Source organism: Lagenorhynchus albirostris, chromosome 2, assembly GCF_949774975.1.
Source record: "Lagenorhynchus albirostris chromosome 2, mLagAlb1.1, whole genome shotgun sequence".
NCBI classification, from domain to species: domain Eukaryota; kingdom Metazoa; phylum Chordata; class Mammalia; order Artiodactyla; family Delphinidae; genus Lagenorhynchus; species Lagenorhynchus albirostris.
This window is the reverse complement of record NC_083096.1, coordinates 51,022,766-51,143,228: the sequence shown is the minus strand read 5'-3', so window position 1 is coordinate 51,143,228 and position 120,463 is coordinate 51,022,766. Positions and strand designations below refer to the sequence as shown.

General features: G+C 42.2%; 1 long non-coding RNA gene across 1 annotated transcript; it reads left to right on the top strand.

Moving 5' to 3' along the window:
* The first annotated feature begins 623 nt into the window (after positions 1–623).
* LOC132515812 (uncharacterized) lies at positions 624–111,218 on the top strand. The gene is made up of 4 exons (XR_009539194.1): positions 624–704; positions 21,044–21,183; positions 83,448–83,522; positions 111,092–111,218. It is a non-coding gene; the product is annotated as an uncharacterized LOC132515812 (long non-coding RNA).
* The last annotated feature ends 9,245 nt before the right edge of the window (positions 111,219–120,463 follow it).

Below are 120,463 nucleotides of genomic sequence, written 5' to 3'. Positions count from 1 at the left end.
TATAACAAAGTGAATCAGTTATACATATACATATGTTCCCATATCTCTTCCCTCTTGTGTCTCCCTCCCTCCCACCCTCCCTATCCCACCCCTCTAGGTGGTCACAAAGCACCGAGCTGAAAGGGATCTCATGGAAGGACTCGGGGAGCCTTTCAAGTTGTTGAAAGGTAGCAAGTTGCATTTCATCCCCATTAAGCAGTAATGATTGAGTCCTTTTAAGCCTAACAACAATAGGTAATATCTTCTAGGTGTTTACTACATACTAGGTCCTTGGTTGAGTGCTTTCCTAGCATTTAGCCCTCACAACAAGCCTATGAAATGTTGTGTACTAATATTATGGCCGTTTTACAGATGAGGAGAATGAGGCACTGGGAGGCCAAGGTCCGTGCCCAAGTTAGCCAGCTAAATACTAGGTATACAAAGACAGGTACAATCAGCTCTCTGCCTTTAGGAAGTTTGCTATCTAGTATTTTTTTAACGTTATAAATTTTGTAATTTTAATAAGCTCAGATCAGCTTCATCTTCCAACTGATCTGAATAGGGTACGTTTCACTATAGTAAAACAACATGAGATATTTTTCTAACCAATTAACTGTTGTCATAGATTATAATACGAATGAGGGGAAAACTGTCTGATGGAATATCCAGTCCACACTTGGGAACTGACTGCTTGAAGAACATTCTCATTTCCAGATTGGAACATGGTATGTATTATGCCTGAACGATGACAAAAAACAGTGCTGATTTTGTAACAAAACCTCAGGGAAGCTATTAACAAGTTGGCATTTCTAATTCATGTGGAAATTATCATTTTATTTATCAGAAAATTGCAGCAGTGGTATTCATTTAATTAAGAATCTGGTACTGTGGAAGGGAAATTTTATGAAGTTTGTAATGTGGCAGACAAACGTGAATTCAGACGCAAAAGAAAATTGGTTACATATCTAAGGGTCAGCTTCTTTTCCTTTGACCGTCTCATTTTACATGGTTTGAGAGCTGCTTAACAAAGGAATATCATTATGTTGTATCATTTTATAAGATTTTTTTATGGCAAATTCATCTAAGTAGTAACTGTACTAGGCTCCTAAAAACCAGAAAGAAAAGTGCTTCCAACGTTTGACAACAGCTAAGGAAACTATCTCTGTGCATTGGAAGGCAGGTTAACATCCAGCTGCTTTCTCAATTGTAAGTAAAGCATTGGCATATTCAAATCTAGTTAATAGGCATTATAAAATCAAAAAGGTAAGAAAGCAGGTTTGAATGAGACAGAATCTGAGAAAAGCAGAGAATGGGAATGAGATGGAAACTGGAAGGGGACGAAGAGTTTGGAAAAGGTGGCAGAGGAGAGCACCCACTCTTGGTGGCTGACACCCCACTTTCGCCAGGAAACACTGCTCACCTGTCGAAGCCTTAGGCCCGCTTATCTCCTGGATCCAGCTGCCTGCCAGTGGGTGTGCCACTTCCATGGCCCAGCCTTCCTAAGCCGCCTCACCTCCAGGTCTGGATTCATTGTTTACAGTAAGCATTTGTTGAGCACTAGTTATGTGCCAGGTGCTGGGCTGGGTCACACCCATGAACAAGGAGAACAGGTCCCTGGGCTCTAAAGCGGATGTTCTGGTCGGAGGAGACAGCTGTAAACAAGTAGATAAATAATTGTGAGAGATGCAGATGGCAATCTGTGCTGTGATGAAAATAAAGCAAGGTAAGGGGATTGAGGGTGATGGAGGAACACAGGTGATTAGGGAAGGCCTCTCTGGGGTCGTGACATGTTAGCAGGGAAGGAGCCAGCCATGGGAGGCTCCAGGGGGAGAGCACTCCAGACAGAGCAAGTACCAGGGCCCTGGGGCAGGTAGGAGTTTGTTGTATCTGAGGATGAGCAAGAAGGTTCCAGTGTAGCTGAACTGTAGGAGGGGAGAAAGTAGGAGATGGAGGTGGAGACGTCACAGATCCTGTGGTCTTCTAGGCCAGGACCAAACTCCTGGATTCTCTTCTAAGTGGAATGGGAAGTGATTGGAGGATCTTAAGTAGGGAGGTGATAAGATCGATTTCCATTTTCCAAATATTATTCCGTGGAGCCTGGGTTATAGGCAGATGAGAGTAAGGAGGTGAGTGAAGAGAGTGACCAGTCATAGCATCCCTCTTCTTCCCCAGAGGTGAGTGCAGGAGTGGGTCTGTGCCCCTGCTGGGGGCCTGAAGCCCATCCATAGGATGTTTCTGTGGAAGTTAGAAGGTCAGACTCTCCCTCCTCTCTTTGGTGTTGAGCCACAACTTCTGCCACTTGAAGGAGCCAGAGAAAGTGATAAGGGGCTGAGAGACGGCAGCGTCAAGGCCACACCTGCCTTCCCTGAGGTCCCAGGGCTTCCCCGGGTTCCTCCAGCTCTTCCTTTGATTCCAGAGCTTTTAGCTGAAGGAGTTCTAACAAACATACAGAGGTTAGAGACGGAAAGCAGATGGCCAGGAAGGAATGGAGGAAAAAAAGAGGGGGAGATCAACCTTGGCCTTGAACGTGAGTGGGATCCAGGAGGAGTGAAGCAGAGATGCGTGAGCTTTGGCCCAGATCTCAGGCAGTGAGGACTCTGTGATCCTGGCAAGAAGACAAGTGTGTGTTTTCTGTCCAAACATCCAAGTTACTCATTTCCCCAGGTGACGCTGCAGCTGGGAGACCTGTGAACAGTCCCACAGCTAATAGCTCACAATTCTGGGTTTAAAAAAAACAGGATGGGGGCTTCCCTGGTGGCCCAGTAGTTGAGAGTCCGCCTGCCGATGCAGGGGACGCGGGTTCGTACCCCGGTCCAGGAAGATCCCACATGCCGCGGAGCGGCTGGGCCCGTGAGCCATGGCCGCTGACCCTGTGCGTCCGGAGCCTGTGCTCCGCAACAGGAGAGGCCACAACAGTGAGAGGCCCGCGTACCGCAAAAAAAACCCCAAAAAACAGGATGATATTTAAACCAAGAAACAAGAAAACAAACAAGGGCAGTGCCTTAGTGTGTATAGCACAGGGGGTAAAGCAAAATTAATTCACAAAGATTTCCCTTAAAATATAGGGAAAGAAGGTCCTGACATTTTTCTGCAAATTCTAATGGAAATTAATAAAGATGAGCAAAAGTATCACAAATATTGTCATTATTCTATGTGACATCCTCTTATTTTATTGTAGTGAGTGCGAAGTGTTTACAAAGGATCTAGTAGCTTCTCTCTTGCCTCGACCTCCTGCTCTCCATTTTTCTGGTAAGGGTTTAAGTTCCTCAATCACCAGTTGTCTGACCAGCCACAGAAGTTGCAGCCTAACCCCGTGCAGCGGGTAGAGGTTAAGTTTGGAATGACTTAACCTGCTTCGGGAAGAGGTTGATGAATCTAAATGGGAGGTAGAGGTTATATGTGGGAGGGGAGGAAACCTTCGTTCTAAAGCAGGACATCTGGTGTCCCTTCACAGGCATTGCTCCCATTCAAGCAGTCCTCGTGTTCTCCAGCCGGGCATCATTGGCCACATGATATCCTACGGGGCTAGGGTCACCCTCTGGAGAAGTGGGAGAAATGCCCTCCCAAAGGGGCCTCTAAAAAATGCTGCTGCTGCTGTGTATGTGTGTGTGTGTGTGTGTGTGTGTGTGTGTTAAAGTTTAGTGCAATGGTCTTTCCAGCTTCTACTTACAGCTCCCTCTCTCCCTAGGTCAGGGCCAGGCATCAATTCGGTGTCAAACACCAACTTTTCCTCAGCCTTCACTGAGGCTTGCACTCCTCACACAGTCAAGGTTGTCTTGCCGCCTCTCTTAAGAGGAGCTCTTTCCCAGGCCAGGCAGCACCTCGGTCCCTCACATAAGGAGACTGTGGGTGGGCCAATCCCACCAGTTCACCTGGCATTTCTAGACACACCCACCCTCTTCCCATCCCCCACTTCAAGTGCCTATACCAAGTGGGTGCAAGGAGCAAATCTGTGTTTAAATAAGATTAGACTGGCAGCCAAGGACAGGATGATTTAGCCTGCAGCAGAATCTTCTGGAACACTTGTTAAAAATACAGACTCCTGGACCCTATCTGGATAGTGTCATTCACTAGGTCAGGGCAGGGCCTGAGAATCTGCATTTTAAACTCCTGCATGTGTCCCACCCTCACCTCCACCCCCATGATTCTGATGTATTGACTGTCAGACCTGGCTGAGAGGGGAGCAAAGCTGGAGGTCAGGAGGTCAGTGTGGAGCTTACATTGTACAGGAGAGATGCCTTAGACCCTCAGCAGAGAGGAAGGGAAGGAGACGGACACCAGGGACACAGTGTGGAGGTAGAGGAAAGGAAGCCGGGAGGGAGCGGGGTCCGTCGCTCCCTGGTCTGCATCCAGGCCAGAGCCCACTTTTCCAGCAGGATGCGGCTCTCACACGTGTAGGGAGGGGGCCTGGGCTGTGTCACCTCCTTCTGGCTCCAGCTGGCTCTGCTCTCCTGACAGCAGCTCTCTCCCTGGGGACAAGCCAGGGCCACTCCCTGGGAAGGCTCAGGTTACAGCTGTGCCCTGGCCTCAAACTCGGCCTCTGCATGGCCCTGCCGGGTAAAGTTACCAAATGCGAAGTGTGACAGATTCCTGGAGGAGGACAGAGCGTGGAAACCATGGCTGATCCCAAAGTGTTTTCTTTTATGTCCCAAACCCACTTGGGGATAACAACGGCACCTGACATTTCCAGAACCCTCTGCTGGGGGCTTTAAAAATGCCTTGACTACATGGGGATCGTGATCCTGGGACTTTTTTTTTTATGTACATAATGGATTGTCACATACAAGTGTCAAGGTTATTTTTCTTCTTCATCTATTCACTATTTAAGTGGGGGGAGCATTAATCTCATTTTATAGACATGGATCATTTCTGGATATAAATGGCTCCCTAGTTTTAGAGATTCTAACTTGAAGCTCCTCTTTTCTTTCCTTTTTTTCTTTTTTAAAATTTATTTATTTTTTGGCTGCGTCGCGTTTTTGCTGCTGGGTGCGGGCTTTCTCTAGTTGTGGCGAGCAGGGGCTACTGTTCATGGCGGTGCATGGGCTTCTCATTGCGGTGGCTTCTCTTGTTGCAGAGGACCAGCTCTAGGTGTGCGGGCTTCAGTAGTTGTGGCACACGGGCTCAGTAGTTGTGGCTCGTGGGCTCAGTAGTTGTGGCTTGCTGGCTCCGTAGCTGTGGCTCACGGGCTCTAGAGTGCAGGCTCAGTAGCTGTGGCTTGCAGGCTCAGTAGCTGTGGCGCACGGGCTTAGTTGCTCTGCAGCACGAAGCCCCTCTTTTCTTACAGAGCTGTCTCATTTGTGTTAATGAGGGCCGTTCTTTGTGGGTGGTCCCTGTGGGCCTTAGAGAACCATTTTACCCAGGGAGCCTCACCTGAGAAGTTGCCTCCAGCTGGCTTTGTGTTCATCCAGAGCACCTGGTTCAGGCTTCCGCCCGGAATGGCAACTTCGTAAATGCTGCTGATCCTACCCTGGATCTAGACTTCACCAAGGGAAGCGGCCCTGTGCCTTTAGTCCAAAGACTTCACGGAGATGATGGGATCCTTCCACAGACGAGGTAGGAAATGGGGGTTAGGGTGAGGGGGATTACCTCAGCTTCCTAGAGAAAAGTATCGTGGCAAAGTTTGTGTTGAGGCTTAATTGGGAGGCGCAATATCAAGGCATCCAGGGTGAGGGGAAAGGAAGGAAATGTAAGGCTGCACAAGATGATGCAGCCTTGAGCTTGGTCGCACAGGATGTCTTCCAGACAGTCCAAGGGGATCCGTCCACAGCTCAGAGTAGGAAGAGGAAGAAAAAGGACTTTATCTGCGGGCTCCTTCCTGTCTCCTGTCTTTCTCTGGTCACAAGATTCTCTCCATGGCGTGTTAATTCCTCCGCAGTTCTGACTGTGTTACCTGTCTCCTGTAAGCAGTCACCGGGGAAGCTGGACCCCGGACCCCACCCTTCATTCATTCAGATTGGGCTTCGTGTCAGACAAGTAAAAAACATGCAGAAGCCCAGTGTTCACCCCAGGTTATTAGCAGTAGCTGCTGAAGCCAGAGGACAGGTGGGCGAGCAGACCTGCGAGACACATAAACTGAGTTTGGTTCGGTGATAAACAAAGAGTTAGGGATTAAAGAAAAAAAAAAGTTAGGCTTCTTGTTTGTTTGTTTGTCTTTCCACTGAAACTTTGGCCCTACTAGACCTCCAAGTGACATTTACAACTTACTCCTCTCTTGAGACTGGCATCTGCCTTTAGCAACATATGACAGTGGAAAGGGGAGTCCTGGAGAAGTTGTGGGGGGAAAAGATTCGAATGTCCTCATGTCCCAGACTACCCCACCTCATTTCTTTGCCATGCTCTACTACTGACTGTGTGACCTTGTGAAAGCCGCTTAACCTCTCTGAACTGGTATGGCAATTTCATGAGGGTCAGCGTAATGCATACAACACAAGGTCCTTTAGAGAAGTCAGTGAAATAACAGATGCATAAGCATTTTGAAAACTCTGGTGTGCTCTCGAAGGCAACGGGCTCTTGTTAGCACTCCCCTCTCTTCCTGTAGCCCCACCTACCATCCCTCTTGAGACACTCTGGCTTTTCTCGGGCCTTCCTGAGACGCAGTTCCAGCTGCGTTTCTAGCAAGAATCTCTTCAGTTCTGGCCCCAACCCCATTTGCTCCTTCAAGCTCATCTATCCCTTGAAACAACCTCACCTTGGCACAAGGGAGAATTCTGACATTCATATGAGCGATCCTACTCTTTTAGCTATAATGGTTTGCTAGAGCAACGATTTCACAATTTCACAATAAAAGGAGCTTTCTTTTCAAACAATGAGTAAGCTCTGCACAAGTACTAACAAGTCGGGAACCATAACAACTTGCATGGGAAAAGCTGGTCTGACTGTATCCCGGAGTCTATATTCGGGCTCAAAAGAAATGCAGGTTAGCTTGTTTGTTTCACTGCTAAGCCTTTTCTCGCTCAACACCCTTTCCTTCACATTGTCTCATTTTAGCCTCCCAATGACCCCTATGAGGTAGGAAGGGCACCTCCATTTTTACAGTGGAGGAAGTGGAGGAAAAAAAAAAACCCGAGTGATTTTTCCCAAGGTCCCAAACAGCCAGTCTGGGGTCAGATCAAATGAGAAACTGTGTCTTTTAGTTCCTAGTATTTTCTGTTGAATATTGCTGCCATCATTTTCACCTGTCCCTCTTCCCTTTATTCTTGATTTTCACAAGAACTTCTGTCTCCAGGGAAAGCGTCCTGGCTTCTAGCAGGTGATTGTATTCTTGGTAACACGATTTCTTTGATTCACCGCAGAACCGTGTGGCCACTAGAGACCAACCCAAGACCACACGGCCAACCTCCTCCCTTGAACTCAGGGGAGGCCTGAACCAATGTTTCCTAGCTGGTTGAGGGAGCCTCGGGGTGCCATGATCTGCCCCAGAGTTCAGAGCTGAAGAAAGGGCCAGGGTCACCCCGAACTCAACCTCATGTTTTGGGGCTCCCCTCGTGGGAGTCTGAGGCTTACCCTCCACCTCCATCCCCAGAGGCTTGATGGCCAGATGGGGGACCTCCAGATCTTTTATTATGCTGAATGTTGTTCTGCTGGTTTGTTTTTCTCAGGGGACTGTGCAAGGTGGTGGCATTCTGAGAGGGAATCTGGGGGATGGAAGTGGAGTGAGCATGGGCTGGAGAGGTAGAAAAAGAGGTTGGGAGAGGAACTTCAGAGAGGGGGCAGAGATGCTAAAGGGGATGGACTGTGGCTGAGTGGTGTGCATGTACCCTTCTTTGCTTCTCCATGAAAGCTTCAGTCAGATTTTTGTTACTAGTTGGTGCTTTTGGAGTTAATGGGGGGCGGAGGAGTGGCAGAAGTGGGATGGGACTGGTTGGGCATGAAAGGAAGCAGCGGCAGCCCAACTGTACTTAGTCACAAGCAGGTCACACATGGAGGATTTCATCACAGAAGAGGGGGTCTGTGGCTGGCCTAACTCATCAGGGCATCGGTTTCCAAATCTGAAGATAAGTGTTTATCAAGAATTCTTCCCTTATGCCTATTCCAAATCATTCCTCTTTTAGCTCAAATTCAAATCCATTTCTTCTGGTTTGGCTCAAGCTGAATCCTTGCCAGTGTCCTAAACTTTGGCTGACAACATCCAGAACTGTAGGGAAAGGGGTAGCTGGCAAAGGAAGAAGGCTCTGGCCAGAATCAGTGGAAACCGTGGGCCAAGCAGTTTGGGAAAATGAATTGCACTAGTACAGAGGCTAGGACTGTAGCCATAGGAAGGCGCTGCTATTGTTCTGCAGAAAAGATAGTGAACAATTTCCACTTGGTGAAACAAATTATAAGGAAATTCAGAAACACCTGGCCCGTACAGTGGTATAAATTCTAATGTTAACGGACACCAATCTGAAGCAGCCAAAGACATTAACCACAACGTGGAATACTGGCATTCATTGTTAGTCCATGTGTATCCAAAATTTGTCAAGCACTGTTTAATGTCCTCAGCCCTCTCCTATCTCACATGTAAGTCCATCTTCTGTCTTTACAGTGTGATAGCCAGAGATAAGCCCATGTCTAACTTTCTCAGCAGTGAGGCTCTTCCTTTCTTGTTAACACAGCCCCACCTTGTTAAGCTAAGGGTGTTTTGTGTAGAAACCCACCAACTGCTTGTCTCAATCCACTCAGCTGCTATGACAGAATACCACAGACTGGGTAGCATATAAACAATAGAAATTTATTTCTCACGGTTCTGGAGGCTGGAAGCCTGAGATCAGGGTGCCAGCATGGTCGGGTGAGGACCCTCCTCCAGGTCAGATTTCTCTTTGTATCCTCACATGGCAGAAGGGGCTAGGTTATCTCTCTGGGGCCTCTTTTATTAAAAGGGCACTAATCCCATTATGAGGGCTTTGACCTTCCAACTTAATCACCTCCCAAAGGCCCCACCTTCTAATACCATCACACTGGGCTTTAGGATTTAACATATGAATTTCGGGGGGCACAAACATTCAGACCATGGCAGTGCTACAACTTGCAAACCTAACTAGTGTCTGCCCCTATGCAGGGCTCCACCTATAGAGATAACTAGAGGTTTTGCTGTGTATTTTTTTAAAATAAAGATGCAAATATTTTTCCATATTCACATATATTCCTATGTAGTATATTAAAATATCAAAGACAGGGAAGGTAACCAGGTCTTAAATGACTGTATCTATTTTTAAGGACCATGGTTTTTATCAGCCATTTAGATTTCAGGGCACATTTTACTTCTCATTTCATTTGACACATGAGAAAATTGTTGCAAGCTAGTTGAGCTGTAAGGTGAACTTGACTATGATAATGGGACACAGCTCAGCAAAGACAGCAAGGTCAGCTGACCGGTGTTCTGTTCTCCTCTGCATGCTGTATCTACTGACCTGGTTCAGGATCACCTTTTTGTTCTCCAAAGAGCTATTACATTAGCACCAGGGTGGCTCAGGAATGTCTTTTGTACAATTAACCAGTAAGGATGCCAACAGATGTATGTGGAATGAATGGATTCAAAGAGACTGATTAATATTTGTAATTAATCCTAGAGAACCAACTTTGCATTGAACTATCAGCCTAAATTTCTTTTTCTAAATGGGTCTAGAAATTCTTGGGCGGGTGGGAAAAATACCTTGTATAGAAAATGTCTGTTTAAATCTCCAGTCCGGCTATCTCAACTGTGTTGATCAGGATAGGCTAGATATGCTATAGTAACAAACAGCCCTCACATCTTAGGATTTATGCAACAAAAGTTTATTTATGGCTCACACCATATCTGAGGTCTGAACAGTTATCCAGAGCAACTATCCTCACATGTTGACTCAGTGTTCCATTCGATCTTAAGGCTCTTCCTTATCAATGCATGTTTCCCTGATTGCCACAGCAGAGAAAAAGCAAGGAAGAGCAAATAAATGGAGATGGCATGCGTCATATTTAATTTGCAAAAGCAAGTCCCATAGCCACACTGAACTCTGAGCAGGCAGGTGTATCAGATATTGGCTCCTGTAAAAAACAAAACAAAACAAAACAAAAAACCCACTGCAAACTTATGATTTCAATAACACCGTTTATAATTTCTTGGGATTCTGTGAGTTGAATGGGCAACTACTTTGCTGGTTTTGCCTGAGCTTACTTGTGCAGCTGTACTTGGTTGGATCGGCTGGGCTGAAAAGTCCTAGATGTCCTCATTCACATGTCTGGCATTTCGTGCTGGCTGTTGGCTGAGGTGCCTCAGGTCTTCATGTGGCTTCTCATCCTCCAGTAGACTCAGCTGACTTCCTTACATGTTAGTCTCAGGACAGTGGTCCATGAGGACAAAGGCAAAAGCTGCCAGGTCTCTTGAACCCAGGCTCCAGAACTTGCACAACACTTCTGCCACATTCTATTGGTCAAGCAAGGCCAGTAACAAGGCCAGCCCAGATTCAAGGTATGGGGAAATAGTCTCTTGGTGGAAGGAGTTGCAAATATTGTAGCCATGTGTTTGAATCTATTACAGCAGGATACATGAACATTTGATTCTTGTTATTTATGGTAGTAACGTTCTATAAAGTCATTGCAAATAGAAAATATTAAACCATTGCTCCTAGGGGAAATACAAGGTTAAGTTCCTATGAGCCTCTGGATACAACATTTTAATCAACTGATCAATAATAATGTTGTTTTATGAGAGTACCTATTTAAAGACACCTTGCTTAATATATATTGTTGATTCATTAACATTAACTCATGGCCAACAGCGCTATAACTCATGCCTGAATGAAGCTTATCTAATACAATGTGTTTTCTCCATAAGGCATATCACAGCCTTCATGTCCTTAGAACACTAGACAGCACTTCAGCATTATACTTGGGAACCATTTAAACAGTGAAATCACCAACAAAAAGCACAAAAATGTGGGGAAAAAAATCACTAGATAACCCCCCCACAAAGGATACATGTTTATAGTATAAGAACTGAAACAAGAAAGCTTGTTTTACCTCAGCTGGGAACATGTGTGTCAGCCAACTCAAATGTTTTACCACTCTCCTCATGTCCATGAATGAGCATGAAAGCAACATGAGTATTGATTTGTGGATTACAAATACATTTTAGTAAGTAGGTGAGTTTGCAAATATGGAACTCACAAATAATGAGGATTGTTATACATAGAAGAGGGAAACCAGATTGATGAACAGTGGTGATTCTTTTACACTCATTCATGGGAAAACAGAAGAGAAATGAACATTGCTGGAGTACTTACTATGTGCTTGCCTTTTACATTTACTATGTCATTTAATATATATTATAAAATATAATTTAATATAATCTTTTAATATATTGCTGGATTCAGTTTCCTGTTTGTTTGGTTTTTTTCCTGTGATGTCTTTGTCTGGTTTTGGTATCAAGGTACTACTGTCCTCATAGAAAGAGTTAGGAAGTGTTCCTGTCTCTTCTATATTTTGGAAGAGTTTGTGAAGGTTTGGTGTTGACTTTTCTATAAACTTTTGGTAAAATTCACCAGTGAAGCCATGTGGTTCAGGGCTTTTGTGTGTGTGTATGTTGTGGGGGGGGAATGTTTAATTACCAATTCAATCTCCTGTCATAGGTCTAGTCAGATTTTCTGTTTCTTCTTGAGTCAGTTTTGATAGTATCTTTCCAGGAATTTGTCCATTCATCTAGGTTATCTAATTTGTTAGAATACAACTGTTCATAGTATTCCCTTATTTTTATTTAATTTCTGTAAGGTCAATGTAATCCCTGTCATCCCTGATTTTAATAATTTGAGCTTTCTCTCTTATTTCCTGATCAGTGTAGCTAAAGGTTTGTCAATTTTTTAGTCTTTTCAAAAAACCAACTTTTTGTTTTGTTAATTTTTTTCTTCTCTATATTTTATTTATTTTCACTTTCATCTTTATTGCTTTCTTCCTTCTGCTTGTGTTGGGTTTCATTTGTTGTTTTTCAAGTTTCTTAAGGTGGAAGATTATGTATTGATTTGGGATCTTTCTTCTTTTAAAATATTTAGTTACAAATTTCCTTCTATGAATGTTCTTTGTTGTAGCCCATAAGATTTAGTATGTTGTGTTTTCATTTACATTCATATCAGAATCTTTATTCTAATTTCCCTTGTTTTTTCTTTTCTTTCTTTCTTTCCTTCTCTCTCTCTCTTTTTATTTTTTCTTTTGATCCATTGGTTATTTAGGAATATGTTGTGTAATTTCTACATATTTGTGAATTTGCCAAATTCCCTTCTGTTACTGGTTTATAATTGCATTCCATTGTGGTTGAAGAATTTACTCTGTATGATTTTAACCCTTTTAATATTATTGAGAGTTATTTATAGCCAAACATGTGGGCTATCCTAGAGAAAGATCCATGTGCACTTTAGAAGAATGTGTATTTTGCTGTTGTTGTGTAGAGCATTCTACAAATATCTGTTAAGTCTAGTTGGTTTATACTGCTGTTCAAGTATTCTGCTATTTCGTTGATCTTCTGTCTCATTTTTATATTTATTATTGAAAGTGAGGTTTTGAAGTTTCCAACTATTATTGTTGAATTATCTATTTCTCCTTTCAATTCTGTCTTTTTTGCTACATGTACTTTGGGACTCTGTTGATAAGTACATATACATTTGTAATTGTTTTATCTTTTTATAGATTAACCCTTTTATTATTATAAAATTTTCTTCTTTTCCTCTAGCAACAATTTTGTCACATATTAGTATAACATAGTGTAATTAGGGCTTCCCTGGTGGTTGAGAGTCCGCCTGCCAATGCTAGGGGACACGGGTTCATGCCCCGGTCTGGGAAGATCCCACATGCCGCAGAGCGGCTGGTCCCATGAGCCATGGCCGCTGAGCCTGCACGTCCGGAGCCTGTGCTCCACAACAGGGGAGGCCACAACAGTGAGAGGCCCACGTACAGCAAAAAAAAAAAAAAAAAAAAAAAAAAAAAGTGTAATTAATTTGTGTAATGTTTTATCTGATATCAGTATAGTTACTCCAGCTCTCTTTTGGTTACTGTTTACATGGTATATCCTTTCCATTGTTTTACTTTCAACTTATTTGTGTCTAGAATTTGTCTCTTATAGAAAGCATATAGTTGTATCATGTTGGTTTATTTTTATCCATTCTGCCAATATCTGCCTTTTAATTGGAGTAAGTGTTAATTTCATTGAAGATCTTTTGTATATGATGAGTCAATTCTCTCTTGCTGTTTTCAAGATTCTCTTTTTGCCTTGGCTTTTGACAGTTTGATTTTGATGTGTCCAGGTGTGGGTATTTTGAGTTTATATTACTTGGAGTTTGCTGAGCATCTTGAATGGGTAGATTGATGTTTTTCATCAAATTTGGGATGTTTTCAGCCATTATTTCTTCAAAGGTTCTTTTGCCCTTTCTCTTTTCCTTCTGAAACTCCAATTATGCATATGTTGGTACACTTAATGGTGTCCCACACATGTCTTTGAGGTTCTATCCATTTTTCTTCATTCTTTTTCTTTCTGTTCCTGAGACTGGATAATTGCAATTGACCTATCTTCAAGATTGCTAATTCTTTCTTTTGCCTGCTCACATTGTCTTTTGAGCTCCCCTAGTGAATTTTCCATTTCAACATCAGAATTTCTATTTGGTTCTTTGTATGTATATGAAATTTCTACCTCTTTATTAATATTCTGTATCTGGTGATACATAATTCTTATACTTTAGTTCTTTAGACATGACTTCTTTTAGTTCTTTGAATATACTTAAAATAACTGATTTAAGGTCTTCATCTAGTAAATCCAATATCTGGACTTCTTCAGGGACAGTTTCTATTGATTGCTTTTTCCTGTGTATGGACTGTACTTTCTTGCTTATTTACTTGTCTGGTAATATTTTGTTGAACACTAGATATTTTAAAAAATATAATGTGACAACTCTATATGTGACAACTCTATATAATGTGAAATCAGATTTTCCACCCTTCCCAGGTTTGTTTTGCTGCTGCTATTTGGTGTTGTTTGTTTGTTTAGTGGCTTTTCTGAACTAAGTCTGTTTTCTTTGTTAAGTTGGCCACTGAAGTCTCTGCTTAATTGGCTTAGTGGTCAGCTAATGATTGCACAGAGATTTCTTTAAATGCCTAGAACTAATAAGTCTCCAGTCTTTGCTGAGGACTCTGTGTGAATGTTGAAGCACACCTTCAATACTAAGCCAGGCAGTTGACAACTCTGTCTTAGCCTTTACTTCCTCCTTTTTCAGAGCTTCAAGGTCAGAGGTGAGACTTTAGGGCCTTCTCAGGTATTTGCTGAACATGTGCACAGCCCAACATATGCACATGACCTTGTAGATTCCAGAGAATGTGTCAGGGTTTTTCAAAGCTCCTATAAACATTTCATTCCACAGTTTTTCCTTTTAAACTTTTTGCTTAGCTTATTGTTTGCCCCACTGTTACCCATTGCTTTAGGTAGCCGTAAAGTTAAATAATTGCCTCTAATTGTTGTCAACAAACATATCAGAGTAAAAGGCTTTTCACACTGAGTGAGCTCCAAGGTAGGTCAAATAGAGATAGCCTTGCCAGTGGGGTTTTTCAGAAAATCACCAGACAACTCAAATAATGACCATTCTCTGGGAATGAGGTTTTAAAGGTGCTTCAATCCTGTTTTGCCCACTCCAGTGGCTGGCAGGTTTCTAGTTTTCACCACGATTGGAAGCTTTTGGTTTTCAAGGTCACCATGGAGCTGGAGAGGGGTCATGTTAAAATGTCACAGTTTGATGTTCTTACTGAGATCCAGTGGTTTTTCTTGAATAAATACCTATGGATTGAATAAATAGGCTAACCAAAACACCTTTTGTTAATTTTCAGAGTTTTGGAAAAGTTGATTCTGACCATTTTGGCAAGTTTTCTCATTGTTTTTAATGGAGGAAAGAGTTTTTGAAGGTCCTTTTTCATTCATGTTCCTTGGTAGCTATTTTGATCCTTATTACAGCAGTCAGGATTAGGTTCATATACATGTGACAAAAAACCTGAGTTAACAGTGGCTTAAATACACAGGTTGTATTCTCTCACATTAAAATTTAAAAATAAGTTCAAACTGTTCAGGGACAGCAGCTTCTTTCAGCTTTCAACTCTGCCAGCCCTAGAATATGGCCCTCATTTTCTTTTCTTTTCTTTTCTTTTTTTTTTTACTATATATAATCTAGGTATATTATGTATAGAATACCTACAGGTGCACATATGTAAACACACATACATTGTTAGGGTTAAGCTTCGGGTTAGGGTTTTTGTGTCTTGAAGGCTTGCATTGTGCAATTTCTCGGTCTGTTTTCCAGATGATCCCCCGTCTCAGTTACATCGTTTGCAAATCAGTGTTCTCTCACATTCGCTCCACTGCCTTTTCGTTGTGCGGATACTTTGCCTGTGCCGTTGAAAACCCTTTTCAGTCGCCTGGAGCCCCAACTGGCTTTATTGTGCTTCTGTTTCCCTTGCCCAAGGAGACCGATCCACAGACATGTTTCTAAGACTGAGGTCCAAGAACGTACTGCCTATGGGTTTCTTCTAGGCCTGGCCTGGCTTTAGGTTTTACGTTGCAGTAGTCGATTTAGTGTCAGGTTCTTGCTGTAGATGGTACGAGAAAGGAATCCAGTGTAATGCTTGTGCATGGAGCAGTCCAGTTTCCCCAGCACCATTCATTGCACAAGCTATCTTGTCCCCATGGGACCTTCTCACCTCCTTTGTCAGAGATGAATTGACCACACAAGCGTGGCTTTCTCTCTGGGCTCTCTGTTCTCTTCCTTGGATCTATGTGGATGTCTTGTGTGCCAATACCATGCTGTATTAATGATGGTAGGTTTGCAGTCTAGTTGGAAATCAGGCAGCATGGGACATCTGAAATCTGCACTTCTTTCTGAAGAGCATATGGACACTCTCTAGGTTCTTTTGTGTTTCCAGACACATTTCGGAATTCTTGTCTGAGAAAGTCTGTGGGTATTTTGAGAGGAATGGCATCCACTCTATGGATTGCCTCAGGGGCATGGAATCATTTGCACAAGACGGACTCTTCTGACCTATGAGCATCACCTATCTTTCCATGTTGGGTGTGTGTTGTCTTCATTTTCTTTCGTCGATATGTCTCTCATCCCATTTTCTGAGTTTCGGGTCTTGTAGATCATGGGTTAGATGGACTCCTAGGTATTTTCTTTGTGTTGTTACCATCATTGTCCATGGGATTGTCTTCTTCCTTTCTCATTCGGATAGTTTGTTGTGAGTGTACAGAATGGCAACCGATTTCTGTAGTATCGATGAGGTTTGTACCCTGCAATTGAACTGAGTTTCCTGAGTTTTGTTTTGTTTTCTTTTGGTGGGGAATTGCCTTCAGCATTTTCTGTGTAGAGAATCGGGTCAACTGGAATCTTTCCTCTGCCATCTGATACTCTTCTTTCTTCTTTCCATGCCGTTATTATGGCGAGGACTTTCTCTGCATTTGTGCTCCGCCTTGGTGGGCTCCAGGTCCTCCAGCTGACTAGGGGGGAAGCTTGGCATGGTGCTCCAGGTCAGAACTGGCAGTGCTGAGCTCTTTTCATAGCCCAGGATTGGGCCCCATGGACCTCTGGGCCCTGGTTCCGGACAACCCTCCATTGGCCCTCATTTTCATGGTCTAAGAAAACTCCTTAGCTCCAGCAATCATATCTGCATTCCAGGAGACAAGAAGAAGGAAGAGGTGAAGAAGAGCACACGCCCTTCCTTTAAGTATGCTTCCCAGAAATTGCACATGATATTTTAGAAGGTAGTCACATAGCCACACCCAGCTACATGGGAGGTTGAAAAATATGGTCTCTATTTAGAAGGCCATGTGTGCAGCTAAAAACCAAGACTTTATTACCAAGGAAGGAGGGAAACTAGCTGTGACATGTATTTGGCAGGTAAAGAAACTAAGGTTTAAAGAAGTTCAGCAATTTATTCAAGGACACCCAGGCAGTATGTAGTGGTGCTAGGATTCAAATCAGGTGGTCTGATCCTAAAGCCTGTACTTTTTTTTAAGGTTTATAGAGCACATTTTATTTTATATAATTGAATCCCATTGATATAATAACAATGCATTGCTGTTCTTTTCTGGGTGAAATATACAAAGTTCACAAAATTTCTCTCCCCTTGGTGCATATCATACTTTTTTTGGTTTTTAAAAAAATTTTTTTAACTTTTCATTTTATATTGGATCATAGTTTATTAACAATGTTGTGTTAGTTTCTGGTGTACAGCAAAGTGATTCAGTTATACATATACATGTATCTATTCTTTTCAAATTCTCTTCCCATTTAGGTAGTTACATAATATTGAGCAAAGTTCCCTGTGCTATACAATAGGTCCTTGTTGGTTATCCATTTTAAATATAGCAGTGTGTACATGTCAATCCCAAACTTGCTAACTATCCCTTGCCCCCACCCTTCCCCCGGAAACCATAAGTTCGTTCTCTGAGTCTGTGAGTCTGTTTCTGTATTGTAAATAAGTTCATTTCTATAATTTTTTTTAGATTCCACATATAAGCAATATCATATGATATTTGTCTTTCTCTGTCTGACTTACTTCACTCAGTATGACAATCTCTATGTCCATCAGCATTGCTGCAAATGGCATTATTTCATTCTTTTTAATGGCTGAGTAATATTCTATTGTATATATGTACCACATCTTCCTAAAGCCTGTACTTTTAACTGTTTTGCCGTACAGATTCAGAGAAGTTAAATAACTTGATGAGGTCACAGAATTGGCAAGTGCAGATCTGTCTGGCCCCCAAACTCATCTTTTTGCCATATTTACCCCAAGCCATCTATTTTACTCTGGTGGGCCATCAGGAGAGTGAAAAATATAAACCTCACTGTTCAACCTGAAGATTCCTGATAGAGGTTTATTAAGATATCTAAATAAAGTACATCAAGTGTCTTTTAAACACAGGACAACAATGAGTGCTTGAAGGACAGCAAATGAACCAAGATGACAGATAATCAGAACTAGAGCTATTAAGAAACATATGCTGTAGAACCTGCTTGCTTTCTGAAGTGGGAATAAAGAACCAGTAAGGTACAGGTTGTGAAATGCTATTAAAAAATCAGTATTGAAGTTTGCAATCTTGAACAGAATGCTAAGTACTAAGTTTATTTTGTTTTTCTCACTAATCTCCTAGATTCCTAGCCCCACTCTAACCAGTCAGTAGGTTATTATCAGTCCCTTCCACTCACATCTGGCTCTGGGATGGGGTGAGGCCCAGAGTAAGCCCAGGTCTTAAGGTTCCGCTGAGCTCACCCAAGGTCTAAGAGAACAGACTCCAGTGCCTGCCTTGACTCACCCCATTTCTTTTCTTTCTTTTTCAACTCTTTCTTCACTGTGGATTATCCTAAAGCTGAGTTAATTGAGGCCTGAATAAGGAAGGTCATATTATAATTATAAATTCAGGACAAGTTTGCAATTCAACCTGAGCTCCTTTTCATGTTGCTCACAGAGAATACACTCATGGAGAGGGTATCAGTGGAATTGCAGTTTGATAACCAAACAGAAACACAATTGAAGCTGTGGTGACTAATACACAGCCACCCAAAGATAATCCACTGTGGTTTGAATCCATCACACACACACACACACACACACACACACACACACACACTCACACACATGAAGAAAAGTTTGGGTTCCAGCAGCTGGAGTAATTTTAGCTCTATCTAATGGTGTACGTTTGAATTACTGAAGTTAGAAAACTCATGGTTGGGGCTTCCCTGGTGGCGCAGTGGTTGAGAGTCCGCCTGCCGATGCAGGGGACACGGGTTCGTGCCCTGGTCCGGGAGGATCCCGCATGCCGCGGAGCGGCTGGGCCCGTGAGCCATGGCCGCTGAGCCTGTGCGTCCGGAGCCTGTGCTCCGCAATGGGAGAGGCCACAACAGTGAGAGGCCCGCATACCGCAAAAAAAAAACAACTCATGGTTGGAACTTGGGCCCCATTGGGAGCTGCCATCTGTCCCCCTCCTTTGCCTCTGGAAGCTTCCTCACTGGCATGCAGCAGATCCCTATTTCTAAGAGCTCCCTCTTCACCCTGCCCTGGAACCCCAAAAATAACCTCTGCTGATACCTTCCCTTGACACACACACACACACACACACACACACACACACACACACACACACACACACACAGGTGCAGGAATAACTCCAGCCTCTGCTTTTGTCCTCCACTTTGAACTTTTTCCAGGCTGTGGCGCCTCTCCACTGGTCTTTCTATAGCGGCACATCTGAATTCTTTCTGTCTACAATAAGGTTAACCGATGCCTATTGTGAGAATACCAGATTGCATTTAATTTTAAAAATTTAATTGCACACTTTATTTTGAGGTAGATTCACATGCTGTGGTAACAAATAATACAGGTAGATACCATGAGCTCTTTGCCCAGTCCTCCCCAGTGGTAATATCTTGCAAAACTATGGTACAATATCAGAGTCAGGATATTGACATTGGTCTAATCCCCAGATCTTATTCATGTTTCCTTCATCGTGTGTGTGTGTGTGTGTGTGTGTGTGTGTGTGTGTATGAGTTCTTTGCTATTTTATCACATGTGGAGGTTTATCAATCACTATCTCTTGTGTTGCCCCCGACATCTAACCCCCCACATCTTCTTCTTGCTCCCTCCTCCACCCCCCAGCCCTAACCGCTGGCAACCTGTTCTCTATTGCTATATTTTTGTTGTTTTAAGAATGATATATAAGTGAATCATAACCTATGTAACCTTTTGGGACTGGCTTTTTTGACTCAGCTCCCTTGAGATCCATCCAAATTTTTGCATATATTAATAAGTTCCTTTTTATGCTGGGTTGTATTCCAAGGTATGGATGTACCATAGTTAATTTAACCATTTACCCACTGACGGACATCTGGGTTGTTTTCAGTTTGAAGCTATTATGAATAAAGCTGCTATGAATACTCATATACAGGTTTTTCTGTAAAGTTAAAACATAAGTTTTTATTCTCTGGGATAATTGCCCAAGAGTGCAGTTGCTGGGTCATGTGGTCGTTGCATGTTTAGCTTTGTAAGAAACTACCAAAATGTTCTCCACCAGCAATGTATGAGTGATTCAGTTTCTGTACATCTTGGCCAGCAGTTGATATTGTCACTACGGTACTTCCTATTTTAGTCATTCTGATGGGTGTGTAGTGAAATCTCATTGTGGTAATTTAAGTTTTTAAATCTATCTTTATATTTCAACTTTTAATTGTAAACTGATTTGTGCAGCTTTCGTGTATTGTTTTTTTCCCTAATACATTATTTTATTTTTTTCCTAATATATTATTTTATTTTTTTCCTAATACATTATTTTATTTTCTTACTTCTTTTTTTTAATTGAACTATAGTTGCTATACAGTATTATATAAGTTACAGGTATACAATACAATGATTTGCAATTTTTAAAGGTTATACTCCATTTATAGTTATAGAATATTGGCTATATTCCATGTTGTACAGTATATCCTTGTAGCTTATTTATTTTATACATAGTAGTTTGTACCTCTTAATCCCCTACCCCTACCTTGCCCCTCCCCACTTCCTTCTCCCTACTGGTAACCACTAGTTTGTTCTCTATATCTGTGAGTCTGCTTCTTTTTTGTTATATTCACTAGTTTGTTATAGTTTTTTAGATTCTACATATAAGTGATGTCATACTGTGTCTTTCTCTGTCTTGTGTATTATTTGTCAGAAGCTTCTTTACTATTAAACAACTGTGTGGAGTGTTGGAAAAATTCCAATTTTCCACCAAATTTCTGCTGCTTTTCACGTAATTCCATTTCACTTGTCAATCCACCCTTTTTTTCAATATGCTTAGAATTCTATCACTGTCTGCTTTTGATAGATGACTTGATGCACAATGTTGAAAAATCTTCAGTAATTGTCAACTCAGAAGTTAACGTGACATATACTGCATGAATAGTGTAGTTAACGGGCTATTCTCGCCTTCATGGGTTCATTATAAAGGGAATTGCTTTCTCCAAGTACCAACTATGTTTCTATATTCATAAAATATTTTTCTAATCAAAAAATTAAACTATGAGAAATAGACATCTGACTATATCTCTTCCAGTCCTTCCAGAATGAGAATTCATTCAGCCTCTCTGCCCAGTTCTGATCTGTAAGCTTCCACCTCGATTCCTCAGTTCCACGTAGCCCAGGTCCCACACCAGCTTTCCGGCCATCATACTCGCCCCTGGGGAAAAATGAGAGGTAAGAGGGGAAACTCCGTGTCCAAGTTTTTATTTGTCTGGGAGGGAAATCGATGTTTTTAGCAGACAACTTGAATGTTCACTTTGAAAAAAATAGAGACCCAGTTGCTTGGATACAGCCAGAAATGCATATCATTGAATCTACAGACGACCTGTAGTCATTTTGTCCTTATTTGAGTGTCTAATGTGTTAAGGGGGAAAATGAGACAGCTCTAACAAATAACTCACACCTGCTTGGGCTTTCTCTGTTGGTCCTCTGGGTGTGTGTGTATGCATCACACACCCACACATAAGTGTGTAATGAATGGCTTAGTATAAAACCCTGCAACAAACATCAATTCTGTAGATTACCAGGGAGGCCTAATTGGGTTCATTAGCAAAGCAACTTCTATAAAGACTATATATAGTAGGCACATGCCTCCGTAGGCAGTGCAGCTATTTATTTTTTTAATAGAGGATTCTCATGTTACAAGGGCATCACAGATTACTGAATAATTTATTTAATGGTAGATTATATGGGCTTCACTCTTTGCCAGTGAGCTCATACCCAAATGTCTAAAGGAGATAAGGTGAGCAAAAGCTAGAGCTCAGGCTTGGGTGAACTGTTTTTTTTTTTTTTTAAGATATGCATAACTATTAGAGCCATATATACGTATTTTACTTAATAATATCTCAGCTGCATTGTCATATACATAATCGAGGCACCACTTCATTACTGACATTTAGCTAACTTGTAGCAATGCATACAACACATGGCGCTGAGAGACACAGAATAGAATAATAAATGACCTTGTCTGTAGTTGGTGATTTTAACAAAGGACTGTGATGTATAAGGGTATGTTTGTTCTCTATGAAAATATAGGGAAACAGAGGGAGCAAAATTCAATGAAAGGATGTTAGATTTGGAAAATGGAGACAAGAAAAATAGATCTGGATAGGTATCTTTCTGTGAACCTCTACTGTTATCTTTTCAATGATGTGAAATACAAAAAACAATCACTTCCAAGCTTATAGAACTTAAGACATTTTGCCTTGAACTGTATATAGTCCTCAGGTAAGCAGAGGTACCTTGGAACATGGATATACTTTTGTGTCAAGCAAAATTTTGATGAAGATAAAAAATTTATTTAAAAAAATTTTAAATTTGACAATAAAGATGGCAAAAGATTTGAACAGGCACATCACGTAGAAGGAAATTCACATGGCCAATAACTGTGGCAAGAGGTGCCTTATTTTTTTTTAGTAATCAGGGAAATGCAGATTAAACCCATAATGAGATATCCCTATACACCCACCTGACAGTTAAAATTTTAAAGTTTGACAATAATAAGCGCTAATGAGGACAGAGAATAATGGGAACTACCGATAGTGGAACTTTGGATTGAAGCAGTGATTTTGGAAAATAGTACCATTGTCTACTGAGGTTGAAGATGCACACAACCTGTTCACAAGTGAAGAAATGCCACTGTGGGAAAATGCCCTGGAGGTAGATGTCTATATGTATCCTGTGCACCAGAGTATATACAAGAATGTCTAGAGAAACATTGTTCCTAATAGCCCCAACCTGGAGACCAGGTTGTCTGCCCAACATAGAAAGGATAAGTGAGAACTAGAGCCACTTGCAATAGCAGGGATGAATTTCACAGACAGAATGTTGAGCAAAAGAAGCAAGACACATTTGGTAGAAAGCTCATAAACAAACAGGCAAAACTCAGTCTGTTGTTTAGGGATGCATAGAGAGAGGGTAAAACTATAAAGAAAAGCAAGGAAGTCATTATAAGAAAGGTTAGGATGGCAGTTACTTTTAGAGGAAAGGAAGGATTGTGATAGCAAAGAATACGTGAGACTTCTGGGCACTGGAAACGTTGTATTTCTTGACCCGGCTGTGGTTTCATGGGTTTTCACTTTACAGTTATTCACTAAACTGGGTATTAATTTTTAATGCACATTTGTGTATGTATGTTATACTTCACACACACCTGCACACATGTACACAAACTATTAAACACTAAAAGATTGAGATTTGAAAAAAGAAACTTCCTAGTTCAATTTAGTTCCTTTGAAAAATGAACATGTTCAGTTGAATGAACACTTAAAACAATAAGCGAAATCTTATGTGTAGTTTCACATAAGAATTCTACAATGTAGTGCTGGAAAGACAGCCCGAGGAGAGGAAGAGCCCTTTTCCAGCAATCCCTGACCCTCAGCAGCCGTTTCCCTGGGCAATTCTTTGGGCCTCGATCCTCATCTGCAAAGAGGATCAGCCCTAATTAGAACTCCCCGAAAGTCTCTGGTGTATTCTTGGGAGTTCTCTGTGGGAACTTTAATTTTTTTTAAATAAGAAATTCTTACCGTTTTGATGAGAATCTAAAGAACATGCACATCACCTGGGTCCTCTGTGTGTCCACTTTAGAGCTGACAGTGCCAGGATCACTCTGTGATTATGATTACGTTGGGGTCCTGATGTGCTGTTTCAATTGTCTCAGGACACTAAGGTGAAAGCACAGGTGACCCTCAAGAGTAGAGTCTGCGTTTGCCAAGTGACCTCACGGAAGGCTCACAACCAGAGTTTTCACAGGAGTTTGAAGAGACCATGTTGTATGAGATGTGAGTTAGGGGACGATACCTAACCCCAAAAGTGACTCGGTACCCAGTGACAAAGTGAGGGGCAATTTACTCCGCAAAATCACGCCATCTGTCTTGTTAAAGTAATGCTGTTAACTTAAGATTTATTGGTTTGCCGTTTGGTTGTCAAAATCGTGACGCTCTTTTGATTTTATAGTTGTAGAAGTTACAAGCCTGTGGGATGCATGCCCAGTTTCATGCGTGTACATATTTAACTAACGATCCTATAAAAGTAATTTACATCAACACTGGAAATCCTCAAACATTTTTTTTTTCTTGAGAAAGCACCACATGTCGTTGGAATTTGAGCCACGCTGAACCCCGTGACCTTCACTGACCCTCCTGTGATTCTGTTCCCATTTTGGAAGTCAAGCCCTTTCCAAAGTGAGTGGGAGGGTGTGTCCCCGGTGCAGCCTGGAAGCCCAACACCCTCATCTCTAGTCGTGACTGTCTACTGCAGGTGCTTTTTCCTCCAGCGGACATTTGACAGTGTCAGGAGGCCTTTTTGGTTGTCACAGCTAGAGGCAGGGCCTAGTCAGCAGAGGCCAGGGATACTGCTAAACATCCTACCATGCACAGGACAGCCTCCAGAGCAAAGAACTCTCCAGGCCATCATGCCAGTGGTGCCCAGGGTGAGAACCCCTGGTTCTGCTCCCTAGAGCTTTTACTGCTCCGTGTTTGTTCCCAGTTTATCAGGATAAGGCAGTAGTTTTCTTTTATAACTTACCTTTCCTGGCAACTGTTTCCTTCCACGCAGGAGAAAAAGATAAGCAAACAAAACAGTGCCTCAGGTGTGAGGTCAGTGGCATGACCGGCTTGATTTAAGAGTGGAGGTTTGGAGGGGGTCAGCCTTTTCACTGTTGTTGAGGCCACCTTATTCCTGGTCCTCTTCTATGGGGTCCTGGTCCACCACCTACACAGAGTGATCTTGCTTTGCAGGGACCTGATCCCTGATGTTTGTAGCTGGTCTCTAGAGGGACTGTGCTCCAAAGTGATTCCCAGAGGAGCCAACATCACTTCCAGAATAAACCACTGGAAATAATATTTGAGAGCTTCCAACAGATCTGAGGAATCTGGATCAATCTCCAAGGTTGATCTCAGGGTCCCCGTAGTTGTGTTTGTCTACGTGCCTGTAACGGCTGCTGGGGGACATCTGCCCCGTGGCTATCTATCCCCGCGTAATTCTTATATTTGTTCATACAGAATCTGCTGGCTGTTCCTGGGTCCTATCTCACCTCCCCCCTCAGATATTTAAATCCTTGGGAACAGAGACTTCTGTGTCTTTTGCGGTCACTGGTGCACCCCCCAGCATGCTCAGCACGGTGGCTGGCTCTGTGGTGGTCACACTGTCAGCAAGCTAGGGGAAAAGGCCATGTTAAAAAACAGGCCAGGGCTTCCCTGGTGGCGCAGTGGTTGGGAGTCCGCCTGCCAATGCAGGGGGCACGGGTTCGTGCCCCGGTCCGGGAGGATCCCGCATGCCTCGTGGCCGCTGAGCCTGCGCGTCCGGAGCCTGTGCTCCACAGCGGGAGGGGCTGCAGCGGTGAGGGGCCCGCGTACCGCAAAAAAAAAAAACAACAACAACAAAAAAACGGGCCAGCTGGGATATGGGTGACGGTTTCCTGAACACTGTGCCCATCCTCTTCAGTCCCTCTTCTTGCCCATCTGTCGTTCTAGTGACCAGTGTCCAGTCACAAGCAGCCTCTTAATTTTGAAAGCATTCAAATCTACAGCTTTCTCCTGACAAGGGAACAGCCCTTGGTCTCCGGGACCAAACAAGTGGATGTGCTGTCACTCACCGGGCCTGGCAGGCTGCCCCAGGTAGAGATGGGCAGGGCTTCTGAGCACTCCTCCGTCTCTACCCTGTCTGGCCTCCTCCCCAGCGCACTCCCCCAGGGTCACAGAGACCACTGTGGACAGGACTTCATCCAGCCCTGACAACCTCTGATGTAAAGCAGCTGACTGGATGCCTCACATCCTGCCTAAAACCACCACCCTTTCCTCCCCACCCCCATCCCTTTTTAAAAAGAAAAAACAATTCCTCTGTCTAACGTGTAGTCTTTCGAAAATACAGTGGAGGCACCATGCCTTTAGCAAAACATGGATGCTCCTGTGGTGTGGCAAACAGGGCCCTTGTTTCCTGGCTGGTACTTTAGGGGTCTGCTCAGATCCCACAGCTGAGAGGAGGCCAGAGCTGCCAGGGGTCACTGACAAAACCGAGGGGCACAGACATCTCCACTTGGCACACAGCCCGCAGACCTTCTCTCCCCATGGGCTCTTTGGCTGACACCCCTCCCCCTCCTCCAGGTGCCCTCCTCCTGGGTCCTGCACAGCTGGACCCACACCTGCATGGCTCAAGGTGGCTCACTGCAAAAGAAATGCAAACCATAGTTAAGGAAGGAAGCAAAATTGAAGGCCAGAGAAACTGAGCACTGGGGGTAAGGGAAAGAGGCTGGACCACAGAAAGGAAGGCCCATCATGGAGTCAGAGGTCAGAAGAGTGACGAGCACAGCAAGTAATGTTGTAGGAGACGGGTTAGTGGCAAGGGGTCAGGTAAAGTCCATGAGCAATGCCAGGCTGAGGCCTCTCTTGTGGGATCTTGACGTTTTAGGTTTGGGGTAGAGCAAAGAGAGAGAAGGACGTGATGGCATAAGGATGACTAGGCAAGACTTGACAATCCTTCTGTCCATTTCAGCCAGATTTTTTTTTCTTTTGCGGTACATGGGCCTCTCACTGTTGTGGCCTCTCCCATTGCGGAGCACAGGCTCCGGACGCGCAGGCTCAGCGGCCATGGCTCATGGGCCCAGCCGCTCCGCGGCATGTGGAATCTTCCCAGACGGGGGCATGAATCCGCATCCCCTGCATCAGCAGGCAGACTCTCAAGCACTGCGCCACCAGGGAATCCCTCAGCCAGATTTTTTTTTTTTGAATTTAATTTATTTATTTATGGCTGTGTTGGCTCTTCGTTTCTGTGTGAGGGCTTTCTCCAGTTGCGGCAAGTGGGGGCCCCTCCTCATAGCGGTGCGCGGGCCTCTCACTATCGCGGCTTCTCGTTGCGGAGCACAGGCTCCAGATGCGCACGCTCAGTAATTATGGCTCACGGGGCTAGTTGCTCCGCGGTATGTGGGATCTTCCCAGACCAGGGCTCGAACCCGTGTCCCCTGCATTGGCAGGCAGATTCTCAACCACTGCGCCACCAGAGAAGCCCCTCAGCCAGATTTTAAATCTATTATGTCCAGACTTGGGGGAAAGGGAAGTAGTTGTGATTTTCCCCTGACTTTACCCCAACACAATGATGACCTGGAGCCCAATGTATGACTCTGAAAGGGCAAGCCAGGCTCCATCGTAGCCAAAGCATAGCAAGCCCCCAGCTCAGTGGTGGAGAAGAGCTAAATGTGGTCCATCCACCTGGTGTGAGCCAGAACCTAATTTTAGCCTCCCATGAGCATATGCAAAGTGGGTCACCAGCTGCCCTGTCAGCCTCACCCAGGGCCACTTCTGTTCTACATCCTGCACCTGTGGGGATGTGCATGTCTCAGTGCTCACCGGCCAGTTCTGAGGCTGAGAACATCCTGGACTCACCCAGGCCTCCTTACTCCCTTGGCAACAGCCAGCTCCTTCCTCCCCTCCCACCCCAGAAGCAAAATCACACTTCCTGCACTTCTGCCCTGGCAGGTGGACCCCATGGGGGTAGGGGCCTCATGGAGGAGGTCTGTGCCCTGAGTTATAAGCAGGGAGAAGGACAGTGAGCCCACTTTCCTCTGTGAGATGGGATATGATCAGGTCAAGAACCCATGGTTCAGTGTGCAGAGCATCCCGGCTCCTATTTTCCCCTTCCTCTGGCTGCTGGCATTTTGTTCTTGTCATGGTTGATTAGCTCCCTAAGTAGAGGTTAGACAGAGAAAATGAAAGGAGAAAAATGGAGAAATGAAAAGCTCTGGTAAAAGGTCTGGTGGAGAAGGAATTTAAAACCAATTAACCAATTGAGATGTCAATTATCCCATCCACTCCCTGATACCTTTGTGGTGTGTAGAGTTAAATGTTGGGTGTAGGCACAAAACACATTTTACACTCATTCACCAATGAGTTCTCTGGTCTTCAGCTTGCAAGCTGGTGAGCTCAAGGGTCAGGATGGTCTGCTGGGACCCAGGCCACCAGGGACACCACACTCACAACCGGCCTGCAGGCTGAATGACAGGAAGCCCCACCTGTGTAGACGGCTGGGGTAGTAGCTGCAGGGAGTATGTGTGATGTCTCGTTGGCACCACGGAAAGACACACACGGGGATGGGCTGTGGGAGCAGACAGAGTGGAAGAGGCAAAGAAATGTCTCTTCCTCCGTCATCCTCTGGGAGAACACCAAAGTCCTGAAACCTGGCCCTGAGGGATGACCACATATTAGAGGACCATCAAGGAACAGATCTGAGTAGTGGGAAGAGGCCAACCACTGAAAGCCACAAGGGACCCTCTGGCAAGAAGAGTGGATCTTGCTGCCAGGACTCTCAGGCCTAGAATTCTCTGCTAGTGGCCTCACTTCTTTCACCTTATTTATCCTTTCTCTTCACTGGACTATGTCACTCAAAAGAAAATGTGATGCTTAGGGAAACAAGTAAGACAGACAGACAAATACTGTATGTTATCACTTACACGTGGAATCTAAAAAAATATGACAAACTAGTGAATATGACAAAAAAGAAGCAGACTCACAGATACAGAGAACAAACTAGTGGTTACCAGTGGGGAGAGGGAAGGGGGGAGGGGAAAGATTGAGGTAGGGGATTAAGAGTTACAAACTATTATGTATAAAATAAGCTATAAGGATATATCATACAACACTGGGAATATAGCCAATATTCTAGAATAACTGTAAATCAAGTATAAACTTAAAAAATGTGAATTGCTATATTGTAGACCTGTAACATACAATATTGTGCATCAACTATATATCAATAAAAAAAGAAAAAATTAAAAAAAAATAAAACGAGGTGCCAAGATTTTACTGATAAAGAAGAAAAAAAGAAAATGCAAAGATGGGCTACGCAGTTCCAGAGTCTCTGTGGCTCCACTAAAGTCAAGTGGGCTATGAAACTATAGGAAATGTCAAAACAGGTGCCAAAGGAGGAAGTAAATCTCTTCTGAGTAGCTGCTAAATTAAACTCTATTCATCTATGGGATGTGGGGTAGAATTATCTCCCCCATTTGAAATCCAGTTTCTACCCTGCCCGTAATGGGCCATCCAAGCCACTGGCCCTTTAGGAGAACCAGCTTGCTCTCTCTTAAGGGGTTGGCCTGAAATCACTCTACCAATAGAATTCACACCACTGGCTGAGATCCTACCCAGAAAACAAAGTCTCTCCAATTTAATACAGCAAACATACATATACCTTTGATATTTAGCTGGTGACTATCTGGGAACGTGGAGTTACAACTCAGGTCACCCACCTTGAGTACCACACAATAGAAGGAGAGCCCTAGCAGTGTGGGCAGCTGGGGAGCAGCTGAGAACAGCCTGGGCACCATCATTCACTAAACCACCCTCCAAACCAAGCCCACAATTGAAGTCAGCCCGTGACTGAGGAGTTGACATGGTCCCCTCTGATGAACCCCACCGATAAACCACTGTTCCCACCACCATCACCCTCCTTCCTGCGATCTCTGGCTTTGCTGGTGGGAGGGCCTGGAGTGGGTGTGTTATCACCACCGCAGACTGCCTTTCGCCACCTGCAGCGCTGCCACAGACAGTACCAAGCAACGGGAGAACCGCCAGACACAACGGTTTCTCTGGCACAACTCAGAGAAGAGACTCGGCGTTTTTGCTTTGTATGGACCTGGAGTACGCTCAGCGGGGGAGAGGAGATGGCCTGGTTGTTCCCTGCTAAAAGGGATTTCCCAGAAAGTCATAAATCCGAGAGACAAAATCAGCTGGCACTCATGGAGCTCCTGCTACGGAAGACTGCAGAAGAGAGCTCCTGAGGGCAGCAGGTTTGGGTTTCCTGGTGTGGGGACTGAGGCACAGAAGTAGGTCTGTCTGTCTGTCTGTCAGAGAAGAGTGAAGAGGGCAATCCAAGAATAACAACGTGAAGGGGAGGAAAACCTCAGAAATATGCCTTTGAAATGACTGTTTCTCTTTGGAAACCCTAAAAGTGAGTAAATCACATTGTTTGGGTCCCAAGTGGTGTGGCTTCATCCCCTATCCAAGGATGTGGACCAGTCATGGGCCATGCATGTGTGAAGTCAGGGAAAGGAAAATGTCACACTTCTGTGGTGTTTTACAGCTGCTTTTACCCATGTGGTTGTACCTGATGCTCACAGCAACCTCTGAAGTGGACAAGAATTACTATCTTCATTTCACAGATGAAAAAAATGGAGTCTAAGAGAGATTAATTGACCTCTTGAAAGCCACACTCTTTCTACATGGCAGAGCCTGGATTAGAACCTGGGTGTTCTAACTTTAAATTCAGAGGTCTTGCAGCTATGACCGTGGTTTTTAAACTGTGTACCCAACAGAGCATCCTGGGACAGGAAGGGGATCCTGGCATCCGCAGTCCCCACTCAGACGGGAGCAGCTCCAATTTTGTTTGCTTTATCTGTTGGTGTTCCATTCAAGATTTTGTGTGTAAAAAAGGGGTTTGATATAGGTTGGAAATTCACTGCACTCTGCCATGATCCTTCCAGTGGGGTCTCAGCCTCAGGACAAGGAGTCCACGTGGAACACGTACAAGGAACCGAGGGATGGAGATAACAGCTCCAGAGGCAAACTCCCCACATGCGCACGCTCGGCACGTTAGGTCTTAGGGAGGGAGAGAAAGAGCTGAAGCCTGTCAACTGGGGAAGTACTTCCTGGCTGCACATAGTGGGGTGCTGCCTGGTCAGCTTTGTGGGTCTTGTCCAGACAAATCTAAAGCCCTCAGCAGACTCTGAGTCACAGGCTGTCCAAGCTTAATCCGCTGTTGCAGCCTCATGCCCGGTAAGCAATGCTTCTGGGCTCCTCCATGCCCAGCCTCCAGTGAATGCATGCTTATCCCGAGGGTTGCTGGGGAATCACCTAGTCAAGGGGTGAGGCCACTCAGGATGTCTGAACCCTCAGACCTCCCAACAGTTTGCCTTTTTCTCCGAGCTCTTCTTTCATACGACTGTCTGCTCTCTCACTGCTGTTCTGAGCTTTCCAGGAACCCTGCATTACACCTGCTGGTTTCAGCTTCTCTAAACAGGATCTGTTTAGAAACAGCCTCCTACTTCTCCCCAGCGTCCCACTTGGCAAATATTCTTGCTTACCAAGGGCCTTCTGGAGCTGTGTGGAGTTGGGCAAATCATTTAAGGTTGGGTTTTGACCCTTTAACCTGGCCTATAAAAAGCCTCCTGCGAGATTTGCCTAAGGCCTGACTGCTGTCATCACGGTTGATGGACCTAAATACATCCATTTGTTCAGATTTTACAAAGCCCTTACAGCTTGCTTTTGTCATTTGTTTTCACATCTCTCTCCTTAAACTACATGTGACAGAAAGAAATCAGACAGACCTGGGTTAGAATTCCAGCTTTGGACTTACTAACTGTAGAATCTTAGACTAGCTACTCAACTTTTCTGACCTTCCTTTTCCTCATTTATATAAAAGAGATAATACCACTGCACAGGGTGGTTGTTTCGTTTTTTTAAATGAATAAGCGAGATAAAGAATCCTGTACAGTGTTTGGCACGGGGTCAGATTTAAATAGATGCTAGTGACTCCTTCCTCCTTAAGGATAAAACCCAAAATTTATCCACATTTGTTTCCCCCAAATCTAGCACAATGACTGGCACATAATATACACTCAGTAAGTGTTTGTTGGCGTTGTGAATGAATGAGTGAATCAAGAGGACATATATGAAACTGATAGGACAGGCCACAGGAAGAGTTGCCAAAACTTGTTGAGTCCCGTAAAACAAGTTATAGTATTAGAATTTGAGAAGTGAGAAATGTACCCTAAAGAGGTAATCAAGTGCTCCAAACTGTACTTACAAAGATGTTCATTGTTGTGTTCTTTATAATAGTGAAGTTTTTGAAATAACCTATATGTCCAACAAAAGGGACAGGGTACATTAAGGTGATTTAATGTAATAAAATTCTAGGTACCCATTTTTTAAATGTAGATTTAGAAGTATTATTCTATAAAAACAACAAAAACATATTTTTAGGTGAAATGGTATGTTATAAAATTGTAGTCATAAAATTATCTGTATTTCAAAAGAAAGAAATACTTTCAAGAATATGAAGAGACAGTGGTTATGTCTGGATGGTGGAATTACACTAATTTTTAAAATATACGTTTCAATATTGTTTGACTTTTTATGAGTCTCATTTTTATAATCAGGAAAAAAATGTTCTTTTGGAAAACCAAAACGTACAAAGGGTATAACAATCGGTGGGTGACGGTTGTTTTGTTTTTTGTTGAAAATGTCAAAACCAGTATAAACTCGAGACTCAAAGTAAAATGTATCTGGAAGCCTAATATGACTGTAGGAAGGTCGAGGTGTGGCTGTTCCTTGAGAATACCTGGGACCACATCTGTCATACCGCATTTCTGGGTGTTGGTATCATTCCTTCTACTGTAGGCCAGCTTCCTCCCCGCGGCAGGAAACACCATCTTGATGAGCTCTGAGCTGCTAGTCTCCACTACAGAGAGGAAATGGGCACTGTGCTCTATGGTCCTTAGGTCATAAATTCCAAAGGTACACTGCAGTTGGCCCCATGGGCCAGCTGTCTGTCCTTTATCCAGCCACCGTGCCCAGGGTGTAATGGGCTCTATAATTGGCCCAGCTTGTGGCCCACTCCCACCCTTAGGTCCATCAGTGTGACCCAGAAGGCGGGTCCTGTGAGAAGAGCTTCATTAACGGGTTGAGAAATGGTTGTCCTCTTCCCCCTGCACTCTTCTGATGTGAACTAATATTTCCTCAGAGGTGAGGAAGAGAAGATAGGAAGTTCTGAGTGCGTTGGCTTAATTTTTGTTTTCAGAGGAGGGCGGGGGAAGACCGAAGGTAGAGGGGTGGCCAGGGTTGGATCAACAGTTGTCAGTAGCAGAGGCAGTGAGTGAGCTTCCCTGATATGTCCCTGTACTGGTGCACAGAGTCATCTGAGTTCTCAAATAGCTTATGGCTCAACCCAAGGGCTGAATGGTGGTTAGACAGAGGCATCAGCCTTTGTTGTTCTCATTACCTGACCTCTCTTCCTGAGCACCTTTCATCACTACCTTGTTAAGCTGGGAGAAATATATCTTCTAAAGAATGGTGGATTTTCTTAGAGTGTGTTGCATGAAACAGCCAGAGTTCAAAAAAACATTCAGTGGTTTCCATTCCTCTGTGCATTCCCTGCTGCACTTACTTACTTTGGAGATGATAATTTAATTTCTTTCAAAAATAGAGTGGCTGTGTCCAGAAAATAAACATTTTTAAATGCAGTAGGATCTCATGATATCATAGCTCGCTGTTACAATTCAATTTGGAATAAGGTATTTGGTTGAAATGAGATCACTGCACTGTGAGCGCCTGATGATCAAGAACTATACTTATGTCACCTCTGAGCCCTAGCTCCTAGTGCAGTTGTGGTCCACTGTAGGTCCTTAGAGGTTAATGGTACTCAGAAGTCGCATGGTTCATTCTTAACATATTTGTTTCTTTGGGTTTCTATTAGTATTTTTTTCTTCCTGCTTACATTTTTTGTGTCTATTAAGGATGCCACACATTTCCCCAAATGTGGTTCCTGCAGTAAACCATTTTCACAGGCATGTTCTTCCTCTGAGTCTTTGAGATGATGTTCCCTCTACCTTGTTCTCCAGCATTTCCCCTCTTAATTCATTTTTGATCACTTTACTCATCCTTGACCAAGATAAGACCTAGTTTCCCCCCAACAGAGAGGCTATTTTGTCTGCCTTGGGTTGGGCTCATTGTTCACTTGAGCACTGGCTGAATCCTCTTCTTTTTTTTTTTTTTTTGAATTTTTGAATTTTATTTTATTTATTTTTTTATACAGCAGGTTCTTATTACTTATCCATTTTACACATATTAGTGTTTACATGTCAATCTCAATCTCCCAATTCATCACACCACCACCACCCCTGCCGCTTTCCCCCTTGGTGTCCATACATTTGTTCTCTACATCTGTGTCTCAATTTCTGCCATGCAGACCAGTTCATCTGTACCATTTTTCTAGGTTCCACATATATGCATTAATATACGATATTTGTTTTTCTCTTTCTGACTTACTTCACTCTGTATGACAGTCTTTAGATTCATCCACATCTCTACAAATGACTCAATTTCATTCCTTTTTATGGCTGAGTAATATTCCATTGTATATATGTACCACAACTTCTTTATCCATTCATCTGTTGATGGGCATTTAGGTTGCTTCCATGACCTGGCTATTGTAAAAAGTGCTGCAATGAGCATTGGGATGCATGTGTCTTTTTTTTTTTTTTTTTTTTTTTTTTTTTTTTTGCATGTGTCTTTTTGAATCATGGTTTTCTCTGGGTATATGCCCAGTAGTGGGATTGCTGGGTCATATAGTAATTCTATTTTTAGTTTTTTAAGGAACCTCCATACTGTTCTCTATAGTTGCTGTATCAATCTACATTCCCACCAACAGTGCAAGAGGGTTCCCTTTTCTCCACACCCTCTCCAGCATTTGTTGATTGTAGATTTTCTTGTGATGCCCATTCTAACTGGTGTGAGGTGATACCTCATTGTAGTTTTGATTTGCATTTCTCTAATAATTAGTGCTGTTGAGCAGCTTTTCATGTGCTTCTTGGCCATCTGTATATTTTCTTTGGGGAAATGTCTATTTAGGTCTTCTGCCCGTTTTTGGATTGGGTTGTTTGTTTCTTTAATATTGAGCTGCATGAGCTGTTTATATATTTTGGAGATTAATCCTTTGTCCGCTGATTCGTTTGCAAATATTTTCTCCCATTCTGATGGTTGTCTTTTCGTCTTGTTTGGAGTTTCCTTTGCTTTGCAAAAGCTTTTAAGTTTCATTAGGTCCCATTTGTTTATTTTTGGTTTTATTTCCATAACTCTAGGAGGTGGGTCAAAAAAGTTGTTGCTGATATTTATGTCAAAGAGTGTTCTTCCTATGTTTTCCTCTAAGAGTTTTATAGTGTCTGGTCTTACATTTAGGTCTCGAATCCATTTTGAGTTTATTTTTGTGTATGGTATAAGGAAGTGTTCTAATTTCATTCTTTTACATGTAGCTGTCCAGTTTTCCCAGCACCACTTATTGAAGAGACTGTCTTTTCTCCATTGTATATCCTTGCCTCTTTTGTCATAGATTAGTTGACCATAGGTACATGGGTTTATCTCTGGGCTTTCTATCCTGTTCCATTGACCTATCTTTCTGTTTATGAGTCAGTACCATATTGTCTTGATTACTGTAGCTTTGTAGTATAGTCTGAAGTCAGGGAGTCTGATTCCTCCAGCTCCATTTTTTTTCCCTCAAGACTGCTTTAGCTACTTGGGGTCTTTTGTGTGTCCATACAAATTTTAAAATTTTTTCTTCTAGTTCTGTAAAAAATGCCATTGGTAATTTGTTAGGGATTGCATTGAATCTGTAGATTGCTTTGGGTAGTATAGTTATTTTCACAATATTGATTCTTCCAACCCAAGAACATGGTATATCACTCCATCTGTTGGTATCACCTTTAATTTCTTTCATCAGTGTCTTATAGTTTTCTGCATACAGGTCTTTTGTCTCGCTAGGTAGGTTTATTCCTAGGTATTTTATTCTTTTTGTTGCAATGGTAAATGGGAGTGTTCCCTTAATTTCTCTTTCAGATTTTTCGTCATTAGTGTATAGGAACGCAAGATTTCTGTGCATTAATTTTGTATCCTGCAACTTTACCAAATTCATTGATTAGCTCCAGTAGTTTTCTGGTGGCATCTTTAGGATTCTCTATGTATAGTATCATGTCATCTGCAAACAGTGACAGTTTTACTTATTCTTTTCCAATTTGTATTCCTTTTATTTCTTTTTCTTCTCTGATTGCCATGGCTAGGACTTCCAAAACTATGTTGAATAATAGTGGTGAGAGTGGACATCCTTGTCTTGTTCCTGATCCTAGAGGAAATGCTTTCAGTTTTTCACCATTGAGAATGATGTTTGCTGTGAGTTTGTCATATATGGCCTTTATTATGTTGAGGTAGGTTCTCTCTATGCCCACTTTCTGGAGAATTTTTGTCATAAATCGGTGTTGAATTTTGTCAGAAGCTTTTTCTGCATCTATTGAGATGATCGTATGGTTTTTATTCTTCAGTTTGTTAATATGGTGTATCACATTGATTGATTTGTGTATATTAAAGAATCCTTGCATCCCTGGGATAATCCCACTTAATCATGTTGTATGATCCTTTTAATGTGTTGTTGGATTCTGTTTGCTAGTATTTTGTTGAGGATTTTTGCATCTATATTCATCAGTGATATTGATCTGTAATTTCTTTTTTTGTAGTTTCTTTGTCTGGTTTTGGTATCAGGGTGATGGTGGCCTCGTAGAATGAGTTTGGGAGTGTTCCTTCTCTGAAATTTTTTGGAAGAGTTTGAGAAGGATGGGTGTTAGCTCGTCTCTAAATGTTTGATAGAATTCACCTGTGAAACCATCTGGTCCTGGACTTTTGTTTGTTGGAAGTTTTTTGTTTTGTTTTGTTTTGTTTCAGTACGTGGGCCTCTCACTCTTGTGGCCTCTCCTGTTGCAGAGCATAGGCTCCGGATGCGCAGGCTCAGCAGCCATGGCTTATGGGCCTAGCCGCTCCGTGGCATGTGGGATCTTCCTGGACCAGGGCACGAACCCATGTCCCCTGCATTGGCAGATGGACTCTCAACCACTGTGCCACAAGGGAAGCCCTGCTGGAAGATTTTTAATCACAGTTTCAATTTCATTACTTGTGATTGGTCTGTTCATATTTTCTATTTCTTCCTGGTTCAGTCTTGGAAGGTTATAGCTTTCTAAGAATCTGTCCATTTCTTCCAGGTTGTCCATTTTATTGGCATAAAGTTGTTTGTAGTAGTCTCTTAGGATGCTTTGTATTTCTGTGGTGTCTGTTGTAACTTTCTAATTTTATTGATTTGAGTCCTCTCCCTCTTTTTCTTGATGAGTCTGGCTAACGGTTTATCAATTTTGTTTATCTTCTGAAAGAACCAGCTTTTAGTTTTATTGATTGTTGCTCTTGTTTTCTTTGTTTCTAGTTCATTTATTTCTGCTCTGATCTTTATGATTTCTTTCCTTCTACTAACTTTGGGTTTTGTTTGCTCTTCTTTCTTTAGTTCTTTTAGGTGTAAGGTTAGATTGTTTATTTGAGATGTTTGTTGTTTCTTGAGGTAGGATTGTATTACTATAAACTTCCCGTTTAGAACTGCTTTTGCTGCATCCCATAGGTTTTAGATCATCGTGTTTTCATGGTCATTTGTCTCTAGGTATTTTTTGATTTCCTCTTTGATTTCCTCAGTGATCTCTTGGTTATTTAGTAACGTGTTGTTTAGCCTCCATGTGTTTGTGTTTTTTACATTTTTCCCCCTGTAACTGATTTCTAATCTCATAGCATCATGGTCAGAAAAGATGCTTGATATGATTTCAATTTTCTGAAATTTACTGAGCCTTGATTTGCGACCCAAGACGTGATCTATCCTGGAGAATATTCCGTGTGCACCTGAGAAGAAAGTGTAATCTGCTGTTTTTGGATGGAATGTCCTATAAATATCAATTAAATCTATCTGGTCTATTGTGTCATTTAAAGCTTGTGTTTCCTTAGTAATTTTCTGTTTGGATGATCTGTCCATTGATGTAAGTGAGGTGTTAAAAGTCCCCCATTATTATTGTGTTACTGTCGATTTCCTCTTTTATAGCTGTTAGCAGTTGCCTTATGTACTGAGGTCCTCCTTTGTTGGGTGCATATATATTTATAATTGTTATATCTTCTTCTTGGATTGATCCCTTGATCATTATGTAGTGTCCTTCCTTGTCTCTTGTAACATTCTTTATTTTAAAGTCTAGTTTATGTGATATGAGTATAGCTACTCCAGCTTTCTTTTGATTTCCATTTGCATGGAATATCTTTTTCCATCCCCTCACTTTCAGTCTGTATGTGTCCCTAGGTCTGAAGTGGGTCTCTTGTAGACAGCATATATATGGGTCTTGTTTTTGTGTCCATTCAGCGAGCCTGTGTCTTTTGGTTGGAGCATTTAATCCATTCACATTTAAGGTAGTTATCAATATGTATGTTCCTATTACCATTTTATTAATTGTTTTGGTTTCTTTTTGTAGGTCCTTTTCTTCTCTTGTGTTTCCCACTTAGAGAAGTTCCTTTAGCAGTTGTTGTAGAGTTGGTTTGGTTGTGCTGAATTCTCTTAGTTTTTGCTTGTCTGTAAAGCTTTTGATTTCTCCTTTGAATCTGAATGAGATGCTTGCTGGGTAGAGTAATCTTGGTTGTTGGTTCTTCCCTTTCATCACTTTAAATATATCATGACACTCCCTTCTGGCTTGTAGAGTTTCTGCTGAGAAATCAGCTGTTAACTTTATGGGAGTTCCCTTGTGTGTTATTTGTCGTTTCTCCCTTGCTGCTTTCAATAATTTTTCTTTGTTTTAATTTTTGCCAGTTTGATTATTTTGTGTCTCAGCGTGTTTCTCCTTGGGTTTATCCTGTATGGGACTCTCTGTGATTCCTGGACTTGGGTGGCTATTTCCTTTCCCATATTAGGGAAGGTTTTGACTATAATCTCTTCAAATATTTTCTCTGGTCCTTTCTCTCTCTTCTCCTTCTGGGACCCCTCTAATACAAATGTTGTTGCGTTTAATGTTGTCCCAGAGGTCTCTTAGGCTGTCTTCATTTCTTTTTTTCTTTTTTCTTTATTCTATTCCGCAGCAGTGAATTCCACCATTCTGTCTTCCAGGTCACTTCTCCGTTCTTCTGCCTCAGTTATTCTGCTATTGATTCCTTCTAGTGTATTTTTCATTCTTTTATTGTATTGTTCCTCTCTGTTTGTTCTTTAATTCTTCTAGATCTTTGTTAAACATTTCTTGCATCTTCTTGATCTTTGCCTCCATTCTTTTTCCAAGGTCCTGGATCATCTTCACTATCATTATTCTGAATTCTTTTTCTGGAAGGTTGCCAATCTCCACTTCATTTAGTTGTTTTTCTGGGGTTTTATCTTGTTCCTTCATCTGGTACATAGCCCTCTGTCTCTTCATCTTGTCTATCTTTCTGTGAATTTAATCCTCTTCTTATTCACATTTAAATGTTTATTTGGCCATCTCATGTGGCTTGCGGCATTTCTGTTCCTCGACCTGGGATTGAACCCAGGCCCTCAGCAGTGAAAGCACTGAGTCCTAACCATTGGACTGCCAGAGAATTCCCGCATCCTCTTCTTATTCCATAGATGGGAGCACGTCCATGGGTATAACTCCCAGCCCACTACAGGCAATTGTCTTGCTCTTGCAGTGGATTTAGTCCAGATTCCCAGCAAAAACATTGCACTGGAAGATCTGCTGTTCCTCAGGCTATTTCCTTTTGCCCCATAACAATATAGCACAAGTGAGATTATATTTTCAAGATGCACAGAAGAATTTTAGTATGGCATTATCTACCTGTAGACTTACGTGACTCATCCCTGAACAGCCACTGCAGTGATAGTACGCTGTAGCATGCTTTCTTTGTACTGACACTTGATAATCATTGAGCACTGAGGGGAACCAAAAGAGTGTCTTTCCTTTCCTATTTAGCATAAAGAGCTATGGAATGAAGAAAGTCCACTAAAAACCATGGCAAGTCTGGCACCATCTATCCCATTTCCATAGCCATATACCATTACTACAAGCATTATTTACTTTGTTTTTCAGTATGAAATCATTTTTCAGTGGCAAGTAAAGAGATATGTATCAACAGTGCCTTAAATGAATAGGACATTTGTTTTTGTTAAACAAGAAGTCTGGAGGTATGGTCTTAGGGGTGACCTGAGAGCTCAACTGTGTTATCAAGGGCTCAGGATCTTTCTCTCTTTCTCACTTTGACTTACTAGGCATATTGCTTTTCATGATTATGCTTATTGCCTCTTGGACTTAATGTGGCTACCTCTGTTCCAGCCATCACATCCATCTTCCAGATAGGAAGGGAAAAAGGATGGCAGCAAGCTTTCCTTCAAGTCTGTCCCTTTTATCAGAAAAGCAAAATATTTCCTAGAAAACTCCCAGCCAACATTTATTGTGTCTCATTGGTCTCAGCTGGTAACATTTCACTCCTAGCAGCAAGGGAGGATGGGAAAGTGTTCTTTCAAAGAGAAATAGTACAACCATGACTGGACTGAAATTATCGATCTTAATTTATTCCCTGAGTCAAGCTACATTGCTGCTACACACCACTGACCTCCACCGTCATTCAAACAAAATCAGTGTTGTGTTAGCCATGACTGCTGTCAGTCAAGGGCAACCTTGGCAGCGTATTTTTGGCTGTGGCGGTGATATAAAACTGACCAATTCCTAAGATAAAGGTACTTTGAATATAGTGAAATGATGTATGATTTTGATCACTGAAAATTAATATGGAGTCAGCGGAACTGAATATTATCTAATATTACATATTTAAATAATGACAGCATGGCTATTGAACTCGAGAAGACTACAGAGACATCAAATCAAATAATGTTTATACAACCTCCCTTTCTAAAAGCAAGTAATTTCAGAACCCAATATATACGGAATTATAAACACCATTTTCACTGGTTGTTCAGATTTCTCCAAGTAAGTAAATTCTGAGAATCATATACTTCAAAGAGCCCTTTCTAGTCAACATTTCTACTCAGTTCAAAGTGAAAGGTATTTCTTGGGCTGTGGCTTCCTCCACCCAAGCCAAGACTGCAGAGGCTCATTGCCTACTCCTGTTTCTTCACCCTCCTATTACTGTCTCGCAAGCTCATCCCTTAGTAAAGTTGATTTTGGCATTAGAGGTCTTCTCTTAGCTCTCACAAGGTGAAAGGTAGGGAGTTCAGGTGATGGACCATCCCAGATTGCTCAGGACTGATGCTTCCCTGGGAAGTAGGTCTTTCAGTGCTAAAATCAGGACAGTCCTAGGCAAACCAGAATGGTTGCTCATCCTAAAGGCTATCACCAACATGAAAAGGCATGAGGGAAAGGGGGTTTGAGAAGAAGGAAGGAAAGGGAGGGAGGACCTGGGAAGTCATGGCCATTTAACCCAGCTCTAAATTGTATGGCTTTTCTTTCCATTTTGATAACTGGGGTTCCTGCACAACAACTCACCAGTGATACTTGAACTCACCATTTTTTCAAGTTCTTTATTCTTCCAACCTGTACATAATTGCCCATTTTTCACCTCCCGGTTCTATGCCATTATTACTACTTTTCCCAGTTCCTGTTCCCATTCACCAGATTCAGTGGTATTATAGGTGAATGCTTTGAAGCCCCCTCTGCTCCAACACATAGCAATAATAGACCACATATACAAGAGAATTTTGAAAGTCGTAACCACACTCAAAAATGAGATACATATGTCCATGGTCCTGGAATTGAAATGCCAAGTGATGAGTAGAGGCTGATCTGGAAATAAGTAGTAGGAACTGCAAGTTTGGCTTCGGCAGATACACCACAGGGGAAAAGTGCTCTACACAAGGCATGGGAACCATAGTCATGCTCAGAGCTCATGACGAGAAGCCAGGGCAGGGCTTCCTTGGCCTGTGAAGTGAGCCTGGAAAACCTGCTGCTCACCAGTGCCAGGGGTATAGCTTAGTGCCTTTGGAACCAGGAAAAAACTCAAACCCCAGAAGGGGGGTGCATAGAGAAAAAAGAAAGGCATTGAACATATTGATGATCCTGTAAACCCAACTTTAAAATGCATGAAGAAATCTTACACCAAGAAAGATAGCCAATAAAATCAATAATTGGAATGTTTTTTTCAGAAAAAAACAGAATAATAAAAAATTCTGAAAAAGACTTGAAAATATATACATTTAGAATCCTTTAAGAGATAAATGAAGGCATTGCATATATGCCACTGATATATTCTGCATTGAAACAGGCAGAAATGAAATAAAGATTAGAAATTATGAAAAAATAACCATTGAAAAAATTTTAAACTCAGTAGGATAAATACTAAGCTACACATAGCTGAAGAGAGAATTAACAAATTGGAATTGGGAGGAATTCACCCAGAAGGTGACAGCTCCAAAGGGGTCATCCAAATAAGACAGAGAATGTCAGGTGCTGTGGTTATGGACTGGGGGCTCAGGAAAGGCTTGTCAAAGAAAATATTTGAGCAGTGACCTGACCAAGTAAGGATGTGAGTGACGTGAATGTAAATAAAAATAAATCAAATAAATCCAAAGATGCACAGTGGTAATAATACCTAGTTTCCAGGTTGCTGTGAGGATCAAATAGCATACATAAAAGCACACGTCCAGTGCCTGACACATAATTAATAATGAATGTTAAGGAGCTGTACTTCCCTTCCTAAGAAATTGAGTTAATAGAATAGAATTTATACTTCTGCCTCCATATGAGGGGGCCTTTTGCTACCTCTGCTGGAGCCCCAGCATCATTCCCAGGGGACTCAAATTGGCTGATGATTTTTGGATCAAATAATGGTGGATTTAGCTCTTTGTGACAAAGTGGCTGGAATGCTGTCAGCTGTCCATATGCCTGTTTTCTCCTTCTGCTTCTCTCCCTTGAGAAAAACTCTATTTTCCCCTCTAGCATTAACTAAACAATCCAGTCACGTCTGAAATATAGAGATGACATTTTAGTATATCCAGGGAACATGGCTAGTAGTTTCCCTGCAAATCTCAAAATTTTATCAGTGCAGCTCTAAGCATTTCTCCCCATTATGTCTTGTCTGGAGCCTCAAAGAACTCCTGACAGAGGTCACGAAAGCGGGAGAGACAAAGCCACCCTCTTTCTGAGCAGGGAGCCTTTTCAAGGGGCAGGCCCCTGATGGAAACATTCCCTAATGAAAAGAACAAAATAAGACTGCTTCACAGCAAACAGCAACAGAATGTTCCATTGGACAGAGAGCAGCTTCTTAGACGTGGGAATCTGAAAGACTGGATTGCATTCAAAGAAAATGCCCCCAGAGTGAAAAAGAGCAAGTCCTGGGGGCTCAGCAAGAGTCGTGATTCCGTGCTTTAAAGGGAGCGAGGATTCCCTGCCAAGGCCTGGGGCGGGGGCGGGGGGGTAGGGGGGGTGGGGGGGGCGGGCCTGGGTATCCTAGGAACTGAACTAGGCTGGGATGTCGGACTCAGATGATCCAGGACATTAGGTGGAGCAGCTTCTCCATCTCTTGAGCAAAGCAGAAAAGGGAGGCTGTGATGGACCTGAAAGGAGAAGCTGCAGGTGTAGAGTGTGTGTGTGTGTTTTTCTAACCAAAGAGAGAAAACGTGTCCCGCCCTCTCTGAGTCCTTGGTGAGGAAAAGTCCTTGGTTTAAGGAGGACAAAGAAGGAGAAACATCCCTTTCTGCTGCAGCTAAGACTGCTGTTTGCACTCAGTTCCAGGGGGCGAGGCAGGCTATGGGACATTGGGTGGTGGTCCAGGAGCTCCCCTCAGCATCTCAGTCCTGCCCTTGCCAGCACAATTGTCCCACGCTAGCAAGTCTGTTAAAAAGAAATCAGTCTTCCCCTTGTTTACTTTGAGTTCTTTTTTTTTCAAAAACTGCACATTTCACCAACTATGAATTATTTTAAAAAATAATAAAGAACTGAGCGTTTCAACTTTGGCTTTGTTGGAGGTAAATATTCATGCTTGGGATGGGAGAAAATAACAGGAGTTGCAAGGATAAACAGTAGGATTTTAACATCTCCACATCCCACGATGCAGATATCCTCTGATATCTTCTGAAGGAAAAGGAAAAAAATCTTAATTTCACGTCACATTAAAAATAAAACAGGGACTTCCCTGGTGGTCCGGTGGTTAAGACTTCGCCTTCTGGGTTTGATCCCTGATTGGGGAGCTAAGATCTCACATGCCTTGTGGCCAAAAAAAACACACCAAAACATAAAACAAACGCAATATTGTAACAAATTCAATAAAGACTTTAAAAGTGGTCCACATCAAAAAATCTTAAAAAAAATTTTTTTTTTAAATCAGATGTTTGTGGGAATTCCCTGGTGGTCTAGTGGTTAGGACTCTGTGCTTCCACTGCAGTGGGGCAGGGGTTCCATCCCTGGTCGGGGAACTAAGATCCTGCAAACCACGCGGCATGGCCAAAAAAAAAAAATCAGATTTTTGGGGTGAGATTAGAGAGAAAATTATTGCACACCCACAAAGTGAGAGTGTGATGTATGCATGTGTATAAGCAGGGGCTCTGTATCGTCGTTTTGGTGGTCTTCACACAGGTATAGATGTTTTGTTTTCAGTGTGCTTGCCCACCTCTCACACACATACAGCTTGAAATGCATCTCTAATCAGATTTCAGTCTCTATGGTAGGTGGGTAGGAGAGCCGTTAAATAGAGGAAACTTCAAATTGAGAGTGGGACATTGTTCAGTTATCAGTATTTATTAGGCAGGGTCTCTGCATTGCGGCAGGCTCCGTAAACATCTTTTGATTAAATTAATGCAGGACACCAGAACAGCAAGTGTAAATGGATTTGATTCCTTTCCTTAGGGACAGTCATTTGCTGGTAACCCGTAATCATGCCATAGAACCAGTTGCCTACTCACAGAGACGGCCATAGGGTGTATGTTTGAGTAATACAATGAGTCCTAGTTTCTCAGTTAAATCCTTTTTAGACCTAGTTCCTCATTCTAATTAGAAACACTGTATTGATCTATGTTCTTTCCTTCTACTTAGATACATATAGTTTTTTATTTTTGTTTTTATTGAAGTTTAGTTGATTTATAATCTTGTGTTAGTTTCAGGTGTACAGCACAGCAAATCAGTTCCATATATATACATATATATATATACGTGTTTGTGTGTGTGTGTGTGTGTGTGTATGTATATGTCTGTCTGGCTTACTTCACTTAGTATGATAATCTCTAGGTCCATCCATGTTGCTGCAAATGGCATTATTTCATTCTTTTTTATGGCTGAGTAATATTTCATTATATATATAGTGTGTGTGTATATATATATGTATATGTGTGTATCTATATACACACACCACATCTTTATCCATTGATCTGTCAATGGACATTTAGGTTGCTTCTATGTCTTGGCTATCGTAAATAGCGCTGCAGTGAACACTGGGGTGCATGTAGCTTTTTGAATTATGGTTTTCTGTGGGTATATGCCCAGTAGTGGGATTGCTGGGTCATATGGTAATTCTATTTTTAGTTTTATAAGGAACCTCCATACTGTTCTCCATAGTGGCTGCACCAATTTACATTCCCACCAACAGTGCAAGAGGGTTCCCTTTTCTCCACACCCTCTCCGGCATTTACTGTTTGTAGACTTTTTGATGATGGCCATTCTGACCAGTGTGAGGTGACACCTTATTGTAGTTTTGATTTGCATTTCTCTAATAATTAGAGATATTGAGCATCATTTCATGCACCTTTTGACCATCTGCATGTATTCTTTGGAAAAATGTCTATTTAGATCTTCTGCCCATTTTTTGATTGGTTGTTTGTTTTTTAAAACTTCATCTACTTTTTAAAGTTAACTACTTTTCCTCATGTGATCCTCCAAAAACCATAACCCCTTGTGACATCCAGGAGAGTATCCTGAGGAATGCTGATAGCTCAATACTTTTAAAGAGTTTTCTAGGCCACAGACCTTCACAGTCTCTCTTCCTATTCCTCAGTCTTCATACAAAAGGCCTTTGTTACAGACCTAGAACCCAAGCCCTGGTGTCCATGATTCCCAGAGTGGGAGATGTGGAAAAAGGGAGGTGGGGGTGGGAGGAAAAAAAAGCACCTGTTCAATATTATAGAGCAAAATAACAATTCTGACAAACTAGAAATTAGAATTCACTGGTTCCCAGTGATCTTTTTGAGAAGCATTTTTAAATTAAATCTGAATATATTGAACAGCTGTGTGTAGGGATTTGTTTTATGTAGTGGTAGTTAAGTGTGATCATATAAAGTGCACTTAAAAAGAAAACGTGGAGCAGAAGCAATTTATCTATTGAATTTAACTAGGAATATTCATTTGAATGGCTAATAATTTGACACTAGATGGGAAAATTACTCTACTGTGCCTCTTTTTGTGAGAGACTAAGAATCATCATCAGTTGTCCCCAATCCCTTGTCTCCTGATGAAATCAACAGTGAGTTTAGCAGCTTCTCTGTTATTATAATTCAGCTACTTTCTTTCTATTTTAATCAGAGCAGATTACTTTTGATCAAACTAGCATCTGTGGATATAATCTACATTGTATGACCTCTTTTGGTTAATGAGAACTGGTTCGGTCTATTCATCTTATGTTTGTGCAGAGCTAATTTGTCTTTGACCAATATTATTATGCTAATTATATAAGTACAGTTGGCTCTTTCAGACAATTTCTATTATGAGAGCTCCTGAAAGTACAACACAGAAAGAATAACATGGAGCAGATATGTAATTAGGGAGAGTATGAAAATCCTTTCCCAGGTATCAAAAGTGTATCTGAAGTATAGGAATTTTGGTCTTTGCATTATGATGCCTGTATCCTCTTCTGGGCCCAGGTGATCCTTCAGTTTCATGGAGTAAAATCTCAGGTGGGTACAGGGGCCAGGAAGATAAGGTAAATGAGTAAAACAGACAGGGTTCAAGTGTTTGTGTCTGTGTCATGTGAGTGAGGGCCAGAGAGGCCTGGACCATAGACAGCGCTTGCTCCCTCTGAAGGAGGCTGCCTGGCTCCTTGCCGTGACAGCATAAGGGAATGCAGCTCCGTGTGGCCAGAGAAGCCAGGAATCTGGGCTTGAGTGAAGTGTCCTGATTTTTGAGTGGCTCTTTTTTTTTTTTTTTTAAATACTGAGCTGAATCAAAATTTATCCGAGGCTAGGACCCAGCAGGCTGCCATTTTGTGAACCCTGCTCCATTCCATACAAAGGTCATTTCAGGAACAATCTGCTTAGAAATGGTCTATAAATTAGCTGGAGTATCCACCAGGTGGCAGGAAGAGGTAGACGATTTCTCCTGCTTGCCAACCTTTCTAGCATCGAAGATTTCTGTGGATCCATCTGGAATCTTACAAAGCAGCTGTCCCCTTGTTCCCAGCAACAACCACTGCTCCCCAAATCTTTTTTTTTTTTTTTTTTTTTTTTGCGGTACGCGGGCCTCCCACTGTTGTGGCCTCTCCCGTGCGGAGCACAGGCTCCGGATGCACAGGCTCAGCGACCGTGGCTCACGGGCCCAGCCGCTCCGCGGCATGTGGGAATCTTCCCAGACTGGGGCACGAACCCGCGTCCCCTGCATCAGCAGGCGGACTCTCAACCACTGCGCCACCAGGGAAGCCCTCCCCAAATCTTAAAACAGCCAAACACTGAGGAAACCACCTCCCTCTTTCTCTATCATTATTATACACAGATATGCCAGAAAGCAGAAAACATACACCACCACCACAACTCACCACCAATCCCTCCCCTCCACCTCACCCTCACCCCAGCGGCCACTGGGGAGCCAGTCTGTGGAGCATGAAAGGCAAACAGCCCTGACCCTGCTTCCTCCTTTCTCTGAGTGTGAGGGCACTTGGTATGAGGTGGAAAGTCATTGAAGATGAAGGATATCCATGCCCCGGGGTTGGTTTCTGCTGTAACTGGGAGCAAACAGGCCACCTGGGCAGACGGCTGTTTTCACATCAAGGCCCAGGATTGAGTATCATCAAGGTCTACTTCATGCCAATACCTGTGTTTGAGGCCTGAATTCCTGATCCCCTGCCTGGCCTTGCCCTTTCTTCGGCTCTCAGCTGTCCCGTCTCCCAAGCTGTGTGCCCCTCCTGCCTCTCAGGGTGGTTTGACCCTTATACCATTGCTCAAATCCATAGCACACAACCCCAGCTGGCCCTTTACCCAACAAAGACTCCCTATCTGTCTCCACCTCGCCTTGGCCCAGACTCCCCAGGCCCGGCCCAACCCTCTGCTCCCAGCTTCACCCAGGCTCACCCCACTCCATCCTCTCCATCCTCTATCCACACACTCAAAGCTGTGCTGCTGGGACTGTGCTGCCCCTCCCAGACCCACCTCATTTCCTCTCCTCGGAAGGCCCAGGGCTAAAGGCAGCACGCAACGTAAATCTGTGACTTGAGGAGAACGGGATAAAGGAGAGACTGCTCATTTCACTAAGAATTAACAGGACAAGATAGCTCTAAATTGTAGAAGGAGAGAGAAAGGCTGTAAAATGCTAGAATCTGTGAGCCAGAGAGATTTGGAAATGTCAAGGTTTTTCAGCTACAGTCATCCCTTGGTATCTGCAGGAGATTGGTTCCAGGACCCCCAACCCCCAGGATACCAAAATCCCCAGATGTTCAAGTCCCTTATAGAAAATGGTATAGTATTTGTATATAACCTATGCACATCCTCCCATTGTATACTTTATTTATTTTTAAAAATAAATTTATTTATTTTTGGCTGCATTGGGTCTTTGTTGCTGCACGCGGGCTTTCTCTAGTTGTGGTGAGCGGGGGCTACTCTTCATTGTGGTGCGTGGGCTTCTCATTGCGGTGGCTTCTCTTGTTGCGGAGCATAGGCTCTAGGTGCATGGGCTTCAGTAGTTGTGGCTCGCAGGCTCTAGAGCACAGGGTCAGTAGTTGTGGCGCACGGGCTTAGCTGCTCTGTGACATGTGGGATCTTCCTGGACTGGGGCTTGAACCCGTGTCCCCTGCATTGGCAGGCAGATTCTTAACCACTGTGCTACCAGGGAAGTCCCCTTCATATACTTTAAATCATCTCTAGGTTACTTATAATACCTAATACAATGTAATTTATGTAAATAGTTGTAAATAAAATGTAAATGATATGTAAATAGCTTTCAGCATGCAGCAAATTCAAGTTTTGCTTTTTGGAACTTTCTGGAATTTTTTTTCAAATATTTTTAAATATGAGATTGATTGAATCAGTGGCTGTGGAACCTGCAGATACAGAGGGCCAACTCTAGAAGAGAAAGCCCAGTGCCTGGAATATGGCTGGGCTGGGAGTACGGACCCCTGCCCAGGGGCCATGGAAGGGACAGATTGGCTTCAAGATTAGGCTTCCAGACTCTGCCCCATCCTCTTCCTGACCAGCTAGAAACAGAGTTATCCTATTAGGAAAAAGTGTGGGCTCATTTAAAGGGGGGTTAAATAAGGCCATGCCAGGCAAATTTCCGTGACACCAAACTGCAAAAGGCCATTGTAAATTGGTGAGAGAGCCCCGCCTGGGAATTCCAGGACCTGACTTCTGGCCTGGTCTGAGTCTGTGAGAGCTCAGACTAGGTACTAAACCTCTCCAGGTCTCCATCAGCTCACTGAGAATATAGAAGTTGGATTAGATGAAGTATTAGTTATCTAAGATGACACAAATCAACCCGAACCTTAGCAGCTTAGAACAATAAAGTTGTTATCTCACAGATTCTGTGGGTCAGGAATCCAGGCACTGCATAGCCAACTCCTCTGACTTAGGGTCTCTCTGAGGCTGCAATTAAGGTTTCAGCTGGGGCTGCAGTCATCTCAGGGTTCAGTGTGGAGGGGATCTGCTTTCTAGCTCACCCAGGAGGTTGTTGGCAGGATTCAATTCCTCTCTGAATTCTAGACTAAGAGTCACTGTTGGAATAAGAGCCTGATTCCCTCTCTGGCTGTTGGCTGGAGGCCTCCCTCCAGGGGTCTCTTCACAGGCAACTCACAACATGGCGGCTGGCTTTCATTAGCATGAGCAAGAGAGGGCAAGCAAAATGGAAGTCAGAGTCTTTGTGACACCCCATCACTATTGCTGTATTCTGTTCCATAGAATTGACTCACTACATCCAGCTCCACACCCAAGGGAGGAGAGTACACAGGGGCATGAATCCCAGGAGGCAGGCCTCATTGGGAACTATTTTAGAGGCTGCCTACCGCACATTCTCTCCAAGGCCCCTCCCAGCTCAGATTCTATGAATACTCCCTCTCTCTTCCCCAGAAAGGGGCTACACATTCTGTGTACAGCCTCAACTTCCAAGTCTCTCAGCCAAGAGCCCACATGGGCTCTGACATATTCTTCAGCTGGAGTTAGCCAACATGAAAAATGTAGTCAGATAGGAAAATCATCTTATCCAAAAGAGTTAGACTGTGAAAAGAAGACATTGGATTTTCTTTATGTTGGTGGCATCCTCGATCATAGGACTCTGCTGGTAGACCAGATATCTTTTTCGAGTAGAAGGGAAACTATGTCTTTGTTTAGAGCACTTCAGAACCAAATGCACCGAAACCAACCTAGTCAGAGAACCTAGGTTGATTCGAGGTTGCTGCAGTGCTAGGAGGAGTGTCACAATTCAAAGGCCAGTCCTGAGTCTTGCTTTCTTTACAAAACAATCGAAGTCATGGATTATCCTCAGAGCCTCTGTGAGGTGTTAACATTTCCTCTGGGATGATACGACTTTGTTCAGACGTCTAAGCCTGTACATGTTATAACATTGGCCTGGCTCAAATCTGGAGAATGATCTAGGGCTCCAGATCCTGAGGAATGTTGGGTTGATTTGAATTAAATGAGATAAACCTTCCCTGGCAGAAAATAGAAATTAATGTCCCTGTCTTTGTCCATCACACAGGCACCTTGTAAAGCAGTCATGGATTCTTTCTAAAAATCTGTTTTAACCTATCAGAAGTCTGTATTTCCTTTACTAATAGCCCTCTTTAAAATTGTGGTTATCATAAACCCTTCATTTTTTGATGATGAGAGCTCTTCTAGCTTGGGAAGCTGTTCTATCAATGTGCACATACACATTAACCAGTTTGGAATCTGTAGGCAAACTGAGCCTCCGTAGCTTCTTCTGAATGAAGAGATTGAGATCTCTGTTTTTACTTACAATTTCTAATTTTGAGGATTCCTCAGCAGTACATTTTGAATTTATGAGACTTTAACTGATCCCTTTCCATTTTCTTTTCATCATACTTAAGAATCTAAGACTTACAGGAGCTTTCCTCGTGGTCCAGTGGCTAAGACTCTGCACTCCCAATGCAGGGGGCCTAGGTTCTATCCCTGGTCAGGGAACTAGATCCCACATGCCACAACTAAAAAAAATCCTGCATGCCGCAACGAAGATGCTGCTCGTAGCAACTAAGACCCAGCGCAGCCAAATAAACAAATAAATAAGTATTAAAAAAAAATATGACTTACAGATACTTAGATTTATAATTATCAAAGCTTTTTCACGTAGTTCCTTATTCATTCTTTCAAACTTGATAAGAAGAGGGATTTAACTCTTTACTGGGAGGGAGCATAGTGTAAAGAAAGTACATGGACTTTGACACCAGATGGGCTGGATTAGGATCCCAGATCCATCACGTACGAGCCCTCAGACTTCCGTCAAGTTACTTTACCTCGTGGTGACTCTTAAAGAGTTTTCATCTGTAAAGTGGGATCACAGGCGCCTATCTCACAGAATGGTTGCAAGGATTAAATTACACAGATATACCTATATGAAGTGTTTAGCGCCGTACATGGAACTGGTTACTCGGTAACTGTTGGTTTCCTTTACCGTTTATGGAGAAGCAAAGGGAGATCCTGAGAGCGTCTCCAAATGGTCAACCAAATAGGAATAAGAAGGGATGGAATTCCTGAGTCTAGATCATCAGCCTTTATTGTAGTCATGTGTTCCTTTAGCAAGTTATCACCAAAATATCCTGCTTCACCTCTTTGAGAAGTTTTATAAAGCTGAAATGCCACATAAGAGACATACTGCCTATGCCATTCCTGTGCCCTCAGATAGGGCAGATTTGCTCTCAACTGGTCAAGGTAAAAGGAACGTTGTATGTAATACATGCAGAAATGTTGATATGCCCACTTTCTGATCTTATGTTGTATTGGGTTTTGTGGTTTAGCCTCTGCATCTGAATGCATGAAAAGTGAGCACAGATAAAGGTGGGCAATAGTTCTCTGTGGAGCCTCCTGTCCCTCACAATAAATAGCTCCCCTAGATGATTCCTGAAGGCAGCTGCATGCTTGGAAATTCCTTTCCTTTACCTGGCAAGTAGCCTGAGATTGCCTCAAGCTGCCCAGGAGTAGCTTTGCAGTGTAAGCAGCCACTGGCCGTGCACCACACCCTGAAGCCTGGCTATAAAGGGAAGGGGACTGAAGAAAGGCAAAGAGGAGCCGCCAAGATCCCAGGTCAGGGGCTGGAGGAGGAGAAGCTGAGAAGCAGGGGAGATACCCCGGCTCTGGGGCTTGGGGCCTGTTCCGGGCGGGAGGCGGGGTGTTGCCCTGGACCATTTCATTAAATGTGAGGGAGAGACACAGAGTACACTGGCCCAGTGGTTTCTCTTGGCCCCTGGAGGAGGATTGTAAAGGCCTTTGCCAGCTATAAAAAGTAAAGTCAATGGGTTGAATGTTGAGTATTCAATAAAATTAAGAAAGACAAAGATGGGAAGTATAAAGAGAAAGGAGGGTTTGTATGGCATCATCAGGCCCAGCTGCCTCCAACTCCTTTCTTCCAAAGCCCTCAACTCTAGGACTCACCTCCACCTGCAGTCTTTTCCTCTCCACTGGGACTCTTTCTGCCCTCCCTTCTCAGGGAACTTGCTGCTCTCTTGCTCTCCTGGCTTTGGAAGCGCCCCTTAAATTCATCCAAGAAAACACACCTAAGATTACAGAAGAGAATATTTCAAGCAAGGGAAGCATTTCAGAGCACAGATACAGCTCGGCCTAGGATAATGTACATCAGGGCACACATGGGCCAAACTGACAGAGCTTCTGGGGCAGTTTCTCTTCTCCAGCTCTGTACTACACCAGGAGACCCAGCTGAAAAGTCCTGCTTTTCAGGCCTTAAGTGTTGCCCCATTCACATCCCACCTGCCTTCCCCTTTTATACCCTCCCTCCCTCTCACTGCCACTCCTGGCATTCTCACCAACACCCAGTAGTTACGGAGAGAGCTTGGTGCGCCTCTCTGGACAGAGAATGGAGACTACTTGTGCAAATGAAGGACATTAACCCAAAGGACACGTCAAGATTACTTTTTAAATTTTGCTACTAAATATCTTCTGGGATTATCTGGGATTATGGTGGTATTTGTAGAAAAAGCATCCCCAGACAAATGCTACATAAATTAATACCCCTGGGTTTATAATTTCCCGACAGCTTGTTACTGATGCATTTTTCAGTTAGGTAGTGAGTCCTATACCTGGTCACTTTTAGTTTTCTCAGATGTCCTTCCTTTGCATGTGTAATAATCTGCAGACCAAAGCTCAAGGAGGGGAAAATCCAACATGATGGAACTAGGATGAAATATTTTGTCATTTACTACCCTTCGCCTCTGAGTCTCCCCAGCGATTTATTTGTTTTGAGGTTTGGGATTTTATACACACACACACACACGCACGCACGCACGCACGCACGCACGCACACACACACACACACACACACACACACACACCCCTCCTGGGCCCCCCTGCCCAAATCCTCTGGTTGGTGGAGCTGGCAGCAGAGCCCTAATCTGGAGATCTGGAGGCCGGGGCTGAACCACTCCAGAGAGTCAAAACCACAGCCAGGAAGCATTTGCACAGCACTCTCCTGTGCAAAACACAGAGCGGCACAGCGAGTTTTCAGTTTCAAACCTAACGCTCACTCCTCCAATGCAAACTGCCTCCTCACCTGCTTTTAAGGGTGTCCTTTCTACAGGGAACTTCCTTGAAAAATCACTCTCCTTCTAGTGGGTCTCCTTCTAGTATACCCCTCCCCATCTTTCCCTTTCACCTGGCAACAGAAGACATCTTCTGTCCCCTTAGAGCACACTGGCATGACACGCAGCTCCTGGGGGAATTCTTCAAAGAAACAGAGTCTTGCTTGATCCCTGACCTACTCACACAAAGAGTCCACAGCAGGAAGGCCCAGTTCTCGGCCCAGTGAGTCCCAGCATTACCACCCACCAAGCACAGCTGCTCTGCTAATTTTAGAACTCTCTGAGAGCCACCTGACTTCAAGGCACTTGGGAGATACACATCACACCCTATCTCAGGAGTTGATCTGGGGTGCTGCCCACCCCTTGCTTTTCACACCCAAAACACCTTTGTGAGGTAGAAAAGTGACTTTTGGGGAGGCTACTCTGAATAAATGATAAAAAGCTAAAACAACCCTCCATCAGCTAGCAAACTGCAAATTCTTTCCACCTAGTCGAACCCCCAGCATTAGACTGGTCTGTCCATCAGCCTGATCTCTGCCTGGACATCCAGGTCCCACCTCCCATTCCACATGTCCGAAGTGGAACTCACCAGTTTCCCCAGACCCTTTCTTCCTGTCTGCCTGTCTGAGGCATTTCCAGTTTCCCAAGTGAGGACTCTCAGGTCAACCCTGACTACCTCCGACCTCCTCTCCAGTCACTGAATCTTAAAGTTCAAACTATTTTATCTCCTGAACAGGTGTTCATAAGCTTCTCCTCTCCATCCCCACAACCTTTGCCCACCATCAGGTCTTCTTCAGCCCTCACCTGCTCACTGCAACAGTTGCCAGCCGGCTCCCTGCCTGCCTTTTCATACTCTAAGTCCAACTACCAAGACCATTTTTCTAAAACCACATCTATCTCTAGCTTAAAACCCTTCAAGATTTCCTGTCAGTTACTCCATGCTATCTGCACATTAAAATCACCTGGGCAGCTTTTTAAAAAATGTCAGTGCCCAGCTTCCATCCCACAGAGATTCTGATTTAACTGACAAGGTGGGAGGAGACATCCATATTTCTTTTTGAAATTCCCTAGGAAACTGATGTGTGCCAGGGGTGAGAACCACTGACTGCCAGGATCAGGTCCAAGCTCCTTCCCATGACACCCAAGACTTTTCTTCACTGGTCCCCTGCCCACCTCTCTAGCCAGCCTCACTCCTAGCCTCTCCATGCCTTTATGTTCCAGCAACACTGAACTGCTTACCGTTCCCACCATCATACCATTCCTCATGCTGTTCCCGAGGCCTGAAACACCCTCCCTACTGGTCCAACATCATCTTCTATGGAAATCCATTCCTGACCCCTCACCTCAGCAACTTCCCCAGTGCTCCATAAAACCTTGGGTGTGTCTCTGTTACTGAACATCCACACTCTTTTATGATGATTTATGTATCCATCTTCCTTAAGCAAAAGGGAGAGGTTATTTACATAGGGTTACTTCAATCCATTTTTTAGACATATTTAAGATGTTTCTAGATTTTTTGATACTATATATTATAAATACCCTGTTTATGTCCTTATACATTGCACACACATTTAATTGCATATGAGCAATAACTACCTAACAGTGGAATTACTGGGAAAAAGGACATGTGCATTTACAATTTTGATGGATATTGCCAAATACCCTCACCCTCACTTACTATGGGTTAAATTTTTTTTCAAGCTGTGCCAACTTGATATGTGTGGGTTTTTTTAAAAGGATTCTTTAACAAAATACTTGTAAAGAAAAAATATCCATCATTGCCCAATACAGAGTGTTGGGCACAGTCCAAATTTTTTTATTGGGCACAGTCCAAAATATATCAGGTCATCACACAATTCTTCTAACCAAGATTGTGTAACTCAGGGTTGTAATATTTCACCCCAGTATCCACTTACCAGAAACTACTATTTATTGCTAATTGTCAGTGTACATCTAGCAATAAAAGCCCAACCCTACTTATAGTAGGACATGAAAGTCATCTTATGACATAAAATTGCTGTGGTTCATAGTATGAGGCAGTAACTAAAATGTTTATCCCTGTGATTGAATGACCAGAAAGAATGCACCATGGTTGCAAAGCTCAGCTGAAGATTGTTAGAGAGGTACATCCTCAGGGCCAGGCAGAGGCCTCGCCACAGTCCACAGGACAAATAAATGCAGGAGTGGGCAGGAGGGGTCAAGAAATGGTCTGGGTATCAGTTGAGCACCTTTCAAAGGACCGCTAGTGGTGGACCTCCTGGGAATGAACACTCCCAAGTAAACTGTGCTTCTTTCATAAAGAAGCTCAGGCCTTTCTGAGCTACTGGGTTGATTTGTTTACTTGTTTGTTTGCTTCTTTGTTTTTTAAGCTTTGAGTTATGAGCCAAATCCAGATATGACTGCATTGCCCACATATCCATGGGATAGGTTATTTTGTTTTTTGGGTTTTTAAAAAAATTTTATTTTTGTAATTAATTTATTTTCTTATTATTAATTTATTTTTGGCTGCGTTGAATCTTCGTTGTGCGTACGGGCTTTCTCTAGTTGTGGTGAGCGGGGCTACTCTTCATCGTGGTACGCGGGCTTCTCATTGCGGTGGCTTCTTTTGTTGCGGAGCACAGGCTCTACATGTGTGGGCTTCAGTAGTTGTGGCTCGCAGGTTCTAGAGTGCAGGCTCAGTAGTTGTGGCACACGGGCTTAGTTACTCTGCAGCATGTGAGATCTTCCTGGACCAGGGCTCAAACCCGTGTCCCCTGCATTGGCAGGCGGATTCTTAACCACTGCGCCACCAGGGAAGTCCCAAGGGATAGGTTTTAAATCATCATGCTGATAGGAAAAATTTGTAAAATGACTTCATCATCTCAATATGCCAACAGATAAATCAAATCAACATTTATTCCTTTTGAAAACTCTAAATATTTTAACAAAAAGCGTTTCTGTATTAAAGTTTCTTAAAAAAACCAAAACTATGAGCCAATGTTATATAAAATGGAGAATCCCTTCAAAGCAGAATCAGAGCCAGTATGCCCTCTGCCCCTCATTGCACTCAGCATGATATTGAAGGGCTGACAACAACGTTCTGAGAAGGGTAAGAGACAGAGGCATCTACACAGGAAAGGAATAATTAAAGTATCTTTGAGAGACGATATTATTACATACTTATAAAACCCAGGAGACAAGAGGTAACAAAGAGCTATGGTGTATAAGACAAATCCCCCAAATTCGGTGTTATTCTTTACGGTAGTGGTACACATAGAAAAAGAGATTCCATTCTATAAGAGTAACAAAAAACATAAATTCTTGATTGACTCAACTTGGAATAAAAAATATTTATCTAATTGAAAGAAATGTAAAACACCATAATAGGAAAAGTAAAGGGAGACCAAAAAATGGCAAAATTTCCTTGCTTCTGGTTAAGAAGAGAATACAGTAAAGATAATATATCTTAAATTAGTATGCAAATTTAGTGGAATTAAAGTTCCCTAAAGATAATTTATACAGCTTGACAAATAATGTGAGATTAGTCCAAAAGAAAGAGCAGTCAAGAATATCAAATTTTTTTAATTTATTGAAGTATCCTATTAGATTTTGAAACATATAACAACTAAATCTTTATGAAAATTGTATGGTATTGACATCAAAGCAATGAGAGGGGGGAAAAATCACTAATTGAATAAAATAGATATTCCAGAAACAAATTCAACAGCTTTAGGGACAAAATATACTGGGGGAGGGAAGGGAGTATAAGCAATATAACAATAGATAAAAGAAACATTATTTAAGCAAAACTGTAGGAAAAACAGGGGAATAATTATATATACATATATGTCATACTTTGAGTGAATTATTGAGAAAGTATCTGGTGTCTTGACTGTTTTGGGTGGTTTATGGTTTTGTGGAAGCTTTTTTTTTTTTTTTTTTTTGCTGCTGTGGACTCATCAGCAAAGAGCAAAGACTGAAGAGAATTTTCCCCTTACCCCTCTCAGAGAAGGCAGTCAGCCTTTGTGTTCTTGTGTTCCTGGCTCCCAAGGGACGCATTTTGTGTTTTAGGATCAAGCTTTTGTTTGCGAGCCTGGTTCCCAGGCAGGAGGAGGCTGGGGTGGGGGAGATGGGGGGGATGAGGTGTCTGGAGTTGGGGAGAGGCTTGATGCCAGGCTGAGAGTGGTTGGTTCTCTGGTTTGAGGTCACTAGGAGAGGGGGACACACAGTGCCCAGGGGGTGGCAGGGCCTTGAGTGGGGGATGGCTGCAGGGATATTATCAAGGCCAGTCACCAAGCCCCTCAGCTTGGGAGCAGCTGCCATGCTGTCTGGCCTGGTGAGGAGAGAGTACAGCTACAGGGCCTACCAGCTGTCGGGAGGTCTATGCACACTGGGGCCAGGAGCGTCTTCTCTGGTGACCAAATGGATTAATGACAGAGGCCTCTTTCCCAATCTTCCTAGACTGAGAGGGCCCTGAGGGCCTGGTACAACCTGGGGAGGCAGGGGGCGAGGACCCCCTTCCTAAATAATTACTACTGGGCTCAAAGAGTTAATCCTGGCCTACAAAGCAAAGTGATTTTTCTTGCACCTTAAGTGCAGTGGAACAATTCATACCTATTACATGCATCCTACATTTTGATAAACCCAGATGGTTCAAAGAATAAACAACAACCGCAAACTATTTTGAAAATTAGAAAACAAGCTCGTATATTTATTCCGGTGGTGGAGGACAGATACATTTCTGGGGTCAAAAAAATAAAAAACAGAAGATTAGACAAGAGGGATCATGGAAAAATATACAGCCTGACTGGTACTTAGAGAAATACAATCACATGGTATACCCAGATTGCCCCAAAATGGCCTGGATTTATTCTAACTCCGGATCAACTATAATTAATCCATAAGTGACTATTAACAAAATGTTTTAATTACAGCGATGTAAGCCCAGCAGCGTAATCTACATTTTTTACCAAATGTGATGTAAATATTCGTGCAGACTCCAAGTTAACAAAGGAGTTATTCAGCTTGTGCAGTGTCTCACCAGAGGATGTTTTCTGAAGCAATGCTGAAAAAGGGTCTGGGCCTTCCGACTTTATGAACCAGCCACTTAATGCTCTCACACTGTAAGAAGGTTGCCAAGCCCCAGGCCATGAAACAAAGCCGAACTAACCGCCCCAGAGGCCCAACACAAAACCTAGGTCTCCTTAGCATTATGTTAGAAATTCAGCGGCTGGCAAGGGGTCAAGGCTAAATGACCCCACAGTGTGGCCACCGAGACATCAAGGTGAAACAAAACCAACCCTTCCCTCTCTCTCTCTCTCTCTCTCTCTCTCTCTGTTGAGAGAGATTTTGAGATTATAGGATATTGGCTCATGCCATTATGGTGGCTGAGAAATCCCACAATCAGTCGTTTGCAAGTCAGGGACCCAGGAAAGCAGGTGTAGTTCCAATCCAGGCCTCAAGGCCTGAGGACCTGGGTGGGGGGCAATGGTGTAAGTTCCAATCTGAGCGCAGGAAAAGATCAAAGTCCCGATTTAGACAAGGTTAAGCAGAGAGCAGATGTGCTCTCCCTCCACCTTTTTGTTCTATTCAGGCCCTCAACAGAATGGATGATGCTCACATCCCATTCATCTCCCTGCTCATCCAGGGAGAGCAGTCCGCTTTACTCAGTCTACTAATTCAAATACTAATCACTTCCGGAAACACTGTCACAGACACACCCCAAATAATGTTTAACTAGATATCTGGGTACCCCGTGGTCCAGTCAAGTTGACACATAAAATTAACCATCACCCATGTACGTAGGGGTTCAGCAGGGCCTACCCATCTGCCTAATACGATGGTTGTGAAACTAGTCGCCCACGTGTGTCTCGTTAGCAGGCTTGGCTTGGCTAAAAATTGTAATTGAACCAAACTTCATGGTAGAGTTTTTTGAGTTCCTCAGATTTAATTCCCCTAAAATTTCAGAATGAAACTGGGACATCGTGGATTGCTGACAAAAGGAAAAGAGGTGTGAATAATTCCCCGAATGTTCTTGACTCAGATTTGAGTCACATGGATTTTCATTCAATACCATTATCACTAAAAAACGAGCACTGGTGGTATAGTGGTGAGCATAGCTGCCTTCCAACACCATTATCACTAAAAATAAATGAATGTAACTTACTTGAATTTCTGATCACATGGTTCACTACTGTGAAAACGTGATTGTTCCTGCTCAAATTATAGAGTCAACCAGGCCAAATCTAAATATGTAATAAAAATAATTATTTCTTATACCTGTAGTTTGATTCCACATTATGATTAGACCACTAATGACCTTATGTATGCTGGCTGTTGATCTCTTCCAAGCTTTTATAATTTTATTTTCCCTTTCCATAAATGATGCTCCTTCCTGTGGCCGCTCAGACTATTTCCCTTTAGGCTGTGGCTAAAGATGAAATTCCACATTTAGTCAATTGGAATGTTGTTACCATCGGGGTAATGGCAGAAGCACTGAACTTGGTGCTTTAAGACCTGAATTACAGTCCAGGCTACCCCACTTATGAGCATGTGACCTCGTGCAAGTTATTTGACCACACAGAGCTGTGGGCTCTCCTTCATAAAATGGAAATGATAATACCAGCTCTGACATTCTTCCCTGAGGCTTGTGGTGAGGCTCAAATGAGATACTATACAAAAGTCTTTGTAAAGCATAGCGTACCATCAACTGTAAGGTATCATGATGGGCATGCTCTAGGGATCAATGTGCTTAAACCTGGAGTGTATTAAAATCACATGACTCACTGGCTTAGAATGTTCATTTCTAGGCCCTGTTCCCAGAGTCTAGTTTAGTAGATTCTGGGTGGAGCTTGGAGATCGGCATTTTTATCCCTCAACCCCATCAACACCACCCTTCCCCTGTCATGTGATTTGTATATGAATGGTCTAGGGATGACACTTAGAGAAATACTAATGTAAGGGTAAAATAAAACACTTCAGAAGAACTTCAGGAATGGCCCTTCAGAAAAATAAGTTAGGTCCCGACAGTTTGGGATTAAATGTCACATATCTAATTACTGTAAGCGATAAGCTTAAATAAGTTAATGAACTGACGCCCTGTTGGAAGATGTTACTCAAATAAATTTACTACAGAAAAAAAGATATTTACTGTAGAATTGCTCTTACAGTTGGTTGAAAATAATAGAAAAGACTTGTTTTCCACTCTAACTTAGCTTCCTCTAATCCTATTTTGGGCCAGTATTTCTGGTTTCGCTCCTTCTCTGACATGATTTCCGTACTGAATGAATGTCCTCCTTTCCATCTGGGGGAGAATAATGGAGTCCTGTCATCTTAACAAGGTTGTGTGCTGAGCCATGTGGGCATGCCACAGGCCAGATAGCTGAGGGAGAAACAAAGCTTCAAAGATTCTGGCAACCAATGGTGCATCCAAGATGGGAAGTAATAGAGCTGTGGTCTCTCAACAGCCACAGGCTCAAATGATAGCTATTTTGTCATTCAGAATAGATTGCATGGGGCTAGCCCTGGGCTAAATTATTAAGTCATTGAAATTGACTTTGATGTTTTCCCACTATCTCCACTTCCTGATCACTCTTATTATCCCTGTCTCCTCTCCTGATCGGGGACTCGGGACCCTCATTTTGATATCCCACCGTGCCCCCTTTGATTAGCCAGAACTTGGAAACTTTTTCTTTTCTATGATGATACCCCAGCTGCCCACTTTGCTCAGTGTCCGTGGTGTAAGAGGAGGTAGTGGCGGTGCTGGGGGTTGAGGAATGGGACCTTATTCAGTCAGCATATCTGTGTTGCGGTTTAATGTGTCGCTCCCCCTAGGTTACTGAGGACTTTCTGGAAAGATATTTTCATCCCAAAGAATAGAAATTCCCGGAATTATAGGCACCTCAAGTAGCCTTGGAGGAGGGGTTGGGGATAGAAGAGAAATTCACAGGTAGTAGCCCTCCCTGAGTCACACCACCCTGGGGTGTAGTACGGACAAGCCATGCACATTTCCAAGGGATTTATCTGGGGACTCTGTGGATCCTTTGTTTGGACTCACCAGTAAAATGACTCCCTCTCGCCCACCAACCTCTTCCTATTTCCTGAAATAGGGGGGCTACACATTTCATTGATTCCTCTTAGCAGCCACACAAGGAAGGTGTTATGCTAACCCCCTTACACAGTGGACCATTGGATCCCTTCAAGGACAGTATAAACTGTGAAGGTTAAATTCATCAATGCCAAGAATGACTGTACTGACCCTAAATGAATATATTGTACCGAATTTAAAAGGAAAAAATACACTACCTCCAGCAGTGGACCCTGATCACTTCAAGTCAATTAGTATAAGCCCAGGTCCTTTGTCACAGTGATTGGTTTTATCAGAACTAAGCCAATCATTTCATGGCATTCCCCTGGCTGCATTTGACCTTATTAAGGGCAGTGAAAAGCAAAAGATGTCGGAGGGTTTCTGGGAAAGGAACTACATTGTTTTTATGGGAACACTTCTGGATGTCGCTCTTTCTCTCTCTCTCTCTCTCTCTGAAAATTGATAAGGAAGCACATATCGGTCTTTTTGTTAGCAGCCATCTTGCCTCAGCCATAGGATGAAATCGACACCAAAGGCAAAACAAAGACCTAGAACAAAACTGATTTGTTGATATTACCACGGAGCTGCTGAATCAAATTAACACTGAAGCCACCCTACCTCTAGACTTCGAGCTATGGGAATATATGAGTTAGGATTAGGTTCAGTTGCAAGTAACTGTAAACCCCAGGAAAAGTGGCTTAAATAAGCTAAAGGGTTATTTCTTTCTCAGGTTTAAAAAAAAATAGTCCAGGCAGATAGTCCAGGGATAGTATACTTTCCATCTGGTAGCTCTGCCATCTTAACACATAATGTCTTCCCCTGTAGTCCAAAATGGCTGCTCCAACTACTGCCATCACACCTGAGTCCAGTCAGCAAGAAAGAGTAAAGGGAAAGTCACTTCCCAGGAGACACACGTAACCCTGTTTACATGCCAGAACTTAGTTACATGGCTACACCTAGCTTCAGGTGTGGATGAAAAATGCCTTTATTCTGGGACGTCATATGTCTGGCTAAAAATTGGGGGTTCTTCTGGTAGAAGGGGGAAATGAATCTTTGGGGATAACTAGCATTCTCAGCCACTGTGTGTCTTCCTTATTGTTTAAGGAAGTTTGAATTGGGTTTCCTGTTATTTACAGTCAAACACATCCTAACTGACACAACCCCATAAACCCGCCAATTACCTTCCGTCTCCAATCACATGCTGATGGATAAAAATAAGAAGCCCTTCACTGGGAGCATCTCAAGGTCCTTCCTTGTTTTTCTTCTCAGGCTTGGGACAGCACCTGGCACATAGAGGCACTCGATAAATATTTGCTGAATTGAACAAAATTAACTAAGAAGATTTAAACAGAGAGAGTTCAGTAGAATCTTGGCATAGTGACTGTCAGCTCTGGCCTTGGGCAAACCATAAAACCTTCTGAGCCTATAAATAAGAGAAGTAATACCTACCTTCAAACATTGTTATAAACATTAGTGACGATGTATGTAGAGTGCTTAGCACAATTCCTGGCGCATACCTGCATAGTTGACACACACACACCCCATGTATAGAAATTTTTTAAAAAATTATGATTACGTACATTATCCATTTTAAAGGAACCCTGAAGTTAAGAAAAGAGGGATTTTGGCAGTGTTTCAAACACCCACAAACTCTACTGGCTATTATTCATTCTTTTTCTTAGGAAAATATTACTGCTGAGTTCAAAGGAAAGAATACTTTGATGAGATTTTTCATTAACACCCTGAAGCCTTCTTAGATATTGAATATTTAGTGAGTAAAGTGTGAATGAATCAGAACATATGTATTGAATTTATCTTGGAACCCTGTGTGTGTAAAACCTAATTACAAAACATGCTTTGCATTCTCTTGCTGTCCAAAGGCTGGGAAAACAGCATGACATTCTGCTGAACCTGAAATGACCTTGAACTCAGCAAATAGACCAAATTGATGGAAGAACCCCGGGTCATTTTTCAGGGTCTTTACCATATTAAGGGATATATAACCGCTGTGATTTGGGATCTCTTGTGTTTGTTTTCCTTGGTTTGACTCAGAAACTTGAGGGAGAAAACAGAATCATCCTCTTTGTCCTCCGTCAAGGTCTGAAAACAAAGATAGAAATGTTACCCCTGTGAAGAGGGCCTCTTATAAGCAACGGGGCCTCACAGATGTGGAAAGAATTGAGAGTTAGCTTTTAAGTCAAAGCACAGATAAAGCTTATAGTAAGAGGAGCTGAAAGACAAGAGTGAAGGGGATTTTAGAATGTTAACGGGAATCAACTGGTTCTCCCCCGATTTTGGAGATGAGGAAGTTGCCTCTCAGAGAAATGACTGTTCTCGGCAGGGTGAGCAGTGAGCTAACAGAGTAGGGACTGCAAGGCAAGTTTCTCATTCCAAAGTCCTGTACACTCTGGCAAGAAAGTGTTTAAAAAGACAAGAAAAGAATTTTTAATTTTACAAAGGCAGCATGTTGGTTTTAAAGGGTTGGTAGTGCTTTAGAGCATGCAAGGCACTTTGACACACACACTCTCATCTGACCTCACAGTGACACAGGACACCGTTAAGCCCACTCTGCCCGGTTTTGCAGAGGAGGGAACAGGGGTTAGGTTATTTTATAACTGTGCAACTCAGATTGGAACTTGAACCCACAGTCTTTTTTTTTTAATATAAATTTATTTATTTTTGGCTGTGTTGGCTCTTCGTTGCTGTGCTTGGGCTTTTGCTAGTTGCTGCGAGCGGGGGCTACTCTTTGTTGTGGTGCGTGGGCTTCTCACTGTGGGTGGCTTGTTGCGGCTCACGGGCTTCACTAGTTGTGGCACACAGGCTCAGTAGTTGTGGCTTGCGGGCCCTAGAGCTCAGGCTCAGTAATTGTGGTGCACAGGCTTAGTTGCTCTGTGGCATGTGGGATCTTCACGGACCAGGGCCCGAACACATGTCCCCTGCACTGGCAGGCGGATTCTTAACCACTGAACCACCAGGGAGGTTCCCCACCCCTGCAGTCTTTTAATTGAGATCACACACCTGGTCTCAGGACTTAATGAAACTCAGGTTCTTGATGTCTTATTGCAGAAAGAATTCAGTGAGAGACAAAGCAATAGGGAAGAAGTGGATTTATTTAGAGAGAAACACACTCCACAGATGGAGTGTGGGCCATCTCAGAAGGCGAGAGGCCCTGAAATATGGCTTGGTTAGTTTTTATGGGCTGGGAAATTTCATAGGCTAATGAGTGGGAGGATTATTCCAACTATTTCGGGGAAGGCGCAGGGATTTCCAGGAATTGGGCCACCACCCACTTTTTGACCTCTTATAGTCGGCCTCAGAACTGTCATGGCACTGGTGGGTGTGTCATTTAGCATGCTAATGCATTACAATGAGTGTATAAGGAGGCTCAAGGTCTACTGGAAGTCAAATCTTCTGCCATCTTGGACCTAGTTGGTTCTAACCAGTTTTTGTCACGTCCCATGGCTATGTCATTCTTTTAAAGGTTGTGCTCTGCCCCCTTCCAAGCTGCTTGGAGGGGTGCTGACTCCAAACACACCTCTCTTTCCACTCTGCACGTGTGTATGTCAGAGACAAAATAATCTTGTTTTCTTTTAAAAAGAAGGAAATGCTAGTTTCTTGTTCTGATACGATCATCTCCATTTGTTGACTATCTTTAAGGTTAAAAAGTCCCCTTTAAAATGAATGAAAACATTTCCAGATTTTTCTTTGTGGGGAGATTACTGATGCTCTAACCTCTGGCCTGATGAACATAGGAGGGGGTCCGTTCTGACTCTGCCACAGCCTGTCCGCCCTGGCCTCCCTCTCACCTCCCTTGCTGGGCAGCCTAGTCGATCATCAGCCCCACCAGCCACAGCATCCCTGAAACACTGCAAACTGCTCAAGACTCAAACTGACGTCAAATGTCAAAACATTTGTTGTCACAACTGTCGAAGTTCTGACAGGTGGGCTCTAAGCCTTGTGGAATTGTTCCTCTCTCTAGATTGACTGAAAGTAGAAATTATCCCATTTTCTTCAAAGGGCAAATCCTCTCTATTCTCTCAAAACTGTAGGCCCGTTGAGGTTGCTGGACAGCCCATCGAAACATGAAGCTCTTTTCCCCAAAAAATGGCAGGGTTGGGGCTCTGTCCAATGTAGACTTTGCAGTATTGACCATTGATTGGTACTTTTTCCCCTCGTAGTGATGCTGATCTTTTTTTGGCTTTTAATTATGTTAATCAGAACCAGTGATGTGCTGGAGCTGGTGTGTACCAGCTTACAAGAAGTGATCCTTAAATTTCAGGAATTTTTTGAGCTAATTTGTTAAAAGCAACCATTATTACAAATTAAATTATATAAACTTACAATTAAATTATATGGAAAACAAATGTAATAAATGCTCATAATGTATCACTTCCTAATTATTTTACTGGCTTTAAAAAAACTAACATATAGTATCTATTCTCTTGAGATTATTTGGGTCTATTATATCTGTTTGGTGGAAATACCATAAGATGGTGTGCCTCTTCCCAACTCTGTGTTTGGTGATACCACATTGATATCTTGAAACCAACCATGGAGGGAGAATTTACCCCATAGAAATTGGAGAATACGACAGAAAACACTATAAATCAGAATTGCTTTATTTCAGGGAGTCTTTTTTTTATGCCTTTACCAGCACTCCACTGAGCAGAACCATCTGCAGATCCCACAACATGAACATGTCAAGATCACTGTTCTTAGTGCTCTAGCAAAATCTTGTTTGAAATACCAGCCCCCAAATCAAGGAGTGAAAAGCATGACCTTGAAGGAACAAGTGAGTGTTAAGTGGTGTAAAACAAAGGTGCACTGGGACCCACCCGCTTCCTCTTTCTTTTAATATAGATCGTAATGGCTGAGACCACTTTCAGATGACATAGACACACCCTCTGCCAAAATTAACTGCAGGTATAGTCAAAAAGTAGAAAGAAAACAATGCTGGTAGCTACTTATTTTCAAAAAGAAAGGTTTAACCTCAGCCTCCGAAGATGCTGCACAAAGACTGCTGTCTTGAGAAGGCAGCCCCCAACATTTAAATAATATCAAACAAGCCCACCACATGCCTTCAAGCCCTTCCGTGGTACTTTTGTGTCTAATTTGTCCCAACAGACAAATAAATTGGGAATAAATTATTCTGGTAGCCCAGAGGAAGGGAGCAACTGGCTGGTGAGTTTGGAGGATGAATGGGAGGTGGTGGTGCCTAGCCCCTTCCTCTTTCTCCCTCCCCCCCATTGGGAGCAAATTCCCATTAGGGACCAGATGTTCTCAGTTCCTCCTTGTCCCACTTCTTACAGAAGCCTGTGCTGGCCAGGTATTGCCTATGATGGGGTGTGAAAGGCTGCCTGATTCTGGGGTTCAGACCTGGAAAATTCACTTGCCCACAGACACCAGGAGCATTTCCCCAGAACAGATTACTTTAGCTCCCATTTGCTTGACCCCTTTGTCTTATTTCTCAGTTGATTCGAACCCAGTAGGAAAGAGGGTATTAACTTCAGGGCCTCTCTAACCCATCAACAGGCAAGTATGAGGTGGCTTAGAACTCAGTCTCCCAAGGACGTTACAAAGAAATTTCTATGGCTGCAGTGAGAGGCTGTCGACACTTGCCCACAATATCTTTCAGTTTCTAGTGTTTGAACGTTCTACTACGCAGACGTTTGGCATCTCATCGGAGCCATGGCTCATGTTGGCTCAGCTCCAAAACTTATTCCTTGAGAAAATCCTGGCTTTTTTTCAGACGTATCCCCCGCTCACAGCACAGCTCCAGGCAGGGATGGGGAGGCCTTTGATCAAAACAGGGATCCTGGCCAAGCCCTTTAAAGTTTTACAACTGGGCATTAACCCTCCTACCTGCCCACCTGGGTTTCAAAGCAAATGCTCTGCTCATGACAGAAAAGGATTCCTGAGTTCCAGATCTCACTAGAGAAGATGATTTTGAATTGTTTACTATCCCACTTTTCTGAAAAAACCCAGTGAGATCATCTTATTTAGGGCTAATATTTGCTATAGGAATGTTTACGGAAGATTATCTGGACGAAATAGACATGTGACTATCCCTACTGCATTTGCTATGAAACTCTCATTGAAGATGCCATTCAGAGTATGCTCCCAAAACTTCTATCTGGTAACCCAAGTGAGGAATATCTCGGATCTTTGTGCTAGGACAAGTTCACCTTCCCTGAGATGAATGAAATGCTTCCTCCTCTCAGACGATAATTGAAGTACAACTTTTCCCTCCTTGTCTTGGCCTATAAGGAGGCTACAGCTAAGCCTCAGCCTTCAAGGTCACTCATAGACGCTCTACGACCCTTATAGTTGGGATATCTCCCTTGTGCCTGTTAATCTTGCTTTCTCCTCTTTATTCCTTCCCTTTTATTGATCTTGATATATTTATTCCCTTTTAAGGTCAGTTTCAAATTCTTTTGCAGGGACTTCCCTGGTGGTCCAGTGGTTAAGACTCTGCCCTCCCAATGTAGGGGGCCTGGGTTTGATCCGTGGTCAGGGGAGATCCCACAGGCTGCAACTAAGACCCAGTGCAGCCATATAAATAAGTCAATAAATATTTTTTTAAAAAATTATTTTGCAAAGAAGCGAGATGTAACTAAATACCATGAAAAGATTCAATGATTGCTTGAGGTTGGTAGGGTGGGGTGGGGTGTGTGGGAGGGGAGACAACTGCAAAAGGACATAAGGGAAATTTTTAGGGTAATGGAATTTCTATATCTTGACTGCAGTAGTGGTTACCTGCGTACATGCATTTATCAAAATCCATTGAACTGAACACTTAAAATGGTGCATTTTATTGTAAGTAAATTAAACCTCAATAAAGTTGATTTATTCATCCAACTAACATGTTTCTGTTATCTGCTGGCACTTTACATGGTGCTAGGCAGAGAGAGTGCACACAGTTGTGTAGGTTGTTCACTGAACAATGGTACCTGGTGAAGGGACTAGGAAGGGCTGAAATCCATCCCATGCCTGGCTCACCAAGCCAGGTGCCCAGCAAGGGGCTGGGGCTTCTCAGAGGAAGAGGCAGGCTCTTCTATTTTGGAAAAGGCGTTACATGTATATGGGTTCCTGGAAGCCTGGTTCTGAAGGCATATTGAAAAAGAATATGGACAGTTTCCTGCCCTTGTGGAGCTTGTAGTCTAGGGGGAGGGAGTTAAAACAAACAGTAAACATATAAGATAAAGATAAGTTGTAATAAGCACTGCATAGAAATAAATAGGATGATGTAATAGAGAGTGTCAGGCTTGGGGAGATATTCAAGTCGTCGGGAAAGACTTCTTAGAAGATGACATTTCAGCTGAGGCCCAAGTGCTGAGGAGCAACCAACCTTGCAGAGTGTGGGAAGAAAGCAACCCAGACAGAGGGAACAGCAGGAGCAATTTCTCAGGGGCAGGAGAACCTGGCCTATTCATGGATCAGAGAGAAGGCCACTGAGCATGTAATAAGCAAACTGGACAGGGGCACAGGGGTCAATAATGTAACTAACTCTCAAAAAGTTAGACAAAAGCCTTCAGAAATGGCTCAGAATACTAACTGCACTACAAAACATTTTATTTCTCATAGATTTTAGAGTTGCAAGAGACCTTACAGATAAGGTAGTCCTTTAATCTTCCCCTATGACAAATGCAAAAAGCAAGGCCCAGCTCACCCTGATAACTGATAGCACAAATAGGATTAGAGCTCAGGCTTGGCTTCAATTCAATTCAACTAACATTTACTGATTGCCCTCCATGTGTCAGGTACTATTTTCTACCTGTCAGTCTAGAGCTTTTTGGGCTTGGAAGGGTTGAATAACAAGAATGACCGAATTGGTAAAATTCTGCTGCTGAAGACATGTTAACGTAAGAAACATCTTCCTTTAGACAGCTGTAGGGGTTTAATCAGATGAGTATTTCACACGACTTGATTTTTGCCTTGTTCTTAAAATTGTTTCCATTCCTGAAAGTGAGATACATTTTTTGAAAGATGCATGTTTTAAAGCAACCGGTTCTGAAGCTAATCCTATGTTGACAGGTGTAGGAATGAGAGGACTCTTAAGGGAATGCTGGGTGGGAAGTAACAAGGGTAAAATCACGGGTGAAAAGCGTTGATGATCAATCAAGGGAATCCCAGCATTGTCCTTGAAATCCAAGAAAAGCAAGATTGGGGTGGAAGCCTTGCAGGGAAGAACTCAGCTCTCACAACCCAAGCCACGTCCCAGAACACCATGTCATGTACCGCATTTCCTTCATCTGTCTATACTCACTGCCTGGAAATGGCAGGTGAAAATGACAACTGCCCCTCCCGAACCATACCTTTATCATTGTTAAATGGTTTGTAGGCTAGCAAACCCCAAAGTCCTTGGAATTATATTTTCCCTCTGTGATCTCTCTTTTCAAAAAGCTAAAGAAACTACAGCCAAGAAATGAAGCAGCGGCCCACAGAAATACACCATGAAACCACCACTTCCCCCTCCATCTCGTGGAGTTCTAATAGTAACAGAAATGAAACCTACCATCTTCAACACAAACTTGAGTATCCTACTTGAGTAGATAAAAAGCTAATTAAGAAACCAAGGCTAGCATTTTAAGAGATGTTTTCCCTTGAGTGTGAGGGATTTTGTTTTCCTTTTAAAGAAAGTGAATTTCCTGTTTTCAGCTGGGAGCTATTTTCCTAACTGACCCCTAATCCATAGATGTAACCTCCTGGCAGTCAGGTGTACATTAAACAGGCTCACCTAATCCAAACTCATGCCGGTCCTTTCCATGGAAGAGATTTAAGAAGTTCCAGTCTCAGTCTGGGCTGACCTCCTACTGGGGATGCTGTGAGCTCTTGTACAATTTGCTGTCCTGCACTTCCTCCTCTTCTGGAACTGCCCCCTCCAGTCACAATGCAGTTTCTGGAGAGACCCATCTCCTAGCACCCACCTCTCAGGCCACATTTGGTTGGTTCCAGCAGTAGCTGACCAGGAACCTTAAGGCCTTCAGGCAGCATCCAGTGGTGCATGGATGCCTCCCTCTTGCCCCGGACACACTAGCTTTCTCCATTGCTCATCCAGGTGACGGAAGATGGCACTTTCTCCGAAGTTAACACCCTTGTTTGCAAGCAACAGGGTGTCACAGAAACCAACAACAGGGTTATAGATGGGCCTGAAGTGTAAAGAGAGCCAAGGGCTTGAAGCAGAGTGTCAGCAAGAGTCTCACTCTGTCACTTCTCCCCGTTTCTATCTACGTATCTGTGTCAGTCCCCTCTCACTGTAGATGAGCTCTCTCTACTGCCCAATCCCCTATGTAAATCATGTCCACAGCCAACAGTTCTTGGGGTTACAACTCCTCAATTCAAGAGAGCAGTTATACTGAGGTGGAGTCTTAGTCTAATTCCAAATTCCTGGGAAAGCTCTTTGATTGTTTCTCCATGGATGTTATCGGTATTTTGGGCAGGGCAAGTCATGCATATGGAACTGTCCCATGCATGGCGGGATGTTTATCATCTTGGCACCTGCATGTTAAATGCCAGTAGCACCCCGACCTTACTGATTGTGACAACCAGAAAAACACATCCACCCTCCACCAAATGCCCCTTCATGGGGCAGTATCACCATAGTTTGAGAACCACTGCGTTAGACATTTCAACTCAACCTGGTTCAGTTTGAGTTCTTATTCCCAGAGCATTCTAATACTGGTTATAAGTGGCTAAATTCTGAGAGGAATTTCCCTTAGAATACATCTTAGAGAACAGAGGTATGTGTACCCCAAAATGAAATTTTTCATTTCTTTATGGTTCTGAGTCAGCTATATTTGTTTCTAAAAACAAAAAGCACTTAGGTTTTTTTAAAAAAGTCACATCTTGCTTCTGCTAAATAGCTGATTTATTTTTCTTGCACAATGACATGATGGTGAAATCAAGGATGTGGTAAAGTCTTGTTTTCATTTTTTTTTTAAATCATGTAGTTAGTAGTCAAAAATGGCAAATATTGACTTGTGAGTTGGCATTCTCCTTTAGACTTATACAACCAAGTACAAATGCAAGTCAAATGTCCCTCCTTCAGGTACCCCAGGGACAATGGAGTGGGAGGACCAGGAAAGAGAGAACTTGCCAACTAAAGCAGTTTTTTCCTTCTTAGAAACCTAGGTTTGGCCATGACCAGCTGGGCCTACCCTTCTCCCATTCTCTGAGTTCAAGGATGGGATCCTCCTTTAGCTCAAGGACCATAATATGAGCATGGTTAGACTCCTTACACACATGGCCTAAGACGAATTAAGGTGGGTGGGAAATGATGAAGGCATTGCTTTAAGGCAAAAGATTTAAATTGTTATTATGACCCTGGAAAATATGACCCAGAGCAACAGCGGTAGTACTCTTAAGACTGTTGATATTCCTAGGCTCTAGCTTGGAACCTGTACTGTCACGAAAGAGGAGACCTATCATAAAGTCTATGGTCTGAATAAAATTTCAATTCGGTTTTTGAACCAATGTGATAAACTAAGAAGTCATCTCTGAAATAATGCTATTATAAGCAGCTGGGCCCTAGAGTGGAAAGAGAGTGGACTTAGGTGTTAAGACATATGGATTCTAGAATAAAAAAGAATCCATGAGTGAGTACATACTGATATGAATGAATGAATGAGGGAGAAGGGGAAACTTTTCCTTACAGTAGGAATCCAACTAATACATGTAGGAGAAAGGATAGAATTAGAGTCACCACTTTGCAACCACCACATTAACAGTTGCTTCAGGTACAAATCATTCATGGATGACAAAATCAGCGGGTGAAGTATGATAAGAAATAAACCTACATAGTCTCAAGGTTTCTCCTCACAAGATACTTATTCATTACAGAGGGATGAAATGATAACTTTATCATGGGAAAAACCAGCAGATTGCATCTTAAACAAGGGGTCAAGGTTCCTATCATTAGAAATGGAAAAATGGACCTCATGTGCCTCCTGACATGATACTCTGAGAAGGTGTGCTATTTGTGCTGAAACAGCAGAACTTGAATTTAGTTATGAAAAACCATCAGACAGCCCGAATCTAGGGACATTCTTCAAAATAACTGGCCTGTACTCTTCAAAAGTATCAAGGTCCTAAAAACAAAGATAGACTGAGGAATTTTTCCTGATTAAAGCAAACTGCAGAGACATCACAACTAAATTTGTGTAACTCTGGATTGGATCCTGGTCCAATAAAGGACACTAGTGGGACAATTGACAAAATTTGAATAAGGTCTGTAGATTGTTTATATTGTTTTAATGTTGATTTCCTGATATTGTAATTGTACTCTGGTTACAAAAGAGTGTTTTTACTTTTAGGAAATACATGCTGAAAATTTAGAGATGAGGGAAAGAGAAAGAGAGATTAAGATTCTAATCCTAGCTCTGCCATTAACTAGGGGACCTAGGACAAGTTATTTATACACTCTGGGCTTTGGTTTTCTGTTTGTAAGATGAAGAGATTATACTAGTTCGGTGGGCCTCAAGGTGTGATGAAATAAAACATCATCTGGAAGTCATTGGAAATGCTGATTCTCAGGTCCTATCCCAGACATGAATCAGAAACTCTGGGGATGGAGCCTGTGTATTAACAAGTCCTCCATGAAATCCTGATGCTTGGTCAGGTGTGAGAACCACTGTCCTAGTCATCTCCAAGGTCCCTATTAGCCTAATGTTAGCTGATGTTCTGTGGTTCTCATTTGTCTCTCCTACAGAGGACTACCCTTTCTCAGAAAAGGCACCTCCCCTCTCCCAGTTCATTCATCATTGATTTGGTGCTGACAAAGGGCTGGCCAGGAAGCTGGAAGTGCTGGAACTTTGGAGAAATAGTTCTCCTGGGCATTTAGACCCAACCTCTGCTTGCAATAGGTACAGATTAAACATAAAACATTTAATAATCCTACTTAGTTCAGGAAACATCAAAGAAACCAAGTGATGCATAATTAAGTTCCACGCAGTGGCTTATCTTTCTTGGCCTCTTACTAAAATGCTTGAACCAGTTACTTCTAGGAAGAATGGGGCTGTGAATCATTCCAGAGAGTTTCTATTAGTACCTTTAGAAAAGTTTGCCTCAGCCTTCTCTTCAGGATAAATGTTTCCTGGATTACTCAGGCGGTAAGAATCTCTCCTAATGCCTTCTAAATACTTCTACAAACCCAGAGTTAACTCTTGTCTGTTAAGAGTCCTTAAGCTGTGACCTAAGAGAGTGTTAAGTTTGCTTCTGATTGGCTGATTAAAAACGACAAACAGAGAAAAGTCTCTCCCATTCTTGGTTTACCAGTTACTACTGGGTTCCTATCACTGAGGGTTTTCCACTCACAGCCACACCCTTGTCTTCAACACCACCTGACTCTCGAAGCTACTTTTTCAGTCCTGACCTTTCCTAACATCAATTTCTGATTTTTTGTTGTTTTTACATTTTTATTTATTTATTAAACAGATAGCATGCATATTCATTTGCTTCAAAACTCAAAATATTAAAAAAGGTATAAAGTGGAGATCTACATGACCTTCTCCCCCCTGCCTGCCCTGCCTCCACCCTCCAGGTTCAATTTCTCATTTTTGACAGTCTTTAGAACTGATTCACTCTATCCAAAATGAATCCATCATCTTCTCTACCATCCTGGACCCAACCCCTTTAAGCCTCTTTGTCTTCAGCTGTAAAACGGGATAATATCACTTTCCTCATAGGGTGTGTATATCCCTTATAGAACCAACACTTATAAACTTTACCACTGCCAAGCCCATAGTAAGCACTCAGTAAAAATTCACTATTGATAACATAGTTATAATAATAATAAACTCTCCCTAAATTGAATATTGATGTATGGGTGTGCCTTTTCTCCCAGTCTTCCAAATTGGCAACTTTGGAGTTCACCTCCCTCCCCCCACCCCCGGCCCCTTCTCCTCCATTGCAGATATTTTGGCCTCATCTACCTTTATATTATTCCTTTCTTGTTGGGATTTGCATGGGGCAGGAAGAATTAGGAACAAATTCCCTAAGAGGCTGCCCTGTTCTTGCAAAGACTCTTGGACGAGGCTGCTGAGGAGACACCACCCATGGGTCACACGCCTTTGCCCCCAAGCCCCTTTCACCACCAACTCTCCTCGCCTCCCTTCTGGGATGTTGCTGGTAATTAGTAGCTCATTCCTGACATTGCTATTTCCCCTTGGGCCAAATGACCGAGCTTGCTATATTTAAAAATGTAAGGTTTCCTGGCTCTCTTTAGTGCATTTAATCCTCCCCACCCTTGGACTTCCACAAACAAAGGCACAATTCTCATTTTCACAGTAAAATAGGCAAATAAATAAATATTAGAACTGATCCTTCCATCTATCAGAATTCTAGTGCTTAAATCTCAAGGACAGCTAATTTGGGGATGAGGGGGCGTGGGTGAACGATTGCCCTAGGTCAGCATTTCGTTGGAAGGGAAAGGATATGTCAGGGCTCACATTTCTGCATTCCAATCTGTGTTCACCCAATCATATTTTCCCCCTTTCCACTCTTAGCAAATGGGTATTTCACACTAAGGGCTGCATTTAAATCTCATTGTATGAGTCACTAAAAAAGTTTTCATAGTTAAAGCCCTTAAATTAAAAAATCTCTCTTATCCGCATGATAACAACTTAGAAATGAGCAGACAGACCCCTCTGCTCTTCCCTAAGCCATATTTGAGCCTAGTAGAGTAAGACTTCACTGAAATTGCAATTGATCAGAATACTTGCAATCTTGCCAAATAAAAGAGTTAAAAGAGAAATGCCTTAACCAAAGCTAAAACATCTGCCACCTGATTGTAACATTTCATATTTGATTTCAAGGAACATTAGATTTATTATGTCATGTACTTCAATTTTGAAGCAGATGCTTCCTCTGCTGGAAGATATTGGGCTTGGGCATTTCCTCCACCAGGAAGCCTTCCCCTCCCGTGGCCTCACTTATTTTCCCTAGGTCCCATTAACCAGTATTATTGTGGGTGTGAGGGGCCCGAGCCTGGGCCTGTGTTTTAGGGGTTCCCCTCTGACCCTCCTTTTGACTGGCCCCTCCTTACAGGACAAACAACCCATGGGCCAAAGGGATGTGTCCATTCAGAGACTGGACCTTCCCTCCTGGACCATATTCTGGGTACTCAAGATTCCAGAATGTTCCTTGAATGATCCTTGAATGACCTACAGCTCTCCAGACTAGGTCCATCCTGAAAGTGGACCACAGAGCTGGCAAACACACCCTGAGGGGTGCTGAGAGATGGCTGGGCAATGGCTATTTGCTGCTGGGGAGAAGCTTGGATATGCTATCTGAGGGGTCCTCATGCATGTGCACCTAACCCTCAGGGTTCAGGATGGAGCTGGGGTTGGGAAGCCAGGGGTAGGAGGATAAGGTAGGAGGATAGAACATATTGTATTGATAGTTTGTTAGCTAGTTTTATAATTTTAAATACTTAGTCTATGGGCCTTTCTTTATACTCTTGTCCCGGGCCCTGCAAATGTTAAAGGTGGACCTGTTCATAACACCCTGGAAATATCTCTAAGTTTACAATGCTAACATTGTATAATCAGCTGTTTTCATGGCTGTGGTAGTTGCTACATACTCCCCCCCCCCACCCAACCTCAGGGCCTTTGCACACACTGTTCCCTCTCCTGGAATGCTCTTCCCCATGGATTCCTTTAGCCTAGTAAATTTTTTTAATTGAACTATAGTTGATTTACAACACTGTGTTAGTTTCAGGTGTACTGCCAAGTGGTTCAGTTATACATTTATATATCTATATACCTATATAATTTTTTTATTCTTTTACATATAGTTTATTACAAGATACTGAATATAGTTCCCTGGTTGGTCCTTGTTATTTGTTTTATATATGGTAGTGTGCATCTGTTAATCCCATACTCCCAATATACCCCTCCCTCCCCTTCCCCTTTGGTAACTATAAAAAAACTCCAATGTTTTCCATGTTGGTGAGTCTGTTTCCTTTTTTGTAAATAAGTTCATTTGTACTATTTTTAGATTCCACACATAAGTTATATCATATGATACTTGTCTTTGACTTACTTCACTTAGTATGATCATTTCTAGGTCCATTCATGTTGCTGAAAATGGCCTTATTTCATTCTTTTTTATGGCTGGGTAATATTCCATCGTATATATATACACCACATCTTCTTTATGCATTCATCTGTTGATGGACACTTAGGCAGCTTCCATGTCTTTAGCCTAGTAAATTTTTATTTATCTATCAGACCTCAGTTGAAATATTTTCTCAGGGACTTCCCTGGTGGTGCAGTGGTTAAGAATCCGCCTGCCAGGGCCTCCCTGGTGGTGCAGTGGTTGAGAGTCCGCCTGCCGATGCAGGGGACACGGGTTCGTGCCCTGGTCCGGGAGGATCCCGCATGCCGCGGAGCGGCTGCGCCCGTGAGCCATGGCCGCTGGGCCTGCGCGTCAGGAGCCTGTGCTCCGCAACGGGACAGGCCACAACAGTGAGAGGCCCACGTACCGCAAAAAAACAAAACAAAACAAAAAAAGAATCCGCCTGCCAATTCAGGGGACACGGGTTCAAGCCCTGGTCTGAGAAGATCCCACATGCCACAGAGCAACTAAGCCCGTGCGCCACAACTACTGAGCCTGCGCTCTAGAGCCCGCAAGCCACAACTACTGAAGTCCGCATGCCTAGAGCCCATGCTTCACAACAAGAGAAGCCACCGCAATGAGAAGCCTGCACGCCACAACGAAGAGTAGCCCCCGCTCGCCGCAACTAGAGAAAGCCCACGCGCAGCAACCAAGACCCAACGCAGTCAAAAATAAATAAAACTTTAAAAAGAAATTCATTTTTTCAAGAAAGTCTTTCCTGACTTCCTACATTAGGTCAGGCCCTCCTGGTTCACTCTCACATCTCCTGATGCTCTCATAAATCTGAGGGGAAAGTACAATAGCAATCATAATAATAATAGCCATGTTAGTGATAATGATAAAAACAAATAGCCACTGATTACTTACTAAGTACTAGACCTTTCGATAGGTGCTTTACGTATATGATCTCATTTATTCTGCGTAAGAAGCCAAATGAAATATTATCATCCTCATTTTACAGATGAAGAAACTGAGGCTTAGAAAGTGTGGTAGACTGTTGTACTGCTGGTCTTCACATGAATCAGACCCCCCAGTATTCACATCTTCACAGACTTCCGTCCCACATTTATTGCCTGCTGACTCAGGTGAGTTTTTTTGGCCGATGACCCATCAGCAAACATGACTTGCTGATAAATTCTTGCACATTGGAGCTTATCTTCTTGGAACCCAGCCTCCATTTAAGGCTCTGAGACCAAACTAATGAATAAAAAGAACCACATGGTGAGGGAGGCCCAACTGGTTCAGCATCTCAGCTGAGCTCAGCTCCCAGCTGACCCTGCAGCTGAATGCAGCCACCCTAGGCAAATTATAATTATAGAATAATATGATAGTATAGTATACTACAAAATGTACATAGAAATAGATCATTATTAGAGGTTAATTTGCTAAAGAACCCAGAGCTAATAAATGATAGCTATGAATGCAAACTTTACAACTCTATTCAACCTATGTAACTTCTTAGCCCAAGCTATCCTCTTCTGGACACTGGACAGGCCTCGTGACTGTGTCTCCCCTTCCCTGGCTCCTCTCCTGGTCTACACCACACTTGCTTACCCTCTGGTCAACTCAGCTTCCTCTGGCCATGCTGTGTTGCATATATCACGGGTGACACAGGACTACCAAGAGCAGCAAAAGTCCCTGGAAGGTGGGAAGCTTCTCATCGCAGTGTGAGGTTCCCCAGAGGAATGGGTTCTCTGCAGGCCTGGGTGCCCCCTATACACCCCCTGGGCCTTCCCCCCAGGGGAATCACGTAGGCTGAATCCACCCCTTCTCTCCCTTATGTCTCCAGGACTCTCTCTCTTCAGGCCTGTGAACCCCCTTCCCCATTTCCTCGAGCCAGATTTACCCTACGACTGGACTGACAAACTTCTTGCTCCCACTAAGATTTTCCGGCAAGCATCTGCAGAACTGGCCCTTTCCATTCAGAGAAGCAGAGGGTATAAGAGGCAGCAAAAGTGCTGGTCCTTCCACTCATGCACCCACCAGAACTATAAATGGTTTCTAGTCTCAAACTAGAAACGAGAGGGGAAGAACACCTTCTAAAGAGAGAAATACAGTGAGGATAGCTGAGGCCTCTGCGGAGTGACTGGCAACATATCCTTCAGCCAAATTGAGGTTTGAAAAATCCCTTCCCAAGGTCAGCGTTTCTTAGAGCATTTGCCCCTAGCTGATCCTTCTGTCTCCCAGAAAAACAAGGGTTACTTTCCTGTTTTTTTTGTTTTTTTAAACAGCATTTTCAAGATACACTTTACATATTAGAACATTTACCTATTTCAAGTGCACTATTCAATTATTTTTAGTAACTTTACCAAGTGGTGCAACATCACTATAAATCAGTTTGGAGCATTTCTATCCCCCCCAACACAATCCCTTATGCCCTCATTCTGTTCCCATCTCCAGCCCCAGGCAACCACTAATCTAATTTGTCTCTATAAGTTTGCCTTTTCTAGACATTTCATGCAAATGGAATCATATAATATGTGGTCTCTTGTGTCTAACTTATTTCACTGAACATGATGTTATTAAAGTTCATCCACGATGTAACATATGTCAGTAGCTTATTCCTTTTTTATTTCTGAGTAGCATCCATTGTATGGATATACCACATTTTACGTATCCCTTCACTACTTCGTGGACAGTTAGGTTATTTCCAGCTTTGGGGTCTATGAATAATGCAGCTATGAACAGTTGCACGTGAGTCTTTGTGTGGACATATATTTTCAGTTCTCTTAGGTAAGAGTGGAATTTCCAAGTAGTTTTGTGTTTAACTTTTAACTGTAAACTGCCAAGCTGTTTTCCAAAGTGGCTTTACCATTTTACATTCCCACCACCAATTGTGGGTTCCTTTTTCCTCTCCACGTCATGGGACAAGCATCCTCTTATCTTTGATCAACTCCCAGATTTTTTATTCTAAGAATTAATTATGTCCTGGAGAATGTTTCGGCTATGCTCTCCTGGGTTGAATTATTGCTTTGTTCTCTGTAATGACCTTAAATAGACAGTTATGATAGTTACACTCAATATGCACATGTCATTATTTATTTAAAACACTTAGTTTGTTGGGCTGCCTCCAATAACTATTTAGTTTTTGACTGTCTCAGGGGATGGTCATGAAAAAGTACTTATGCAAACTCTGAGGCAAATAACAGTGTACTGCTCTGAAAATTTACCAGGAAACTGAACTCCTTGAAAGTAGACTTCAGAAGAGTGTAACCTCAGGTGTTATTTTCTATAAGAGGACATTGGCCCTAAATGTGTCCACATGCAACTCACCAAGGTGAAAAGCCAATGTGAAGGACATATATATAGGAAACCTCAGAGCCCAGAGGAAGCAAGTTTAGATTTGTATGAAGGTATATACCAACACATCTCACAGATTTAAGACATTTTTTATTATGCAACTGTAGTCAAAGAAATTTTGGTCAGAAATCCTAACTTTCAAAAATCCTACTGGACTTTACCTATTAGCAAGAATATACATTAAAAAATTTGCTCAAAGACAGAAAATATTCAGAGATTCAGAAATGAAACTCAAGCCACTCTTGCCTCTGAGATGGCCCACTCTCTGTCTGTGTAGTGTGTTTCTCTCTAAATAAACCCACTTCTTACCTATCGCTTTATCTCTCACTGAATTCTTTCTGCAATGAGACATCAAGAACCTGAGCTTCATTAAGTCCTGAGACCAAGTGTGTGATCTCAGTTAAAAGACCATGGGTTCTGGGCTTCCCTGGTGGCACAGTGGTTGAGAGTCCGCCTGCCGATGCAGGGGATGCGGGTTCGTGCCCCGGCCCGGGAAGATCCCACGTGCCGCAGAGCGGCTGGGCCCGTGAGCCATGGCCGCTGAGCCTGTGTGTCCGGAGCCTGTGCTCCGCAACGGGGAGAGGCCACAACAGTGAGAGGCCTGCATACTGCAAAAAAAAAAGTTAAAATACAGTATTGTGTTAAATAATAAAAAATAATAATTAAAAAAAAAAAAAGACCATGGGTTCAAGTCCCAATCTGAGTTCAAATGGTTTCAACGTGACTCCAGTATTATCCTGATATCAAAGACAAAGACATCTAAAGAAAAGAAAACTATGGACCAATATACGTACAGAGATCCTCAACAAAATACTAGAAGACTGAATCCAGCAACTTATAAAAAGGATTAATTACCAAGTGGGGTTTATTCCAGTAATGCAAAGTGTATATAACATGTGAAATTCGATTAATATAATATACCATATCAATAGAATACAAGATAAAAACCACTTGATCATCTCAGTAGATGCCAAAAAAGCACTTAACAAAATCCAAAACCCTCTTGTGATAAAAACACTCAACAAACTCAAGATAAAAAAGGAACTTCCTGACTAAGGGCATCTACGAAAAAGCCACACCTAACATCATAATTAATGGTGTATATCAGTTTCCATTGCTGCTGTAAAAAATTTATCATGAACTTAGTGGCTTAACCAAAAAAAAAAGATGGGCTTCCCTGGTGGGGCAGTGGTTGAGAGTCCACCTGCCAATGCAGGGGACACGGGTTCGTGCCCTGGTCCGGGAAGATCCCACATGCCGCGGAGCGGCTGGGCCCGTGAGCCATGGCCGTTGGGCTTGCGCGTCCGGAGCCTGTGCTCCGCAACAGGAGAGGCCACAACAGTGAGAGGCTCACGTGTAGCAAAAAAAAAAAAAAGAAAAAGAAAAGAAATGAAACTCAAGACAATTTGGGTCTAAAAGTTGCCATTGAGGCCTTGGTAATAGTGAATGTGTTTACTCCCCAGGGAAAGGGATTGGTGAGGTCACAACTGCTGTCCCTCAGGGTCATTTGCATAAGAACTTCAGGTGCCTGAAATAGCAAAAGTCTGCTGGACTAAGATTTCTAACACTGAAAATGGAGTATTTATAAAAGAAAATTACTGACTGCTAAGGAGTAACACAAGGGAGTTTCTTTGTGGTATCCTGATTGTGGTGTTCGTTTCTCAGTCTACATGTGTATTAAAATATCATGGAACTACAGACACACACACACACGCGCGTGCGCACATAAAGAATACATGTAAAAACTAGTGAAATTGGGCTTCCCTGGTGGTGCAGTGGTTAAGAATCCTCCTGCCAATGCAGGGGACACCGGTTCGAGCCCTGGTCCGGGAAGATCCCACATGCCACGGAGCAACTAAGCCCGTGTGCCACAGCTACTGAGCCTGCACTCTAGAGCCCGCGAGCCACAACTACTGAGCCCATGTGTCACAACTACTGAAGCCCGCGCATCTAGAGCCTGTGCTCCTCAACAAAAGAAGCCACTGAAATGAGAAGCCCGTGCACCGCAACGAAGAGTAGCCCCTGCTCGCCGCAACTAGAGAAAGCCCGCGAGCAGCAAAGAAGACCCAACGCAGCCAAAAATAAAATAAATAAATTTATTAAAAAAACACAAAAACTAGTGAAATCTAAGGTCTATTCCTGAGTTTATATTATACCAATGTAATTCCCTGGTTTTGACCTGTGCTGTGGTTATGTAAGGTATTTTCATTGGGAAAAGTTGGGTGAAAGGTATGTGGGAACTCTATGTACTACTTTTGAAATTTCTTGTACTTACATCTTAAGCTATTTCAAAATTAAAAGTTATTTAAGAAAGAGAGAGAGAGAAAGAGACAGGAAGGAAGGAAGGAGAAAGGAAACAATGGATCCCTTTCTTCTGGAGTCATCATGGATTGGAGGTAGGGGAAAGGTGGGGGACAGTAAGGTACCTCCTGAATTTGAACAAAGATCCCTCCTGAAAGGAAATTATGAAAAATTAACACAACAAACCCACCCTAAACTGGAATTTATATATGGGGAGACTAGATACATAAATAGATAGATAGATAGACAGATAATAGACATAGATATAGATATAGATATGGATATTCTATATATATAGAAAGACTAGGTATAGTGTAAGGAAATTCTCATGTCTGCATGCGGGTGTCTAACTGCTTGTACTGTACCTTTATTTATCAAGAATGATGATAGAAGTAGATTAGCCTTCACTGTGTCTGAAAGCAAAGAGAACAAACATCAAGAACTGTCCACAGCAGAGGGCCTGGATTGACTATTCCAGCATCCTTGGCAGGGGTACTTCTCAATGGAAACTGATGCATTAGACTGTCATAGTCTGGCGACAAGAGCTATTAAGACTATTCTCTAATTCCCTTTGCTATGATTCCATTCTCAGTTTTAATTGTGCTTTGGCTTTTCATGTAGCTTTTGTATAGCAAGATAATGAGCTGATTGGCCAATACAAGGGTTTTAGTTCACTTGACATTATTTCTTCTTCATGAATTAATAATTTAGCATTCTAGTTCATATATCAATATCTTGTGGGTTTTATAAGTATGAGTGAGCAACTAGAGCATGAGTTCTTAACCTAGAAGCCAGGGATGGGCTTCAAGGGATCCATTAAGCCCTAAGATTGTATGCAAAAGCAAGTGTATACTTGCAGCGTGCATTTATCAAGGAGAGGGGTCAATAGCTTTCGCTAGACTCTCTTAGAGAGTTTCCAGTCTGGATGCACTGGCAAAATAGAATTTTCATGTTTATGAAACTTATCTTCACAGAACACACTGGGAATATACTCCCGTGCTATAATTCTTTTTGACATCATTTTAACAACTTCATGGGATTCAATTGCTTGAATTCATCTTCTAAGATTTTAAAAGCTTCTTCACTAATAAACTCTGAAGGGTTTAATTTTTAGGTGAAATGTTGCCTTATTTCATTAATAGATATCCAAATGTGAGAAAGAACGGCAATCACCACTATCAACAGCTAACATTGACGAGACTCCAGCTCTGTACCAGGTAATGTGCTAACTTTGCATATGAAATCTTAACTGTGGCCTTTATACAACAGTCCTGGGAAGTGGGTATTATGATTTGTGTTTAATAGCTGAGGAAACTGAGGTATAGAAGTTAAAGAACTTACCAAGGTCACATTGCTGTCAATGTGGAGCCGAGTGGACAGCCACATCTGGACAGCCACATCTGTCTAGCCTTTCCCCCAACCGCAAGACTCAATATCTTTATCCTTCAAGCTCTACTTGGAGGCACTTTCTCCTTGAAGCTTTATTCCCACCCAAAATTCTTTCTCCCCTCGTGGAAGTCCTCTGGGTCTTCAGCTGACTCTAAACCACCCCACTTAGCACCATTATTAACGACCTCAGGGTCAGCAAACTTTTTCTGTGAAAGGACCAGATAGTAACTATTTTAGGTTTTGTGGCCCCATATGGTCTCTGTCAGAACAACTCAACTCTGCTGCCCACTGTAGTGCAAAAGCAGGCACGGAGAAGACACACGTAAGCAAGAGTGGCTGTGTCCCAATAAACTCTGATGGATGGGTATTGAAATTTTAATTTCATATAATTTTCATATGTCACAAAATGTTATTCTTATTTTAATTTTTTTCCCACCATTTAAAATTGTGAAAACCATTCCTAGCTCATGCCCTGTACAAAAACAGGAGGCAGGTGGATTTGATCAATGGGCCAAAGTTTGCCATTGCTGCTCAGACAGCATCTTAATGTGTTTCTACTTTCTACAACTAGATAGAAAACCACTGAGCCTATAATTATACCTTAACCTTTTCTTATTCTCTACAGTATCTATATGCAGGGCTAGACCCATAAGTAAGGGCTCTAAAGTTACTTGATTAATAACATTGATGCTTCTCACCCTCAGAGCCATAACCAGGAAGAAATAACAAGTCCATCTCAAAATAGGCGGCATCTTTATTATCTTCACCCTTTTCCCTCCCTAACGAAATTCTGGCTCTCTAAAATATCACAGTGAGTTTTTGGTTCTGAGGGCTGATAAGAAATACCCACGTGCTTGGCTAGCTTGAAGGTCAGATGGCATCCGGGCCTCGAGCCAATGAATACAGCTGGTGAAAATTCAAGCTGTCACACACTTGTTTCTAGTCCTGGTTTTCTAGTTCCTTCATCGTGAATTATTAGATTATTTATAATAATGAATTGCTGCATGAGCAATCAGTTTTAAAACCATAATCCTTAACCCAGAAAGATGTCATGACTTCATGAGCTAAACTTAGGACCATGAGAACCACAGTCTAGGTCTGGCTGCCATGCATCTTCTCTGGGCCTTCCTTTCCTCATCTGTAAAGAGAGGGTAACAGCCCTGCCTCCTATGTGACGCTGGGCTGATTGGGGGACTACCCTGCAGATGTAGAAGTAATGGTCTGTAAGCTTCTCCATTTGCTTTGGTTCAATCATACTAAGCCGTGCTGGTGTATGATCTCATACGACAGAGAAATGTGCTGTGCTGTTATGTGTAAGAATAAAACGGGTTTGTTTTTTTAATTTGCTTTAAGGTCATATCAACAAGCTACAAAATCAAGCTGATATTTACTACTAAGTACACGTTTAAAAATTATATAACATATGCCAATGAGCTTTTTTGGTTTTACCATTTCAGTGTGAAATCGCTGAAACCAGAAACTGCAATTACAGCAATCTTTTTGGTCCGATGTCATCCTGCTGAATAGCATGTGAAAGCAGGTTCATATTATTCTTTGCTAAAGATGGCCCGTGACACGGTTGTCAGGATAGAATCTTGCAGACACTGCTAGGCACATGTAAAAGTCTAGGTGTTCGAGGAACCAGCTGTTCTGCAGGGCTTGGTTGTTATTCTGATTTCTTTCTAAAAGGTTCATTTTTTTAAGACAGTTTTTCACTAGAGTTAGTTTTCACCCACTTTACAGATGCCTTAAAATAATCTGGTGTTGAAAACTCTTCCACAGCTGCCAGCTGGCCTATGAGGTGAGGAGGCTGCTCCCTCAAGGGTGAAACAGCACTTGGTGCAAACAAATGTTTAAAACCGGTGAAGACAGCAGACAGAGGAAAGCTTTAGCACTTACGTATTCACTGTAGCAAGGAGAGGTTTTTCCAGTCAGAAACCTCTCAGCATTCTGTAGGAGATTGATGATTTACTGCTCCTAAGAGGACAGCAGTCTCATAATGGTATACAGTAAGAGGTGGAACAGAAATCGACTCACAAAAGATGTTCTTTCAAACCTCAAACTGCAATTACCATAGAGGAAAGGAGGAGTTCAGCTTTGCAACTGGTGCCTCAATAATACATTGTAGGAAGCAGCTGCTTTCTGCTCCCCGGTGCTGCCTCATTCCATAGATGGGGCAGGTGACGCCTGAGTACACAGAATTTGTGACATTTGCTGGGTGCTTATGGTGCGTGGGTGAAGAGTGCTTATAGGAATGTTAGCTGTTACTAATTATTATTATAATACTACTGTGGCAGGAAGGTCTAAGCAGCTGTTTTGACGTGAGAAGCTTCCAAGCATCAGTGGTTAACACAATTTTGGTTGGCTCTTACAATCAGCTGTGGTCATTATGGTACCTCCCCAGCATAACCCCAAGGAGTAGTTTGCATATTTCTATGTGGGTTGGTCACTGAATCATTAATCAAGAATTTAACCACTGGTGTGGTAGATCTTGTTGCTGTTCCCAACATGGTTCATCTCTCCCTCCACCTTCACCGATGGTCTCAGGATAGAAAAGAAAATATTTTCCCTCAAATTTGCATTCACACTACCTGAAATTGAAAAGCCCAGGACATGTTTTCACTGAATAAAGAAAGCCTTTAGTTAGCCTAGGAGTAAAAATGGAAAGGAGAGGAAGAACCACATTTAGGGGAAGTCTCAGGTTAATTTATTTTAGCGATTCCCAAGCTCCCACTATATCCATTGGAGATATAAAGACACAAAGCCGTCCAGGAGACTCAGGCTGGGAGGGATGGACAGACAAACTGACAAGCTCCGTAAAGAGCCACATGTGCAGTGATACAGGTACTAAGAACAATAGAGGCACAAGAGAAAAGGAATTTTTGGTCTGGAGCAGAGCAAGTAGGTCAGAAAAGTCAAAGAAAGGGATATGAGCTAAATCTTGAAAAATGGACGCAGTGGATCCTCCAAGCTCATAAACTGCCCACCTTCCAGGGAAGAGAAGCAGTAGGAGCAAGAGTGTGGAGGTGAGATACAGACCAGCCTGCACTGCGATCAAAAAGAAAATAGAGTTCTCAGAAACGCCTAAATCCTGTGGCTATATGCTAAACAGGACCACCAGTCTCCTGCCCCAATCCTGTCCAGGACCTCTTCATGCAGCACCTCAGTGGAGCCTTCTGGCTCCCTTGAATTGCTGTAGCAGCTGACTCTTCGCGCCATTTATCTTGCACTCCCACCCCATCATTTCAGTGTACCCCTCGCACCCCTTGGTGAGCAACTTGAGGGCAGGGACTCAGTAAGGGAATGTCGTGCTTTAAGCTTCATTATTATTCCATTTGAATTGACCCGCTCAGTTTGATTCACTATGGTCTGTGTACATAGAGACTCATAGTAGGCTTTTTTTCTGTTGTTATATTTTTTAGTTTGAAATTTAAAGTTTATAGAAAAGTTGTAAAAGTAGTACTTGAAGCTCCCCTATACCTTTCGCTCAATTTACCGATCGTTACCATTTTATCACATCTGCCTTATTCTTCATACACACATACATTAAAGTTTTTTCCTGAAACATTTGAGAAAAAGCTTCAGACATGATGCCCCTTACTCCTTGATCCTTCAACATGTATTTTGTATTTCCTATAAACAAGAACATTCTCCTACACAGTATAACCATCAAGATCAGAAAATTAACACTGATCCAACATCCATATAATTCACAGATCCCATTCAAATTTCACCTGTTGTGACATAGAAAACAAACTTATGGCTGCTAAAGGGGAAAGTGGGGGAAGGGTAAGTTAGGAATTTGGGATTAACGTATACATACTACTATATATAAAATAGGTAACCAACAAGAACCTACTGTATAGCACAGGGAACTACTAGACTCAATATTTTGTAATACACGTAACCTATAAGGGAAAAGAATCTGAAAAAGACTATACATATATATATTATATATAAAAAACTGAACCACTTTGCTGTACACCTAAACTAACACAACCCTGTAAATCAACTATACTTCAATAAAAACAAAAACAAATTTTACTTGTTGACCCAGTAATAGGTCCAGGTCCTTTATAGTTATCATTTCTCTTTAGTCTCCTTTATTTTGGAAAAATTCCTCATTTTTTTCTTCTTTTTCATGACCTTGACATTTCTTGAAGCACGTAGTTACTTTACAGAATGTCCTGCAGTTTGGGTTTGTCTGATGTTTCCTCGTGATTTATGCATTTGCAATAAGAATCCCTCAGAAGTAATTCCTTGCTCTTCTCATTGCGCCATATCAGGAGACACATGATGTCAATTTGTCCTGTTACTAATTTTCTTGTTGCATTTGGTGAAGATGGTGTCTTACAGGATTCTCTGCTGAGTCATTCCCAACTGTTTTGTGAAGAAATGCCTTTAGATTTCTATGGTAAGATAGGACTTTCTTCTCCTCCATTTTTTCATTTAATTTTTATCATTGTAGACTCATGGATTCCTATTTTATTCAAATGGGTAAAGTCAGTAACTGTCATTACTATGATACTCAAATCACCCCAGACTTGGTCAGTGGGAGCTCACTGAAAGCAGCTCTTTTGTCTTTTTGATATGTCCCCATCATTCTCTAAGCATTGCCTTAGTTTGTGGTACAAGATGGTCCTGTCTCACCTTTTATTTCTCCTACCCCAGCCCTAGAGTCAACCATTTCTCTAAGGAACCCTGGTTCCATTAAATGGAGAATAACATTCAGAAGCCCAGTTCTGCAAGAGAGGTTTGCTTATTGCTACCGGGATATCTTTGCTTCTAGCCCTCTCAGCAGACAGAACTAGGAAATATAAGCATATATCTATCTACATATGTGTATGTGTATGTACATGTATGATATCTATGAATACACACAAACATCTACACACATTTATACCTATTTCTATATCCATGTCTGCATAAAGCTATGAGTTCACATTGATTTCTCCACTCCCAGTCTAACACCACAGGATTTATTCTAGCCTTTCCCTTTTCCACATTTGTAATTCCCTTCTGACAGCAAGAAATCCTCAATGCATTTACTTATTTGCACAGTCCTCCCTGTAGGTCACCAGTCTCCCAGCTGTACTAGCCAAAAGTTTGTCCTCTGACTGTGGCCCCCAAAACAGGCAAACCCCCTCCCCTGCCATGGGGGCACTTTTCATCGACAATGATTTGCATGGTCAGAATTAACCCTCTTTGAGTGAATTCTGACCACTTCTGCCACGGCCTAGACTGAGACTCAATGGAAAAGAATCACAAGTTTACTTTTCCTGGTGTTGCTTAGCAGAGCGAATGTTATTTTCTTCTTCGCCATGGCAGTGACCACTTTCAGTGTGGAATTTTTTTTCCTGTTTGCTCCTCTCTCCTTCTCTCATTACTCATGGGACAGTAAAAGGATTAACCAAGTCCATTCAAAGATGTGTAGCACTCCAACCTTCTCCCAGGAAGATTGCATTATAAATATGATATAGCTGTAAAAACTAGAGCTGGAGACCAGAGATCAGCGGATCCCTCCCCACAGCTGCCAGATGGTCGGCTCTTCTAGTACATTCTCAGAGACACAACGTCACATCCTAGATACACATCGTTAAGTCATCTTCACCTCCTCCCGCCTCTCCTCCCCCCAACGCCATGATAAATTGTAACCTTGGAGGCGGTGAGTTCCCTCCCGCTGCAACTGCCACGTCAGTTTCTCCTTGATCCGTTTACTGTGGGTAGGGACTTACCCCGACAATGTCCTTACTGTTCTGCAAGGCAGGCGAAATCCTTTTTCACAATCTATTATAAATTATCCCAATGCATGAAGTGTTGTTTCCTTACAGAATTTTCAAAACCAGATAGTTACGTCGCATCACGTTTACCAAGTGAAGTTAAAAATGCCATTTCTAAAATTACTCTCAACGCTCTCACAGTTCATATTGTTAGGGAAAATGGATAATAATGGGACCCACAGTCTTTCAGTCCAGAACTGACTCTGTTTTAGACGAGCAAGGAGAGCTGCCTGGCAACACAATGCACCCCTGTGCGTAAACTGTGTTTACAGCCAAGGCTGGAGTAAAGGAACAGATGGTAAGAAAATCGGATTTAAGGAAGGGACAGATGCGCCTGTGTCGGGGAGCTCGGTAAATCTCTTGGCTTTTGGTTTGCATGCAAGGATGAAGTCCAGCTACCCACGGTAGTCACGCCACAGCTCGCTGTTGCCTTTGACTGTTTGCATCTTGTCTCCGAGGATGGTTAATACAGCCCATTACAAGCGTTTATCTCATCCCTCCCACGGGGAATGTGCTTCCCAGGGATTTGCATGTTCCCTATCCTTTTATGGAAAGTAGTTTCTTCATCATCTGTGTGATCGTGTATCTAAAATTTCAAGAATATTTAAGCTGTTAACCCTGTTTGTCTATAGAGGATGGGATTGTATTTCTGTGATCTTAGAAATATTTCCAATGAGCACGTATAACAAGGAAAAAAAAGCATAAACATTTATGCTTAACACATTAATAAGCACCCTCCACCCTTTGTGCTCCATCGTCTCTCTTTGGTGCCTGTGAAGGCAAAGCAATTTTAAGATGCTAACCTCCACGACATATAAAATAGCTATTATAAATGTTATATTAAAGCTGCCCAGGCCTACTTTTTCCTCCCTCCTAAAGGAAAGTGTAAGTTATACTCGAGTTAAGATTCATTTGCTCCTTCAGGGAGGTAACGGGGAAGAACACACACATTCTGTCCCAGTGATGTATGGCTGGATTTAAATACATTTATGTTATTTAACATAATTCTATCTCAGTGGTGTATGGTTGGATTTAACAGCCCCAGTTGTTCAATGCCGGGATCAAGTTATAAACATTTTTATTCCAAAATGACCCCCTCTACGTTTATAGCAATTCTAGACATGCACCGTAATGAGGAACCCCACCCATTCCTGCATGTTGGCAATTGTCACTCCTCGGCAACATTAAGTTCTGTAAAGTCACTCTTTCAGATTCATCCTGAGAGGAAGATGGAACTACTTAAGAAAAAATGCTATATATTAAAGAAAGAGTTCCTCACAAAATAGTTACAAGGTAAAAGTCAAAGTATCCTACAGGATTGACTGCAAAGCACCCCAGCAAGTGGCTTAAGTGACACCTTCAGAACTGGTTTGACTCAACTCTTGCCTCTTGGTATGTGCAAGCCAGCTGCAGCTCTTTGGATATGAGCATGATTCTGTTGGATGGCACACGGGTTCCCTCTTCACCTAAATTCTCCAGACGTGCCTCACCAACCCGCCCAGCCCCAAGCGCACATAGGGCTGCCCTCTGGAGCTTCCAGTCAACTCTGAGGTCCAATGTGACCCCCTTCCCCAATCTCTGGAAAGGCAACATTGGGATCAGAGGCCTGTGGCTTGCTGATACCCCCCAGTCTCTCACAGTGCGAGGGTTCTGGACTGTGTTGGTGTGGCTTCCTCACCCAGTGGAACGTGGAGGGGGCTCCGAGCCTGATAAATGGAAGGCCTGGCTGAGGCTGCCTTAGAGAATTTACCACTTCTACTTTAAGTGAGCCACGTTCTTTCACTCTAACGGCGTCTGCGTGTGTCACCACCTCTGATTCTCTGGCTCCAAGGCACTACAGGAACCAAGCCAAGGAAAAAGCCACCACCAAGAAATCTGGGAAAGAATCCATTATGGGTACCTATGCACCACCTCCAGCCAGGAGGCAATTTGTTATACCTCCTTTTTGGCACCCTTTTCTGTGCCTGATGCAAATATACCCTTCCCTCCGTTCTGTGGGACTCAAACTTTTGTTTGCATGGGATGGACCTTGAGGACGTGGGATGGACCTTGAGGGCATTATGCTGAGTGAAATAAGTCTGGCAAAGACAAAATATCCTATGATCTCAGTTATGTGTGAAATCTAAACAAATAAAACAAAACCTGCACTTATAAATACAGAAAACAGATGGGTGGTTGGGAGGTAGAGGAGTAGATGAACTGGGTGAAGGGCATAAAAAGGTACAAACTTCCCTCGTCTCAGTCATTTAGGTTTAATGGGTCCAGGGTGGAGCCCTGGAACAGCAGGCTCCACATGTAAAGCTGATGACCAAGGCTTTTTCGAAAAAGGCCCTAAATAGTAATTTGTCTTTTTCTCTCTTCACTTTATACAATCCCTCTTCCCACTCACTTTAATGATCCTAGAGCTTTAATTATGACCTATATACTAATGCCTTCCAAGTCTGTATATCTGTAGCCCCAACCTTTCACTTGAATGCTAGGTTTAAATTTCCATCAGCCAGCAGATATTTCTCCCTTGATGTGCTCTAGATATTTTAAAAATACTTTCAAAATATAATAATGAAAAGTTATTTCCTCCCAAGACATTTGAAATTAAAGGCCACTCTTTGAGGCCCACTTAGGTAACAAAAGGATAGCTTGACCAAAATGTGGAGTCCACTCAGGGTAAAGAAAAATTTGTTTAAATTTAAAAATATATGTATATACATATATATATATTTATTTAGCTGCACCGGGTCTTCCTTGCGGCACGTAGGATCTTTGTTTCCCTGACCAGGGACGGAACTTGGGCCCTCTGCATTGGGAGCGTGGAGTCTTAACCTCTGGACCACCAGGGAAGTCCCTTGTTTACATTTCTTATAAAGCTAAAAAAAATTTTTTTGTTGCTAATGGCTGAACAGCCTATAACACCAAGACAAGGAAGCAGTTTGCTTCCACAATGTATACATTTGGGGCTAGCATCATCACTTCTGCTGAAGATATGAACAGATGTTCAAATATTTCATCATCACTTAGTGAATGTTTGCCTTGTTTCCCCAAGACAAAGATGGCTCTGTGGGTATTTGATAACTGTGGGTACTGACTACCTGTTGATTTTATTCTCTACTGCTTCTCAAAGGATAGTGGTGAAAATTCCACCTTGAGAATCTGAGTTATTACATTCGCCTGAGGATTCAAATCTGTAGTGGTAATTAGGCTCCTTCTGTTGCAAGGAGCAGAAACCTGCTCAGTTCAAAGTTTATCGTAAGGCTGCAGTGCCACTGAGGAAAACAGGAAGCGTGGCCCCCAAGGGGAACTGGACATCTTCAGAGAATCATGACAGCACCATTAATAAAGGGTCTCACAGACCAACGGCTTCCATGGGCAGACACAGCTCTGAGCTCTGCCTGTGCTCACTCGCTTAGTCTTCACAACAGCCTTATGAGAGGCACTGTCATTGTCCCTGCTTCACATAGGGGGAAACTGAGGCATAGAGTGGCGAAGGAAGGCAGCCCAGCTGCTCTGGCTCCAGGGCCATGTCCTTTCCCACTGTGCAATGCAGCCGCTCTCCTGGTTGTCCTCCCCCATTGGAACTTCGCAGTTGTGGTGGCTCAGTGGCTCCCTTGTTGGTGTCTTCTGCTCTTACTGCTGCCAACTGACTCCGTGTTCTCTCCCTTAAGATTTTTATTCACTCCCGCAACATGTGTACTTTGAGTGCAGTCGCTGATGGTGGTGGGCAGAGCATATTTAGCAGGTGCAGCACAGCCTTGGTGGCTTGGTGGGGTTTATGGAAGCTGTGGCATCATTGGAGCTGATAGAAATGTAGACACATCACCACCGTATGACAAAGCAGGAGAGAAAACAGCAAGCCAGAGGACAGAAAAGTAACACAATCAAATACCCTTTAATAGCTGTGAGTTCAGAAGGCAGGAGGGCCATCCCCTGGCGGCTCCTAGAACTAGTTGGTGAGAATTTTTTTAAAAATAAACTTATTTATTTTTATTTATTTAGTGTTTTGGCTGTGTTGGATCTTCGTTGCTGTGCGCGGGCTTTCTCTAGTTGCAGCAAGTGGGGGCTACTCGTCATTGCAGTGCACGGGCTTCTCACTGTGGTGGCTTCTCTTGTTGCAGAGCACGGGCTCTAGGAGCACGCGGGCTTCAGTAGATGCGGCACATGTGCTCAGTAGTTGTGGCTCGTGGGCTCTAGAGCGCAGGTTCAGTAGTTGTGGTGCATGGGCTTAGTTGCTCCGTGGCATGTGGGATCTTCCCGGACCAGGGATCGAATCCATGTCCCCTGCAATGGCAGGTGGATTCTTAACCACTGCGCCACCAGGGAAGCCCAGTTGGTGAGAAATTTGAAGGGAATGAAAATACTGTAGGCAGAGGAGAATGAGAGAACCAGAGAAATGTTGTTTTTGCCTATTATCTTTTTCTCTTTTTCCTCTCCAGGCTGGTATGGACAGGGGAAACATGGATTATGTAATTTGTAGCTCCCACAAAATAGAGCCCTATAGCCTGTCCTCCTCCAAATGTAGATGCTCTTTGTGTGTTGATTTAATTTAAGCTAATTTCCCTTTCCCTATCACATCAAGGCCAAGGCCCAAAACAGTACCACCTCCTCCAGAAAGCACTTCCCCTGCGACCCTACAGATTTACTGAGACCTACTGTGTGTCAAGCACTGTTCTAGGCACTGAGGACATAGCAATTGATAAAAGATGCAAGGCCCTGCTGGATTGATACATATACCACAGGTGGGAAGGGGCCTTGGAGAGCATCTGTTTAGTCCACTCCTTACCCAAGACAGGAATCGTCTCCACCCCAGGCCTGCCCACCAGTCAGCCAGCCTCTACTTCTTCACACATCTCCAGGGATGGGCTGTGCTATCAGCAGTCAACTCTGAAGCTTAGGAAGCTCTTGCCAAAATGGTGTAAAGATCTGTTTTCCTGCTATGTCTATTTATTGACCTTGGTTTCACTCTCTGGAGCTAGACAAAATAAATTTCCTTTCATCTGACATCCCCTCAAATATGGGACAATCTACAAACTCTCATCCTCACACTTGCTCACTCATCTCTGTGCCGTCCTTTCATTTTCCCACCAAGCTCAGGTCACACCTCATTCCCTTACCTTTCCCCCATCCTTGCCTTACCCTCTCTCAGCCAGAATCTGGTGCATTTGTACTTCTTTTACTTAGACTTTATTTCTCCTTCATGCTGTTTCTCCCTTCTTTCCTCCCATTACAATCTCAGCACCCAACTCTAAGCCTATACTGTTTCAATCTCTGTATGTGCTAGTTCATTGCCATCCTGGACAAATTGGAATTGGACAGATTGTGGTAAGTGATGGTGGCAAGTCGGCTCTTTCTTTGGGGCTTTGTTTTGTCTTTGGCTGGGTCTATTATCTCTTTAAATTTAAGTTATTACCATGCAGAATTATTTAAGAAACTGGATCAGGGAGTCTATATATGATAATTATTTGATCACTAAAATAAAATGTAATAAAACATAACTACCAGAAAGCCTTTGTACAGATAAAAAGTAAGAATGAGTAAATGAATGAATGGATGGATGTTTCCTTGTCTATAAGTCTTAGAATCAGTGTTGTCCATTTTTAGTTTATTCCTACTCATGCCAAATAGATAAATAAAGTGGATGATTTTTCAAATCAGAATAGCTAAGTTTAAGTCATTACAATTGCTAGTTTATTTATATTAAATAAATATATCATCTCATCACACTGTGCAGCATAATTAGCAAGTATTATGTTGTTGAATCCATGACCCAGTTTCCTGAAGACATCTGTCTTCTAAAAGGATTTTTTTCAAACTGAGATTAAAAGGCACTACTCAACTAGGGTTGCCAGATAAAATACAGGACACTTGGCTAAATGTGAATTTCAGATAAACAGCAAATATTTTTTAGTATAAGTCTGTCTCAGATATTACATGAGACAGACTTACACTAAAACTTATTTGCTGTTTACCTGAAATTCAGATTTATTTTAGCATCTTATATTTTTCTTTCTCTTTTCTTTCTTTTTTTTTTTGCTAAATCTGACAACTTTATGCCCAAGATGTACACCTTAGAAGTTCATCCCAATTCCCACCCTTCCACCACTAACCTTCCTCTTCTCCACCCTCTAGCCCAATTATATTTCTCTTTCTTTGTATCTTTTCAGATGAAAGATTCAGATTACAGTTCCCTCTAGTGTAATGGCCTCACTCATTTCTACTTCAAATAGTTGTTTTTTTTTTTCCCTTTGACAATATACAACAGGTGTGCATCCTTGGTTGATTTCTATTGTGGGATTTTAAAAAAAGTGTATAGGATAAACTGCTGGGAAAATTGACTTAAACAACTTAACTAATGACTAAGAGTTTAACAGTTGCAAACAGGTGAAACCAGTCTCATTGTGCAAATGATGCAAACTCAAGGAGATCTGTGACAGTAAAACACAATTCCCGGTCAACAGAAATAAGTTTACTAGATGTTATTACCTATGATCTAAAAGCCTTGTACTTCAATAGGTATCTTTTTTTTCACCCAAGAACTGGATTCATTTCTGTTTTTTGTTTTTGTTTTTTTAATACTTCTCTGACTCCATTTCCCTTTCATCCCATAAGCTCTTGAGACCATCTGCAAAGGTTGTCAGAGAATACTCCATGGACTGACTTTTCTGAGGGCTCTGGGCCATCCCCTACCTCAAAAGCTTTTCTCTTTACTAGCCTAGGGAGTGTAAACACAACCCATTCCCACCTCCTCTCAGCCAGCAACATGGAGTCATTCATGCTCTTGTGCTGGCATTATGATTGATTTGTTTCATTATTGTTTATGGAGCTGAGTAGGCAAATGTGTAGAATCATAAATACAGTGGGAAAAGATGCATTATTCTTGTTGAGAGTTGGCTACATCAATGTCCATGGCATGAGGCTTTAAATTGTTAGGTAATGATTGTCAACATATCAGACAATGCAAACTGGTCCAATGTACAGTTACATGCTTTACCTCTCTGGAAATGATAAACTGTCCTGTAAGCTGTTGCCTATGTTTAACAAAATTGTTACTCAGAGTAGTCTATGAGACTCTAATAAATTAACTTAACATGGATGATGAGATATTAAAAATAAACAGCTTAGTAGAACGAATTTTAAGATGATTATGAGCTTCAAAGAATAAACTTGAGATCCCATGAAACTTGGATTCTCCAACCTTTATATACGTAAAGCAATCTACAGATTCAATGCAATCTCTATCAAATTACCAATGGCATTTTTCACAGAACTAGAACAAAATATTTTATAATTTGTATGGAATCAAAAAAGACCCCAAATGGCCAAAGCAATCTTGAGAAAGAAAGACGGAGCTGGAGGAATCAGGCTCCCTGACCTCAGACTATACTACAAAGCTTCAATAATCAAGACAGCATGGTACTGGCACAAGAACAGAAATATAGATCAATGGAACAGGATAGAAAGCCCACAGTTAAACCCATGCACATATCATAACCTAATCTATGAGAAAGGAGGCAAGAATATACAATGGAGAAAAGACAGTCTCTTCAATAAGTGGTGCTGGGAAAACTGGACAGCTACATGTAAAAGAATGAAATTAGAACACTCCCTGACACCATACACAAAAATAAACTCAAAATGGATTAAAGACCTGAATGTAAGGCCAGATACTATAAAACTCTTAGAGGAAAACATAGGCAGAACCCTCTTTGACATAAATCGCAGCAAGATCTTTTGTGACCCAACTCCTAGAGTAATGAAAATAAAAACAAAAATAAACAAATTGGACCTAATGCAATTTAAAAGCTTTTGCACAGCAAAGGAAACCATGAGCAACATGAAAAGACAACCCTTAGAATGGGAGAAAATATTTGCAAATGAAACAACTGACAAAGAATTAATCTCCAAAATATACAAGCAGCTCATGCAGCTCAATATCAAAAAAACAAACAACCCAATCCAAAAATGGGCAGAAGACCTAAATAGACCTTTCTCCAAAGAAGACATACAGATGGCCAAGAGGCACATGAAAAGATGCTCAACATTAATAATTATTAGAGAAATGCAAATCAAAACTACAATGAGGTATCACCTCACACTGGTCAGAATGGCCATCATCAAAAAATCTACAAACAATATGGACTTCCTTGGTGGTGCAGTGGTTAAGAATCTGCCTGCCAGTGCAGGGGACATGGGTTCAATCCCTGGTCCAGGAAGATCTCACATGCCACAGAGCAACTAAGCCCGTGCGCCACAACTACTGAGCCTATGTGCCACAACTACTGAAGCCCATGTGCCTAGAGCCCATGTTCTGTAACAAGAGAAGCCACTGCAATAAGAAGCCCCACACACTGCAACAAAGAGTAGCCCCCGCTCGCCGCAACTAGAGAAAGCCCATGTGCAGCAGCAAAGACCCAACACAGCCAAATAAATAAGTAAGTAAATAAAATTATTTTTTAAAATCTACAGACAATAAATGCTAGAGAGAGCGTGGAGAAAAGGGAACCATCATGCACTGTTGGTGGGAGTGTAAATTGTTACAGCCACTATGGAAAACATTATGGAGGTCCCTTAAAAAACTACAAATAGAACTACCATATGACCCTGCGATCCCACTACTGGGCATATACCCAGAGAAAACCATAATTCAAAAAGACACATGCACCCCAATGTCCATAGCAGCATGATTTACAATAGCCAGGACATGGAAGCAACCTAAATGTCCATCAACAGAGGAATGGATAGAGAAGATGTGGTACATTTATACAGTGGAATATTACTCAGCCCTAAAAAAATTGGGTCATTTGTAGAAATGTGGATGGACCTAGAGAGTGTCATACAGAGTGAAGTAAGTTAGAGAAAAACAAATATTGTATATTAACACATATACATGGAATCTAGAAAAATGGTATATATGATTCTATTTGCAAAGCAGAAATAGAGACACAGATGTAGAGAACAAATGTATGGATACCAAGGGGGAAGGGGGTGTGGGAAGAATTGGGAGATTGGGATTGACACATATACACTATTGATAGTATGTATAAAATAGATAACTAATGAGAACATAGTATATAGCACAGGGAACTCTACTTAATGCACTGTGTTGACCTGAATGGGAAGAAAGTCCAAAAAGGAGGGGATATATGTATACGCATGGCTGATCCATTTTGCTGTACAGTAGAAACTAACACAACATAGTAAAGCAACTATACTCCAATAAAAATTAATTTAAAAAATGTTCCAGAGTGTTTTCTAAATACCAACTACTCTTGTGTCCTATTCTCAGATATTCTGTTTCAGCAGGCATGTAACATTGTAGTTAAGAGCATGGATTAGGAGCCAGACAAATCTGCCACTTTATCACATGAAATTCTCCATTTATGTCTCAAGTTTCCTCATCTGTAAAATGGGGACAATGTTGCCAATTGCATGGAGTGTTGTGAGGATTAAGAGTTACTGTCTGTAAAACAGCCAGGACATGGAAGCAACCTAAGTGTCCATCGACAGATGAATGGATAAAGATGTGGCGAGTATATACACATCTATATTACTCAGCCATAAAAAGAAACGAAACTGAGTTATTTGTAGTGAGGTGGATGGACCTAAAGTCTGTCCTACAGAGTGAAGTAATTCAGAAAGAGAAAAACAAATACCGTATGCTAACACATATGTATGGAATCTAAAAAAAAAGGTTCTGATGAACCTAGAGGCAGGACAGGAATAAAGACACAGACATAGAGAATGGACTTGAGGACACGGGGAGGGGGAAGGGTAAGCTGGGATGAAGTGAGAGAGTGGCATGGACATACATACACTACGAAATGTAAAATAGACAGCTAGTGAGAAGCAGCCACATAGCACAGGGAGATCAGCTCAGTGCTTTATGACCACCTAGAGGGGTGGGATAGGGAAGGTGGGAGGAAGATGCAAGAGGGAAGGGATATGAGGATATATGTATATGTATGGCTGATTCACTTTGTTATAAAGCAGAAACACACACCATTGTAGAGCAATTATACTCCAATAAAGATGTTAAAAAAAAAAGTTACTGTCTGTAAAGTACTGAGTAGATCACCCATATATGTTAGCAATTAAAAAAAAAAAAAGCCAACACTCCAGGGGATGCTGGCAGTCAGCACACATTCTACTGATCGCTGCAGTGTGGCCTCAGGCTAACTATTGACTCAGTGTGGGCAGTGCGTAAATTAGTTAATCTCTCTGTGCATCAGTTTACTGCCAGTAAAATAAGCCTGAGAATTCTTAACTAACTCACAGATCCAGTCCTTGAGAAAGGAAGTAGCTATATTTCCCCCAATAGCTTGGCAGTGTTTACTCAGCACTGTGAGAAAGTTTGGAACAGTAAGAAATACGTAGTAAACAAGGACCATGCCAAGACTGGAGGCACCAATAAATTGCTTTAGATCTTTACCTTCACTCCTGTGGAGAGCGATCACAGAAAGTCTGCCGTCTTGGTTGTCAAGACAGGTCTGGCACCCGTGAAACTACAAGCCCACCACACAATGCCATGGATGTGTTTGGAAATGTGGGAAACTTTAGTGGCCACAAGTTGAGTCTCCCTTCTGTCTCCTTCTCCGTGACCTCTAAATGCTGGCGGGCCCTAGGGCTCTGGCGTCTTCTCCATCTACACTTTTCCTTGGTGGTGTTGTCTAGACCCTTGGCTTTTTGTAACTCTAGCCTGACCTCTCATTGGGTTTCAGACTTGTATATATCCAACTCTCTACCCAACATCTACACTTAGATGCTTAAAGGGATCTCAAACTTAATACGTCTAAAAATGAACTCTTGTTTCCAAATCCAACATCTCTCCTGCTCACACAAATCTATTTCCTTCCTCCCCCTAGGCTTTCCCTACCAGGTACTCAGACTTAACATTAAGAAGTCACCCATGATTCTTCTCTCCCTTAAAGCCCTACAGTTTCTTCACCTCTGTGTCCTCTGCATCCTCATCTCCTGCTACACTCTGCCTCACATTAGCCTTCTTGCTGTTCTAGAACATTCCTCATCTTTCTAGAACATTTCTATCTCCAGGACTTCACTTCCTATTCCCTTTACCTGGAGCACCCTTCTCTTGGGTTGGCTCATGGCTGATTTCTTCTCATAATTCAAGTCTCTGCTCAAATATCAAATGTCTCCTCCTCAAAGAGGCCTTCCCTGACCACTGAATGAAAAACAGCCTCCACTGCCGTGGTCACATTCTAGCCCTTATCCTGCCTCTTTATTTTTTGCTCATAGCACTTGTTTCAATGTAAAGCTACACTACTCACTTGTTTTACTTGCTTAAGGTCTGTCTTCCACACTAGAAGAAGTGTAAAAAAACTCCAAGAGGGTAAAGGCTTTGTCTTATGGTACCCTGAGCTCTAGAATGGTGATAACTCATCGTGGGTTCTTAGTAAATCCTTATTATAAGAATGAATGAATGAATGATGAATGGATATCAGTTATTAATAATAAAGGAGTTTTGGGAACGGGAAGAATAATGAGCATTAGAGCACTAAAAGAAATAGATTCTATTTGGGCTTTCAAGGGCTAGAAGGATTTGGATAGGTGAAAAAAAGAAGAAAGGGCTTAGCAGGTGGGGAAGAGTACAAGCAAAGCCCAGATATGACAACAGTATTTGTGGGGCAATGAAAAAAAACTGATCTGTTAGAGGCAGAGCAAATGACAGATACAAAAGGAGGCTGAGGTTGAATAAGTAGGAAGGGTCAGACCAGAGCAAATGCTGAATGTGTCACATAGACGAGTTATTTGATGCGGACGTGATCTCTTCCAAGGGGGTGGCAAGGTGTCAGTGACAAGTGTGGCATCATGTAGAGTTGAAACTGAGAATAAGGGAAAGTTCTGCCACCAGTACAACACTCAGGCGAAGCCTTGGGAAAAGCAGAGCACTCTACAACCACATTTCCCCCATAGCTTGAGTTAAAATCCCAGGAAGAAGCCCCTTTGCTCTTGGGACATCTTAGAAACTTAGAGGTCACAGCCAAATCTGAGAATGAGCCCAGCCAAGAGGACCTCACATTACTCAGTGGTCAGGGAGTAATTAATTGTTGCTATAGAATCCGGGAAGTATTGGATCTTGTGTGAAGCCATGGGAATGAGGGCCGTTTCTAAAAACACATTGGAGATATCGTTGGGAAAATGTCAGGTTTTTAATGACTACAACAGAATTTCAAGCGAATCCCTCCCTAATTTTGCTGTAGCTAAAAACATTGTTTGTTATGATTCTAAGTAATACTTTGTAGCTTTGCTCTAAAGGTGCACATGCTGACATTTTGAGAAACCATATGTATTCCAGATGTTGTGTAACAGAGGTGGAGAATTGATTTACTGAGAGAAAAAGCTGGAAATGACCTAGATAAGTAGAGCAAAACCCAAAGGACCCAGTCATTTTTCTATTAAGATCAAGTGACTAATTAGATGGTAAAACGTGTTATAGTTCCCTGACTTCCACCTCCCCTCAAAGATGAGAAAGGCACATTATGTGTAGCCCCAAAGTAACACTTTAAAGGATGCTTCAGCGTTTACTTTATTCACAAGCCTGTAACTGGGCCATTTATTGCACTTAAAAAAAAAATTCCTCCTTGTGCCTCTACTGTGTCAGACACCACAGCATCTCCAAGGGTGGTGGGAACACTGAGTTTGTGCCAGCCGCTTCCTGGTTCAGCCTTGGTGTCCCCTCTGTTTTCTGATGCACTAGAAGGGCAAATCACAACTTGTGGATGTTACAGCACTGGGTACCCACCTCTCTGCTGGTACTTCACATATTTTAGCTCAGTGAATCCTCACATGTAAAGGTGGTAGATAATATCGCATCCATGTACATATTAAAAAAGTAAACCTTAGGGCTTCCCTGGTGGCTCAGTGGTTGAGAGTCCGCCTGCCGATGTAGGGGACATGGGTTCGTGCCCCGGTCCGGGAAGATCCCACATGCTGTGGAGTGGCTGGGCCCATGAGCCATGGCCGCTGAGCCTGTGCGTCCGGAGTCTGTGCTCTGCAACGGCAGAGGCCACAGCAGTGAGAGGCCCGCGTACTGCAAAAAAAAAAAAAAAAAGTAAACCTCATAGAACATTTTGCCTCCACAGCCTATTTATTTTGGATAAGGAATATATTGACCTTTGGAGCTCCCATTTCTGGGCTCCAAACCTTTGCATTAAGAATAGCTCTGTCTTGTCACAGAGAGGTGGAACCCTTTGAAACAAAATTGCTGAATAACTTAGAAATGGCACTACGTTTCACTTACATCAAGCAAAATCCAAGAAAACAAAAGTTTGAAACAACAGAAGAGTTTGCATAGGAACAAAGAAAAATATTTCCCTTCCTCCTCCAGACAGAGGCCACATCATCTTTGTCACTATATCCCCAGTGCCTAGCATAGAGAGAAAATCTAGATGGTTCTCTGGGGACATATGAATTCATACGGTAGCCTTGGGTACATGCATTATACACTCCAGACTGGAAGCTTCCTCAAAAGTCACTTTGGATCAGACACCCTGCTTCCAAGCAGGGTCACATCCAAAGTAAGCCCCAAAAGGATCTGGCCTACCTACCTCCCTGAGGCGTAGAAAGCATTACAGATGGACAGTAAGGACAACAAAGGTGTAAGATAAAATAAACTTGATCTACATTGCCCACTTGCCTTCTTCTCTAGTCCTTCCTCCCTCCCTCCCTCCCTTCCTTCCCCCTTTCTTTCTTTCCTCCTTTCTTTCCTCCTTTCTTTCCTCCTTTCTTTCCTGCTTTCTTTCTTTCTTTCTTTCTTTCTTTCTTTCTTTCTTTCTTTCTTTCTTTCTTTCTTTCTTTCTTTCTTTCTTTCCTTCCTTCCTTCTTTCTTTCTTTCTTTCTTTCTTTCTTTCTTTCTCTCTCTCTCTCTCTCTCTCTCTCTCTCTCTTTCTTTCTTTCTCTTTCTTACTTTCTTCTTTTTTGTTAAAAAACAGTGATCTGTTGGTGGGAAAATTCCTGGATGTTTCCACAAGCAGATGGTAATGTTCTCTTATTCTCATGTTATAGGAACCAGACAGAGAAGGGGGAGGTGGAAAAGGGAATGATAGAATCAGAATTAGACAAAGCACATCTGGCCAATCAGTAATCCTCTGGTTCTAATGACTTTTTTTTTAACACATTTAAACATTTTTTAAATATTCTTTTCCATCATGGTTTATCACAGGATCTGAATATAGTTCCCTGTGTTATACAGTAGGACCTTGTTTATCCGTTCTAATGACTCTTGAGAACTACAGTATTTGCAAGAATTATTTAACATTATCATTATACTATCATTACAATCAAGGAGTAGGCCAGTAAGAGATTTCATCTTCACTCTTTCTTTCAACAAATGTTTGGTCAGTGCTGAGTATATCAGGCTTTGGGCTAGTTGCATGTTTTACAGAGATGAACAAACCAGAGTCCTTGCTGTCAGCTAGTTCGTAATCAAGACAACCCTGACAGCAATGACCACGTGGACTCGTCACTGCTGGGACAGCGGCACACCCAGGATGCTGGGGAAGCCTTGGCGCGTCGTCAGAACAGGTCCCAAGACCAGATGACACTAGAGCTGTGTCTAGAAAGAGCAGTAGGATTTAGACACAGGCAAAGAAACATAGGAAGTGATTCAAGGCAGGAGTAAAATTGAAATTGAAGTATGAAAACACCTGAGCTGTTTGGGAACCAGAGTTAGTTGGTACCTCTAGAATCTGAGATGGAGCTGAGGATCAGTAATTGAGGCTGAAGAAGCCACAGGGGCAGATCAAGAAAGACTCTAGCTCTCATGATTGGACATTAATATGAAGGCAGCAGAGAACCATGGAAGGATTTCCAACCAGAAATGAAAAGGTCATATTAGCACTTTTGGAAGTTCACTTGAGAAGCAACGTGATACACAGACTTGTGAGTCATGAAATAAGACTGGAGACAAAGAGACTAGTTAGCAAAGGGTGGCAAGAAACCAGGTGAGAAATTACTCAGGGCCTAAACCAAGGACCGTCAGTGAGGATGGAGAAGAGGAGGCCAACTGGCCAGTTGGGTGTGAACAATGAATGGAGAAGGAGATTCCATAGAGAACTCCAGGGCTTCTGGCTTGACTTACCTGGTGGATATTGATATCATACAACAGACAATGTAGGCAAAGGGCACTTTTTGAGGAGGAAGATGATATGGGCAATGTTGGATAGGTTGAGCTTGACGTGTCCGGCTGGCAGTTGGATAGCCATACCCGGAGCTCAGGAATACGGTCTATACTGGAGATACGAATCAGCATATGGGTGATCACTGAAGCTGTAGGCTTAAGTTCTACTAGATCAATAGCTTACAGACAGTTTTTCTGTAGCCCACAGTAGAAATACATTTAATATCACAATCCTATGGACACATACACACACATATAAAAATTCACTGAACAATATATACTGTTGCAAAATGTGATGGACTCAAATAATTTTCCCTTTTATGCCATTTTTTTAAAAATGCAGTTCAGATGCATACTAACAGGATGCAACCTTTAATTTAAAACACCTTGACCTACACTGTAAGCTTCTTGTGGCAGGGACCACATCTTACACAATTTGGATTCCCCAAAGTATCCATTATAATGCCTTTCACATAATTAATTTTTGTGGAAGGAAGGGAGGAAGGGAGGAAGGGAGGAAGGAAGGAAGGAAGGAAGGAAGGAAGGAAGGAAGGAAGGAAGGAAGGGAGGGAAAGGAAGGGAAAGGAAGAAGGAAGGAAGGGTTTTCTAACAATTTTCTCCAAAATTATAATGACATCTTGACTCCTCAATTCTCTTGAACTTTTATATATAGTTTCTATTTTTATCACACATTTCCAAGATGAATCAAGAATGAATCATTAGGGTTCCCTGGCTGTCCAGTGGTTAGAACTCAGTGCTTTCACTGCCATCGCCCTGGGTTCAATCCCTTGTTGGGGAACTAAGACCCAGAAGCAGGGTGACCAAAAAAAAAAAACCCATTAGTGCCTGAGGTGAGATCTGATGGTTTGCCTTTTCTCCCCACTGTGCCCCCAATACCAACTCCCTAAACCAACCAAGTATTACAGGCATAGTGTTTTAAGCTGGACTGAACTGGCCAAGCAATATGCTTATGTGTCAAGGCTGCAGCTCTTTCTTTCTATGCAAAGATTGTCATGTTCTGTTCCACATGACCCCATCACAGCTGCCTGGACCAGAGGAAGATGGCAGTGGCAACCAACACACACTTAAAGAAGAGGAAGTAGAAAGCAAGAGAAAGCAGAAGCTGTGAGCAAGCGGAAGACAAGAGGAAGAGAGGACAAGACAGGTTGCAAAAATTAGTTGGTAGGAACAGGAGCAATTGAAGAAGAAGCAGACTAGTTGAGAAACCATAACAACAAAGAGCTAGAAAAGTGCACTGTGGCCAAGTTCCGCTCAGAGGGACAAGATACCAAATTAAACTGTGATGAATCCTGAGTTACCTTCCACTCCTCTTAGTACATTTCAGGCTCTGTGACAGCTGGCTTTTCATAGATTCCTCTAGCTCCACGAGGCCTGGTTGTCATAAATAAAATTTCTCTCTCCCTTACTTTCTATGAATTTTTTAAATTCTTAAGTTATGGAAAATTTGCAAGAATAATATGGAGAACTCACATACTTTTTACACAGATTCATCAATTTTTAACATTTTGCCACATTTCCTTTGTGTCTCATTTTTTTCTGAAGCATTTGAGAATAGGATGTGTATATCATACTCCTTTGCCTCAGTATTTCAGTGAGTATTGCCTTAGAACAAAGATATTTTCTTCTACAACCACAGGCATCAAATTCAGGAAATTTTACACTAATGTAATACTTTAATTTAAAAGTCCGTGTTTCGGGCTTCCCTGGTGGCGCAGTGGTTGAGAGTCCGCCTGCCGATGCAGGGGACACGGGTTCGTGCCCCGGTCCGGGAGGATCCCACATGCCGCAGAGGGGCTGGGCCCGTGAGCCATGGCCGCTGGGCCTGCGCGTCCGGAGCCTGTGCCCCGCAGCGGGAGAGGCCACAACAGTGAGAGGCCCGCGTACCGCAAAAAAGAAAAGAAAAAAAAAGTCCGTGTTTCTACGCCAGTGTTCATTGCAGCATTATTTACAATAGCCAAAAGGGGGACTTTCCTGGTGGTCCAGTGGTTAAGAATCTGTCTTCCAATGCAGGGGATGTGGGTTTGATCCCTGGTCGGGGACTAAGATCCCACATGCCGCGGGGCAACTAAGCCCACGCGCCACAGCTAGAGAAGCCTGCACACCACAACGAAGAGCCCGCGCACTGCAATGAAGACCCAGTGCAGCCAAAAAAAACAAAACAAAACAAACCAATAGCCAAAAGGTAGGGACAAACCTAATGTCCATCTAGAGATGAATGGACAAAGAAAATGTGGTATGTGCGTGCAGTGGAATATTATTCAGCCATAGAAAGGAATGATATTCTAATTTATGCTACAACATGGATGAACCTAGAAAACACTATGCTAAGTGAAATAAGCCAGACACAAAAGGACAAGTGTTGTGTGATTCCACTTATATGAGGTACCTAGAAGAGGCACATTCACAGAGACAGGAAGTAGAATGGTGGTTAACAGAGGCTGGGAGAAGGATAAAATGGGCAGCCACTATTTATTGGGTACAGCGTTTCTGTTTGGAAAGATGGAAACATTCTGGAGATGGATAGTGACGATGGTTGTACAACGTAGTGAACGCACTTAACGCCACTGAACTATACACCTAAAAATAGTTTAAATGGTAATTTTCTGTTATATTTTGCCACAATTTTTTTTTAAATTTCAAATTCTGTGGCTTGTCCCAATAATGTCTTTTATAGCATTGTTCCTCCAGTCCAGGATCACGCATTTCACACGTTGCGTTTAACTATTGTGTCTCCTCATGAGGGTGACTGATTCATTCCCGTTTGCCTGGACTTTTCCGATTTTATCACAGAAAGTCCTGTGTCCTGGGAAACCACTCAGTCCCAGACAAACAGGGCCGGTTGGTCACCCCACTCTTTAGTCTCCTTTGATCTGTAACAGTTCCTTAGACTTTTGCCTTTCATTGCCATTTTTAAAGAAATTGGTTCAGTTATTTTATAGAATATTCCCCCATTTTATTTTACCTAATGTTTTCCCAGGTTATGCCTTTCCAGCTAGGGTACCACATTAGTAATGTTGCATGCTTGCAGAGTAGCTCAGTTAGAGGCACAAGCGTCCCTTTGCCCCACATCGGTATCTTAATTTTGATCATGGTCAAGGTGCAGTCCAATTGCACAATCACGTACTTACTACTTTCCTCCCTGTACATTTTTTTTCTTCCAGTTTTATTGAGCTATAATTGACATAGAGCATTGTATAAACTGAGCTATACTTGACGTAGAGCACAACGATTTGACTTACATACATCATGAAATGATGACCACTATAAGTTTAATGACCATCCATCATCTCATATAGGCACAACATTAAAGAAATAGAAAAAGTATATGTTTTCCTTGTGATGAGAACTCTTAGGATTTACTCTCTTAACAGCTTTCATGTGTAACATACAGCAGTGTTCATTATATTTATCATGTTGTACATGACATCCCTAGGATTTATTTATCTTACATCTGGGAGTTTGTACCTTTTGACTGCCTTCATCCAATTCCACTCCCAACCTCCCCCGCCTTTGGTAACCAGAAATCTTATCTCTCTTTTTATGAGTCTATGTTTGTTTTTGACGTATAATTGACCTACAACACTATGTTAGTTCCTGAGACACAGCATAGTGTATTTCTATACATTTTTCTATTCTAGGTATTTCTATATATTTCAAAGTGATCGCCATGATAAGGCTACTTACCATCCTCCCAACATATTTTTAAAATAAATGTTTATTATAGTATATAAGTGTTCCTCACAACCTGAAAGAACCTGGGCAGAAGCTAAACATTTCATAGGAAACCTCTGACAGCATCCTTGCACTTGACAGAAGCAAGCATTTCAGGATCCCCTTTCCACTGTCATCATGGGGCACAATAAACCACTTTATTCCTCACCCCTTCCCTCTTTGGCCCTTATAAGTTTTTGAGGAGAAAGACTTTTCAAAATGCAAATGCTTCTATACAACCCCCTCTTTTTAAAAAACTCCTCACATGACTGGTGAAGAATGCATGTCTTCCTGTTTGAATTCTGTGCCTTGACTCTTATTCTCAAAGGTAAGGGTGTTTTCTTGGGAAAAGCACACTATTTAGGTGTAGCCGAGACCTCCACCCTTTTTTATTGACAGGCCCAACTGCCTTCAGGGTTTGTTGTATATTTAGTAAGTGATCGGCTCAAATGAACACATCTTCTTTATTAATTACCCAGTCAGGTAACCAATGAACCCTCCAAAAGTACTAGCAGTCATCAGAGGCGAGGCTTTGTGGGGAAAGAGGTGGATGAGCAAAGGTCTCAGAGCTGTTTGAAGGGCAAGAAGCCTTCAGATGCTGGGAGCACTGTGACCTGGAATTCAACCATAACCCTTATCACAAGCCAACATGTCACAGAGTCCATTTAATTATTATGTTTTCTGTTAGTTCTCTACCTCTCTGTGCTAAAATGAAGAAATCCCCCTGCAGCCAGGGATCTTTATTTTGTTCACAGACAGCAGTGCCTGTTCCATAGCATGCATTCAATTAAAATCTATGGAATGAATGAATGAACTTGTTCATGAATGTAATTAAGGTAATAATGCCACTGACTTGTACACCTAAAAATGGTTAAAATAGTAAATTTTACGCTGTGTATAACTCAAAAATAGGTAAAAAAAAAAAAAGTCATCTGACATGGGTAGTCTTGGATTGCTCATGTACAGTTGACCTTGAACAGCACGGGTTTGAACTGTTCGGATCCACTTATAAGCAGATTTTTTTTTTGCTAGAACTACTACAGTGCTACCTGATCTTCAGTTGGTTGAATCCGTGGATTCTGAACTGTGGATATGGAGGGCCTTATAGATGGATTTTCAACTGCAAGGAGGGTCAGCACCCCTAACCCCCTTCCCAGCCCCCCACATTGTTCAAGGCTCAACTGTATTTGAAATTACCTCAGTGGATCTGCTCTACTAAGGAATCAACCCAGACTAGTTCTTCTAGTTCTTCTTTCTTTCCAAGAAATGATGGAGGATCAGTCAGTTTCAAAGCCCCTTGACACAAGTTTTAAGTTTTCAGTTTTACTGGGGGGCTTGGATGTGGGGGACAAAGAAGAGCAGCTCCTTTTTGGTTTCAATCTTTCCTGCCATCCTTCCTCCTAACACGCACCTCACTCTCACTCCACCAGAGATTTGGAGAGTGAAGTCCTCGAACCCTAAAATTAATGATAGAATAGTTTTGTTTTCCACATTTCCCACAGGGAAAGGGAGGAATTCAAATTCAAATTCAAATATGAATTTGCATTTTCTGCCAGTATTCCTGGTCAGCCACCTTCAGCTGAGTACTTAGGTGCTGTGGCAACAGGGAACTTAGAAACTGCCCCATTGGATAGCATTGCATTTGCTTTTTCTGTTCTCAGATCCTTCTCCCCCAGTGATGAAGAGCCCATGCTTGCCAGCAATGAAGTCTAAAAAGCACAGAAACAAGAATTACAGCTCAGGGAAGTTTTGTGAGGTAGAATGGACAGGAGAAGATGGACCTACATTAATCATCCACTCTAGGGAGTTTTCTGCTTTAGTGTTCACAGAACGCTTTATGATCTGCAGAAAAATGTGCAGGCTCTGCAAAACAGAACATGCAAATGGCTCCTGGTGAAATCATGAAGGATCAAAGCTATTTTCTCTTTGCCCTTCAAACTATCTACTTTGCTTTTTAAATATTTGAATGCTTTCGTACAAGTTGTGACTATGACACAAGTTTAAATATCCCATGCCCTTTCTGAAAAGATCCTGACGTAGAAAACCCTTCACCCCAACTCTGACCCTTCTTTGAGGTTGGGGAGGAAAAGAGAGACTTAAAGGGATGCTCATTAATACAAAGCTTCGAAAATATATTGGGTGTTCAATTAAAAATATTCTATTGAATTTAATACCTAAGTCAATGAGCTACTATAACTGAGGAAATAGTAACAAAAGAGATTTTGCAAAAGGCAGAAATGATGAGTGCCAAGTCCCATCATTCACAAATTTTCTGCAATCTATGCAAATGCAGATTCAGATGAAGAAGCAATGAACAGATTTTGGACAACTACTTTGTACTATTTTAAGTCTTTTTACACATTTTATTTCACTTAACTTACAGCCATATCTACATGTATCTACATAGATTAGGAAATCATGGCTCTTTTCTTGAGGCAAATGATTTGGCTCTCAGTTAAGAAATTTTCTCTCTCTTCTTCACTCCCCTTTTTTCTTCTTTTTTGAATTATAGAAACAAAAGACGATTCTTACTTTATCTTAATGCTATGCTTCTAAGACTCAGACATATTTTTCAGGATTCTAACAAATAGAAAAAGTATGTTTTTGTTATAAGGTTAATTATATCAAATTCTAAGGTTAATTATATCAAACTCTAAGCCAATATTTTTAATAACGGTATTTTATTATAACTATTCATTTTAGTTAGAATGTCACTACTGTATTTAGTTTAATTGTACGTTTTGATTCTGAATTGCAGTAAAAATGCTGGGTTTGAGCTAAAACTGTCACGGAAGTGGGCAGGAAAGTTGCAAAGAAAGGATGAGAATTATTCACTTGGAATCAGGCTCTCAGAAGAATGGAATATTCGACTCGTCCCTCACTCCTAACAAGTTCAAGGCACATTTTCCAACTCTCTTTTTTTTTTTAACTGTCATTTCTTAATTTTCAACAGTTAGCTATTAACCTACCTTTGCTTGTTTGTTTGTTGAACATTTATTTATTTATTTGGTTGCATCAGGTCTTTGTTGTGGCAGGTGGGCTCCTTAGTCGCAGCTCACCGGCTCCTTAGTGGTGGCATGTGAACTCTTAGTTGCGGCATGCATGTGGGATCTAGTTCCCGGACCAGGGATCGAACCCAGGCCCCCTGCATTGGGAGCGTGAAGTCTTAACCACTGCGCCGCCAGGGAAGTCCCTCCAACTCTCATTTTTGGTAAGAAGTGTCAATGAGCACAGTGACTATATGCAAGTTATTCCACAACATAAACTTGATTGATGTTAGTAGTGTATCATTGACAATTTTCATTCTAAGCAAGACAATTTAGCAAAAAAAAATGTAGATAAGGGTAATTTAAAAAGCATCATACTAAATAACACATAGGTTACTGCTATATGGCTTATTCAATAATACAACCCCACTCAAAAATTTATATACACTCCCCTCTGCGTAGAGACTATTATGTTATTGCAGTTCCCACTCCAGTGAACACAATAAATAACTGCTGAGTTGTTAGAAGTTATTGATCAGTACCCATGGAGGTATAGATAAATAGATAAGTTTCAGGAGAAGATAGATGATCCTGTGTATATGAGCTGTAAGAAATAGGAATTTATTAGAGAATGCGAGATCTGAAGCATGAATATCTGAATTTCAAGAATCTGTTCTAACACTTAGAAATTGCATGACCTTGAGGAAGTTCATTTTCAACTGTAAAACAAGGAGAAAAATATTACTTGCCTTCCAGCAGTGCTATGGTGTTTTGAGAATAAGTGATAAGGAACAACATTTTTTAAAGCTAAAACACCATAGATAAGTTATAATAATAAATACTTTTAGCAAGATTCGGATTTTAGTTTCCATTTAAATTTTTTTATTTAAAAATCAGTTTCCAAATGCTCGTTTTAAAAATCAGAAAAACAAATATAAGGGGAAAAAAATATCCATAGTCCTGCCATCCTTCTTCACCTTCAAGTCTTTACTCAGCTATCACTCTCTCAGTGAAGCTTTTCAGGACATTGGGTTTAAAACCGTTGCACAACCACCTCCACACCCACAAACACCAGGCACTCCCTGACTATAGCATTTCAGGCCACGTGACCTACTATTTAATTCATTTATTTGTGTATTGTCTATATCCCTCAGGAATTTGAGCTCCATGAGGTCAAGGACCTTTTTCATTTTGTTCACTGTTGTCTCCCATTGTAGTATCTAGTCCCTGTTCCTTGTCAGCATTCAATAAATATTTGTTAAATAAATCAACAAATCCAAACACAAGTACTATGAACACTTAGATGTGTTTCTTCTAGTGTTTTGTTTGTTTGTTTTGGGGTTTTTTTTGCGGCACGCGGGCCTCTCACCGCTGTGGCCCCTCCCGCTGCAGAGCAAAGGCTTCGGATGCGCAGGCTCAGCGTCCATGGCTCACGGGCCCAGCCGCTCCGCGGCATGTGGGATCTTCCCGGACCGGGGCACGGACCCGTGTCCTCTGCATCGGCAGGCGGACCCTCAACCACAGCGCCACCAGGGAAGCCCTCTTCTAGTGTTTTTAAATTTTAAATGCAGTGAGTGTTATTTTTAACATAAAGAATATAAGTAACATTTATTGAATGCCAGACATTGTGCTAAGGGTTTTACCTACTATTTTTTAATTTAATATGTCAACAACCCTGAGAGATATTATCCCTGATTTACAGATGAAAAAACCAAAGGCTATAAGTGTTAGGCAATGTTGCTCATCGTCATGCTTCTAGTAAATTGAAACTGGATTCAAATCAAAGTGTATGAGTCTAAAGTTTGTGCAATTTCACTACATCATTGTGCTCTATAGTTGTGCTCTTGCAGTGTATTTATTTGTATCCATTTTTTTCACTTTGTTTTACGTCTAGGTATTTCCTCATGTTATCACATTTTATTTCCTACTTTATGGCCAAAGCTAACTGTGCATATGAGGATCATACTAGAGAGAGCAGTAATATGCATTGGCTGAAGGCCATAAATATCTATCCTTAAGTGTTTAGTTCTGAGCTTTCCTAAAAAATCATATTTAATATAAGCTCTGTGTTTTTGCCCAGAGGCCCCTCCCTACTCCTGTCTACTTACTCACATTTGTATTAGTTGGGATTTCTGGACTCAATCTAGCTGCTCAAGCATTTTGTTCTTTAGGGGGGTGATTTATGAGAGAACACTGGATTGGCTCACAGATTTGAAGCTGAACAGTTAAGCCTTGAAAGGATGTGTCAGCTGGACCCTGGCCACCAGGGCTCTCTACTCATCTCCTGCCTCTAGCGTCATGCTCTCAGACCAGTTCCTCTGTGGGAGTAGAAGACATAGCTGCCTTGGACGTACATCCTTGCAGCTTTCTGACCAAAGGGAAAAGGAATATCTTTCTCCAGCTCAAGTTTGAAAAACATTGATAAAAAGACACTGATTGAACTGGCTGGGACCTTGTGCTTATCCAGGGACAGATCAGTGTGCCGAGAGGAATGGAGAACAGTGACTGACTCAGCTTGGGCCATGTGCCTTTCTGCTGAAGCACTTCACAGGTAGTAGCTCCCACGTGATTTTAAGGAGCATTCCCCCCCCCCAAAAGAAATGTCTGTTCTGGACAGACAAAATATTAAATGTTCCACTGTAGGACCAGATCAAACTCTGCCATCTTCTTTAACCACTTCAGGCCTCATTCACTCATTATGAAGAAAGATTCATGGAGCACCTATCACATGGTAGGCACTGCTAGGTTCATTCAATCAGTCAACAATGTTTGTTCAGAGCCTCCTGTGCCAGGCACCCTGCTAAGTTTCTGGGGACACAACAGTGAGGAAGAGAGGTAGGTCTCTACCCTCTAGAACTTATACCCTATGGGCACGACAGTCAATAAACAAGTAGCTAAATGACACAATCATGGATTGTGAGAAGTCATAAAGAGGGTGCTATAATAAGAAGGTAATAGGGGTAGGCATGGGGAAGGGTGTTTGAAGAGCTGATAATAGAAGAATTACCCAACCCACCATGTCTTCTTTATGAATCTCTCACAGAGGCTAAGCACATGAAGGTTTGCTAAATTGAAAGGGAAACTAGAAAAAGGAATGTCCAGCTTAGGGTAAAAATAAAGGATATTTTTTGAAAATTAAGAACTGCTGGTTAAAGGAGGTCATACTCCCTTAGGAGTTTTGGGAAAAACACATCATTTAGCAGTCATTAAGAAAAAATGTGTGACCCTAGGAACTGCAAAGTTCACAAGGCTTCAATACACATTTCAAAACAAGCCCAAGAAATAACAATCAAATGTGTCATTGCTATACAACTCATTCAAAAACAAATCCACAACAAAAGGAAAAAAAAATAAGGCTGTTTTGCAGTTCACATACCTAAGCATCAAAGAACTTAAAGACTCCTCTGAAAACCCAAATGGCATGTTTATTTCTTTACAATGATTTCCCCTCCCCCCATACGTTTCTTTGTTTCTATGTGCAACAAATATGTAAAGAGGATTAAAATTTGTATTTTGAGATTGCTCTCAATATAATTTCACACCACATAGTGTCATGAACTTGCCCTCACTATACACACGTAAACATGCTTACATGCTTAAAGGCAGCATCATATGGAAAGGGCATGGGTTTATAGTCAGAAAGAACTAGGCCCCAGTTCTAAGTGGTTCTACCACATATTAGCTGTGTGACTTTGGTTACTTAACCTTTCCAGACCTCATTTCTCATCTGTAAAATGGAGATAATAATAACTTCAGAGGGTTGTTCTGAAATTTTTATTAAATGAGATGTACTGAACAGTAAGCAGTATGTGAAGCAGAGTAGGCATTCAATAGATGGTATTTATTTTTTTAAGATTCAGTTTATTACCAGGTCTGGACAAGACACAATCTCATTTTGACTAACTACTCTTGTATTCTATGAAAGAGCAAATTTAGTGTATATTATTTGTTTGCTAGTGATTAGGACCACACCAGAAATATTAGATGACAGCTCAGCGGCCATGGCTCACGGGCCCAGCCGCTCCGCGGCATGTGGGATCTTCTCGAACCGGGGCACGAACCCATGTCCCCTGCATCGGCAGGCGGACTCTCAACCACTGCGCCACCAGGGAAGCCCAACTCTAATCTTAAGAAAGGTTTTCATTCAACAGTTCATAGAGATTATCTCTAAAGAGTAGAAATGGAAAAAGATGAGTGGCAGGGAAGGGAAAGGAAAGAAGGAGGGAGATTTTTACATTTCATTCCCTTAAATTTAGTCAAAATCTGCCACTCTGCAAGGATACCCATCAATTCTAGAATTACACAGAATAAATCTAATGCTGCCTCCAAACAATGCTTTCAGATCTTCAAAGACAACTACTTTGTTCTTTTTATGTCTCTTTTCCTCAGGCTGAGGATCCCTATTCCTTTAAATGTTCATCATGTGATGAAGCACTTACCTTTGTTGGTTACTTCTGGAACATCCATTTCCTCTTCCCTTTTCCCACCAGCCCTGATTTCCAAGTGGGACTCCCTGACTTCCTCCCTGCTCCAAGGGTAGAGGATAAGGCCAGGGCTAACATTCCAATCTCCTGGCCACAGTGATGGCAGCAGGGGTGGGCACTTGACTTAAGCCAGTCCAGTTAGAGTAAATCTCAGGACTTTAGCAAATTGGTTCTGAGGTGTGGGATGAGGGTGAGGATGCATGGAGCCTTGAGAGTTATTGATGTCTGTCTTAGACCATGAAGGGAAGAGCCTACTTGAAAATGGTGCCAATATCCAAAAAACAGGTGGAGAGAAAATCTGAGTCGTGGTTGCATCATGTGAACCTACAGCAAAGCCTTGTCTGAAGGCAATTCTGGTTCAGAATTATGTGGTTTCAGTTTACATGAGTCAAATTCTCCTTTTTGCTTAGCCCAGTTTGGTGCTAGTGTTTTGTTACTTGCAACTAAAAATATCCTGACTGATACACATGAGATGGTGTTCTTATGGTTGCCTTCCCTTGGACAAACTCCAGTTTGTCAATGACCCTCTTACCAGAGTCCCAGAATAAAACCTATTATTCTAGATGGAGACTGACTAGTGCAGGTCACAGAGGGCCTCTCATGAGACTGGATTAGAATGTAGTGTTGTTATAACTCAACCTGAGACTGGCATTAGGATTCTGAGGATCCCAATTCCAATGACTCTCACCAGAAAACTACCTTCTTTCCCAAATAATTTACCAAATTGTAACATAAACCCTAAACACCCAGGACCTTGTAGGAGAAAAGGGAAAAGTATAGTTCAGAATATACTTTCTACCTGTTCCTTCCCTACAGAAAGGCTCAATCCCTTCTGTTTCTGCTTTAGCTTTCAAAATAGAATCACCAACTTCTTCCTTAGTTCAATTTTGTCACATATATGTTAAAAAAACCTGCAGGTTTTCAAATACAATTACTATACATAAATACTGTGTAAAAAAGTAACATTTTTCTAAGCAAAGTGACCACAGTGTTTTGCAAGCATGTGGAATGATTGCTCCCTACCTACAATGAGGTAGTAGCATCAGGGAGGTTTCATCTGAGGAAGGAGACAGCTGACTAGTCCCCAAGAGGCCTCTGAGGTGATATTTCCTTGGTAACTACACAAAGATCCAGATTCTGGACCTCAGTTGGGAAAGTCCACAAACTAGATTTTCTGAGTGTATCCCCAGAGTTGCAGACTCAGTGAAATACTCATATGAGAAGGACCCGTAAACCAGCATACTAATGCATTAATTTTTAAATGGAGATGACCCTTCTGGGCAGGAAACAGATGACCTTTGTCTCATTCAGAAAACCATACCCCCTTTCCTGAGGACAGATACCTGGAAAGTTGGATTAGTAATCAAGATAATTGCTGGGTGAGCATGAAATTAAGAGAAGTTGATTGTCTTGAGGACTTTTTCACCCAGGTCATGATTGTCCCTGATCAAATATATCCTTACATGTAGGGACTATGGCATGGGTCCACGTTGCCAAATTGTTCTTTGCAGAATGACAATAGCTAATATTTATACCTGGTGCTTACCATGTGGTCAATCGCTATTCCAGACATCTTACCTATGAACTAACTTAATCTTTATAATGAAACTTTGAGATTTTTGTTATTAGTTTCATTTTACAGATGGCAACACTGAGTCACAACAGGGTGAATCATTTGCTAAAAGTTGCATCATTAACTAGGTGGTAAAGCTGGATTCCTAGACTGCCCAGCTCCAAAGTCCATGCTTGAAATTGCTGTGCTGCACTGCCTCTTGAACAATATGTTCTTTTATGCTGCACACCCATCTCTGTTGCTGCATCCTACATGCTACGTGGGTTAGTTCATATCCTATTTGACACCATTTTCTATAAACCTGATTCCTTATAATGCTGTGTCTCTGAAATCTTTTTCTTAAAAAGTATATATGTATGTATATATAGACATATGTATATAGAGAAGTTTTAAAGAAAAAGAGTATATACCATATATGCATGTGTATGTGTATAAAATCCTTACTGCTGCCTCCGTATATACCAACAAATATGAGCAAAACCATGCTCGTATGGGCTGTTGGCCAGGATGCGAACTTTGTTATATTGAACTAGACAGCGTGATGATAGCTGTTAAAATAGCATTCTGCCTATACTTAATCCTTCTCCAAAAAAGGAAATATTTGGTTTCAGGGCGGTATTTAGTAGTTATAGCAAGTAATACTAGAAAGGAATGGGAGCATGCATTGGCCTCATGTTAGAAAGTGATGCTACAGTCAGACGCAGCTGCTCCTGGACAAGGCTGGAGGCAGCACACCCTCGGTCACGCACTCTGCATCGCCACAAAAGGCCCTGGTTAGGGCTGGATTTTACTAAGCTAGTCACATCCTTGTTTCACAGGGATTTTTGAAAAGCTGCTATAATTTTAAGGAGGAGTCCCTTGTTACTTTCTTTTTTAAAATCTAATGTTTTAAAACATAGATTAAAAATTCACATGATTCCAAAACCTAAATGTACAAAAGGTTATACAGGAAAAAAGAAATGTCTCTCTTACACCTAAAGCCCCAAAACTTGGTTCCCCTCCTGGGAGGCAATTATCAGTTCTTTATTTATCTTTCCAGAGGTATTCTATTATCATTTTCTTTTACGGTCACATTTTCCCCTAGTGATATGTGTCTGAGACTTTTTATCTTGTTTTGCCATGCTTCCCTCAATTTCTTTCCTGTATGTTTTTGAAGAAGACCAGGTCGACCTTCCCCGGGGACCTTCTTCAAATGCCAGCTTCCCACTGGTGGATATTGGTTTTATCCTCTTTCCAACTCCAATTTCTGCTCTGGCTAAAAGTTAGCTTGTATGTGACAGCTGGTGGTCCCAGGCACCTTCTGATGAATGATGGATGGGACCAGGAGCAACCCTTCCCTAATATCATTAATTGCGAGATTTTTGCGAGCTCAAAATTCTAAGAAATGACAGTTGCCTCCAACTGTTACCAGCTATTAATTTGGCTGAAGTGGTGGGGATCTGACTCCCCTTCAGCAAACAATCTGGGACAGTGGTTGGCTCATGATATATCTTCCTTTACAGCCTCTGTGACACTCAATTCTGAATTTCTTAAGCCTAAAAATAGTATCCTAAACCTATTCCAGAGTCCCCACATCTACCACTGACCATGTAACCTTGCAGGAGTAACTTCCCTTGGTCCTGGGTTCCCCATCTGTACAATAAGGGGACTAGGTGCAATGATCTGCCTGCTTCCAGCCCTAAAAATCTTAAAATATAAGAATGGGTTCAGTTGGTAAATGGTTAATGTCACTTCAGTCCTTTCCTCTTCCCCTCAAATCACCTGAAACTTGAAGGAGTGAAGAATCTGGTCACGATCTTGAAGTAATACCCAATGTGTCCCTGGGCAATTTTAGAGCAACTGCTAAGGGGTTTCTGCTTTTAGCTGCCTTTGCCCTAGAGGGTTTAAGAACTGCTTGTTTCACAGCTGCAAAAAAAATCTTTCCTAATCCCACATACTGGCAAGTAACGTTTCTTTCTCATTTTAAGTTATTATGAAGACAAGTATTAATTTTTTTAAGTGTAGAAAGGCAGTGGGAAAAAGGCAATCCCCCCTTTTTAATCTCACCTGTGTATATCCAGTTAATCTATAATCCTCACCCAATTTGAGAGTTATTTTGAGTCATCAGCGTGACAGTTTTGAGGTATGCTTGTTGAATTAGGTGCTTCTCCCTGAGAAAGGCCAATGAGGCTTTGCGAGTTGGGGTCCATTGGGTGCCATATTTCCATGTTCTGAAACTGAATTCCGTCAGGGACTCTGAGGTGTCAGTTTCTCAGGACCCAGCTACACAAATCAAACTCCCAAGAGTTGGATTTCTACCCAGATTAACAATTTGTCTGTTTGCACTGGGAAACGTACTTTCACTCAGGTCTGCTGTGTATACACCACCTCCCCCATGTAAGGTACCTGGGGATAAATTTTTTTGTCAGAAGATTTGATGAGTATGGCGTTAGTAAAAGATAACATATCTAGACCCTGATAGACAGGGTAAGATAGAAAATTCCTACTCTACAAAAGAGATTCCTAGAATGCAAGTGTCTCATATTTGGCTCACTTACTCACTCAGCAAACATCCCTCAAGCCCCCCAGCAGATATACTGAAGCTATTAAAGCTTAAGTTTCATGGTCCCTCACTTGGGTCTCAAGACCATGGGAGGGGCCTTCCTAATATGTTCATACATTCCTATGTTTTTGCAACAAAAGTAGCTAATTTAAATGCAATCAGTTAAGGCTTCCACCTCTTGGCACTCCTACTTCTCTTCAGTCACACTTCCCCTTGAGTAAGGTGGCGTTGGAATGGTTCAGGTATTTTTGGGGTCTGATAAAAGAGAAGTCGACCGGGGCATTTTGTTTGGGTTTAGTGGCTTACAATCACTTCTGTAAATAGTTAAGTCATTGCTGGTTTTCCAGTGTCAGAACAGCTGCTAGGAATGCTTCTACGGCTTACTGAGCCAGCTTGCCCAGCAATGAGACATGAAGGTCCTGGGCCAGAAGTCACATTACAATATGAGTATGTCCCATTGCATCAAAAGTACATGGCAGGGCTTCCCTGGTGGCACAGTGGTTGAGAGTCCGCCTGCCGATGCAGGGGACACGGGTTCGTGCCC